This window comes from Triturus cristatus, chromosome 2_2 (genome assembly GCF_964204655.1).
Source record: "Triturus cristatus chromosome 2_2, aTriCri1.1, whole genome shotgun sequence".
Lineage (NCBI taxonomy): Eukaryota > Metazoa > Chordata > Amphibia > Caudata > Salamandridae > Triturus > Triturus cristatus.
The window spans coordinates 311,672,576-311,794,471 of record NC_140582.1 but is presented as its reverse complement, the minus strand read 5'-3'; the positions used below and the strand labels follow the sequence as shown (position 1 = coordinate 311,794,471).

At 44.4% G+C, this 121,896-nt stretch overlaps 1 protein-coding gene across 2 annotated transcripts; it reads left to right on the top strand.

Moving 5' to 3' along the window:
• The first annotated feature begins 1,203 nt into the window (after positions 1 to 1,203).
• On the top strand, positions 1,204 to 87,846 carry LOC146862170 (uncharacterized). Of its 2 annotated transcripts, none has more exons than XM_085641357.1 (7): positions 1,204 to 1,363; positions 20,235 to 20,442; positions 26,673 to 26,732; positions 49,837 to 49,974; positions 54,352 to 54,495; positions 86,469 to 86,529; positions 86,650 to 87,846. In XM_085641357.1, exons 2-7 carry the CDS (start codon positions 20,278 to 20,280, stop codon positions 86,751 to 86,753), a joined length of 672 nt encoding a protein of 223 aa, XP_085497483.1. In that variant the 5' UTR covers positions 1,204 to 1,363; positions 20,235 to 20,277; the 3' UTR covers positions 86,754 to 87,846. The 2 variants fall into 2 exon arrangements, with proteins under 2 accessions (XP_085497483.1, XP_085497484.1); XM_085641358.1 differs by lacking the exon at positions 1,204 to 1,363 and adding an exon at positions 1,502 to 1,523.
• The last annotated feature ends 34,050 nt before the right edge of the window (positions 87,847 to 121,896 follow it).

Genomic DNA, 121,896 nt, shown 5'->3' with positions numbered 1-121,896 from the left:
TAAAAACAAAAACATAAACAAAAATAATGTCATGAGCAATGCCAATAGCTCTAACTTTAACAATGCCGAGACCATTGAATTGCAAATGCTTGTTTCTAAAGTATTGGCAGGGAACAAAAGCAAGGGTATCAGCCTTTCTGTAGTAAAGTATAAATAAAGCACAACTTTGAATTTCTCTTTTAATTAGATATTGTCGTATTTAGAGTGTCTCTGGTCAGGCGGTAAGGTCATGATGGGTAAGCATAGTCTTCGGTCCTCAACGGTCAGCACCATATAACTCCAGGGGGTAGTGACAGCCGGTAGGTAGGCTGTCAGGGTGTGGGGGCCGGGAGTGTCATCCTTCCCAGTGGGCCTGTGGTCACCCCCGCATGCGCATTAAGGCGCCACTATGCAGAAGTCTGCAGCCCCCACGTAATGGAATGTAAGGCACAGGGCGTAGGCGGGGCCCGGGGGAAAGTATCCTTCCGATAAGCTGTAACCCCCTGCGCAACCTTATTAGTACATGGGGACCGGGGGAGCTGCCAGTCATTGACTTTGCCGTAGGCTCTAGAGGGGACACGCAGAAAGTAAATAACATGTATTGATAGATTTACGGCAGGAGTGTCTTGTGTAATAGACTGTGTTAAGGTTAGCTGTGGAATATCTGACTGTCAAAATGTATCTGTAAATGTATCTGTACTTTCTGCGTAAAGTTTCTGTATATAATGTTTTTAAATTTGTTTTGTTAAATTTTAATAAATACGGCCGGGGTTGGGGGGGGGGTTTACTCCCCCCTAATCCAAAAAAGTAAAACTATCTGTGTGGTCTCACAAGTGTTACACTGAGGGTGAGGGTAATGTTATCCATAATCACAGGGTCGGTCGTTTTAGAGTAGGGGACATGGGTGAGTACCAGACCATATGTATATACTATAGTGTGAGTACGAGAATGCATTTCCCAGGAGCCTTAAAGTTTAGCTCATGAGCCAGCTTTGGTCAACAATGGAATGAGGGGCAATTTGGCACCACTGAGAGTATATTAACAATACATGAAAAACAAACGAAACAACTACTTGCGTTATTCTGCCTCTTGTGCGCCTACAGGTGGTTGCAGCTTGGTTTACCCGCCAAAAGGCAGCTTCGACCACCTGTGGTTCAAACGGAGGAAACATCTGTGGTGCGCTGGAGGGAAAAGGGTTAACGCCCCCACCCGCCGAGGGCCGCACAGGACGTCTGTGGTGTGCGGCAGCTGAAGGGTTAACCCCCGAGGGCCGCACCTGTAGGTGGAACAGGCTGAGCTCGCTCTTGTTAAGGGAACCGCTGTGATAAGCAGCAGCGCGGCTGCCGGGTTGTACCAGAGTTGGCGGAGGGCGCCCTGGCTGCAGGTGAGACCTTCGCGCCTTGGAGTGGTTTTACCCTCGGCAGGCTGCACGTCCGCCGGTGGAAAAGAAAGAGGGGTACATCGGAGTAGCTGCTCTGCTACCGCGAGCATCACCAGCTCCGTACAGCGGCGTTTACACCGGCCAATGGTGCCAACAGTACCCGGTGTGCGAGTCTCGGGCATTTACTTCCTTGTTTGTGTCTTTGTCTTAGACTCTCCCGGGGTGGGGGAATTCCTTTCCAACAAGCTTTAATTAACAAAGGGCGGTCACAGAGACCACAAGGAGCGGGGAACTGACGCGCCTTTCTGTATCTGTTGCATGGTTGGCGCCTGTGAGCGATAAGCGTGAACAAGGCTGTTCACTATATAACATTCTGATTTGTTGCAACTGTGTCGTCGCTCTGGTAGTCTTTCTTTAGGAGTGAATGTGAATGATGAAGAGGGCGGTCACAGTGAGCAGAATTGGAGGATGGACCGTGCGAACCGCAAGAAAGCCCCTCTTAAGGAAACAGTTAAATTGAATAAGATTTCTAAAACTGACCGGATTGCATCTGATCACTTCGAAGTGGGCCGAGTCCACACACCCACCCAAGCAACCAAAATTAGAAACCAAAATTAACAGAATAATCGTACTTGGAGAAAAAACTTTAAATAGTAAAAGTCAGAAATGTCTTATAGTTTGAGTACTGGTGGGGGTTCAAAGTACGGTCGTTCGTGGTATTGGGTAATGTAGAACATGGGCACAGATTGGGTAGTACGAGAGGTGGATAACGGGGGGGAACTGAGGAGGTTGCTGGTAGTAGGTGGGTAAAGTTTCTTGAGAGAGTGAGGACTTGTGTGTGCAACTTTCCAATTACTGCCACCCAGTTGTGGTATAGTGGACTATTTGGAAACTTGCAACTAGGAGACAGTTTTTAAATCCTGTTCTCCTGCAGTGCAATTGGGGGGGGGGGGGGCAGGAGTCGGGCAGGAGCCGGGACTACAGGACACACCTGTAACCCTCCTGATAGTTGTCTACTTTAGTTGGTTGTTTGAGGTGTCAGAAGTTATGCTATAATACCTGGCATTTGTGTTGTGTACAACTGCTGCTACCAGTTTGGCTTTGTGACTCTAAGTGCCTAGAGTCATTACAGGTGGAATGGGAAGTTTGGTTGGAGAAGGGGTGGTATGGCCTATGTAAACATATTTTAGCAGTTCCATTGTGACCATTTCGTATGAGCTTCATTGAACATCCTGTGGCACATGTTTTTCAACTTTTTCACTTCACATTTCACCAATGTTAACATGCACATATAGTTGACTTGCCCCCTCTTCACCTTCGAAGATGGTGAAAATGTGCAGCCTTTTGAGAGTAAAAATACTTTAAAATGTATTTAGAATTCATCCATGATGTGGGCATGTTTGGCAAACGCATAATCCTATTTAACAGACATCGCTAACTGACATAAGCTTTATGATTCCTAATTATCCAATAGGATAGAGAAGCATTTGCTGCAACAGAAAGTTTTACATACAAAGGTGTGAATTTTTCTAGCAATGGCCAAAGGGAATGCAGCAAAACTGAATTTTATTAGATCCTTAGAAGCCCTCGAGGTGTGCATCTAAAATTGGGAACAAGCCCAATAGAGAGCTGCTGACCATATATAGAAGTAATTGTATTCCTGGTGTCAATTACGGAGCGTCTCCGTGAGGCCTGAATAACTGTAAATTCTTGCAGACCCAGGAAAACCTTTTCCTATGTAGATTATTAGCAGTACCCTGTTCAACCTCCTCTTTTATAAAGCTCACAGGGAATTAGAGATCCCCCTGTTTAGAAGACGTCTTGCAGATAAGTCCCATCACACGATGGCATAATATATGGAGTAAAGATGGCACTGAATTCACCAGAGATATAACAGAGTGTCTAACTTTGGAACAAAAAGCAAGAATACAATGGCTGGCCTATGTAAGCAGCCTGCTAAAGGAGGTGCATGGGAAATTCCACATTGAGGATCTGGTTGGAGTGTTAGTTTAGTATGAAAGATTTAAAAAACTATTCTGATTAGGAAAAGGATGGCTGATAGAGAAAATAGAAAGTGTTTTAAACCAACTGTGTCAATGTACCTCTCGTGTCCTACAACCAACTGCCCAGAGCTACCTTACCCTAGTAACAAACATCCAACATAGATTCTATCTAACTAGACTGCGAATAGGCACACTGCACTTTTTGGTTGTTTTCCCAAGATGGACTTTTGTTCCCAAAAGTTACCCAAATGCCCATGCAATGGCAAACCCAACCAGTACGCAATGCATTTTATTATGTTTTGTAACTTTTATAGGGATCTGAGGAAATAAATATTGCGGCTACTCTTTTAAGATAAAAAAAAAATAATTTATCATCATTTTATCTGTAACTTTGATAATGTGAATTTATGCCCTAGAGTTTCTTCTACATTTCTTATGCCGTACAAAGAAGGGAACTGCTCCTATACCTGGATGTTTTAAGATATGAAAATAAGTGGCCAGAGATATACCCATAACAGTGTTCATATATGTCAATTAATTATCCCCTATCCAATGCTTCTGCTAACGTTTCTATACTTGTTGGCTATTGAGTTAACTCCTAGCTCGATGTCTGGTGTCCTGTGTTTTGTATGTTTAGTCTGTCTATGTCCTGATACCATTTTGTATGAATTTTAGTAATCTATTTTTAAATATGAATGTTTTATTAAGATCTGTGTGGCTCTTTTATGGATATTTTATCCGAATAATTGATTGATTGAATTCTGGAAGCAGTGGTCTTCAAAGTCACTCTCAATGGGAGTTTGTTTGGCAAAAATAAATTGAATAATACATAATGAAATGGGTGCAAAGACCAGTTTAATTGTTATCTTTATGGAAAACATGAATTACTTTTTTTTTTCTTCATTTTAACAAAAATTGAGTAACTTGTTTTGGGTATCTCTTGCTGCAGCCTACATTGAAATAGTGTGGCAGTATAAAAAAATATTCTTAAGTCAAGTACCTGAAACTTATTTTTATAAATCTCAGAAAGCTGCGATGATCCCTTGGGATCTAAACATACAGCCTGAAGGATATAGATATACCCTTGATAGGGGTACAAAATTGTACAGGGTTTTGCACATTGTGACTCCATGATATCTGGGGATCTGGTGCGGAGAGTTCAGGGGCGAGGGTGAAAAGCATCAGGATTTCTAACCTCACCACAGTAGAAAGCAGGTGCCTCTTGAGATGGGCATTGACTTTTAGCTTTACCTCGAACCCAAAGACTTTTGGACATTGCAGAACCTTGTAGACCATTTATTTCCGTAAGAGACATGTTAGTGAACTATATGGATTTTTTTTATGGTATATTAGAACTGATGCCTGGATGTTTCCTAACCCCTATTCTTAATGCTTGCTGGAACTGTTCGGCTGTGGCCCACAGCAGGGAAAATGGTTTCTGCCATATGTAGATCCCTACGTCCTGAACCCTTCTGAGCACGACTAATGGCCGTGGCCAGCAGGCACCAAGACTAATGGCTTCAGGTAAATTCTAAGCGTTTGACTGAGTAGAACTGGTCTAGGCCTGGGTGAAATATCTGTCAGACTAGGGCACTCTTACTTCATATCGTATTACACTTCTTAAGCAAAATTCCACACACCGTCATTACACTGCCTTTATGGAAAAACTTTAGGATGCGAACAACGTCAATGACCCGAATGCTGGCAGCTTGAGTTGGTGGCACTTATTATTTGCACTATATTTTAGTATGTAGTGCATCGTTGCGTCCAAAATGGACATGAACGCATTTAATGCTAAAGGCCAATTTTTGCATCTATTATCATTTTTTTTATTATGTTTGTGGTGATTTTCACATAATCATGCAAATGATATGAATTTCAGACAGCCCTAAACTAGATCTAATGTAGTCACCAACTTCATGTAGTCACCAACTTCATATTCATAAAGAAGTTTTGTCTCTTTTTAAAATCCTTATTTATCCCACAGTATAAAAATTGTTCTTAACACAAAACAAAAGGACGTTAAGGTTGTGATCCTAAACCTAGATTTGTCAGTAGTACCATAATAGCTACCTAAGGGGCACTGAGAGTTACAACAGATTAATTTTGATTGAAACAGTCTATAAGAAACTGCATTAATATTTGGGGTGGGTGACTACCCACCTCAAGAAATAATGACCACGTTTGTCAATGTGAACCATCAGTCACAAAACTAACGTGAACTCAACCCCTTCTGCATATCTCCATAAATATTGGGACTGAAAGTTCTAATTGTTGAGATGATGGAAACCTCCCAGTTAGCGTATCTGCCTGACCATTATTTACACCCTTGACACGGACCACCTTGAAGGAAAGTAAATAAATCTCTGCCCACGTTCCCAGATGATGTGCTAGGACACCTAAAACGTTTTTAGTTGAGATCCCCCATTACTGTTTAAGTCAAACACAGTTACTGTAAGGTTTGATCTTACAACAACATGATTATGGACGATAAAACAATTGAAGGATTTTACTGCTTTTCTGATTGCAGCCAGCCCTCTCCAATTGGAGATGCCAGCTCTCCAAAATCTCCCAATGCCCTTGGATTGACATAGTCTCCAAAGTGACACCAGGTCACTGACGTCCATCATTATTTCTAAATGATCTGGGGATGTGAAGACATCCTCTTCTGAAGATTGCATGGAACCAGCCACTCGCTCAGACATACTCTTATGTTTTGGGAGACTGTAACCATCGCCTCAAAGTCTTGAAGGGATGGAGGCCCAAAATCTCTTCAGATGTCGTAAAAGGAGATGAAGATGTAGCAGATACCATGAGACTGTAATAGTACATGCTGTCATGTGACCGTGGATCTTTAACTACAATCATGGTGGGGCCAGTTGCCTTTCCAGAAGAGAGGTCAAGAACTGATGAAGATATACCATTCCCAGATCGGTCCTAAATATAGCACATTTAAACTTCAGGTCTGAGAGAGTCTGCACCATTTGACACTTGGAAATGTTCAGGCAAAACCCATGATCCAATAGGCACATGCAAGTGGCTTTCAGATTCTCTAACCTTCTGTCTTTTGTCAGCACATGAAGGAGACAATCGTTTAAGTATGAAAAAACTGACCACCCACCGAGCTGCAGATTGGCTGTTTGAGGAGCTACCACTTTTGTAAATACCATGGAGGTCAGTCCGCGACCAAATGGCAATACTCTGAACTGAAAATGCTCCTCTTGGACATATACTCCGAGACCTCTATGTGCTGGAGCTACGGGAACATGAGAGTTGGTATCCATCAGATCCAGTGAGACAGTGACCTCTCCCAATTGGATTATCTTCTACAGTGTGTCCATTTTGAAATGAATTAATTTGTTCACCTCTTTCAAGTCAATGACCATCCTTTAACCTCCAGATAACTGGGGGTGGGGGGCTAGGAACATGACTGAATAAACTCGTTTTCCTTTCCTTTCAGAAGAGCAGGAATCTCTGACGCCTTTTCTTAGAGATCCAGTGTTGCTTGAAGGAATGGTGTCTTCTCTTCTGACTCTAAGCCCATTGTGTTTCCTTCCCATTGGCGTTGGAAACTCGATCTGATAACCCCGAATGACTATTTGTAGGGCCCAAGAATCTGATGTCGTTGTTTCCCATGGCTTTTTGCAGTGCTGAATCCAACCTCCGAATGGTAAGCCCAAGACTACTGCTGTACTGCTTTTTTTGGGGGCAGGACGATTCTTTATTATAAGAACATTTCCAGTCGACACCCTTGCCCGTCGATTTTTACAAAGACGGACTATTGTCTTCAAGAAGGTTGCCTGAAATATTTCCCTAGTGTTGAAGTCGAATTAAATGATCGAAATGCAAATCGGCCAGATCTGAAAGACAGGGTGCTTTTTCTCTTTGAATACCTTCTGCATCTTCTCCTGAAGATCCTAAAAGACCTATTCAATAAAACCGCGTTTTCAAAATTGAAGCCTTGTAATGAGTCCCAATGTTCGGAAATGTTTCTTCTTGCTGCTATAGATGGCACATTCTGCTTGAGTTGAAGCTCTGAGATCATCAAATGATGTATCCGACTGATACTCTGTCAGCCTTTCAGTTCATAGCAGAACACTCGGACCCTTCACTAAGTGCTGCTAAAAGATTTTTGAAGTCAAATATTGGAGAATGTGCTGTATATGGCCCATAAATTGTCTCTTATCGTAAATAAATACGCATAAACCTTTGAGAATGAATATTGCCAGCGTCTTTCATTTTGGCCTCCTCTGTCATAGAAGTTCTCCCCACCACGCTAGCAACTATAGCGTCAATAGGCCCAGAGTGTGGATCTTTGAAAACACTTTCCCTAGTAAAGTGTATAAATATTGCGTAGATCGGGGTAAATAACTTTTTCTGGTCCCTTCCGTTTCTTCACCCCAACATCAGTCCCATGGGAATGCTTAGGAAGGTTCGTTTTGGGAGAATGCTCAAACTGGTGTAAAACTAAATCTTTGAGAGTCCTCATTATCCATTAGAAAGCCCATATTCAACTTGATGTGACTCAAAATAGAAGGTATCAAGTCTTTACCAATGTACTTCCTTATGGTCTTTTGCAGAATTCACTGTGTCCACTCTCTGGGCCAAAGGCTCCCTGGAAGATGAGCTTAATTCCTGCATGTCAGACACTTTAAAAATATGAGCATGTCAGTTTCTGCTGTAGAGACAAAAGCCTCTCCAAAACGTTTATTCTTGACTTCTCCTCTTCATTCACACCCAACAACCTTTTTTTTGTGTAGTGACTGAGACGTCTATCTGAGCGGCATTGAAAAGGAGGGGAAGAGGATGAGCTAGCATGTCACTTACAATCGTGACTGCCCATAATATTTCCAAATCGGCACAAGTGCACTACCAACTTGAGTAATCTCCACGCACTCACCTGTCTGATGTCCCACGTAAAAGCTGAGACATGCTGCATTAAAGCAGCATCCATAGCCTGGGTGACACCAGCACCTCCCTTATACATGCAAGAGTGCTTCATCTTACTGCTTCTAAGGTTCTTTCCTGTTAGTAGCCATGAACAGTAGTCGAATCTCCAGTCGCGGCCGGCATGACTTGTGGGTTGGGGGTGGGTGGGTTTTTGCGCGGAAGGGGTGGGGTGGGCTATTCAATTAAACAAAAAAAAATGTAACTTACCATCTCCTCCGGTCCCGCGTCGTGTCTCCTCTCCATACAGGAAGGAGGCAGCCTCCATCCCCTAAGCCAATCACAACGCTGCAATGGCAGCTTTGTGATTGGCTAGGATGCTGGCCCCACAGGCTGTGGGCTGACTAAACAGTCAGTGCCCACAACAGTGGGCTAGCAACTCCTCCCCTGCCTGGAGAGGGAACGCCCACCCTCCCGCCCCCAACCAAACCCTGCCTTCTGCTTTCTCACACTGCGAGAAAGCAGTAGGGCGACGCTCCTCTGCCCACGTGGAATGTGAATCTCCAGAATGTTTCATGCGTCCTCAACTTAAACCGTACTCTGAAAGAAGATGTTTTTGATTCTAAATCATGAACATCTCCTTGCCACAGAATGCTTGGCGCCAACTATTCGTAAGCACCATTTTTATCAGTGTCCTCTCTTAAAACCTGGCAGAGGAAACACTTAATGGCAAATAGTCTAATTCTGACTCAAACCCAGAAAGAGCAGTATTCCGAGACATCGAGGATCCAAGTCCATCAGAGACCCCTACTTTGAAGTCCTCATCTTAGAATGAGACCGGAAAACACCGGGAGGATGCTCGGAATGATAACTTTCTTATACCACCTACGTGGTGTGGCGCGAGGCTTAATTTCAGTTCCCTACAGTTTTCCTGTCTTGGTGAAGTGGAAACTACCTCGTTAGTGATGACTGGGATGAGGGAGGTGGAGGGTAATGACTATTGCAACGGACCAGTTACACCAGACTGAGGAAGTCCAGTTCAAGCCTAGTTTGATGTCTGTGAGAAACTCGCTGACCTTGCGTGTTAGTGTATCTTTTGTAGACCTAAGAAATGTCTGATGTATCCTGCCAAATACCATTTCCAAATTAACACAACTACGATTTAACATACAGCAGCCATATCTCTTGCGATGGTGGGGAATGCCAAGTCCCTTACCACAAAATTTGTTAATAAAGGTGACCTTGTATGTAGACCATACTGCTGTCCAAAAGATGAAGGGGTTAAACTTGCCCATATCTAGAGTCCTTGTTAAACCCAACTCAAGATGAACAACCTCCGCTTACGTTTGGGCCACTTTTCAAGTTTAAAAAACGGGTTTTCCAAATACAGTCAGCTAGTCTGTTGGCACTCCCCTCCCCAAAACATCCAAGCAATCCTATTCTGAGCCGCTAGAATTCAGATACAAGAAAATGGAAAACAATCCTCTTCCCTCCCAAAGCAAGGGTAAAGTGATCCCATTGTTTTTGACTTTTTTCGTTTGTCGCATCCAAGATGGACATCTCAAAAAGAGTATGCCATGGTGGTCATAGTAAGTTTCAAAAGATGGGGGTGGATCATCTATGTAGAACTTGGGAAGGGTTTTTGTATCTATGGCAAACTGTAAATTACTTAATTTCACTGCAGCGATTGTCAATTTATTACCTTAAATGAAATTGAATACTATTTGCTAGGGTGTTGCACAGCTATGTAGTGTGGGTTATGGAACCTGCCATGGATGTATGTGGGCAGCAATCTTTTTTTTTTTTTTTTTTTTTTTTTTACTGGACTACATTATTGAACTAGAGTGCTCTAGTGACGTGGTTGCGCTCAATGTGTAATCTGCATTGTGCAGATGATACCACAGACTGAGGACTGTGACTTATTCCTGCACCCCTCCTTTTCTGACATCTGCCATCCTCTGTCCTTCGCAGATCATGGAAATTGAAGGCAAACTGCTGGGGTGTGTACCACAGACTCCATGCGGGGCTTAGTCTGCAGTCGCAGCTGGCATGGCTCTTGGGTAGGGGGCGTGGGTGATGCTCAGGGGGGAGGGTGGAATCGGAATTAATCAAATAAAAAACTACCTCGAGGCCGGGCCGCGTGTCTTCTCTGCTCCTGCCTCCGACAGGAACAGGAAGAAGGCAGCCAGGTTCCCTCCCCCAAGCCAATCAAAACACTGCAATTGCAACGTTGTGATTGGTCTGAGCGCTGAGACAGCGCTCAGCAAGGGGCGGGAGCGGTGGGCATGTTCTCCATGCAGGGTGTAATGCAGCCTGCATGGAGAACAGGGAAGTGCGCATGACTGGTTTTGAACCCCGAGAGGGCCGACCAAACCGTCATTGCACACTTTGGAGTGGGCAAACCACTCCTCCCCTGCCCCGCTCGGAGAGCAGAGCAGCTCTGTCTGCGTGCCACAAAGCAGAAGAACAGGAAACATAAAATGACAATAACTCTAAGTTAATGTCATTTTGTTTCTCACTGCTTAAAAGCAGTGGGGCGACGCTCCTCTGCCATAGCCAAGGAGCCGCCCCTGGCAGTCTGTCCCCTCTATTTTCATCATTCGTCCATGTTCACCGTTTAGTGCAGTAGTGCTTCTTTGCTCTTATCAGTGTTAATGCCATGAAGTATGCCTCGGAGTATATGGTTCCGCAAGAAGTGCAGGAGTTGAATGTATCCGGATGAGATTGCCACTTTTCCCTTTCTCCTTGCATATTTTTTGGCCATCTTCAATGCCAAGCATAGGGTCAGGAAGCCTGTTTGGGCTGGTTTTGCATGACTAGGTATTGTCCACTCTGGCAAGCCTCCCCGTGCTACCATAATAGACCCAGCATAAGAGTATAATAGGGCATAGCCTGAACCATTATAGGTTCCTGTGGGGTGAAAGGGCTGCATCCCATTATGAAATACTTTGATGTCCTTGTAAAAGTACTGCTGACACTGTCCACTGAGTTCCAGCCTCTCCATGTGAGACTGATGGTATTTTTGGCGAGATGTCTGCCACTAAACCAGACGTCATCGCTAAATGGATTACGTTTTCCATTCAATGCTGAAAATCGCTGAAAGTCCACCCCCATGGAATTGTTTCTGCTTCAAGATCCAATATGGCTTAATTTGCATTCCCTGGAGCATTGCTTCTCGCAGCTATTTTGAGACCGGTTATATTCTGAATGACCTTGTGCTTTCAATGCTTCTTTTCGAAGTAATGCACAATGCTGCGAAAATATCCTTTAATCCTATTTTTGCTTCATGAATTGGCTGTCAAAAAAGACCTTTTTTCAGTGTCCTCATCCTTATCTTAGTGATGGATCAACCTTTAATTTTGAAATGGGAGACGAGCAGGATATAGGAGTGGCCTAATGTGCAGTTTATGGTGATTCGTAGTCTAGAACGCTCCACTGTTTCCTTCCCCCTGTATCAAAACCCTTACTTGGAGTCCCTTCCAAAGGTGTACATCTACAGTTAAGAGCTGGGGCAGCATTTTAGATGGTGCAACTGAGGCATATGTTCATAATAAAACGCAGCATGGTGGGAAGCCCTCCAGTCAAACATGTATTTAATGCAAAAATAGTGAACAACACAGCAACTCAAAACAATTTCATTTGAACTGACCAAAGCTCTTGCAAGAAAAGGGTAAACGGGAGCCTAATACTAAAATACTTGACATTTAGTACAGTGTATGTGCTTTCTCTCAATACATGCCTGTGGAACCTGATCACCTGATGCACAGCTTCAGATCAGAACACAGCACCGAGACTTCACTCATTAAAGCTATGGATGAGCTTAAAACCATCCTTGTTGGAGGAGGCAACGCAGCTTTGATCCTACTTGACTTATCGGCAGCCTTCGACACCGTAGATCATTCAATACTATGCTGTTGTCTGGAGACTATAAGCTTAAAAAGTATAGCCTTGGAGCTTCTTCAGTCATTTCTAAAAGGTAGGGCAAACACTGTGAAGATAGATACCTTCACGCTCCCATGTGGGGTACCACGGGGGTCCTCACTTAGCCCCACCCATTTTAACTTGTACGTATCGGAACAGTCCCTGCTGCTTGGATCCTTTGGTTTATTACTCCCCTCTTAGGCAGATGACATATACATTGAGTTATCTGCTCCTAATGAGGTAAGTACACTAGCTCTCAGCTTCATTTCTGCATGAGAGAAATTGGCACCTGGATGGACAAGCACTGGATAAGATCGAGGTTATCCTCTTCGGAAACAATCCCCACTTCTGGACTCCTGCTAGCTGGCCATCAGAAATGGGCATGCTCCCGCTGCCGACTTCCAAAGTCAAGAGTCTGGGAATGATTCTTGATGACAAACTAAACCACAGTAAGCAAGTCAACACCATCATATCTTCCTCCTATAATACTCCTACGAACCATTAAAAAGATTCTCCAATACATACCTAATATTCTAGGAAAACAGTCATATCCTCCCTCATTCTATCTGAAATTGATTATTGTAATTGCTTGTACATCGATCAGCAGAAACAATACATGAATAAACTGCAGGTCTTTCAAAACTCAGCTGCTAGATTACTCCTTAATCTTACAAAACCCCATTCAGTCTCCCAAGCCATCGAGGATCTGCACTGACTCACTGTCAGGAATCGGATCAAATTTAAAGCCCTCTGCCTCACTTTCAAGGCCTTACATGACATGGGTCCTGAATTTCTGAAACAAGCTAGCTATTTCCTAGTATGTTCATAGCAGGAACCTCCTGATATTTGGGAAACCATAAAGGTACGACCTCTAGGTTGAAGAAAATCAAATAGGGTGGTAGCAGTTTCCTCTCTGGTGCAACTAGACACTGGAATCTGCTACCTCTACACATTAGATCCACCTCATCGCTACAGGCTTTCAGAAAGCTTCTCAAAACGTGGCTTTTCAACCTGTAACTCCCCACAGTATTCATCTCCTGTCCTCTGCTAAGTTCAGCTCCAGGACACCCTCGGGTATACGCTGCGCTCTACAAGTATTAACATAACTTTCAGCAAAAACGCATCTCAGGAGGCAGGGCTTTTTACTGGAGGAAGCAAAAGACATTGTAGAGAAGAGATGATTCATGAATACAACACTGAGTTCTGTATATTCTCCTAAATCCCACTTCCAGTTGCCATTACTAAAAACTAGGATATGTTTTGCTGAAATTTGCAAATGTACTGCCTTGAATAAATTGGCTTCTGGGCCTACTATAGCCGTGAAACTTGCTGAGCAAAAGGGTGGCTAATGGACACTTCAGCTCAATAAGAAACATCCATATTTTATTCTAAAACCTATTCCTACACCGAGATATGCGGATTCATAAATGTATGAAAAAACAGTAAAGCTGTACATAATGTGATTTTGTTTTGGCACACGGTTCATACTTCAACCAATTTACGAAGCAGGTTTTTCCCCCGGAGTTTTATATAGCGTGAACTTGACACGAAGGTATCTGGTATCCGAGCGCTTTACATGAGCACCAGTTGCATTACACAAGGACACGAATGATGGTTCTAGTTGTCTCACCACCTCCTGGTCCATAGTAGCTGGGATTGGTGAAGGGCCCTCAAAAGAGAGCAACTGGCTCATATATGGATACATATAGCTGGGGACGCGCCAGCTCTTGACTTTCCTGCTGCATACTTACCTGTCCTTCGCTGTGAGGGGAACGGCCAGCAAGGGGGTCCACCAGCTTTCTCCCGCACTCCGCATCCCGCCGTGAGGGGAATGGCCAGCGAAGACTACACCTCCCAGCAGCCCCACGGTGCATGCCTTTGATGACAGCAGGCAGCGCCGGGGGTGCTTAAAGTCGCTCACTGTGCCCCGCAGCGTGGGCGGTGCCCGGGCCAAGCCCAGGCCAAGGGCGGGCCCGTCCTTGCCCGTCAGTGTCCGGTTGAGGCCGGGCTGGGCCCCCTCTCTTGACCTCTGGATTCGGTGTTCAGTTTGGTCATTGTATGGCTTTACTAATCTACTCAGTATTAATTGTGGGGTTTCGGTTTTTGTTTTAATTACAGGTCTGTCGGGTGTTAAGAAACCCATTAATATGAGTAAGAGGAAGGCTGAGGGTAGGATGGTGGGGACTCTCGATGACTACCTAACAAGGGCAGAAACAGTAATTAATGACAAGATATTAGCCGTGGAACGAAGACTATCCTTGGAACCAGCCCCAATGTTACCTTGTGGACAGCCCATGGCTGTACAGGATAACACCAAGAATACTCGGTCAGGTAATTGTTCCCCGGTGGGACCTGTATGCTTAACGTCTAGGTCCGGGCTTACAGATCCCTCTTTAATTGTAAGTAGCCCCTCTAGCCCAGTTATGGTAACCACATGGGCGAAACAAAAAGATACTGGAGCCAAAGCTAGAGAACCGCCCTGTAAGAAAAGGAAAGGACGGGGTCCTAGCAAGTTAAGTGCTCCTAAGGCTGTTCCCGGTATCATAGGGGCTCAATCTTATGGGAATCCTACCGCCTCTGTAAGCACTACACCATTGCAACCTATGGCCCAGCAGAATTTTGAGCTACTATGCTCTCTACTTAGGGAACAGTTAGTATCTCTTATACAACCCGTCTTGGAAAAGTTAGAATCTGTGGTGGTAAGGCTCAATTGTATCGAAGCAAACCTGAAAGGTAAACAATCTTTAGCCACATCACTACCCGAGCAGAATCCTAAGGAAGTGGTTAGTCATGCTGGTGAAGGGGCTATTAATAGTCCCTATGACTCAAGACCCCAAGTAGATAACCCTCATGATCCCACAGTGACCAGGGCTCACACAAATCGGTCTATGGCCCTTCCCAATATTGGTAGTAGACCGTCGACCGAACATCAGTCAATGGGGAATATGTTAAGGCCTGTTGCCCAAGACACAGAGGACCCTGATGCGTTAATAAGTTTACATCCCCCCCCCCCCGGAAGCTACACCCTATACAGTTATTTTAGCTAATGTTCCAACACTTCCAGTAGGGTCTAGGGAGCATTGCTCCAATCTTAAAAATAAAGCCCTGCACTGTCTTGGGAACAAATTTGGGGCCAGCAAAACATTGTTTGAGGAATTTAAAATGGTTAAGCGGGTAAATTGGGTTGGCCTTTCCCAAAAGACCATGGCAGGGGATTGTGTGGTACTGAGCTTTAGGTCTCCTCTATTGGTAGAACACATACTAGAGATGGCCTCCCACTATGCTTCCACCCCCAATGAGATTATGATTCTACCCCTAGGTTATTTTTACAGACCAGCAAGGGCCATGCTTAACAGACAGCACCGTGTTCTGCATAGTGCTCCACAGCAGGGTCTGCAGTCTAAGTCTATTATGTCACATAATCGTTTTTCCGCCCTATCTACCCTGGAGGATAATGACTGACTGAGGGACAGTATTGACCTACCCTGGTCTGGAGTAACAGGGGGTCTAGTACCATCATCTCGGGAGTTACTAGTTCAAATGAATCCAATGGCCCAAGGAAAGGAATCTGTTCAAATTTAAAGCCCCACATACGAGGGTTTATCCAGTGCCCGTCCTGCTTCCCACTCTAACCTGGCCAATCAGGTGGCAAATAAAACATCTGACTGCCATAATGTTACGATCTCCTCCTGGAATATAGCCGGATTACAATCCAGATTGGCTGTACCCGATTGGGTGGTTTTTGCCGACCAGGCGGACATATGGTGTTTTCAGGAGACTTGGGCGGTAGATCCTTTATTTCGCGTAGGGTTTGTGAACTACTTTAAACCAGCCGTTAAGGGCCCTAGAGGTAGACCGGTGGGAGGCCTGTCTATATGGGTACGTCAATGTGAGGGCTCTTCAGTCATGGAAGTTCCGATTGATACCCCTGACATCTTGGCCATCAGGGTTACTTTCACAAGGGGCCTCAATATCCTCATTATAAATATCTGTGAGGGGCCTTCCAGGAGGTAAATGTTCCCCGACAGTCTCTTTTTTTGGAACAAATACTTTGTACTGTGCCCATAGATGGTCATAAGGTGGTGGCAGGTGATTTTAACACTTGTTTCGAGCCCTTGGGGGATGATGACGGAAAACTGTCTGAGGTTGAGGACTCCGTGTGGGGAATCCCCCAGCTGGAACTAAACCCCATAAGGAAATGGACCCAAGCAGCCTTACGTGTGAAGGGTCTGTGCCTTGAAAAGGGTTTGAGGGCTGCTAATGGCAGAACGAAATCGGACAGGTCTGGGAAGATGACTTTTGACAATGGCAGAAGTGGGAGTAGAATAGATTATATCTTGGTTAATTGTGAGTTGTGGCCGGCCGTCATAGATATGGTGGTGACTGATAGGTTAGAAAGTGACCATAACCCTTTGACGCTGTCTTTATTTGATAGTAGTTTTACTGGCCCACCCACCGATGATGGTAGTATTGTGCAAGCGCAAGTTATGCTGACTAATGATCAGAGAAGGGTTCGTTGGTCAAAGATTGTTTCTAATGCGACTGCACGGGCTGCTATTAGGAATTTGATTAGTTTAGCTATGTATAAACTGACCAGATGTGAGTCTGAGGAAGGGATTAAGAGTAGCATGCCGGGTATCCATAGAGAACTATTTGAGGGGCTCAAAACCTTTTTTATTAAAGGGCATTCCTGCTAATGGTAAGACCAAACCTCTGAGGGAAAATTCCTGGTATGATGCAGGCTGTAGAGAGTCTCGTAATGCTTTATTAACAGCTATTAAATCTAGGTTACCGGAAACCATCAGGAGTTGCAGAGCTGCGTACAAATCTACCCAAATAAAAGCTAAGAAAAACTGGGATGAAACTCGTTGGACCGAGCTATACGAGGCGTGTGAGGGTAGAAATATGTGCCAATTCTGGCACCTCCTCAAATGGGGCAGGAACCCGCAGGATATGACCCCGGTTACTCATGTTGAACCCGAACAGTGGGTTAGCTTCTTTGAAAACCAGTTTAAGTCCAGGGACAGGTCAGAAGTTGATTCGTGGTCATGTAGCGGTGAAGAAGTCCTACAGTTTGCTCCCAGTGAGGTAAAGGCAACTTTGAAATCTCTTCCGAGTGGTAAAGCCCCTGGACCTGACTGTATTCCCGCAGACTTATTTGAGCAGGACCTATGGGTCCCTTATCTGACCATTCTAGCTAATGCCCTGGCTAGTGGAGCATCGGTTCCGGACTCTTGGTTCGGGGCAGAGATATTGCCGATCTATAAGAAAGGTGATCGCTCTGCCCCGGCCAACTATCGCCCGATTAGCCTTATTGACGCAGTTCAAAAAATTATAGCTCGCTTGCTATTGGGTCGTATTATGAGTTGGATTTCCGAAACTGACATATTCACGCCTCTACAGGCGGGTTTTCGGACGCATGTCAGAACCATTGACCAAGCTTTCAGGTTTACACTTTTATATTGGAAGGAAGTTTATTTTGGGGGTGGCATGCTTTTTGCAGCCTTTGTGGACCTTAGGTCTGCTTTCGATTCTGTGCCAAGGCCCAAAATGTGGGAAGTCCTTCGGGAGATGGCTATGCCGCCAGAACTACTGAGGCTGTTGATTAACCTGCATGAACACACATATGCCCAGGTTCGCTGGGGAAAGCCAGGGGAGGTGACAGCAAGATTTGAGGTGTCCAAAGGGGTAAGACAAGGATGTGTACTGGCCCCCACCCTGTTTTCCTTGTTTATTAATGGGGTCATAAACTATTTTTTAAACTTCCCGACAGATGCACCTTCCATAGCTGGAATGAAAGTCCCCTTGCTCATGTTCGCGGATGACACTCTTTTAATTTCCAAGACGCGACAGGGGCTACAGTTAGCACTGTCCCGTTTCGAGTTGTTTTGCCGCGAACATGAGCTCGAGGTAAATGTGAGGAAGACTAAGTGTATGGTCCTTCGTGGCGCTAGACCAGTAAAAGCTAGGGTCAAAATGGGTGGAGCCACTCTGGAACAGACATCTACCTTTACCTACCTGGGGGTCACTTTTAGTGACAATCTAAGCTGGAAGTCTCAGATTGACCTTTTCGCCCTTAAGCATACACAATTAGGTGGAGCCCTACTTAAAGAACATAGGTGTTCCATAACTAAACCTATGGCCCCCCTGATTAAAATTTACGGGTCTAAAATTCTCCCAGCGGTTATGTATGGTGCTGAACTATGGGGGTTTAGCAACTTGGATTCCCTGAGGGTGGCACAAAACAAATTTCTGAGGTCTGCAGTAGGGTTACCACAATCATCCCCACGCATTCCTCTCCTCTATGATCTAGGTTGTCAGCCTGTCGAGGACATGGTACGGTATAGGCTGCTGGCGTTTTGGCGACGCCTGTGGACTACCCCAGAACTGTCCCTATATGCCAAGGCACTGCTAGAAGTTAAAGCCCTTGGGGGCTCTCATAGGATCAGCTGGCTGTCTGAAATCAAAATTATTTTGATTGACATGGGAATGGGTGAGCTATGGACCAACCCTGAGACAGCTGTTTTCCCCCCGAAAAAGATCCTTAGGGACACCTATTGGCAATGGATCAAAGTTAAGCGTCATGCTTCCTTGACTGGCAGTTCCTTGACTTTAACTTATCTGGCTGTCAAGGATGAACCCTTTTTTGAAGTGTATTGGGACGTAATAACAAAGCTGCAAGATCGTAAACTTTATCATCAGTTTAGACTTGGCACCCTTCCGTTACGTTGTTTTACAAAAAGTTGGAATACTTCTGGTAATGATAAATGTCCCCTATGTGAGGATAAAATTGAAACAGTTGATCATTTTCTCTTTGTTTGCCCAGAGTATCTCCAACCAAGACGGCTGTGGCTGCGCCCTGTATGCCGTGAACTGGGCGTTAGATCAGCGCAGGCTGCCAGCAGAATTCAGAAGTCTGATACATCAATACTTGTGGTTATTGGTGTGGCTAAATTTATTAGTTGGGCATGGCTCCTACGGAACCGGAGGATTAGTCCCTAACTACTTGGCCCCAAATAATGCTGAGACTAACGTGGTATAGGTTTTAAACAGATTCAAGTCGCTGTAAAATTGTATATTTAATATCTTTTTATTATTACTGATTTTAATGTGTTATTTATTTAACTGGTTTATTATGCCTATTGTGCCAATTTATATTCCTATTACTTTTAATTAATTGTATATGATGAAATGTTAGTATGTCTTTTATGATGAAATATTCGCAATAAAGACTTCTTTGACTTGACTTGGATACATTTGTATAGTTTCATAGAGGAAACCGCAATGAGACTCTCACATGCCCATGAATGCCTTTATTTAATACTCCTGCCAGTTCACACTTCAGAAGTATACGTGTCACCACAGGATACCTACTTTGAAGGTTCTAGTCAGTAGTGATCTGCCAAAATACACGCAGAAGGGAAATACAGCATTACAAATGAGCCACTTTCCGATCATATGTCCTGAATAGGAATTTCAACATTTTATTTACTGTAATTTCATTACAATGAGAAGAAAAGCTTGTTTTCCGCTGCGGTGACATAAGCATGCTAAGTTTTGAGTGTGAGCCTTTCTTCTTTAGTCTTGTACCTTTCTGTGTTTGAAAAGCCTATACACAATAGTGAATGGGTTTGGAGCTCTTTCTCTAGGTCATCTCGCACAAATTCCCTTGGTGGAAAAAAAACTTTAGTCACACTTCCCATCTACGGTTTTCTTCATAAAACCGGGGGTATATCACTATTTATAGCCCAATTTAGGGGGGTCTACTTGAGGTCGAGCATGCAGAAGTTGATTATCTATTGCTTCTTGTTTTCAGCAATTTAGGGTTGTGTGTTTGACTGCATTTGTTATTTCTATTTGTCGTAAAACACAATTGGTTTCTATTCTGAAACAATGGTATTTGAATTTGATTTACTATTAATTCCTCACACTTTACTGGTAGCCGAACTAAGGACAACTTAGACACATTTCAGCACCACCTGGTGATGTGTTCACACAACTAAAAAAGTTGCATTCAATTTTATCCTGTGCCTCACAATTAACACACGCCCTTTTGCTCCCAGGATTATTTTAAGGCGGATACTTTGCGCAGGATCGTTTGCTGCCATGGATCGCTACCGGTATTTCATCTTTAACCAGAGGAGCATGATCATCTTGGGGATTTGTCAGATTGCCTGCGCAGGAGTTACGGTAGTCAGCGGCTTCATGGATGGTGCCTTCCGAAAGGAATCTACATTAAGCAACACCAGAGCACCAATCTGGGCTGGCGTGGTAAGGATGCCTCTTTCATCCACACTTGATGACCATTACCTGGTTTTGCCAAGATCTGTGTATTGATGACGACAAAAACCCTTGACTCTGCTGGTATTGGCAGAGTAGAAGTGTCCTTGATCGTGTTGCCTATCTTGGCCTACTAGGTTGTTTGGTGGAGTGGAGCAGCATGGAGCGCTTAGATGTTTGACTTCTGGTTATAAGCGTGAAGAGGGTAGCTCTTATTTTAGCAGCTGGCACACTTTATGCTTCTAATGTTTCATGACTTCTGGTTATAAGCGTGAAGAGGGTAGCTCTTATTTTAGCAGCTGGCAGACTTTATGCTTCTAATGTTTCATGACTTCTGGTTATAAGCGTGAAGAGGGTAGCTCTTATTTTAGCAGCTGGCACACTTTATGCTTCTAATGTTTCATGACTTCTGGTTATAAGCGTGAAGAGGGTAGCTCTTATTTTAGCAGCTGGCAGACTTTATGCTTCTAATGTTTCATCAAATGACGTTTGCTGGTGTAGGAAATACTGCAGGTTTGACTGATGCTTGCGCAATTTAGTTCTCCATCTAGGGGGAATTGTTGCTGTGGTTACTGTCTGCTGGTTACTGCTGAAGTCAGGCAGTCGCCAACCGAACAACTAATTTCTCCTTGAGGATAAATACTGTTCTGTGCTTTGCAGAGCAGAATAGCGAAAAGCAGGAGGTTTGTATGACTAAAGATTAGGCAATGACAGAGGGCTTTGGTGCCCAGTGAACTTGGTAGGTGATTTTTTTTTTTTTTAAATGGGCAAAATAGGGCATTTCACTGCACTATTTATACACAAATTGGGGGAAACTCAGGGATACCTTACCCTCCCAAATGGGTGAAGGAGCTCACCCTCCTCAGAACACATTGAAATAAAGGGTGGGGGAAACAATTGCTCTCTCACCACAGTTGCCCTATATGTTGACCGAGGAGCTCCACCAATATCAAAATCCGTTATAAAACGATCCTTTAATATTAAAATATGATTTGCCTTTATCACAGGATTTATTTAAAAAAGGTTTAAGAATAGCTGGCCATGCAACGTCATGTGGTGTATCATTTTAGGGCTGAAAGTGACCTTTGCAGATTGATATTTGGCACATACTGAATGCCTACCCTCTTTAAAAACCTGAACTGTGTTGGTAGCTGGTGTACGCAAGGGAGACTCCCCTGTGATAGTGACTCTAGTTAGAGCTTGACTCTGTTTATTTGTTTGTTGTTCCTCTGACTCCATATTTGGGTCACGGTCAGCTTATCCTGGCACAGAAGACAGCCATCTTGCCCTGGTGGTGCGGGGCAGACCTGAGTCGCGGGCGCATCTGTCTTGCCCAGCTTGCATTGAATAGCTAAACCTCAGCAGAAGCTTGACGAGGTAGGACACGGCTGAATTCCTTTTTTTTGTTTTCCTTAAAATAGTCGGATCAGTTGAGATGGTACAGTGTCACTTTTCGATAATCAGTCGGAAATGCCAGGTGAGTAGTAAAGCTCGTGTTTTTAATACGCCCAGAACAAGTCGCTGTTCCTGAGCTCTGCAGTGACTGGGTCCGCTGCACTCTAACATCTGGATCATTGTTCCCTCAGGTTTCAGTCCCAAGAGCACAAAGACCTTAACATTCTAGAAAACCAGGACACATTCCTGCAATGTTATGGACTCTCACCCAGACTACAACAAACCTAACCACAAAACCTTAAACCTCCACTCCCCCTTTCTTGGATTCTAAGCCATCATCTTCCCTGTGTTGGAAGGACAAAAACAAGGCCAGAAAAAACCTGAAAATGCCCATGCTGCTGTAAATTGCTTAATTTATTTGTGAAGTTATGGGGTGCGTTGCTCAGTGTAAATTCAAGTTCAGACGGGGATCTCCGATTAATCCTTAGTTCTGGCTGCGGCTGACATTAAAATTCAATACATTTCAGTAACTTGAAGCACATTTGACTCCACAAGGAAGACCCGGATTAATTAAAAAAAAAAAAAAAAAAACCCATAAAGGTTTATTAATGGAATAGCAAACTTACAACCTCAGTCAGTATTCGTTGTAATCAATGCATGAATGCAATAGCCAATGAATGTTTCATTGCAATTCACAGTACATAAAAGCAAAGACAAACTACTATTAAGTGTCTCAAAATTAAAATCAATCTAGGTCGGTTAGTCCATAAAGAGCGCACCCTACACGCCTAAGTCGTGGAAAAGGGAGTATAAGAATTTAAAGACCTGTAGAAAGGCATCTGCTCTAAAGGCGCATGCTGCTAAGTAAGGAAAAGGGAATCTGAATCAACATTGCATTTGTTTAAATCGCCCATTTCGCTCCACCTACACATGATTCTCATATGAGGAACCAATCCGGTTAAGGCACAAGCAGTTAAGACAACTTCATTAGGTTAAGGCACAAGCAGTTAAGACAACTTCATTATTTTCTCAATCTCCTATGCAATGAACTCCCTCTAAACTTTCTCCAGACTTGCAGCTATCTGCAACATAATGAGATCTATTTGGTTTGGGCAGTGTTCCTGCAGGTGCTTGTTAGTGCATTTCGCAAAGGTTCTCAAACAATTTCACATGTGTACAGAAAAAAAATTATACATTGTTTAAAGTTATTGGATTGGTTTTCTCCTGAAAGAGAAAAGAAGTCTGACGTGGAAGAAATGGCATCCAGACATCCATTTTAAAATGCGCCCTATATTAGCTATGGACAAACTATACGAGAAAGATGCACATTCAAAACATTTGCATTTTGTATGCTGATATTGAAGAAAAACACTTAATTATGAAAACCTTTGTTAAACTGTATAGTAATCTGATTTTCTGTATAACTAGCCACTGCCTTGTATAGGTCTGTGGCCCCTTCTAGGAAAAATGATTTCCGATGCTAGACTGGGGGGGGGAGAGGAGAGATAGGAGATTTAAGAAAACCTGTCAAGACTGCCTTCCTTCTTTTAAGAATTGGATTAAAGCTACGCCCCGAACAAAGCCGAATGGTTCGCTTCAATAAAATATACGGTTAGGCTGGACAGAGCTTCAAAGCTTAAGCGCAATGAGTTCTGGCTCCCCTTTGAGAACTGGGTAACCCTTTTGTAAATGTAAATATATAATTATAGTCCAATGATTAGGCCGTTATACCATTTTGCTTGATTAACCTGGTGGTGGCCTCAGAGGGTCTGGTCGATTGCAAGGCTTCCTATGGTCGGAGTACTAGAAGCAAGGTATAGAGTGACCCATCTTCGGTCTGACCACAAAAGGGCTCCGGACGGTTTTACTTTCTGGGAGACCCCCGGAGATCCGTCCTTATACCTTTTGTGGACCTAGGCTGATGAAGACAAAAAAAGAAAAGATTGCCTTCCTACAGTCCATAAAGGATTAGACAACTGCCTGACTCACCCGCATTCTCCGTTCAATTCAGATGTAAGAAAGCATCTTTCTTAAGCTCTTGAAAAGGGAGTAACATGTACAAGCAGGGCATGAGTCGGGGGTACACGCAGGTACATGGCATTCACCCACTATTTTCACAGGAAGAATGCCGTCCCCCCTGCCAAGAAGTTTGGCCCCACAGAAATATGCTGAACTTGTCTGTGTCATTTTCAGACACCGGGACACGTTCAGCAGCGCCTGCATGTTGTCTGCTTTCCATTCCCAGCAGCAATGTGCAGGCAGCGAGGGGGGCTTTTTATTTTCACTTCCGGCCTAAGATAAAGGCTGAAGTTAAGGGGCCATCAGGCCTCCTTTTGATCTAGTATCCTGCCTAGAGGCGGCGTGGAACCTCACACTTAAATGCAATGGTGGGGAAACAAATGCCCACAGCTTGTTATCTCTTCACAGATACTTGAGAGATGCATGCTTTTTACTTTGTTCTGTCCCTGTACAAAAGTGAATCGACTGTAAAAATGTCAGAGGTGTTGGTTGCCCCAGTATTTACGCAAATAACCATTTAAATAGCACTATTTATTTTCTTGCATAGCGCTGCTCATCTCAATGCAGTGTGTTGGAGACCTTTACAAAACATACGCATTATCCATTGGCATTAAATCATGCAAGTGTGCAAATAAATGTTCAAGATGTGTTACAGGAGACCTTGAGGGTTACAAGTTGTAGGAGTCGCATGCCCTTCATAGCTCACTGTGGTCTATTAGGCGTATTACAATTTTATGAGCTGCAAGTAACAAAAGGATCTCTGTGGTCAAAGCAGTAATCTAATTAAAATAAAAATCTGTGATCTGCATGTTACATGAGGCACTATACTACTGAGCCTACACAAAACCCAGATCCCTAGAACCACTGCGTTATCCTCCAGAGTTATCTCCCCATTATTATTATTATTCTCTGAGATTTACTGGGCACCTCTGCAGCAGATGCCTTAACACCATAAAATATTTTAAAATGCAGACTTTGCAGCCAGCTAAGCAGAACAAATCTACTACCATGTTTGTTGCCAGTTTCTTTGTGGCAGGGTGTAAAATAAAATGTATTCGTTGAGGCGAAGACTTCGTCAGGATTGTGCCACTTTTTTGGCACAACCCAAATGCCAAGTCTCATTTGTTAACTCTCATGTACTCGCGATACACCTGATAAACATGTGTGAGGTCTTAATATCTCATGTCCCTTCTTGAGCTGTCACTTCCTGTGATGCCACGTGCAATGTCACACGACGTGACACCATGCGCTGTGATGGCAAGCGTCATGATGGCATTTCCATACTGCCTAACTTGGTTTGTCCCCCACTTCTTTTTATAGGACTTGTGCCCTGTGTACAAGCAATCTTTTTGAAACATGGGCACAAGGTAAGATCAGCATTGATAGTAGCACAAACATTTTTGGTTAATAATGTCCACCTGTTTAATGTGACCATAAACGAGACCATGTGTTTTTTGCCCGAAGACTCATCAAACATTTTTGTCAGACCTGAAGTATACATTGACCTGAACTTTAAGTAGTCCCCTCAAGATACCAGAAGTTTAGTGCAGCCAGACCTAAAAAGGGAACCTCTGTTTTAAGCCCCTCCCTATTGGGCGTGTTGGAGTTCACAATGTATTGTATTTCTCAAATAACTTTCAATGTAAAGCCCCTTACATTTGTAAAACATCTTGCTATTACATTTGTCAGAGTTCACAAGGTGAAGCCACTTTTTATCGTGTTTGGAAGGTAGGAGCGGCTGGTGTCAGGGAAAAGTGGCTCGGCAGCGTGAGCCAGGGCGTGACGGACCACGACAGCATACACAAAAAAAGGACCTGCACCCTCTGCATCGCTGCTCTTCTGCAGCACAGGCTGAGGCTCCTGGACACCCCTACGGCCAATCCAGATGTTGCTCTCATGCTGCTGGCAGCATGAGAGAAGCACCAGGATTGACCTGAGCGCCCTGGAGTTGCACTCCCACTGGAACTAGGAGCCTGTGCTGGCTGTCTCCAACACGGCAACACAGCTTGGGTTGGAGACATCTCAGTGTGCATGCCGGTTTGGCCGTCCTAGGACGGCCGGCCAAACCCACATGCGCACTGAGCAGCAGTGCACACCACTCCTCCTGTGACGTTTTCTTCTGCCCCTCACTTCCAGGTTGTCCACTCTAAATAGATTGGGCAGTGTAATGGCTTTACTCCATCAGGCCACTAAAAATAGCTTTCCATCACTGAGCTACGTTTGTTTGATGAATAAGCTTCTTTCATATGATTAGAGATTCTAATTTGGAAATAAATAGCGCAGTTATCCCTCTGCTGCTTTAAACTGTCTAATTTTTAAAATCCCATCCCCCCCCCCCCCCCACCCTTTTCAGATATGTATAATGTATTCAAATGAATGTAATTGGGATACTTTTCTAACAGAAGCTCTTAAGAATCCAACAGGCCATCGTTCAGTGCATGCCAAATAATTGAGAAAACCTGTCCCTACTGTTAGTTGAAGACATCTGTGAGGTTTGGATTTTCACACAATGACAAATCATTTAATTACTGAAAATATTCTGTTGTAAAAGCCTACAGTATTCAACCAACCATGCATAGACTGGATGTATATATTTTAAGTGGCACAGTCTGATTCCTATCCCTTAACGTTCCAAGCTGGACCTTCAGAGGAAGAGCCCCTTCTAAGAACTGGTTCCTCGTTATTTCTTGCTCGTTACGTTTGCACCGATGTAGGGTGGGGTCTGGTCTGCTGGTGGAATGTGTTTATCTCTCGCTTGCGTGTCACTTGGCCAGTTTTCCATTTTACGTCTCGTTCTTGCGTTTCAGATGATGGCTGTTCCTGGAGTTCTGGCATTGTTCTCATCTCAGAGGAAGAACCCAATTCTGGTATGGCTCTCTAGTTTACTGAAGGGTGTCTCACAAAAGAACGTTTGATACCTTAACTGTTCTATAGCCAAAGAGCATAACTAAACTATTTTAAACATTTTAAGCATTTGCTAGCAAATCCTGTGTTTTTCCTCTGCCATCAAAACGTATTGTCGTTGAATAAAAGGGAATTTATGTACCAGAATGCTAGGAAAAAACCTAGACTTGATGATCTACTCCTTTGTGGACCTTTGAATCTTCAGCGTGTCGCTGCACGTTGCCTATTGGCACTGGTGAACATGAGGCCTTGCTGCCCAAGGTGCTCAAACATTCAAGCAAAGAGCAACATCTGTTTATTCATGGTGTCTTTTTCTATTTCAGGATATGGTGATGTACTGACAAACCAAAGTATGATTGTAAGGCATTTTGTAATTCCAGTTGCACATTTAGTAAAGCGTTCACAGGCTCAGGGATGCCAACTATGGGGTGATGCTAAGTTCCGTAACCAGTGTGTCGTGGGCCCTAGTGCAAGGAAGGAAATGGGCCTGTTGGCTGCTGTTTGAATGATAAAACACAAAGATCAGGCCTCAGTGGTCCCTTTTAGGCCCATGGGCCCCAGTACCAGCTGCACCTATGGAATCTACCCCCTGGATATTGGACTGTCCAGCAGAGTGCAGCCGTGTAAGTAGTTTATGCATCATATGGTAGATTGCCTAAATGAATCTCAGTCACTGGTAATTGCTCTGAGGCAAACTCAAGTCATTGTGTTTTTTGCCACCTGAGACAGGAAGCAGTCCTGTGCAAATCAGCCGAGATCCTGCTCCAAAAGTAAGGAAAAAATCAGAACTCCAGATAGGCACTTAGTATTGGAAGAGCTCTTCAGCATCTCCGGGAACAAAAGGTTCACAAAATTAGGACTTCTGTGGAGCATGGAAACACTAGTTAGCCCCGCTTGTGGATCAGTGCCTCAGCAGGAACATCAGACAGCAACATTAGAATGAAGGGTGTGTATGGGAAGAGGCAGGAATCTGCTACAGCAGATTATGCTCAGAAGTAGGCATGCTGAAAACCCAATTTGTTATACCAAACACATGTACACATTCTGTTAAATACAAATATTCAATCTCTGTCACACAGGCCATAGGTGAAAATATTGTACACAAATTGCACTGCACTATAGCTGTTGGACTTGTGCATTATTTTCTAAATATGCGAGTCACCAGAGAAAGGCTCTCCGCTATGAAAAACAATTGCAATCTACTGCCATTCTTCATCACAAAAATATAGAGGAAAAGGCGGTGTGTTGTAGACTATTGCACCAAGAGGCATAACAATCTACATCTACCAAGTAGGATGGCGAGTATACCTTTTGTTTGTGGTAAAGTTATAAATATCAGCTTTAAAAAAATAGCCTGCCTTTTGCTAATTTTAACCAGGTCCATTTCCAACTAATTTCAGAAGCTCTTGCTCAAACCTACATTGTTGTTGGCATTGCTGCTGTGGATGAGAGATGCTCAAAAAGAAGCTGGTCTTTCTCTAAATCCTCCATGCAGCCACAGGACCTCCTTATCCGCACTGACCTATGAATTGTGATCTCACATTACGGAGAATGTAGCTTTCCTATCAACCACCTCCAAAGTGGTTGGGCAATCCTTCCACTGTAGCGTAGCCACTTTCAGATGGTGCCCAGGTGACTGCCCAAGGTCATGAAATCAGTACACGCCCTAACCATCCGCGGGCCAAGATTTCATGACCATGGGCAGTCGCCTGGGCACCAGCTGAAAGTGACTACTCTACAGTGGAAGGATTCCCCACCACCTGTGGACAAGGAGGTCCTGTGGCTGTATGGCTGATGATGGCACACTTTGACACATCTTTAGGGAAGATATTCGTGGATGAGGAAATATTTAGTTCCAGTGGAATTTCCTATGAATAATGGGAAGTTATGCTGTGCTAAAATATTTCTTCATTTGCTCTAAGCTTTGTGAGTTTGGTCTAAAGTGGCTGCAGGCATGCTGGGTGGTGACGCTTGCCATATTCCTCTGGGAGAGGAGTTTGCCTAACGTTAGGGCGCTCGACCTCGGACCTGGGGGAACTGGGTTCGAGTCTAGGTGATGACGCTAAACATCCTGTGAGTCTGGGCAAATCACTTAAGCTCCCCGTGCCTAACAAAAAATGAATGTGTGTCTTCATGTAACATAACTGGTGCTATGTAAAGCGCTCTGATACCTGATTGGATTCGGGTCAAGATCGCGCTGGGGGAGGAGCCTAGCGCGCAACCAAGATGGCCGCGTAGGTGCAAGGCTCCCGAGGACCTCCGTGACCTCCTACATAAATCCTGACAATATCCTGTCCTAGATGAGGGGACTGTGTTGGTGAGCCCGAGCTGAGGTGTCACCCGTTTTCCGCTTCCAAATTGGACCTCGGACACCGGCGGGAGCACCGATTGAGGTTTGCGGCCTTCTCCACGCCGGCCCCCCGGATTGGAGTTGCGGGGCGATCCGGAGACGAAGTGATCAACAGCGGCGGGCAGGACTGGGCGACTCGCGTACCCCGCACTTTCACTTTCGCTTTTGCACCCTCCTTGCTGCGTAGGCGAGGTTGGGTTGCGGGGCGGTGTGCGGTGGTGGGGCCTCGTTGGGGTGCCCTGCTGGCCCGCCGGCTGTGATCCGTCCTGCGGACCTGTGGTTGCCCCCCCCCGGAGCCCGTGAACTGGTTTGTCGGCCTTTTCCGAGGTGATTGGCACGATTTGGGGACTGAAACCATGTCCACAAAGCAAGATGGCGACCGGGCAAAGGTGAAATCGACCCGCCGTGGCGCAGCCCATCAGTCCAACAGCATGGACCGCTACACCCTCCAGAAGGGATCTCCCGAGGTGCCGCGTAGGTCCCCTGAGGGCCCGACTGATGCTCCTGCTCTGCCCGCGGATCTGACCCTGCGGGATGTCATGGGCGCTATCGCCGAGATGAAGGCCTCGGTGGACCAGCGCTTTGACACACTTGCGCAGAAGATTGACTCGGTCCACGTGGATGTTGGCCTGGTGAGGGCCGACTTATCCAAGACCAATGACCGGGTCGATTCTTTGGCCCACACCACCTCGGGCCTCACAACGGACGTGGCGGCCCTCCAAAAGGAGGTGCGCCGGCTTGGCCAGGCGAGCGCCCTGATGGATCGTCGACTGGAGGATTCCGAGGGTCGGGCCCGGAGGAACAATGTCCGCATTGTCGGGGTGCCGGAGGGACGTGAGGAGGCGGCGGCGGACCTGTTTGTGGAGGACCTGATTCTCGCCCATCTCCAGCCCCGGGGGCTGAGTAAATTCTTTGCGGTGGAACGTGCCCACAGGGTTCCCGGAGGAAGACCTAAGGCCGGAGCCCCTCCGAGGCCTCTCATTGCCCGGATTTTCAACTTTCGGGACAGAGACGCTATCCTGCAGACTTCTAGGCTACAAGGACCGGTCAGACTTGACAATATGGACGTAAACTTCTATCCTGACTTCACCCCAGCGGTCCAGAAGCAGAGACTGAGCTTTCTCGGAGTTAAACGTCGTCTACGGGACCTGAACCTCAAGTATGCGATGCTTTTTCCAGCTAAGTTGCGAGTGGAAGTGGATGGCCGCACGCACTTTTTTGATCGTCCCGAAGCGGCCGGGGACTGGTTGGACTCTTTGTCCGGGGATCGGGGCCGTGGGGGTGCGCGGGTGGAGGGGAGGGCTCGCCGGATCAGGACTGAGGGACTAATAGTAGGCCTCGCTCTGGACAACATTGTCGTCACTTTTGACTGTTCGTGTAAGTTCCCCTCCTGTGGAGGTAGTACGGGGTCTCTTGGGGGCTCTCCCTCCTCCTCTGGGGGACTAGTTGGTTTCATCATTCATGGGGCGACAGGCACACTGCACTTTGGGGGGGCTGTTTGGGCTCATGCAGGGGTGCAGGGAGGGGGGAGTTCTGTTGGGATGGGTGGGGTGTTGTTCGTTTTTACCGCAAGGCAAACCCTTTATTGTATTGGTGTTTTTAAGGTGCTCTCGGGGGGACGAATGATGGCTTCTGTATGTGATGGGGGGTAGGGACCTGACTTTATTGTCCTGGAACGTTAATGGACTGGGGGATAGGATCAAGCGAGGTGTGGTCCTGCAGTATTTGAAACGACTTTCGCCAGATGTGGTCTTTCTGCAGGAGACTCACCTTATTGGTAATTCCTTTTGTGCCATGAATCGGCGTGGCTATCGCTTGGTGGCCCACTCAGGCTTCACGTCGGGCTCACGGGGGGTGGGCATCATGGTGAAGAACTCGCTCCCGTTGGAAATAGACGAGGTGCGCCATGATGAGAGGGGACGCTACACTGTCTTAGTGGGGAGAATGGAGGGCAAAGTAGTGGTCTTTGTATCAGTGTACGTCCCACCGGGGTTACAGTCTACCACTTTTGCAGATCTGGGGCGCCTCCTCCTTGACCTCCCGGGGGGGCTTCTGGTGGTTGGGGGGGGGACTTCAATGCGGTGGTTTCTGGGACCGTGGATCGTCACCCCCCCTAGGGACCTCCCCCGGGCGCAGGCGTGGCTGTCCGGCTTCTTAGATACACTGGGATTGGTGGACTGCTGGCGCTTAAAACATCCCACGCAGCTGCAGTACACTTTCCACTCGGGTGCCCACGGTAGCCTCTCACGGCTTGATTATGTCCTTGTCCCTGCGGCCTATGTTGGGAGGGTAGGAGAGGTGCGCCATTTGGCGCGGGGTATTTCAGATCACTCCCCGCTCCTGTTGCACGTTGTCTTCCCGAGGGGGGGAGGGCAGGGTAGCCCCAATCAATGCCTGGTACCTGCGCGACCCCACCATTCGCGCTGATTTGATTAAATCCTTGCAGCGGTATTTCGATGAGAATGTGGGGTCCGTCCCTTCGGCTATCTCCCTGTGGGAAGCCTTCAAGACAGTTCTTAGAGGGGAGGCCCTCTCCTTTATCTCCCATGCCCGGAGGCGCGAGCAGGAGGAGGTGACCCGGGTGGAGGCCGAAATTGCTGAATTGGAGGGTGATCTAGAGGGTGGGGTGACGGATGCTGCACTACATGTCCTACAACTTAAGCAGGCGGCCTACAGGGCCCTCGTCACGGAGGCGGCCAGGGGCCTCTGTAGAGAGCAACAGGGGCGACTGTATGATGTGGGTGACAAGGCTGGTAAACTGCTTGCGTGGTTGGATAAAAAGGAGAGAGCGAGTTGTGTGGTCCCGCTGATTGAGAGGATGGATGGTGTGCGTGTCACCGAGCCAGAAGACATTGTCTCTTGTTTCGCGGATTATTTCCGCGAGGTGTATTCCCCGGTTTCTCCCTGCTCGGAGGAGGATTCCCATGCCCTGCTTAGGGATATCGCGCTGCCTTCCCTTTCGGTGGAGGACAGGGTGTCGTTAGATGCCGCTCCTACCTCCGACGAAATTGCCCTCTCCATACGCTCGGTCGCATCCGGCAAGGCCATGGGCCCGAACGGCATCCCTATCGAGTTGTATAAGCTGCGACCGGATGTACTGGCACCCCCACCTCCGCGCGAAGTTTCTGGCGGCCCACTCGCTGGGCTCCCTCCCGCAGGACCAGCGTCTGGCTACAATCGTGGTGATCCACAAGGAAGGGAGACCCCGAGACCGGGTTACATCCTATCGGCCTATCTCGCTCTTGAATGCGGAGCCCAAAATCCTCGCCAAGGTGCTAGCCAACCGGCTGGTCGGCGTAGTGGGCGATCTGGTCCACCAAGACCAGTCCGGCTTTATTCCCCATCGCAACCCGGCCCTTAATCTGCGGCGCTTGCACGGGGTGCTCGCGCGTGTCCCGTTTGTGCGGGAGCCGGCCATATTGGCGTCCTTAGACGCCACCATGGCCTTTGACACGCTCGAGTGGCCATACATCTGGGCGATGCTGGCTAAGTTTGGATTTGGCCCGGGGTTCATCAGCTGGGTCAAATTGTTGTATTCGGGGCCCATTGGCGCAGGTGGTGGTGAAGGGAAGAGTATCGGTCCCATTCGAGCTGGGACGGGGCACGCGACAGGGCTGCCCCTTGTCGCCGCTCCTGTTCGCGCTGGCCTTGGAACCCCTGGCGGAGTGGCTGCGGTGGCACCCTTCCATCCGTGGTCTTCGTTGGACCCCCGAGTATGAGGACCGCGTGTCCCTATACGCTGACGATATCCTTTTGTACCTAGCCTCCCCGCGTAAATCACTGATTGTCCTGGTTGATGTTTTGCGCTCATTCGGCCGCAACTCAGGCCTTGTCATCAACTGGGCTAAATCATGTGTGTATGTGCTTTCCGGGGAGGCTCCCGTCCTCCCGCGGGACTGCCCGATCCAGATTGCCTCTCAGGGGTTTCGGTACCTGGGTGTTTATATTACTCTGGACCCGGAGGCCCGCTACGAGCGGAATTTGCTTCCCCCCCCTCCAGCGCTTGAAGGAGGACGTCCCGCTCTGGCGGCGCCTGCCGCTTTCGCCGCTCGGCCGGGCGGCATTGTTTAAGATGATGTCGTTGCCACGCTTTCTGTACGCTCTCCAGAACACTATATGGATTTAGTCCCGGCGCGCTACTTCCGTGAGGGGGAGAGTCTACAGCGCCGCCTGTTCTGGGACGGGAGGCCGCGTATTGCCCTGGCGAAGTTGACGCTCCCATGGTACGACGGGGGGGATTGCCCTCCCGGATATCAAACGGTATTACTGGGCCTCCCAGCTAGCTGCAATTAATCATGGCCTTTACGGGCCCGCCTTAAACCCGGCATTTGAAATGGACAAGATGCTCCTGCCTGGTGGCGACTATAATCGAGCGCTCTACTCGGGCGCGCCCGACCCCCGCCTGACGGGACCTACGCGTGTCATGGTGCGAGTATGGCACGCGGCTAATGCAGCTATGGGGTGGAAGGACCGTTTGACCCGGGCAACACCGTTGTACGCGTCTGAGAGATTGGGCTCCCTGTGGACCTCGAAGGGCTTCGAGAAGTGGGACACGATGGGCATCAGTAAAGTCGGGGATCTCTGGACGAGGGGGGGCTTTAAAACATTCGAGACGCTGCAGACGGAGTTTCAGCTGCAGGGCAGTGAATACTTTCGGTACTTGCAGGTCCGTCACGCACTGGGCTCCGTCTTCCCAGACGTCGCCTCCATCCCGGAGTCTTCCCCCCTGGAGGATAGAGTGCTGGATGGCCACGTTCCGGACAGCACGATCTCCCTTATTTACAAAAAATTGATTAATGACCGCTCGGGCTTGCTGACTGGCCTCCGCGAGGCTTGGGTCGCCGATGGGCTGGAGTTGGACGACGAGGACTGGATTTCCGCGGTGGCCTCTCCGAAGGAGGTGGCCATACCGGCTCGCCTTCGCTTCGTCCAGCTTAAGATACTCCACCGGGTTTACCTGACGGGGCCAAGGCTTCTGCGTATGGGCTATGCTGAGGATGGGTTGTGTAAGCGTGGATGTGGTGCTTTGGCGACTTTTTTGCATATTTTGTGGGAATGCCCGAAGGTGGAGCGATTCTGGCGTGGTGTGCATGAGGTCCTGCGAGTGGTTACGCATGTCGCGCTGCTGCCTGAAGTGAGGAGATGCCTGCTGAATGTGTGGGAACCAACTGACTACTCGGTTCCGCAGACGCGATGGGTGACTCTGGGATATATGATAGCTAAGCGTGACATTGCTCAACTGTGGGGATCCCAGAGGCCCCCGGCGGTGTCGGCCTGGAAAGAACACATGGATTGGTGCATGTTCCGAGAAAAGGTGGTGTATGTGGCGAGGGGTAAGCCTGGGGCATGGGTGAAAGTATGGGGCCCCTTGAACGCCTACCGCGGGTGTATCTGCGTGCCACCACTGCTGCCTGCTTCCTCACCAGCCCCGTCCCCTTAGTTGACTCCTTTCCTTAGCCCCGGGCACAGAGGTCCCCCAGTCCTCGATCTGTTCCCCTTCCCCTCTTTAGACTCCTGTGGATGGCTGGGGTCCCCCATTCGGGGAGCACGTGCTGTTACTTTCGATTGCGGGTTGTGTTAAATGGTAGCGGCAGTTTCAGTCGATAACCTTTCAAGTATTTGCCCGGCGGTAATCGCCTCTCATACCACTCGATAATTTACCAATAAAAGAGGCAGGCGCCGGAGACTGGAAGGCAGGAAACAAAGTTTTATTCCGTCGGAGCAGAACACATCAGATCAGACAGCAAGGTATCGTCACGAGGTGCTCTAACTGCATCTCTGAGACCTGGTCTCTTATACACTGGTTTATTGCTTTATTACACATAGTACATTCTTGAGATTCCCTTGATGTACGGGGGGAATATCCCCTGAAGCCCCGGTTCAGATCCGATCCCACACATAGATACAGTAGAAGTTCCCACCCCACCCACAGTAGGAGATGGCTATTGCGCAGCAGGGTATTCCGCCAATTCCTGTGGGGTGTGTGACCGGTCGGGTCTCAGGGAGTAGGGGCTTTGATCTACTGTAATCCCTTTGATGTGGGGTGTTTCCCTTACAGTAGGGGCAATAAACTGCATCCGCAGGGCTAGGTGATGGCCTGGGACCAGTTCAGACAATGGGGCGCAGAGGAAGGGGGTTATCAAAGGAGAGGCATGACCATGTATGGGTTGTCGGTCGGAAGTGGTTCCGTAGCAGGGTCGCGCAGAAAGAGAGGGTTTATGGCCTGTATGAGAGAGCGGGGGTGGCCAGCGCGCGGGGGATGCTCGCAGCGCCAAGGGGACCGCGCTGGCGATTGACAATGAGTGGGGAGAGAGTGGGGTGCCTAAAATGGCGGCCGTGCATTCGCTGTGCGTGGCGCTGAGGAGAGGCAAGATGGCGCAGATAATGTTCAGTTTGTAAGCTAAATTTCCACAGTCCTCCCTTTTAACATATCTCGCCAGCTTGTCTAGTTCGGATTTATCCCCATAATACTACGGACCTCCACCTCATAAAGGGCTTTCATCCGCTCTGTTTCAAAGTTCAAAGTCTTAGGGCAGATGCAGTTCATAAAAAGCGAACATAAAGGTGGCAGACACTGAATCCCCAAGCAACATCCACATAGTATCACAATCGGTATTAGGATAAATGAAAACAGCCTCCATCCCCAACTTTTGATAGCGTCCCAAAACCAACTCCCCAGCGACCATTCTTCTTGCTCTTGATGGACCTCTGTGGACAGTCTGTGGAGGTGTTCAATTGCTTTGTAGACTGAGGGTGAGTTGTCTGGTACGTAGGTACAACAGCTGGACCCAATGATGCGGCATGCTCCTCCACGATCAGCCAGAACCACATCTAGAACGAGGCGGTTCTGAAGGGCCACTAAGCGGACGGCCTGGAGCTCGGCGGTGTTGTTGGCGAGGGCGCCAGCCGTAATGTTCATTGCCGTTTCGACTGCCTGGGTTAAGTGGCGGATGGCACGGCTGTTTGCCATTGGGCCCCAGAGTGGAACAAGGCCTTTGACTGCGTCCATGAACTGTGCTCCGGTGGAGTCGGCCTGCACAATGTCTTTGGCCCGTTTCTGTCGGTGATGGTTTGCTGGGGCCACATACGTCGGAGGAAGGACAAAGGCGATGTAGCAAGTGCCTCCCCAACCTCTCGGGAGCCAGGTGTAGGCCTTAGTACCACAGACGAAGTACATATTCGGGGAGGCAACAAAGGAGGGTGGGTCAACTGAATCCAATGTTCGGGTGATGAGGCAGGAGCTGTGGCCCACCAGCTGTGCCCCCAGGCCTTCGAGGCATACAGATCCAGTGATGTTGATGACGGACAGGGCCACTGTTAGGGTGGCGGCCGTCCGTTTTCGGAGGTAAGAGAAGGTGGGTCTGGCTGGATTGTTGAACACTTGCATTTCAACTCGTTCTTTGGCAGGGATGAACATGTGAAAGGAAGTGTTCGATCTCAGAGGGCAGAAGAGGGCGGAAGTTCTACCAGTTTTGTTCATCCAGAACCCATGGTAGAAGTGTGACATGGTTCTGCCGGAAGTGGCATTGTCCTTGTAGCTCTCCTGCAGAAGGATCAGCCAGGCGAGGCAGGAACCATGGACAGAAAAAGGTGAAGGGATGAAAGGGATTGAGTGCCCAGTGGCATGTGGTAGCAATCCACAGATCCAGCAGTTAGTGGCGTTGGTGGCAAGATTGTGTTGGTGGAGCAACTGCACAAAAGAGTTATTCCAGAACTCCTTACGCCTTTCTCGGAGTTGGGGTGAAAGTGAGATCAGATGGTGCTCCTTCGTGGTGGTAGGTTGAACGGTGGTCAGCAATGTCTTATGAGCGGGTGTGTTCTCCTCCATGATCCAGAAGGTGACCATGAGGAGAAGGCAAAAGAGAAGGGTAATAAAAAGTGTTATAGTCTTAAAGCTGTGCATTCGGTCAGTCTTTGGGTTTTTGTAGGGGATCTTCGGACGTCCGGTTGCTTCCATCACCTTCATGTCGGGCGCTTCCATCACCTTCGAGAGACTCGGTAGCGGGCAGAACCACAGACTTTGCTTAGTTTCTCTCCTGGTGGCCTTTGAAGTGACTAGGCTACCGCTCTGAGATTTCCACTTAGCCTGTGGTCTGCTTAGCCGAAGTTCTCTCCTTTCGTCGCAAGTTATACCCTTCTTTGGATGGCACAGTGGGATCGGGATATTCAATCAATTCAAGTGTCTCTGTATCCGGGCAGCGGCTCAGGGATGGTCGGTCTTTGTTCAGAAGTTCCTCTTGGGCGGTGACGTTGTCCGTGGTTGTCAGGGTCGGTGATACCTTCTTGCAGTGGTGTGCATGCAGCCAATTGCGTTTCCCCTCCACTCGAAGAGCTGTTCGGGTGGTGATCAGGACTTGCAGGGGGCCCGTCCACCGGGGCTCCAGACTCTTGGTGCGCTGGAAGTTACGCACTAAGACGAAGTCACCTGGTTGGATGTCGTGCCCGGGGCCCCTGGAAACATCGGGAATGGCGTGCAGCACCTGCTGATGGATGATAGACAACGTTTTAGTTAGATTGTACAGATAATCAGACATGAGGACGTCCGGGACGTCGTGGATGGATGTCGGTTTTGGTGCAGTCCAAAGGTTCATGGGCCGCCCGAAGACGACCTCGTAGGGGGTTAAGTGGTGTTTGGTGGGGGTGGAACGCATTGATAGTAATGCTAGTGGGAGAGCGTCTGGCCATCTTAGCCCTGTGGTGGCGACTATTTTTGCTATCTTAAGCTTCAATGTGGCATTGTGTCGTTCAACCAGGCCCGCAGATTGGGGATGGAAAACCGCATGGAACTTCTGTTTTACACCCAACCCTTTTAAGATGAGTTGGATAACTTCGGCTACGAAGTGGGGGCCATTGTCGCTCCACAAAATTCGACAAAGGCCGTATCGGGGGAAGAATTCCTTCAGTAGTACCTTTGCGGTAGTCATAGCGGTGTTGTCATGGGTTGGGTAGGCTTCCACCCACTTGCTGAAGGCACACACAATGACGAGTACATACTTCAAACCTTGGCACCTTTCTAGCTGGACATAGTCCATTTGTAGGACTTCAAAGGGGTGATTGGGGACCCCAAACCCTCCCCGGGGTACAGCAGTTCCTTTCCCAGGGTTGTGTTGGAGGCATACTAGGCATTGTTGGACTAGACGTTTGGCTGAGTCTGGTATTTTGTCGTTGTGCCAGACTTTAGAGATGAGTTCGATCATGGGGGCAGACCCTATGTGTGCGGGGGAGTGTGCCATGGTCAGCATGGGGATCAAGTATGAATCTGGTAACAACCATTTGTTCAAGTCTTTGGTTCGCCAGCAACCGTCATCGTCCTTCAATCCCACCCGGGCCCATTCAGTTAACTCGTGTGGTGTGCTGGCTAGTTGGATATCCCTAATTGTTTCCCTAGCATCCTTCCATTTCTCAGTTTGTGACCTGGTCACGTACATACGGGTCGTGGACCTATTCTCGGCTGTGGTTCGGGCAGTAATGTCAGCTAGTGCATTTCCCTGTCCTATAATGTCTGTCACCTTCTTGTGTGCCTGTCATTTGATCACAGCTAACCGTGTGGGGAGGAGGACTGCTTCGGTCAGGGCAGAGACTAGATCTCCATGCAGGATGGGTGTGCCATGAGAAGTCAAGAATCCCCTCTCTTTCCATAAGAGCCCAAAGTGGTGAACTACCCCGAAGGCGTACTGACTGTCTGTGTAAATGTTTGCGGTTGTCCCTGCTGCCAGGATGCAAGCTCGTGTAAGAGCAATTAGTTCCGCCGCCTGTGCGGATCGCTGTGTGATGCGGGCTGTCTCAACAACTGTTCGGGCTGTGGTGACTGCATAGGCAGCTGAGGTGGTGCCATCGGGGAGCTTGATGCATGAGCCATCCACCCACAGTTCTCCGTCAGGGTCCGGGAAGGCAGTATCCCGGAGGTCAACCCTACTCTTGGTTTGTTCGTCGGTGAGGGTCACGCAATCATGTATAGGGGATGCATTGGGGTCAGCGTCAGGCAGTAGTGTAGCTGGATTCAGAGTGGTGCATCGTTTCAATGTGATGTGGGGTGCAAGCAGAGTCAGTTCATAACCGGTCAGTCGTGCGCTAGTCAGGTGTTGAGTCTTGGTTTGGTTCAGGAGGGTGTCAACAGCATGGGGTACCAATACCGTGAGGGGGTTCGAGAGCACGATCCCCTCACTTTGTCGGATAGAGACAGCAGCGGCGGCTACTGCTCGAAGACAGGCGGGCAAAGCTCTGGCTACGGGGTCGAGAGTGGCAGAGAAGTAGGCACAAGGGCGTTGCTTAGGACCTATGGACTGGGTTAGCACAGACAACGCACATCCCTCCCTTTCGTGGGTGTAGAGGGAGAAAGGTTTAGTGTAGTCTGGGGTTCCTAGGACTGGGGCCGAGCAGAGGGCGTCTCGTAATTCTTTGAAGGAGGATTGACATTCAGGTGTCCAGGGGAGGGGGAAGGGGACATCCTTAGCCAGCAGGGAAAGCAGAGGCTTTATGGGAAGACTGAAGTTTGGCAACCACTGTCGACAAAAGGAGGTGAGGCCCACTAGGGATCGTACTTGCTTCTGAGTTTTGGGAACAGGGGTTTCTAGGATGGTTTGAATTCGGTCAGGGGTAAGTTTCCTCCCGTCTTTGGATAGTAGGTGGCCTAGATACGTTACCTGGGGCTGGCAGAATTGCAATTTCTTTCTGGAGACCTTGTGACCGTTCTCCGCAAGGAAGCGGAGGAGGTGAATGGTGGCTGTGACAGCAAGAGGAGTGGTGTCGGCCGCCAAAAGAATGTCATCGACGTACTGTATCAACACCACTCCATCGGGTAGTTGGACTGCATCCAGTTGCCTCTTGAGGGCTTGGCTGTAAATACTGGGACTCTCAGTGTAGCCTTGGGGTGCCCTGCAGAATCTGTACGAACGGGCTTTTAAAGTGAAGCCGAACAGGTAGCGGCTGTCTGGGTGGATGGGGATGGAAAAGAATGCGTTCTTGAGGTCAATAACAGTAAAGATGGTGGCAGTGGATGGAATCAGGGTGAGGATGGTGGTGATGTCTGAGACTACGGGGTACTGGGGTATGACTACTTTGTTAACCTCTCGCAAGTCAACAATGAAACGGTAGGCTTTCTCATCCCCCTCGCCTTGCTTCTTTACAATGGGTAGGATAGGGCTGTTGCAAACATTACTGACTACTTCTTCTACCACTCCTGCCTCGACCAGGGACTCGATGATTTCCACCAATGCCTTCTCGCCTTCGGGTGATATCCGATACTGTGGAAGCTTTGGGAGCACTGCGTCCGGTCGGACGGTTATGTGTACCGGGTCGATCACCATGCGCCCTACATCTGAGTCGGTTTTAGCCCATAGATGTGAAGGTAATGTGTCGAGTAGGGACGTATCAGCATCGGTTATAGAGAGCATACGCCGTGTGTGACAGGGTCTGGACAGATCTGGGTTATCGTGTAGGATGACTCGAACTCCGTCTGGGGAGCATCTGATGGTGGCTCGAAAATGTTTTAGCAAATCGAGCCCCATAATAGCATCGGGGGTGTTGGAGGAGAGCAGAAAGGTCGTGTCAGTGGCGTTATCTTCTAAGTCAAAGGAGATTGGTGCTGATAAGGGGTTAGTGGAGGGCGTTCCGTCAAAGCCTATTGAGGTTACGTGTGAGCCAGACAAGGGTGCCCTAGGAATCGGTCGTTTAGATAACGCGCTACGTGTCGCCCCAGTATCTACCAGGAATGGAGATTTTGTGCCCAAGACCTTAGCGGTGACGTAAGGACCTTGCTGGTCAACACGGAGTTCGACTGGATCCCTCCCTTGTCCCTGGCGGTCCTATGCGAAGTCATGGGTGCTCTCGTAGTCGGACTGCTGATACTGGTTTTGTCGGGGGCGATCAAAGGTGTTCGGTCTGCCTGGCCTGTCGTTGATGGTGTTGTTCGTGTGCCCTCGTCCCTGTCCTCTATTTCTGGGGTCATATGCTGTGTCTCTGGGGTCCCTATTCTTGTTCATTTCCAGAAGGACCGGGCACTGGGATTTCCAGTGTCCGAACCCTCTACAGAACGCACATTGATTCCCATCTAAGTCTCTCCGTCCGTTGTAGGGTGTAGGTGTATGGTCTCTAGGGGGTAGCTTTCTAGGGGCGGTTGGTTGGTAATTCTCTTTTGGGGGTTCCCTTCCTATGGTCACCCCTTGCAACTGTGCTATCATCACCCTCTCCTTTAATTCCTTTTTCTTCTTCTCTGACGCCCTATCGTTCTCGTTCTTCTGGTTTTCGTAGTATTGGGCCATCTGGAGAATTGCTGCGGGTTTGGAGGCTGCCCAACTACTCTCGCTGGTCTGTAGTTTCTGGGAAACTTCTGGCGACAGACCCTTTACATAATTCTGGACAAAAAGGTGATGTCCGGTTGCGGTGGTCATGTCTTGGCCACTGTAATCGGAGAACACAGTCTCGAATCGGGAGAAGTATTCAGACACATCTTCCTGGGGTTTCTGGCGGCAAGCCGTCACTATCGACCAGTCTACCTTTCTTTCTGGGATTAGTCTTCAGCTTTTGTACAATCTTGTCTGGGAGCTCTAAGATGGCCTTCGGCGGTTTCTGTCCTGGTTCTCGCTGTTTATCTATGGTATCGAGTTGTACCCAGGTATATCCGAACGGCTCAGCGTGGTCAACTTTCCGGATTTGTTTCCACACATCAGCCGGCAGGCATAGCCCAAAGAACAAGTCGATGTCTGCTAACGTCATTATCGTTGAGCCTAAGGCTGTACCCAATTCAGTGTAGAAGGCAGTCGGGTTCTTTCTCAAGTCGGGTAGAGTCTTTCTAAAGGTCAAAATATCTTGCCGGTCCCACGGCTGGTAGACCCAGTTATATACAACCCTTCCCTTCGCATCTTGGTGGTTGATGTCGTCGTGTGTTCCCTGACCCCGTGGGGGGACCCAGTAGGGGGCAGCTTCTTTAATGGGCATCATGGCATCGGACCTTCCTCCCTGGGGCTTAGTTGCTATGGGGGTTTCTGTTTTGGTGGTCTGTCCATGTTCTTTAAGGTGTCGGTAGACCTCGAGTGTACGAGTGAAGAGGTTCGCTACATCGCCCTCTCTTTCTTCCCCAATGTCTACCTTCCTATATAGGGCCGCTAAGCCTTCGGGACCTTTATCGTGGTACCTATCCTCATATGCATTCAGGGCGTGATAACAGAGCCGTACGACGAAGTGTCGTCTGCGGCTGTCGGCGTACGAGTTATACACGTCTGTTATATACTCCTCACTTTCTTTTCGTTCCACCAGCGTCCCTACTATCTTGTCAATTCCTGCTCGTTCATCCTTGGTTAATCGATTCATTCTGGTGGACTCTTTCTTACCTATCTCATGGTCGTCTAGCGTTGTAGTCGACGTTGGGTTCGGCACAAGAGGCTCAGCCGGCGCGGAGGCCGTGAGGGCCGAGGCCCCTGTACTGCTTTCGCTCGTGTTCGGGGGTTGTGGGTGTTGCACTATTGATTGGGAGGGTGCATACGGAGGGGGCATGTAAATGATCGGGGGACCTAACAGTAACTCGTCATTCGTTCGCTGCTTGGAGGACAACTCAGGGTAGAGCAAAGAAGGGGTCCTAACAGCGTACTGGCCTGAGGTTTCGGGCTCCTGTCTTAGTTTAGTTTCCCTTCTCTCCTTTATGTCTTCTTCTAACTTTCTAGCGGCAAGGTGAGCTGCCTTTCGTAATTCCTTTTCTGCTTTTACTTCTTCCCTCTTTTTCCGTTGCGTCGCTTCTTTGCGCCACATGCCGATACTGTCAAGCATAGTAGGCGTCGTCTTGTTGCTACGCAGAGCTATTTCTAGCGCTTCTATCTTATGGTCGTCGAAGGATCCCATCAGTGGCCACTGACTTTCGGGGTCCTTCTTGGTATATTTATGCCACAGCTTGCTATAAGCTACGGCGACTAGTCCATATTTAGTGAACATGTCCTTATTAGGGGTGCCTTCCAGTGGAGCCGGGTGGTTCACCTCTAATAAGCGGTCTGGGCAGAACCAACTACCAATCAGTGGGGAGAAGATAGGCATGACGGGTTTCAACGGGGACAAAAGTCAGCACTACCTATCTTTTCACTGCTTGCAAAGACTAGACAGAATATCTCTATTCTTCGTTATTTGTAAGCAGAGAATACCTCCAAAGAACCAATATCGAACAACTAGTGTTCGGACAATCAATCAATCAATCAATGGGGAGATAAAGATAGGCACGACGGGTTTCAACGGGGACAAAAGTCTGCGTTACCTACCCTTCACTATTTGCAAAGACTAGACAGAATATTCCTATTCTACGTTATTTGCAAACAGAGAATATCTCAAAAAGCACTATTCTTCAAAACAATCAATGTTCGGACAATCAATCAATGGGGAGATAAAGATAGGCACGACGGGTTTCAACGGGGACAAAAGTCTGCGTTACCTACCCTTCACTATTTGCAAAGACTAGACAGAATATTCCTATTCTACGTTATTTGCAAACAGAGAATATCTCAAAAAGCACTATTCTTCAAAACAATCAATGTTCGGACAATCAATCAATGGGGAGATAAAGATAGGCACGACGGGTTTCAACGGGGACAAAAGTCAGCGTTACCTACCCTTCACTATCTGCAAAGGGAGAGAGAGAGAGAGTATTTCTACTCCTCCCCGTTTGTAGACAGCGAATATCTCAAAAAGAACAATCAATGAGCAATACTAGTATTTCCAAAGCATCAAACAATCAATCAATTATTTCTCAATTTGTCGTGTATCACGACCTTACCCGGACCGCGTGGACAGTTTCTCGTCTTCCGCCTCCAGCGCCCGATCGTCCTCTACTCTCCGTATTTGCCGCGGCACTCCTGATGGTTCCCAGTCAGGACCGTAGATCACTCGAGAGAGGTCTGCTCGGAACCAGTGAAGTTCGGATGATCGGCTGCCAGACGAGGGTCTATTGGGCAGGAGCTCTCCCGATCGTTGCAGTCGTTCACTCTGTCGTCGGGACCTCTCCCACTGGATCCACGTGTCGCTGATGGGCCCCACGTTTGGGACGCCAATTGTTAAATGGTAGCGGCAGTTTCAGTCGATAACCTTTCAAGGATTTGCCCGGCGGTAATCGCCTCTCATACCACTCGATGATTTACCAATAAAAGAGGCAGGCGCCGGAGACTGGAAGGCAGGAAACAAAGTTTTATTCCGTCGGAGCAGAACACATCAGATCAGACAGCAAGGTATCGTCACGAGGTGCTCTAACTGCATCTCTGAGACCTGGTCTCTTATACACTGGTTTATTGCTTTATTACACATAGTACATTCTTGAGATTCCCTTGATGTACGGGGGGAATATCCCCTGAAGCCCCGGTTCAGATCCGATCCCACACATAGATACAGTAGAAGTTCCCACCCCACCCACAGTAGGAGATGGCTATTGCGCAGCAGGGTATTCCGCCAATTCCTGGGGGGTGTGTGACCGGTCGGGTGTCAGGGAGTAGGGGCTTTGATCTACTGTAATCCCTTTGATGTGGGGTGTTTCCCTTACAGTAGGGGCAATAAACTGCATCCGCAGAGCTAGGTGATGGCCTGGGACCAGTTCAGACAATGGGGCGCAGAGGAAGGGGGTTATCAAAGGAGAGGCATGACCATGTATGGGTTGTCGGTCGGAAGTGGTTCCGTAGCAGGGTCGCGCAGAAAGAGAGGGTTTATGGCCTGTATGAGAGAGCGGGGGTGGCCAGCGCGCGGGGGATGCTCGCAGCGCCAAGGGGACCGCGCTGGCGATTGACAATGAGTGGGGAGAGAGTGGGGTGCCTAAAATGGCGGCCGTGCATTCGCTGTGCGTGGCGCTGAGGAGAGGCAAGATGGCGCAGATAATGTTCAGTTTGTAAGCTAAATTTCCACAGTTGCCTTGCGGGTGTGGTTTTTCGTGTTGTTTGTATAAAATGAAACCGTATTGTGGGGTCAGAGTGATGTGGCCCACGACGTTTATACCTCCTGATTTTGCTTCTCTGCAACGCCAAGTGTTTTTGAACGTATGTCATATGCTCCTGTCATTCTAGCGGCCGGCCAGAAGGTTGTAGGCCCATACTTGTATATTCTTGAGATTGCAATAAACGGTTTCAAAAAAAAAAAAAAAACGCGCTATATAAAAGTCTGACAAAAAAAATAAAAGATTAGTGTTCTTGTATCGCAAGCACCTGCCAATGCACTCCCAGGCTGGCAATTGCATGTCCATGGATCTCCCTTCACTTTGGGGCCATCTCTGCTCATCCAGACGTGACTCAGCACAACTTTCTCCACTTCTAAGCTGCCATTCAGAGCTTTGTCTCATTTCACTGAGTTAATCGTCCAGGACATGGCTGCATCTCATAAGCTCTAAGAGTGATAGACTAAAGGTATTGGAGGCTTAGCATGCTTTTACATCAATATTTCAACCAGACTATGCAAGTCTCCCATGAAACCTCTTTCCCCCTCCTCGCTCTCCGCTCCTTCTGCTGCGCTCCATAAAACCAATGACCTTGGAATTACTGCAGTCAAGAGCTTTAGAAGTAGAAAAATATCACATGCTAAAAGTCTCTTGGCCATACTTCACCGCCTCCTCATCGGTTTGTCTCTTCTTTAAGGCTCTGAACTAGCCAAAGACGCATGAAAGTTTAGCAAGGGTCACAAATACAGTACAAATGAAGAAACGCTGTGGCGTAGCTAGAGCTTCTGGCGCTCGGAGCTAGCCCTCAGATTGGCGCCCATGATGGGTTCGGGGGAGGGGGTGTGGGGGAAAAAGGACGGCGAGCAGCGGGGGTGGATTGGCGGGGTTTCAGCCACTCCAGGGTGCTATCTAGTCTTTTCTTTCTGTTCAGTCCAGGAATTCTAGCTAACTGGGAGATTCCTTACAGTTTTCCTGCAAACAATCTGATCTTGGAAGGGTCCTCCTATTTGATGGAGTTGCCCAATCCATGGGTTCAAGGGTGGTGTTCGGTTCAGACAAAGTGCCACAGGCCCTTTTTAAAGAGGTAGGTTTTTAAAGTGTTCACTGAACTGAAAGAAGATGAACTCATAAACTAAATCTAGCTAATTTCACAGGAGGACCATATCTATCAGAGCTTTAATCAATGCTTAAAATACCTGGAGTTATTTTAGTAGGAGCAGGCAGCATTTCTGGATAACAGATTTCTCATGGGTAGTATGTGACCATTTCTTATAAGTAGCAAGTGCCTCTACAATGAAAGGCTGCATGTATGGGACACAAAACCTGGAACTGGTTGTTTTACTGCTTCAGAATATAAAGGCGGGGCCTCAGTGCCCGGGTGACGTGGTTGTGTTTTTTTTATTTAGGAATAGTCTACATGCCAAGTTCTGGATCATTAGCAGTTCCACATTTGTGCTTCTTCTAGGTCCTTAGCTGCATTTAACCTATTTGATATTAAGAGTAAAAATGCCAGAATTGTTGGATTAAGAACCTATAAGCATTCTGCAAGCACTAGCCTTCTTCTCTTTTGTTTGCTGCACAATACACAAGGTGAACAGGAGGATTAGTGCAGTCTCAAAACTGGGGGAACCGAAAAGCAAGGTAACAGTTACTCCTTGGCAACACAACTAATTCTGAAAAGCACAGCAATTGTTTAAAGTGCCTAAACTATTCACCTGAAGATAGCACTGTGCGATTATTTCGTGAACATAAAGTTCATAAGTAGAAAAAACTTCTCTGAAGCACCAGTACCTACTGCATGACATGTTTTATACATTCAGAAAATTGCAATTTCTGGCAGCTGTCCTTCAAAGCACTGGAAACACATTTATTAACCCGCACGAGACAAGTCCTCTCCACTTGGAGCATCTGTCACTGGGCCGGTGACAATGGCGAGGTGACAAACTAGAGAGGCGAGCCATCTTGTACAAGTAACGTCAGGCCTGACTAGCAGGCATTAAATTACCAAACAAGCACACCAGAGGGCTTGTTGCTTTTCAGTAGCAGGCTTGTGGCCTCTTGCAAAGCAACAAATCAATTAGATGTCGGCCTGCCTGGAGATTAATAAATAGGTCTTTCACACTCCTATACTCGCACCACCTAAATCTGCGAGTCCAGAAAAGCTCTGCCTAGTATTGTGCATATTCTTACTCGCACACGAAACACATCATCCTATAATAAAACACCAATACGCACAAGCAGAGCAGGCCCTACCATAAATCAAGCTGCCTCCGTCAGCACCCCTAAGTGACAAGGGGCACCTGCAAACATGACCCGTTCTTTGTTGGGTTGGGAGAGGGAGGGGTTCCAGTAGGAGAAAACTGATGTAAATTAGGCAAAATAGCACTTACTTTTGATTGTGGCACCAACCGTATTCACGTGAATGCTTTTACATACCCCCGGTCCACGAGTAAGTCAGAAGACTCACGGCCCTGAAGCCGAAACGGGGCTGGAATTCTTCTACATGACCAAGACCACAGTGGTAACGGGCCGGTGACTTCCAATGGGCCCATGATGCGTGTAGCAGCTTTTGCTAGACCTGAGGTTGTAACTAACAATATTTCACAAGCCTGTACTTGCAGAACCACACACAGGAGACATACTGTTAGCTCCAGCACATTACCTTGTCTCACCTTTGCAATGTCATTTACCTCGACAATTTCCACGTCTTCGTTTGCGATTAGTCTGCAACATTACTTCATGTAAAGGTTAATTGAATGTAGTTTTATTTAATTGATATTATATTTTTTATATTTGGTTATGGTTAATATTAAGGTCTTCCCAAGGAATAGGGTTAGGGTAATGGCTGCTTATTTTTTTTTTTTTGTCATTGGATTAAATTAATATAATTAAATATTTTAATTGACTAGGATTAGACCCAACATTAGCCTTATGGTAAGTGTTCATTTCTTTAATTTAATTATGACAATTAGGTATGTAACATAGGTTAAGTTCAACATACTTAGCTCTAGATGTTACATTTTAGGATACTTACATGTACTTAATATGAATATGATAGAATGCTTAATATTGATCAGGGTTAGAGTGAAGGTAAATGACCCGTAGATGTAAATATTATAATGAGGTCATATATATGTTTTATATAGCTCAAACTTGACCCGAATCGGGTATCGGAGCGCTTTACATGGGTCCAGTTGCATTACATAAGGACACATTCATTTTTGTTAGGCACTGGGAGATTAAGTGATTTGCCCAGAATCACAGGATGTTCAGCGTCATTGCCGAGACTCAAACCCAGTTCCCCAGATTCAAGGTCGACCAGCCTAGGCGTTAGGCCAACTCCCCTCCCGACTTATGCACACCTTTGAGTAGAGTAAGCAAATACACTCCTGTGGAAGAAGGCTTCAGAACTTTCAACTTCTACCATGACTGAAATCACAAGTAATATTTACAAAAGTATTAAAAGACGATTTAGTTAGTTGTGTGCCTTGTGTAAGAAAGCTTAACTGTGCACTCACCCAGTATGCTTTCAAACGCTCATCAACATCAAGGTTGTCACTGTATGTGACCTTTTTTTACCAAAATACCAAGCCTCAAAGGTTAAAAAACACATTTATCCCACATCAACTACGTGCAAAGAAAATGTAACGTATGCTGTACGACTCCAACAACAGCAGCTAAGTGGCCCCATTTCAAGTGTGACGCCTTAAGCAAGTACAGGCTGTTAAATCAATAATAAGTAGCATTCTGGGATTTGTCTTAACTTCGGATGTTTGAACGCAAAACTCCTGAAAAGAGCTGCTTGTTAAACGACTAGGAGTGGAAGGAGTGAAACACTGCCTGTGATAAATAAGTAGGCAGGATTTTGTCTTTGTCTTGACATTGATGTGGGAAAATCTGGTGTTGTATGTAAGTTTGCACTGAAAGAGCTTTGGCTATGTTTTGTAGCGGATCAAGCGGCTGCACTGAAAGAGCTTTGGCTATGTTTTGTAGCGGATCAAGCGGTCACAAATCAAGGACCATGTGCTTAGCGTGTATATAAAACTGACCGGAGGAAAAAGAAAAGAACAAACGGAGAAGCGTTTACAATCCATTATATTAACTCCTACGTAAAGGTCATAGTGTTTCGGTAATAATATTGTTATTGTTCCATATTGATTGAGAAGTGGGCGGCTCGTGAGGCATGAATGATGAGGCAGAGGCTGACTAGGTGTTTAACTACAATCTTATCTAATAACATATTTCAGCGCCTCGTCAGGGATAGTAAGCGCTATATATCATAAATACTCACGGCCTGGTCGGGGATCTCGAAGCGGACTCAGACTGCTGCTGTTCTTAATTAGCTGGACTGTCTGCTGCAAATCGCCCTTCACTGCCGAGACTCCACTAAAGAGGTCGCATGGTGGTGGTGCTTGATACTAGTTTATTTTACCGTACAGCGCAGGGGCTGGTCGAAAAAAATGCCCAGGGCCGTCATTGGTTGCGCTTTCGCGCGCTACAAGATTGACGGCCCTGGGATCCACATCGAGTGCCGAGCGCTGCACCACCACTAAGCTAGGTGGTGCAGCATTTGCAAGCATGTGTGCTTGCACTTACCTACATGTGTGCAGTGCTGCTCAGTTACAGCTGCACGTGTGGGTGTGGGGGGGTGACCGGCGTGTACATCACTGTCAGTGTCCCGACTCGCTAAACAAAATCCTGGACTGGCCACGGGCTACCAGTGCCGCCCGCAAATTAGTGCTGCCTGGGGCGGACCGCCCCCCCACCCCCCCTAGCTACGCCAGTGGGTGTTGTGCATCTGTGTAATTGAATTTTATTTTTCTTCCAGGTGAACACACTGATCGCTGCATCTGTGTTTTCCTGCTTTACAACTCTGATTATAATAGTGTACTCCTCGCTGACACTGAGTTACGGAGAAGAGGATGACGACATATTCCTTCATCCAGATATTCACGTCTTTCATATGGTAAGCAAGGGAGTGATTACGATTGGCTCCGTTATTTTGCATAAGCCATAATGTTCACCATTAAGCTGTGGGTGACTTACTGTAGAAGTATACTGTTTCTTGAGTAAAAGCTGTCTGTACTGATGCCAACCCCTCAGCTATGTTCCCTCTAATTATTTTCCTCTGTGTGCAGCAGTGCAAGGCCACTGTGCGCTGGAACCAAGACTCAGTGGCGGTGCGTCCATTGGGGCGCAGGGGCGGAGCCCCACTTAACGCACGTGACGCGGTGTGCTTGCACTTTGCAGCAAATCCAGCAATTAAGCTCAGCTCTTACTGTGTAGCGGCCGGGAGTCGGGACATCAAGGGGGTGGGGCCGGGGGGCGAGCACTGACACTGACTCTCAGCGGCTCGCAATGTATTTGCGCATGCTCGAGTTTGGCTCATGACCAGCACGAGCATGCGCATTCGCCGCACTGTCTGCCATGTACTATGTACTGAGAGGAGGGGGCCGAGAGGCCAAGGGTTGCCTCATGCAGCAGCCCCTTCTCTCGGTATCCGGGCGAGCCCTATCCGTGCTCTTTAGTCAATCCAGGGCAGGCGCTGCTAATGCAGCGTCTCTGGATTGGCTGAGAGGCTGAGACAGTCTCAGACCTCACCCCGCGCGGCAGCCTACGACGAAACTGCATTGGGTGCCGCGCAACTATGGCCAATCACTGTGGCTTATGTCTGAACACAGTGACGGTGATTGGCCATGAGGTGCGCAACGCACTCTCTGCAGTCCGTCGCGTCATCACGCACGCGGTGCCACACTGTCTGCATACACACCTCGTGGCGGCGGTGTACAGTGTGTGTCAGCTCTCCCGGAGTCGGACCCGTCGTGTGACTTGTGTCGCCGAGGACTCGTGACTGACGTGACTGCCAGTGCCATCGTGACCGTGGTGTTTGTCGAGAAAGGTAAATGATTAGATTCGCTTCTGTTGAGGTTCTAGGTGGTGCGGACGGGACATGCATCTACATTGCTGCTAATACACTGAATAATATATGCATCCCGTGAACTTACTACTGTGGGAGATGTAAAAATAAAAAATCGGGAGAATGGGGCCTTGAATCGGGTTACTTTGACTGTCATGTGTGGGCTTTGTAAGTGTGCTGCTGCAGGATCGGACATTTGAAACGCAAATGCACGTTTTCGTACATGCCAACATTTCAGAAGAGCAAAGTGGGAGATTTTAAAAAGAAAAGCGGGAGAATGGGGCCTTGAATCGGGTTACTGTTACTGTCATGTGTGGGCTTTGTAAGTGTGCTGCTGCAGGATCGGACATTTAAAACTCAAATGCACGTTTTCGTACATGCCAACATTTCAGAAGAGCAAAGTGGGAGATTTTAAAAAGAAAAGCGGGAGAATGGGGCCTTGAATCGGGTTACTGTTACTGTCATGTGTGGGCTTTGTAAGTGTGCTGCTGCAGGATCGGACATTTGAAACGCAAATGCACGTTTTCGTACATGCCAACATTTCAGAAGAGCAAAGTGGGAGATTTTAAAAAGAAAAGCGGGAGAATGGGGCCTTGAATCGGGTTACTGTTACTGTCATGTGTGGGCTTTGTAAGTGTGCTGCTGCAGAATCGGACATTTGAAACGCAAATGCACGTTTTCGTACATGCCAACATTTCAGAAGAGCAAAGTGGGACTCTGTGATGCAAGTGAGTTATAGAAAATCTGACAAATAAATGGAACAAGGAATGACTGCATGAAGCCTGTTCTTGGATCCACAAAAGCATCCCTTCTCGCCGCACGTGTATCTCAGATGAAGACAGATGGCAAAGGAACACAGTATAAAAGCGGGCACGCGCCGAGCTTTCCGGTGTATTCTTTGATGCATGAATCACTGTTCGAAACAACATACTACAAAGATCCACAAACATCTAATATACACACAACCTCTTGATACAGTTGCTATATACACTATTAAGATGTTCAAGACATTACAACAATGGTAAAAGTCTATTTTTCAAATTAAGTGTTTGCTTTCATTGTCAAATCCACTATAATATGTTGTTGGTGATGAAGACAAAACCATAGAAACGCCATGTTCTCATCGGGATATTTTTAGCAAGTCCTCATTTCTACACTGTATATTCATCGAGCCTGCATTTCAAAATCATGAAATGATAGCATCAATGAAAAGGGCTTAGTAAAAGATCTAACAATTTCTGTTAGTAGCCTTTAGAAATGTGCTGGCAGAAATCTGAAGTTCTATTTTATGCCCAATAATTACTATTTGTAGCTTAAGCTAATGAGAATGAACAGTATAATTCGTACTGAATAAGCAGCTACCTATGTTATATGACCTCTCTTTATTAATGTTATAACTGCACTTTCACAATTGCTTTATTAACCTTCCTGCTTTCTCAAATTTGCTTGAAAATGCACCATTTCTCTTCCCTTTTTTCAAAATTTTCTCTGGGGGAGAACCCCCCGAACCCTCCTTATAGGGGTTCGGGCTCGCTCGCAACTGTGAAGTATACCAATCATTTTACGCCCAACCACTTTCAAATGTCACCAGCCGCCCCTGCCAAGACTATGTGCGCCGGAACCAAGACTTATGTGCGCCAACCGACTGGACATGCATGCAAGCGAGTGCTGTGCCCAGCGATACAAATCTATGGCGATTACCACTCCAAACTTCTGTTTAGAGCGAGAGCGTAAACGGGTGCATTACACATGTATAGCTCCATATAATAGGATCTTGAGACAGTTTTGCAACATGCATACCTTTGTGACATGAATTGTTTACTCCTGTAGTGCCCACACTCTAGGTTTAGAGAAGGACTGAACATAGAAGGTTGTACCATTTATATTTTTGTGAACAGCAGGGTTGATTCAAGCAGTTAGGAGGCAGCTATTATTGAGTTTGAACCCAGATCTATGCTAGTCATGCTAGTGAAATATGCTAAAATTTTTCCCAGTGTAAATTGCTAACACCAAGGCACATTGAGCAGCGCCCGCAGGTTGTCTGCTTTATCGTTACGAACAGGAATATGCAGACTGAATGGGCTCTCTTATCTACAATTTAAGTTGGCCCAAAACAATGGCCTCATTCACAGGGCAATCAGCCCTACTTTTATAAAAAAAATGAGCCTGGCTGGGGGTCACCGGGAGCCTAATGCACGTACACAAAGCAATAGTGGGGAAACAAAGGTACATCACTTATCACTAAGAGAAACAATTGAGGCAGGCTTTTGACTTTGTTTACCCCTTGTATATGAACTGTATTCAGGTACTGTAAGAAGGTAGGCATATGTTAAGAGTGCATAGCTGAGAGTAACAAAAAGTCTGGAGTTAAAATGTAACAGTGCTGGGGCTATGTCTGTATTTATAAGACTTTACTACTATGCAATGGAACCATTGTTAGCAGCTTTATAATACACATTGATAAAGAAAACCCTAAGGTTCCAAACCCATGCCTTTCAGTTTGAAAGCAGCTTGTTTATGCTGGTTCATTGCTCACAGTGCTATATTATATGGGTTGCAATTTATGAACTGCAAGTAATAAAGGATATGTGTCAAAAGCAAGGGGCAGGGACTTATTTTTCAGCACACTTTGACCCTGGGATAGTAAGATAGGAAAGGTGTGTCAAAGTGAGAAAGCGGGGATGAAAAAAACTCAAGACACAAGGTGTGCTACTTGAAGCAATCATTCAGGGTAGGACTCCAACCACTAATTTTTCACCCACCATGTCACTCTGGAATTGGAGACCCACCTTATGCAAATCAGTACTGACCCTGCACCTCCTTAGTACAGTCTATTCCGAACTGCACAGCAAGGGCCCCCCCCCAAGGGAACACCAGTAACTCCTTACCGATTTCATCCTTATCTATGAGGAATGGCTTGAACCTGCGGCACAGCATTCAAAGGTCCCATGCCTGGGAATGGCCTTAGTCACTTAGGACATTACATCAAAAACGCAAAGGATGATGGGAGGAATACTTGGCAGACATCTGTCTACAGTGGCGCACTGTGTGAATTGCAATTGTTTGGAATGCTACCTCACAGCATTTTGTAAGGTAGAGGAGGGAAGGTCCAGAGAAACATCTGGAGACTTCGAGAGATTGTGTCTGTAACACATGTCAAACTTCTTATGGCAGAAAAGTGTTGGACTTAATTTTACTGCAGTTGTCGGGTAAGGAAGCACGAATCATCTTTGTCCCCCCAAAGGGAAGATGCTGTTAAGCACCCTCCCCAGGAGAGGCATCCCGCTGTGTGCATGTGGTGTAGATCTGTACTGTAATATTAATATATGTAATGACACATTTTGAAAGTCACAGGTATGAGGTAAAATTGAAATAAAGTTTTGCATTGGAAATTTCAATCGGTTTTTAATTTTTTTTTTTCACCAGTATCTACTGAACCAGTTTGTTAAAGGAGCCAACGTGGCGATGCTGATGGCGTCTCTCTGCAGCCTTTTTATTGTACTGACCATTGCATATCTGTGCTGCCGGAGTCTTCCACACTGCATGTGCTATGACACCGTGACTGGCATGGTAAGTAACCTTTTCCATGCTCTGTTTATGTCTTCAATGCATGTTTATTTTTCTTTTAGTTTGTTCTTATGTTTACAATTTTGGGTGCATCATGGTTACAGTTCAAAATTGTTGTGGTTGCATAGAGCTTTCCTGTGGGTGAGGCAATCATCTTTGTGTGATAGGCATGCACAGCAGACATACATTTAGGGTTCACTTGTGTTTTTGGGTCACTGCTGGAAGGGGCACCGGCTCAATCAAGCAGTGAAGATAGGGTGATTTGTGTTCTAACGGAACCAGCAAGAGTCTGGTTTTTTTGAGTTTAAAGAAAAGTTTATTGGAAATAAACATAAGATAGAGCAATAATACAATACAGTATAAATCAATGGTACAAAGTAGAAAAAATATTGCGTACAATAAGGAAAGAAAAAGTAAGAAAAGGAGAGAAGAAAAAGGAGGTAGGAAAGAGAAAGAAAGAGAGAGAGGAGGAAAAGTAAACAGAAATATCATATGCTTATATCATTGAAAACATTGGTCTAATATACAACACAAATATCATGTTGATCTCACTACTACAAACTTAATTATATATCGAGAATAAGGCACAAAATACAAACATATTGAACTGATTATAATCTATGGAGGCTTGGAAACTTCTTCTATAACTGGGGTATGCGATGGCAACGATTGAGCAGACACATTTAGGAAGTTAGTCACAGGCAGCCACAGTAAGTCACGTTTAATGGCTAATGTAATCGGGTGAACATAGGCTCTATCCAATCGATGGTTATAACAAACTCCATACCACCAGGCCTGAAAAGAAACATTTGAGGCATTTTTCCATGATTTGGTAATTTGTTGAAAGGCAACAGCAATAAGTAGATCAATAATGAGGATATTAAGGGAGGTGGAAGAGGACCAAACTTCCGCAACACTACCGAGAAAAATATGGACAAAAGAAAATGGGATTTGCGTATGAAATATTTTATTAATTTGTTGCCACACCCTAGACCAAAATTGATGAATAACTGGGCAAGTAAATAGCATGTGCATAAGGTCTGCAACCGGAGCCGGGCATGACCAACAGGTAGAGGGAGATAGATGATTAATTTGATGTAGCTTAGCAGGAGTGAGTAAGAGTCTGTTATATAAAAAGAACAGTGTTTGTGTGATATTTGCTGCCCTAGAAGATTTCCGAAGTTTAATCCAAATTTTATCCCAAGTTGAAGTGGAAAAGGATGTAGATAAATCAGACTCCCAACTAGACTCAACTGCCGCTTTACTACGAGACTGACCAGTAGATCTTAATTTGTTATAAATTTGAGCAGCTGAAGTGTTCCCTGTTAAGAATGAGATTGGAACTGGAGAGGGGGAGGTCTGCACAGAAGAAGTCATAAGTTTATCGTAAGAACTTTGAGCGGCTAGGGACAGTAATATATATTTAGGGTGATACGAAGGAGGGAGGGAATAGCACGATTGTAATGTAGAGAAAGGTATACAGGTATCACCTAGAAAAAGCTGATGTGTCCACTTAAGGCCAAGATTGAACCAATCCTTCCAGAAAATAGTCCGGTTATTAATCTTAATACGGTTGTTATACCAAATCGGAGAACGTAAGAACCTATTTCGGACATCTAAACCATCTAACATAATAGGATGAAATATTTTACGTATATGCATAAGAATGGGAAGGGAAAACTTTTGGGGAGTGTTAGATAAGGACAGAAATTCATCAAAAGAGAAGGGGGTAATGAAATGAGATTCAATTTCAACCCACAGAGGCAAGGACAGCAAATCTGTTGCGTTCTGTGATAGTACTGCAGAGGAGTTCTTCAGGAAGAAGGAGGTATGATAAGATGCAAAGTCGGGGAAATTGACACCACCCAAGTGCTTAGGTTGCTTGAGCTTGGAAAAAGACATCCTAGACTTTTTCTTTTGCCACAAAAATTGCGAGAGAATAGTATATATTTTTTTTGTACCAGGATTTGGGAATGTTAACAGGAAGATTGGACAAGAAAAATAAAATTATAGGAACCAACATCATTTTTATAGAATCCAATCTACCCCACCAGGATAAAAACAAGGGGTGCCATCGCGCTGTAGAGTCGGATAAAGTTGACAGAAGATTTTTAAGATTGAGCGCTACAGTATCTTTAATAGATGGAGTGAACCATAGGCCTAAATATTTAATCTTCGCAGGACTCCAGTGAAAGGAGGAAGATACAAAGTCAGCATGGAAACAATACTTATTTAATGGAAGAATTTCGCATTTGTCTACATTCAGCTTGTACCCTGAGACCGAGGAGAAAGTAGAGACTTCTGAGAGGAAGGCCGGTAAAGAAGACTGGGGGTTAGAAATAAATAAAAGAATATCATCGGCATAAGCCGAGATTTTTAATTGCTGATCACCATAAGGAAAACCAGTGATGTTCTTGTTCATCCGGATTTTAGATAAGAAGGGTTCTAGGGTCAGGATAAATAAAAGCGGAGAAAGAGGACAACCCTGTCTGACTCCTCTGAGTAATGGGAAAGACGAAGAAACTAATCCATTAGCCAGAATAAATGATTTTGGGAAAGAATAAAGCAATGAAACATAAGATAGAAATTTAGGGCCGAAACCAAACCAGGTAAGGGTTGAAAAGATAAACTGCCAGTTAACTCTATCAAAAGCTTTCTCAGCGTCCAAAGCCACGGCTGCTAGTGAGGAAGGATGGGAATGAGACTTACTGAGAACATTGAAAAAGAGACGAGTATTATCCGAAAGGTGGCGACCTTTAATGAAACCACATTGTTCCTTGCCTATTAAGTGGGGTAGAATATTATCCAGACGAAGTGCAAGAATTTTCGCGAAAATTTTATAGTCCAAATTAATTAAAGAAATAGGTCTGTAATTTTTACATAGGGAATGGTCTTTACCTTCTTTAGGGAGAAGACAAATTAGAGCCTCTTGAAATGAACCGTCAGAACTCCGGGAAGCAATAAAGAATAAGAATAATTTAAGTAATTTGGGAATAAGTAAATTAGAGAAATGTGTGTAGAATTCTATTGTAAAGCCGTCCGGACCCGGAGCTTTCCCCTTTTTGAGTGACTGAATAGCCTTAAGAATATCTTTATCTTGGATATCAGACTCTAGGGAGGAAAAATCCACGCTCAAAGAAGAAGTAGGAGGAGAAATGGAGGCTAAATACTGATCGATATCAGATAGAAGGGGTGAAGACTCTGGGGTGTATAATGTTTTGTAGAAATTGGAAAATTCCAAGAGAATGTCTTCGTCCCTATGGAGCACAGTATTAGATGACGATGTGATAGATTCAATTTTGGTACGTTCTTTTTTAACCTTGAGGTACTTAGCCAGGAGATTACCGGATTTGTTCTGTGCAGTGTAATATTTAGCACTCGATTTAAGCAAATACAAATTTGCAGAGTCAGTAGACACTTTGTTAAAGGAAAGCTTAGCGTTAATGAGTTCTTTTAAAATGGATTGGCTATTTGACATGTAATAAAGATGTTCTAACTTTTTAATTTGTAAGTTGAGTGATTGAGATGAAAGAAAGGCTGCACGACGTTTTTGAGCAACAAAGGATATGATGAAGTCCCTAGAGGCAGCTTTGAAGGAATCCCATATAAGTTGAGGAGACAGTTGAGGAGATTCATTCTCTTCAAAAAATAAGGAGGCAAATTCGAGAAAGGCTGGTGTGAATTTAGGATCCAGTAAAAGGGAATTATTAAACCTCCAGCGTCTGGACCCTTTAGTGGGAGGGAGTAGATCCAAACTCAAGGAGACGGGAGCATGATCAGAAATCAATATAGATCCTATGTCCGCCCGGGAAGTGTGCTGAAGTAGAGCCTTGGAAATAAAAAGGTAGTCTATTCGGGATTGTGAGGAATGGGCAGGTGAGTAGTAAGTATATTCTTGGAGCGTGGGGTGGCAGAGTCTCCAAGAGTCTACCAGAGCTCTTTGAGAAATAGTGGAGGTGAATTGGGAATGTGCAGCGGAGGGGACAAATCTGGATTTAGAATGCCTGTCAATAAAGGGGTCTACAACCATATTGCAATCCCCACCAAAAACCAAATATTCATCAGTGCATTGCATTAAAAGAGAAAGAATATGGGGCCAGAACAATTTATCGTGCGTGGTCGGAGCATAAACGTTAAAAATAGTGAGAGGAACCTTATTAATCAGCAAAGAGGTCATAACCCATCTACCATCCGAATCATTATCTTGCTTTATGAGATGGACATCCAAGCGTTTATGGCAAAGAATGGCAACCCCGTTGCGTTTTCCTGAGCCCGGAGATGCAAAAACGTGGCCCACCCAATTTCGCCGTAACTTAGTTATCTCAGTATCTTGTATATGGATTTCCTGCAGAAGAGCAATGTCACCTTTTAAATTTGCAACATGTGACAAAACTCGTTGACGTTTGATAGGAGAACCCAAACCCTTAACATTCCAAGATATAATGTTTAACGACATTTAAATCTTTCTAAACTTAGCAAAAACAATTCATAAAGAGGTTGCCATGCATGCAAGCAAAAAAACATGTGAAGAATGCAGTAAAATACAGAAAAAAGGTATTATTGTAGCGAGATAGCAATAAGACATATAGACGATCATATGACAGCAAAGAAAGAAATGAATTACATAAGAAGCATAAAAAATAAGCCGAGAATATAAATGAAGTAGAGGAGAAAAGAGAGAAAGAGGGAGAGAGCGAAGATAGTGGGAAGGAAAGAGACAGAACAAGAATAAGAACAGTAACAATAGAGATGACATACAAAAAATAGAAAAAACATACCACAAACAATCATGTTGGGGTAGGTGGAGCCACACGAAGGAGGCCAGACGCCGGATGAGGGATCGCAGGACGAGGGGCACACGCAAGACATCATCCAGGATGAACGAAAAACGAAGAAGGTAAGGGAACACAGAAACCGCAACCTGTTAAAGGGGAATAAAAGAACAATAATTAACACTAATTCACATGGGAAGCAACATAACTCCAACGTATACACATAAAGAAAAATCAGACTTGAGGGCAAATAAGAAACAAACTATGAGCAATTGGAACTAAAGCAATCAAATCAGATCATGGCTTAGAGATGTCCATAGATACTCCACTACATGAGTTCAGAAATTTTTGAAGCACCTCAGGGTCCTCATAGTTGGTTGTTTTGTTATTGTAAGTTACTTTGAACAGACAGGGATGGAATAAGCCATAACGGGCATTCATGCTGCGAAGTACTGGCCTCATATCCAAAAATTTCTTGCGTCGATCAGCCGTAACCTTGGCATAATCTTGGGCAAAAAAGAGATTAGATCCGTTCCAAGTGATCTTTCCCTTCTGTTTGGCAGCGTGCAAAACCTTAAGAAGATCAGTATATTCTAAGAAGTACAAAATAACTCCTCTAGGTTTTGCTGAGGAAGATGAAGCATGAGGACTCTGACCCAAACGGTGTGCCCGTTGAATATTTAATGGAGGAGATGCTGAAAAACCAAGAAGTGTAGGGAGGAAAGTCTTAAAATAAGATATCGGATCAGAACCTTCAAGCCCCTCAGCCAGGCCATAAATGCGCAAATTGTTGCGCCTATTGCGATTTTCTAACTGCTCGACCTGTTGTTTGAGGTGATCGACTTCTTTGTGAATATGAGGAACTTGAGCAGCGAGGTCTTGAACAGTATCAACGCGCTTCTCCAGAACGTCGACCCTTTGCACAGTGTGGGACCAGTTATCCTCCAAACTCAATAGACGGGTGTTAGTTTCCTCCATGTATGGTTTGAGGGCACGAATCTCCTCAAGGATAAGCTCCAATGAGAGAGGTGAAGAAGAATTGGTGGGAGATGGCGGATTCGCTTTCCCTCTTTTCCTAGGCGTGAAGGAAGCCGATGACGGTATTTTTGAACCCTGTTTGGTACCTAACCGAGTCATAGAGGAAGAAGAGTTCTTCGAAGTAACAGGGTCACCAGAATTATCGTCTGTTCCCTCTTGCAGGATGTTAAAAGGGTTAAAGTCCTCCAGAGCAGTATCGCTGGTTTGCGGAGTATCCTTGCGGGTAGTCCGGGAAGTTGCCATGACTGAGTTGAGAAAAAGCCCCCCACAGCAAAAATTTTTGTGAGAGAAGTGTAGTGGTAGGAAGTCACTGAAAGCAGAACACCCTATGCCCGTATATGGTGTTAGGCATAAAAAACGTCAAAAGTAATGACAAGTTATTGTTCAGAAAGGAGTAATATTCAAAAGAAGCAGACGACAGCTGAGAGCGGAGGATTCATATGACTGACCAGTTCATACCATTTTCCTGAGGAGCTCCGACCCCTTCCAGCAACATGCCTGAGAGAACAAAAAGCTAGTCATGGCAGTGAAAAGGCAGAAAATGCATTCCCATAAGTGTTCCAATAAGATTTCCCAGAATCTTCATTATTGAGAGTTTTTGTTGGGAAGTCTGCATTGTTTGCGGAGCAGTGCGGCAAATGTGAGGAGATTACTTCATGAAAAACAAAATGGCGGCTGCGGGTACATCGCAACCGTCATGAAGTCGAAAAAGTGTCTTCCCGCTCACCATATGCCAGGAATTGGAGCTTAACGACCGGGGCAGTACTTCCAATGAAGTCGGAAGCAGTTTCGGCGTTCCGACAGCAGGAGAAAGTGTCCTGGAACAGCTGCGGCGTCTCACATCGCTGCGGAGCTCATCGTAGCGGCGGCCATCTTCTAAGGCGCCGAAACCACGCCCCCCAGCAAGAGTCTGTTTTGAAGTATGCCATCTTAGTCCTGCTTGGAGGAAGGCAGTGTTAGTGGTCTGAGGTGACTTGGGCGAAGGTTGGGTGTTGGGGGCTATGCATGAGGAGTTTTGAGTTTGTGAAGATGAGCATGATTGAGCATATGGGCTCCAGTTAGTAAAAAAAAGCTCCTGTGGGACTGTATAATATTGTAGTATAATGGAGCGGATACAGTGCACGTAATGTTTTCCAGGATTGAAGGTGTGGCTGTGACTTATAAGCATGTTTTAAAGATGCGGCAAATGCCATCACCTTTATGGGCTGATTGGGAAAATGTGGCAAATTCTTTTGGAGAGCTGCAGGTGTGATACGGTCTTATTTATCCAGATTTCCATAACAACTGCGAGGTGGGGGAGGGTTATGCGTGAGCCAGTGGTCACTGAAAAATCTCCCATGCCAGCCTGCAGTTCCCAACCCACAAGAATTGCAGTTTGCAGGTGGCATAAAAAACTGTCCTGAAGTCAAAGCACTCGTGCCTAGTTAACTGGACCATTGTGGTCTGTTAGTGCCACTGGGCAATGCCTATCTGGGCCATTAACTGCTGCAAGTGGGATCTAACGTCACCGATCCAAAGTGGTACTCACTGATTTTACTTGTCACCTATAGCCAGTTCCTGGGATGTACCAATCATTAGAAGCCCTATCTTGTAAACAGTTGAGTTCTCATGTAGGGGGACATTCACTGAACCTGGGATATCCACTAGACTATTTGTCTACACCGAAAACTAGAAGGCGCGCTGCGTTAGCGGTAGGGTCTGTGACACACTGAGTTATACAATGTAGATTCATTCTCTGCCTTCAGATAGGATTCATTCATCACAAACAGTATGTTCTTGAAATCTGCAACCACAACTTAAACAATTCTCAACCACAAATTTATACATAATGGCTTCATAGTCCTGTACATAGTGTAAATTGAGTGTGGCTCCAGCAAAGTAATATACAGTGCTCATCAAAAAACATAGCAGTAAACGCCTGTCACTCTTGGAACATCTATTGAGAAAGTTCATCAAAGCTAGACTCCACAATCCTTCCATTACAAGTGGCTGCCTGACTTTTAATACACAATCATTTGTTTACTTTAGAAATGTGCGCATTACAAAGCATGCATTGTTGTTGCCCAGGCTAATAATTCTAATAGCCAACACTTCCTCTCCAGAGTTTGTTTTGAAGTCTTTTTAGTCAGTAGCCAACTGTGTTCCTCTCCAGAATTGATTCTTGGGGCTTCAGCTCTTTGCTCTGGGGCTAAGAATCTTTCATTAACTTCCTGCAGATTTAATGTAACATTTCAAAGGAAGGCTCCAATAGGCAATCCTTATCTGTGATCCCCATGGAGACAGGGCTAGTGAATAAAACTTTTCAGGTACTCTTCCTTCAAATCCAGGGACATGAATGACATTTTGTTACAGGGCTTTGCAAATAGTTTGTTGTGGCATGTGACGCGCTATGGATTTCTGATGTCCTGGACACTGAAGAGGCTTCACAGAGCAAACCAGTTTGCCCGTTCCTTGGTGCTTAAGACCTCTATGGTTGAAATGTGTTTGGAAATCAATATCGATTCAGGCTAAACAGCAGATAGCCCTCTATGCTAACCTATAAAAGACATTTAAATAATCCATGACAACCTTCAGGTACCCTGTTCACATTTAATTTGCGCTGTGCCCATACAGTGTCTTGGCCGGAGGTTAGTCCCTAGGCATGTAACCATACTAAATATAGGCTTTCTGAATATTTCTGGTGTCTGTCCACAATTTCTACCTTGTTAATATTGCGGTCTGAAAAAGACTGTCTATGGGAACTCGAGGACAGACGGATATTCAGGTTTGGTTAAACGATCACGGGTTTTGTCAAAATCCCTCATCTCTGTTGCCTCATGATCAGACTGTGCGGAACTACTAAAGCACTAGATCAAAGTTCTTTAGCAGGGTTATGACTCGTGCTTGGGTGCATGTTTTGGTTTGGCTAACAAATTGAAAGTTAGAGCTTTTAAGTTAGTTGATATTTGAAAGAATTTATCCGGCCCAGGTGATGAACTGTAAGGTGTATGTTTGAGTCAAATCCTGTTTTAAGAGAACCAACGGTTTGCAGCATGTGTTGCTTGCACCACACTGATTTGCTCGCCCAAAATGTTTTCAAATAAAGAATTTGGTTTTAATGGTTGTGTATAGTTTAACTCAAGCAAGTTATTTTATAGGATTAGAAGAAATACCCTCGGTCATAAAATTGTGCCGTGGATTATGATGCAAATTTTCATGTTTCATGGCCTACCCTTAAAAACAATATTGGGAAAAAGTTTCAATTTCACATATTGGTTTTCAGAAGCCATTTGCACTAAAACAGAAAATGGATATCTCCTATATAGTTTCACCCGCAGTCCAAGGGCCAGCCATAAGTGCAAAACAGGAGTGAGAATGGGGTGTGCTCTTATGAGCAAGAAAATTGGCAAGATAATTTGTATCCATCTGTGATACACAAAACTTACTTTAAAACGTGGGTTCTGTTACGGTAACAACATCGACTTCTGAGTTATTTGCCTATCTCTTCATTGGATGAACAAGCCACTATTTTACAGCTGGAAGAGACCAACCATTGCAAGTTACTGTTAAGACAGTTACTCAATTTTCCAAACAAATTACTTATAAAAGCTCCTAACTGCCAGCAGGAAAACCTAGTTTTTGGATCTTCTAAACAACTAAGCGGCTCGCGGTCTTTGCTCCACAGCCCCTGGTCCGACTTCCACCGAGGGCAATACGACAAACGGAGCTCAGGCCAAGTGTGGAGTACACTTTAGGAGCTTGGAGGAACGGGCGGTTGTCTCCCAGCGAGAGCGACCAGTGTTCTAACCGATTGTGCATCCCGTAAGTCAGAGGGATGCTTAGATATACCGCTGCTGCCCTACCCGTATGCTTGCGTCTGTGCCTCCCCCCAAAAGCGCTGTTTGGTTGTGCTTGCGCCCTATCGAAATCTGTAATGGAATTTAATGTGATTTTATATAGCGTGAACATTACCCGAAGGTGTCAGAACACTTTACAAAAGAAGCAGTTGCATTACATATGGACTTTAAATTACATGAGTTACATGAGTGATATAAATGGGGAAAAACATTGTAAATGTACAAGTAGAGCGAAAGGAGGGAAAAATTGCAAATGCACAAGTTGTAAAGACACTCCAGGAAGAAATACGATCAGATTAACTCTTAAATCACATAGTAATGGTAGTAGGCCTAAAGGTCTTCTACATATACTAGCGGTTAGAATTATATATACAAGTGGAGTGAACTACAGCTCCCAGGGGGTCCTGCATAACCGGCATTGCATCACCGCACTGGGGGGGGGGGCGCGATAAGAGTGCAGCCGCCCTCCCGCATCGCGTCCATTATAGCCCGGAAGAGGCTGGGCTGGGCTGGGCTACCCCTCTAACATTTCGTCTTTTGGAAAACAACAGCCGGATGCTGCTGGAAGGTACTGTGTTCTGAGAAATCCTTTGATACTGCAGTTCTGCTCTCTGGTTGATCGAGCTGCATAGACAAATAACTAAGCACTTTAAGGAAATGGAGAAGCGTAAGGGTGCAGCGGGGACACTGGATGCCTTCTTGGTCAGGGCTGAGTCATAACTGATTCATGAGATCGAATTAACAGAGCGTCGATTATCTATGGACCCCTCAACACAAAGAGAAACTCATGTAGTGGGCACGGGGCTGAGTGTAAATTATGGTTTATTTGTTAATTCCCCCACTATTCACTCATCTTCGTTATGCTCCCCTTCTACTGTTTGTACCCGGGAATTGATGGCCGAAGCGACGGTGCGTAGAGTTACTAGGCCCAAGGCACAAAAAAAGGTGGCTGCTAAGGAAAAAGCTGCAGTTCCTGCAAAAAGCAAGCGGGGGGAGCTCCTGTAAGGAAACCTAAACCTGGGATGGCTCCAGAGCCAACGGATAGTTCTGATATGGAATATGTTCCAAATAGATGCCAATTTTCTGTCACCTCTGTTGGCACACAGACAGATCCTGTGATCTCTGACTCAGGCACAAATAATGTAAAGTAAGCTGGGACGGGTACCGATGTCACCAGTCATGTTGGGACGATAGAAGCAATGGCTAATGAGATGCAAGTTTTTCTCAATAAAGGCCTCACACAGCTATGGAACAAATTGAATAGCTTAGAAATAGTACTAAAAAAACTAGGCCACAATAGAGAGGCCAGATTGACTGAAGGTAAAACTGGGGGAAACGCTGAAAGGGTGGATAGAATCGTACAAAGAACTATACACCAATCGATGGAAGGAAACGGAGGCAATACCACCCTCGTTATGCAGACTAGTACAGGTGATAGGACCCAGGTGCCATTAATTGGCCCTGAACCATCAGAGACGCAGAGGAATTGTACAGCACTCCCTAAAGTGGACAGGACACATGATGCACGGAGTTCAGCGAGGGCTCATATTTTAAATAGAGTTGCCAATATGGACATTCTAAACTTGCCCCCTGCTTCATGCCCATATACGTTAATACTAGCTGGCGTTCCTGCCCTTAGAACAACTGAGAGAGAAAGCTGGGAAGACCTCAAAAATAAAACCATAGATTGGCTAGCCAAATACAAGGATTTTCAATTAAGCGACACAAAGGAAATCATAATGGTCCGCAGGGTTGGCTGGCTTGGCCACTCTATCAAAAACCTAGAGGGGGATTGTATAGTGGTAAACTTTCGTCGGCCACAGTTGGTACGCCACATTTTGAATAGAAAAGAGGAATTATGCTTGACGAATACTAACATTTGTGCACTTCACTGGGTTTTTTTTATAGACCACCTTCATGGAATCTAACCTCTAGGCAGCACATAGTGCCACTGACAAACAGATACCATGCATTGTCAGACTTGGATGTCCAAGACTGACCATTATTAATGCCATGTGTAGAATCCTCTGCAGTAACTTTGCAATCACAGGAGGAAGGGCCTGCCATGGTTACTTCTACTAATCTTAAATATGGTTCCTGTAGACAATGTTAATTGTTGCACAAGGCATACTAGACTTGATTGCATATTAAGTACAGTAACTGGGTGCATCGACGGTAATTGAGCAGCTAGATCACTTCGTAAGTACGATTGAGGTAAGGGCACTCAAAATTGTGGGAGGCAATTTCAACCGCAGATACGGACCTGTGGTGGGGCTAGAAAATATCTTTCAGGAAGAAGATTTGGCCAATAACATTCCACTCCTGGACAGCCAGTCAGTAGTGCCATGCACAGTAGCGGTTAACCAGTTACTGAGATTTGTTTCAGGACACTGCTTGAGAGCCTGCAATGGCCGTTTACCATCAGACAGCCCAGCAACACACACATTTAGTAGGAAGAACATAAAAAGCCACCTAGGTTATATAATGATCTCAGTCGAGCTTTGGCCAATGGCCATTGACCTAAAAGTCGAAACTAGAGTAGAGTAACCATTATTCATTATGTCTGACATTGACAGCTGACCTTTTCCATTCTGCCACCCTGAGAATAGGGGAATTTGATAATGGAATTATAGATCCACTTGTAAGCAACAACCGGAGAGCTTTAAAGTGGCCTTCGATAGGGAATAACCCAGTGGCTATCAAAAAGATCTATGACATTTTCGTAGATAGGGCTTCCCCGTACGTAGATTTCCCTGTATCAGACATTCCAATAATGGATATCCACTGCAAATTAGTTAAGGACTTGGTACCCATACTAAGTAAAATCCCGAAGAAAGCTAACCATGCAATTACGGTGGCGGCTGAGCTGAAAAACCCATGGTACAATAAAGCATGTCGTACTGTAAAAAGTGAGCTCATTGCGGCTTCTAAAACTCCAAACACAGTGGCCTTAAGGGAAAAAAGGGCAGAGTATAAGCAACTGTTAACCTCCGCAAAGAAAGAATGGGAGACTAACATTTGGGACGAATTATTAGTAGCAGCGAAAGCAAAAGACCAAGTTGGCTTCTGGAGGCTAATCTCAAAGGGCAACAAAAATGGTAGATGTGGTAGGGACCTTTTCTTAGACGCTAATACTTGGATAACACATTTTTCTAGTCTCTACTCTTCTTCCCCAAATGACATTGACTTTTGCCCAATGAGTTACGAAACTAAACTAAACACTGCACCTTTAGCTTAAAGGAAACCCTCACAGCCATAGATGCACTAAAGCCAGGAAAGGCGCCCGGTCCCGATTAAATACCTGGAGACCTATGGAAGCATGATACAGGTGTGTGGGGCCCCTATATTAATTTTGTTGTGTAATTCTCTTGCTTCAGGCGCTCCACTACCTGGAAAGGGGCAGAGATCACGACTATTTTTAAGAAGGGTGATCGGCATAACCCATCTCACTACCGACCAATTAGTCTTATCGATGTTTTGCAGAAGGTATACACCAGCCAAATTTTAAACCGACTGATTGAATGGATTGAGGAACATAACAGTTTATCACCATATCAGGCAGGTTTTAGAGTGAAGACTGGCACGATAGATCAGGTTTTTAGATTCCTTTGTATAGCCTGGAAATATATATTATTCAGGAAGGGACATCTGTATATCGCCTTTTGTGGACCTAAAAGCAGCGTTCGATCTTGTCCCTAGGAATCTCCTGTGGAAGTCCTTAAAGGACCAAGGGGTCCCGGGGGAAGTTCTTTTACAAATTATAAGGCTACATGAAGACAACTGGGCAAAGGTCAGATGGGGTCCACGAGGCGAACGAACTGAACCAATTGGGGTTTACAGGGGTGTAAGACAGGAGTACGTTCTAGCTCCGACTTTATTTTCTTTATAAGTTAATGACATCCCTGATTATCTCTTGGGATGTGATCATGATTCCCCCAGGCTAGGAGGGCTGCCTGTACCGGCACTCCTCTTTGCTGATGATACGATTTTAATTTCCCAAACACCAAAAGGGTCTACAAAGTTTAATAAACTCATTTGGGAAATACTGTAAAGCCAAGGGGTTAGAAATAAATCCCAGTAAAACAAAAATGTCAACTAACCCACAACTTTTAAGAAAAATTGAACTGCGGACAATCAAATAATCGAGTTTGTGCACGATTTTAATTATTTGGGTATTACCTTGGATTCAAAACTGACCTGGAGGCTCCAGTTAGAAAAAAGGAGAACTATACTCCTCCAGAACACATTCCCATTAATCAGGAAAATCGAAGGTAGTACATCCAAAGCAATTTCACCCGCTCTCGAAGTGTATAAATATAAAGCACAATCTGCTTCATTGTACGGGGCAGAGCTGTGGGGTCCTGCGGTAAATGGAACATTCAAGGTGGGTGAAGATAAGTTTCTTAGAAAAATATTAAGTTTGCCCACACGAACACCACTTACTCCTGTATTGATGGATTTAAATTTTAATCGTGTGGATGACCAGGCTAACCTTAGACCATTGTTGTTTTGGGTTCGCTTATGGAGTACATAGGAGCTTATTCACTACAGGAAGGGTCTTGTAGAAATTCTCGGTCTAAATGAAGGTGTAGGTTTGCCTTGGTTAAAGCACATTCACGATGGGTTTTTTAAATTGGGATTAAGGCATTACTGGGATGAGCCCTCCGACTTGACATCTGCCTCAAAAACTTTTAAAGGAAACCTACTGGTCTTTTATACATGATTCCGTGTCCCATTCTCCTAGGGTTGGGTCATTAACCACACGGTTCCTCCAAATGAAAATAGCTTGGAATTTTGAACCCTTAATGGATACAGCCACAATTAGCTAAGTCCTTATACCTTAAATATCACTATGGTATCCTACAAATAAAGGCAAACACAGTAAAATGGGCGCTGGGCAAGGACGAGGAGGACACATGCGTTTCGTGTAATTTAGGTGCAATGGAGAACGAGACACATCTGCTGTTCTTCTGTCCGGCCTATGCGCGCTGCAGGAATAAATGGATAAAACCTATTTGCCGGTTGCTTGGTACTAGATCATGCCTTGAAGCAGGAAAACTGCTACGTTCTGACACCAGGCAGACTGTGGTTTTTAGTGTTAGTCGATAATTGTTTGGTGTAAGCTTGATAAGGGAAGGTCTGAAACTCTAGGCAGAGAAAATGAATGGGAAATTACTATGAGTTTGGTACGTGCACTTTACTAGAACTAAACGAAATATATACTTGTATATTGCGTGATAAATCGGTCTTATGAAAATATCTTTTTTAAAGAAATGGTTTTATTGGTATCTATTTGTTCACATATGTATTTTATTTTGTGTTTTTAGAATGTCCTGAAAGTTGTTCCTAAAAACTGTATTTAAAAAAAATATTTTTTAATAATCTAAATACTTAAACTCGTGATACTGCTAGAACATCGCTAAATTGGTTGGTTAAATTTAGGTTGACTTTATAATGAAATATGCAGCATTGTATTGCATTTTACTTCCGATATGATGTACTGTGGAAATGTACTATTTTGTGAAATCATTTATGGTTATTTTTAACCGAAATGAAGTATCTCGAGCAAGCAAAGTTACAATGGAGACACATTAACCCATATCCGTTTCGGTATCTACTTTCAAAGTGCCATGTGTTGGGACCTTCCTGCCTTCTATGAAAATTTTACACAGTGCTACACTTAGCTTTATTAAAACCTCAAATGACTGACTCTTGATTCAGTGACTGATTACCTCTTGTTGAAGTTAAAGCAATATTAGATTCCAGGTTGACATGGATAGGTTGCTGAAAATCAAACAGATGGTGGAGTGGAAGAACAAATCTGGCAGCTGGCGGGTGATGTGCATGCTCCCGTTTTGTCTGTAGTTTTAGAGCCCATTTGAAATGAGGTCCTGGAACATGGCCAATGGAGGGGGTTAATGCCTGGGGAAAAAGGCTGCTAACAGTCACAAAAACATTTGTGTGAGCAGTTTCCAGTTTATTATTAGCTGTCTTATCCTTTACTGCTTCTGTTCTCTGATAGCTACCAGAGGATAGAATAAAGTTTTTCAATGCAATCCTCATGGTCTTGACTAAATTCATCATTAGCATTAGTACTGCTTGGAGATGTTTGCCTGACAATGACATTTTGTGAGATTTGGGAGCCCTATAGGCCATGTGCCTGATCGCTCCTGCCTTGGCATCTCAGCATCTGAACCCCGCAGAGCTGGAGGAGGTAGTAGTCCGCGCTCGTAGCAATTTAGGCTGAAACTGAGAGCCTGGGCTGGTGGATGGAAGAAGAGACTAAGCAAATCTTTTGTCCATAGTGACTCATTGGAGCTGCGGGTGGAGGCAGGGAGGCAAGAGGCTCCACTGCTGTATTACAACGAAGGTTCGGTAGGGCTGTAGGCCGGCCTCTGAGAGACTCGGTCGCAGGGTAGCTGTGGTTGCTGGTAGGCGAAGGATTAAAGCCCCATACGTGGGAGAAGTGCCCAAATGCTTTTGATCTGATCTCCTACAGCGACTTTAGGTGTGAATATTGCATGCTTCTTGAAGCCTGGTAAGATGCTTTTGGATATAGCTTAGCCTTGATGTTTTTTTTCCTGAGGGGACCCCGTGCATAAAGACTTCTTAATAAATCGAAGTATTTATTTAATTTGGAGGGGATGTAATGTAACAATCGGAGCTGCCAACTTTGGAGCTAGGGATCCAGGTTCGAGTCTCTGCTTTGGCTCACTATCCAGTGAACTCCCCATGCCTATGGATAGTGCCTGGATATCCTCACGGGTGATTAGCCACACTCTACAAATCAGTGTCTATATAAACCATCCCCTAGGTTTCTGCAACATTCTAAATACGACCGGCTGATACTGGCTCTCCCACATTTGCTATGCTGGTGTGCCTGTTAAAACCATTTTTTAAATGATTGATAGGTTGTGTATAGGATATGGAACTTTGTTTTTAATTGCTTACAACACGGCTCTGTTGGTCGAATACACTTTGGGATTAGAGCCCAGGGCTCCCCTCCTTAGGAACTCTTAACGATCATCAGTGAGAGGGGTGACAAAACGTGAACTCCTTCGCTGCTATAAGCATTGGGTTGTGGCAGCCATTTGTTGCCGGGGGAGGGGGGGGGCGATAGAGGTGGATGGGAGCCATATACATTAATTTGAAGGTATGTTTAAAAAGGAAGACCTTCATAAGGAAAACCATATCAAGATAGTGCCCATGCGAAGCTAAGCCAATCATGCAAACTAGATCCTCTCTCTTATTTCATAAACACCACAATGAGCCATCTTAAGTCCTCCACATAGCTGCAAGATATGCTAAGAGGAGAGAATGGAAGGGACCTCCTAGAGGTAAGAAGTGGGGAGGGGGATGCTGAAAAGAGACCCAAAAGCTACAGAAACTCCTCTACCCCTAAACCTGGCATTAAAACAAAAGGGCACAGTAGAATTGGGAAGTTACTCACATGGGCTTGTCCGGCAGAATGATTAATCGGCTCCGATAACGTCGATACGTACGGAACAGGTGGGCATGGCATATACGCAATGAGACATACACGATGCGTTTGTGACACATTATCGGGGCCTGTATAAATCTCGCATACAGACCACACCTGAGGAGCTGCGGCTCTACCTTGAGAGGATAGCGTTGCCGCATCCTACATGTGCTCAGAAAGAGGAACTGAACGACCCCCTCCTCCCGGAGAAAGTCCGAGACCACATATTCTCACTCTAATGGGAAGGCGTCAGGTCCGGACGGACTACCGACAGAATTTTACAAAGCGTATACACACATTGTAGTACCGCAACTACTGAAAGTATTCGAGACCACGATTGATGAATCCACCCTCACGGACACACACAATGAGGCCTTACTAGTATCTCTACTTAAACCCGATAAGAATCCTGAGTCTTTAGGCTCTTATCACCCTTTAGCACTCAAACACCGACTACAAGATTTTTGCATCCATACTTGCGAAGCGTCTCTCGCCCATTGTGAAAACTCCAGTGCATCCAGACCAGAATGGCTTTGTGCCCACTAGGAGCACATCGCTCAACACTTGCAGACTGTTCAGACTTCAACACTACGCGACACATATATGGCCCCAATCTGGCTGTTTGGTGCTGGACCTGGAGAAAGCTTTTGACTCTTTGGAGTGGCCCTATCTGGCAGCGGTTCTCCGAAAATATGATCTTGGAGATCAGTACCTGAGAATGGTTCAGCTACTATACCAGTGACCTATTGTTTGGGTCAGGACCGGTAAGCTCATCTGTTCGAGATATTTATAACATCCCAACATCTATAGCGGAGGCACTTGCAGCCTTTGAGGCAGTGTCAGGTCTCCGGGTCAACTGGGATAAATCGGGAGTCTATCCCTTTAGTGCCGACACAATTGAGACTGAGGTTCTTTTCGATGGCACTCTTCTCACGTGGTATACTACCACGTTTCGCTACCTTGGTATCTTTATTTACAAAACACCCGAAGATTTATTAGACGGTAATTTAACAAGGGCGATATCAGCAGTCAGGGCACCGGTACAATTCTGGAAGTCGCTACCATTGACTGTCATGAGCCGCATTTCCCTGATCAAGATGATAGCCCTCCCAAAATTACTATATTATTTCTCAAATCTTCCAGTATATGTCCCTACTAGAATATTTCGTGAGCTGGAATGTATGATGTGAGATCTAATCTGGAACAAGGGCAGGTCTTGTGTAACACTGTGGAAATTGTGCGCCCCGTCAGCCAGGGAGGGCTGGCAGTTCCTAATCTGGACCTGTACTATATAGCGGCACAGTTACAGTGGGTGACGAGATGGCTTGGTGGCAGGGTATTGGAATACACGGCAAGCTTGCAGCAGCCCTGGACTCAATCACAAATCTACCACCTCTTTCACCCCATCGTTGGACCCCGCGACCATCTCAGTTCCACCTGGCATTGGCATACAAATGCTATAGGCGGAGCTTATTTCTCAACCGGGCAACACTCCCAAACGCCCCAATACTTCCACTCCTAGGGACACCCAGAGGGAGGGCTGGCACTTCTGATGAAGCTCTTAGTCATTGGCATGCACAGGAGTAGATAGCCTGGGTAAAAATAACACTCCCCAGCACACGTCGAGTACAAGTGAAGTTTCTCAATTAAGCAGTGTACGTAGTTAGCACAATACATATAAAATAAACACTATTCTTTTCTCTCTTCTTGGTTGTTTAATGGCGTTGATCTTCAACCAGTTCCCAACAGCCAACACGTGTTTCGGTTACTGTACTTGGCACCACACGAGTGGCGGCATCCGGTACTTTGAGAATTTGAATCTAAGCCATTTTGATACGGGTCATACCGAGATCCATGGATATTGATAGGAGTACTGAAATTGTGACGCCGCCTAGACTGAAACCCTATGTGGGTTCGAAGTATCACCACAAATCGAAGGTTTTCTACTGAGGAGATATAGCCTTGAAAAAGTCACTGGATAAACCTCCCTGTATGCGACGAAACACGTGTTGGCTGTTGGGAGCTGGTTGAAGATCAACGCTATTAAACAACCAAGAGGAGCGACAAAAGAATCGTGTTTATGTTATATGTATTGTGCTAACTACGTACACTGCTTAATTGAAAAACTTCACTTGTACTCGACGTGTGCTGGGGAGGGTTATTTGTTCTTGCTGGCTCAGGCCTATCTTGGGGAGGTTGGTGGTTCTCCTCACCTTTCAGCACTGTCACATGAACTTGATATATCCAGATATTCTACTGTGTGATTCTTTCAGTGGCACTGTTTACCTAAACTTAATACCGCTGTCCTGGGTTTCGATGAATACCCTGGGTGACCTGTACTCAGATGGCACACTACTTACCTTTGCTGCTCTAGCAGGAACAGTGGGCTGCCGACAGGACAATTTCTATTGCACACCTCCTTCATCAGAACCCTGTTAGCCTCTTGGGGAGACATGACGACCGAGCCGTCTACGCACCTTCTAATTCAATACTTGCATGTCATGGGGGCGGGCTCCCACATAGTGCACTGGCTAGTGACCGCTCTTCTTACACATACATTGAAACCAATGCTGAGTCTCCGAATTCGCAGGGAAGAAGACCGGGGTACACCCTGGACGGAGAAGGAGTGGAATGCTATTTTGGCCAGTTCTACATATATTCCGAGAAGCTCCAAATTTAAACTGATTCAAACATACATTGTAAAACATGCATATCTCACACCAGATAACATAAATAGATACTTCACCATCACTACATCAGCAAGTCCTCGCTGCCAGCAACTAAATGCGGACCTCCTCCATATGTTGTGGGGTTGCGCCTCTATGCACAACTATTGGCAAACAGTAGCCACGTCACTTGCTTGCTGCACTGAAACCCCCCTACCACACATGTGGGAAGTCTATGCCGGGTCCAAAAAGAATAAAGTCGCGTCTCGGTTCTGGGGTTAATAGTAGCAAAACGCCTAATAACGAAAATATGGAAGCACAGGGCACATCCTGAAACGATCAGCTGGGAGAGATCGCTTGTGATCTGGGCACAGGTGGAGAGCACCGCATTACATAGAGAGGAAACAGCGGGACTCCGCAAATGCCCCATTGCACAATGATGAGATAACATCTTCATCACCTTCAAGAATGGGCTACATGTAAATGGCACACCTACCCCTCCCACCAATACCTAACCTAATCTTAGTTCCTCCCATACTTGGAGTCCTTCTTGTACTCACGGACACTGCCACAGTTTTCTGCAACGGATCACCAATCGCCCTCCTAACCACTCGACACACACTACCAAGGTTTTGCTGTTAGTGGTTTTTAATGCTTTCTGAAGTCGCACGTCATTTTGGTGAGCTGCTGCAGAGTCTGGGTCGAGATGAACATGTGTAGACCTAGAAATGTCATGTATACTTTTAGTTGTAATGTGATGGCAATCTCTTTTCTCTTTCTTTTTTTATTTATTGTTAACTTGAAGGTTTGATTATTATAAGTGTCTTATTGGTTCATCCTGTTATTTCATCTACATATCTTCCTGTAATACGATTGGTTACGATACAATCCCCTGTATTTCAAGTAGCTGATTGAACCTACACGCCTGTAGTGGACATCTGATGTAATCAGATGTACTCATCGTATAAAGGGTACAACTGTTTGTTAATCAGATATTACATAAGACCCCAGACGATAGCGGAAAGTAGCATACAGTGTTTTATGATCGCGAGCATACTGCATATACGACGCAATGGTTATCACATATTATTTTTTGATTTTCCAGAACTCGATATTACTGAAATAACTACTTTCATGCTGCAATTCTGTATAGGTGGATGTGCTATTTTTACAAATGTCAAGCTGTAATATTTTTCAAAAAAGGAAAAATACCTATAAAGATGTTTAAACAAAAATATGGAGAAGGGGTGCCTAACCCTACCCCTGACTAATGTAAAAGAGGGAAAAGACCCTTCCTTCGCCCAAGCTCGCAATCTGACTGCTCAGAGTCCAACCGGGGTTTCAAGTTAGGATGTAGATGGAACATTTGATGAAACAAGGGGTACTTATCGCTCCGAATCGAACTGTGTCAGACTAGGAAAGTTTGGAGGAGAAGATTCTCTCCATGTCCAGCTCCTATTCAAGACATCAAAGTAGCACACACTGCTATGGTTGGTAAACTGGAAGAAAAGTTGGAAGAAATAAAGACTAAAATTGCTGATTTTAATGCCAGATGGAGCAGAGGGTGTCCAATTGGAGGATGCACTCCCCAATCGGATGCAGATGGCTCTGGCAATGCAAAATGAGAGGAGCAACATGAGTGGGAAGCAAGAGGACTGGGAAAATCGAGGGGACTCCAACCAGGCGCACACAAGAGATGGGAAAGGAGATTTGAAAGTGACAAAGGCGGTTTCTAATTTTAATTCATCCCCTGTGTTGAAAGAACCTTTATCCAATTCATCCATAGCCCCGACTCATTGAGTGCACTTTGGAGCGGTGGCAGAAGATGCGAGAGAACCTCACATAACATTGGTACATTTTCAGGACGTTTGTATCCAGGAAAAAATCCGGAGAAAAGCGTTTCAATGTAAAACCATAAATGTGAAGAGTTTTTTTTTTTTTTTAAGCTTCCCTGATATATCCTTTGAAACTTATTGCAGATAGTGCGAATTTAAACAGACGATCCATGCTTTTAAGACCAAAGTGGCGCAAGCTCAAGGGATTCAACCAGCCAAGTTGTAAGTTTTATGGGCTGAGAGATTCCAGGTTTTTTTCTGTAGTGCAAGAGGCAAGAACGTTTCTCTCTCAGTTGGAGGGAAGTCCAAGCTAGTTTTTTTTTCTCGTTTTTTTTCAACTGGTTTTTAAAAAGGGGCTGAAAACCATAGTTGCCTATCCACTGCACCAACTATATGGTGGAAAAGGGAGGACTTCGCTTTCAGGGGCTAAGTAATTCAAGGGTTTGCGGTGGTCTGGGGAGGCTGGGAGACGAAACTGGGTGGGGGGATAGGTAAGGGGAGACAAAAGAAGGAAATTGTGCTGGGTGCATTAAAGAGAAAAATAACTGATTCTAATGAAGCTTGGGGTAGAGACCCCTGCCAAGACTGGCTGGTTGTCAGATTACGGTGATGTCTCATGGATTCTTTGGTTGATGGGCATGACCGTGATTAGCCTCCATATTAACAGGCTTAATAAAGTGACGAGGGAGGCAATTTTTTGCTTGATGTGTGCAAAAGCCTAGTGTAATAATTTTTCAGGAGAGTCATTGGATAAGGGGAAGTGAATTTAATAAAGGTTGAGTGACTGAGATGGTTTATGGTCTTCAGCTAATCCTACTCTAAGGGTAGTGGCAATCCAGTACTTAATTTGTAAAATATGAAGTGCAGGTGCTCATATGTTTGTCGGAGGCCACACCCACTTTGCCCAGCTCCACCACTTTCTCCATTGGCTCGTCCACTTCCTCTATTGGCTCTACCCACATCCTCAACTGGCACTGCTGAATGCCAGATGTGTAATACATGATCTGAATGTAAGCAAGAGAGCCTTTCTCAAGTAAGGTTTCGATGGGAGTTTCCCCCGCCCCTTCTAAAGTTTGAAAGATTAAATCATAAGTGCATTTAAAACACAATTTTGGAATAAATTCCCTAAAATGACTAGTGCACTGAAAATGGTCACGTAAAATATTCCAGTGCTCTATGTGCAGATTTGGGGAAAGGACAATACTGGGGTATGTGCAAAGGTGCTTTGTGTTGTCATATACACACACCTATCCCTAATACACCATAGGCGCCTCATAGTTAAATATTACTTCTGGTATGCAAAGACCAGAATTTGACTTGTGTGCCCCTATGCTATGGGTGCCGTCTCCTATGCCAAGAATTACTTCGATATGTCAAACCAGTATATTGCCAGGGGTTTCCCCACCTACCAAAAACTGTATGCCAGGATAAGTATCCATATGCCAAGGGTGCGCTTGCCCATTATCCAAGAATTATCTCCACTATGCCAGGGCCATGAATACAATCCCAAGCATAAAACTCACACCCTGCTATATTCACATCAACACACTCGCATATGCTCAAATTTTCATACTCTCACATGCTCTCTCACACTCAAGATTTTCTCAAACTCTGACTCTCATGCTCATTTCCACTGCCACTTCTCTTTTTTTCAATCTGCGTGTGTTTAAAAATACTTGCCCTGCTGCTACCCCTGGCATATCAGTTAGTGAAGCTTGTTAAAAACTTTCCTCTATACACTAATCAAAACAAATGGCTTTTTTGCTGGTTTTCATGCATGATGAGAGTTGAATATTACACTTCCATCAAATAGGTGAACCAGATTTTTATTTGGTTGTATATGGGGGATCAAGAAGTAAGAATGTAAATGGCCTAGAACACTTACTACATTACAAATACAGCTTTCAAGTAATTTTACGTCAAGTGTATGTCCTTCAGACAGTGTTGGATTTTTAGCCAGCAAAATATTTCATTTTGGGATTAGCAGTAGCTTTGTACAAGGTTTTAAAAAAATCTACAACTCCCACTGCGTATCTCTTAAAAGCCAACTCCCACTGCGTATCTCTTAAAAGCCATGACTGGACTGAATGTGTTAGATAATAAAATGAGATGCACTTAGTCGCTGATTATAAAGAAAAGATGTACGAACTCTACTATTAAAAGCTCTTATAGTTGACTTCTGATGTCACAATGCAGTCTGCCAGAGCCATGAGCTAAGGTGAAAGGCTGGTCTGGTCATGGAGCATAATTGAAGCAGCTGTTTAAAACAACGAAAACTGAACATTACTTCTTTCTTCAGCTCTATTTGAATAGCTTCCAATAACAAGTCAGAGAATGTCTGTTTATTTCTTAGTATTCCTTAGGTAGAGATAAGCTAGAATGTTCTGCATATTCCGAGCTACTGCAGCTTTTTTTTTTTTTTAAAGGAAAAAAAAAAACAGATGTGTGTTGAACTGTTTCTAATATCAGTTTGCAAAAAATATCTAACCGGATTTAGATGTTACATTTTGCACTAGAGGGTTTATTTTTATCCTTCGTTTTCAAACATGGTTGCTCTTTCATAACGCTACGCACCAAGGTTTTTAGTGATTTGTGGGAAAGGTGATGGCGTGACCATATATTATATCGGATAAAGTACTCCATGGCGTACATGAGAAGGCTATTGCAAGTCACCTCAAAGTTAACCTTGTAAAGGAACTTCGCCTTCTGCCTCATTCCTCTATATGGTTATGGAACTCCCCTGTGACTTTCAATATCATAATGTATGCAGGGAGTACTTTATCCCTTATATAATAATTTGAATGTCTAAACTGTGTGTGTGTGTGTATATGTATGTATATATATATATTTTTTTTAAGGATGAGATGTATGCCTCTGCCAACTTAAGTGATACTTGCAGTGTCTGCAAAATAAAAGTTAAACTTAATGTTTCTGTAAAGCGAAATGATCTAAGAGTTTGTAAATCCTTTCATGACCTTTTTCAGTTTTTTTTTTTGGTCTCGTAACTGGAGAGACTTCCCTGGACCTAACCTGAATATGTTTTTCTTCTATACAACTTGTTGAAACCTAGTTTGAAGTCCTTCCTCTGGAACAGAGGCTCCTCTTCAGCCCAATAGCCATGCATGTAAAAAATATCAGGCTGTAGTTAACAGAGGGCATGATTTAGAGCATTGACTTTTACATGCGGCCCCCTGGTCAACAGCAACACTGAGCTGCTGTTTACTCGACTCACCGCTAACATTAAAAAGATGTTAAACAGGCAAGAATTTATTTTAAGGTTAATTGAAGTTGAAGAAAGTGAGTAACTAGGGTGTCCTGCACCCTTCACTTTAGAAACCACTTCATATGGTTTATAGCGTGTTCTCTTGCAGCAAAAGATAAAAATTAGGATAGTCTGGCCTGGATTGCTATTATACTTCAACAACATAGTTTATTAAACCAAACACGGGAGAAGGTTTTGCACAGCACACATCCTGAAGTCATGTATTTTAAAGTTCTCTTGTATGTGATAATTGAGAAAAAGGAGGGAAAGTGAAATAACCAAATTATGTAATCCAGGGCAATTGTTTTAAGTGGAGAAGCCAGGATTAATCCCAGGTTTTCTGGTTTCATATTGTGCAATTCAGCAACTAGATGTATAGGTTTTTCCTCTCTTATACCCAATTTACCGCTAAGTCCACCCCGGCCGCTACCCTTCTGGCATCCATGTGGCCCGCAGTCTTATCACAGGCCAAACGTTTTGACTCCTGGAAAAATGTTTGCAAGTACCCAGGATTTAGAGTTTGTCAGATGGATTACGCCATCCGAACGTGATGGGTATACTGTTCGTGTAATGCCAAACGATATAATACACCTGTAGTAAGGCAATCTAGATATCGGTCATGTTTGTGAGAGAGTAACCCGCCCGCTAAACTCTAAATCTGGGTGCGATTACAAATATAATTTTTAAAATGCAAAATTCCTTTACAATCTGGAATTTCATATGCATCACAAAATCTGAGGGGGTGATTCACCTTTGACATACTGAATCACCTTCAGGAAAGCCAAATGCTGTCTCTCTCCCCCCCCCCCCCCCCCTCATTTGTTCAAGTTTGAAAAATGATGTTGACGTGCTTGGTTTTTCAAAAAGTGTAAATCGAACCCTCCATGTTTCTCCTTATGAGGCTGAATGTCTTTTAGTTTTTGCTATATTTTGAAAGTGACTAATAGTCCTTGGCTGCCATCCTGTGGCCAGTTTATGAACTGGAAGATTCTGCTTGTCGCACACGGGTGTTTCACAAATGATTCTACTGGAGTTCTTTAACAAACTGTAGCTAGTGAAGAGTGTGGAAGTATGGGCTTGTAACATCACATTTTCCGGAAAATGTTATCTTTATCGTAATAATTTCTAATGGAAGTGCTATTCTTTGCGTACTCTTTTGAGAAAGTGAACACTTGGAGGTAGGCAAGCCTGCAAAGAGCCTAGCCATGGTCCTGGTTTTACTTTGAGACAATCGAGCTATCTAGCTTCATTATGTACATTAGACAAATGACGTAATGAAGAACGTATTAAATAATTTAAATGGAAAAAATGCAACATTTATTTTTCTTTATTAATCAGATATTAGTATGTCGTTGAACTGAGGGACCTTTATTAAACCTATATTTTTACATGAAATATTCAAAAATACCTCCATGCCCTGTTGACTTTGCCCTGAGTTACCCAAGACGTGTCCGTTTGCCGTCTTCACTATATGTATGGTATATATTATTAAATACGGAGAAAGATTATTATATATGAACCGTATACAAGTGACTTTTTGCATAGGACAGACCATGAACCCCGTTGCTTCAAAGTGCTCTCAAATAGGTTGGTTAAGGAAAATGATATATAGTGAAGAAAACGCTTTGTCTTGGATCAAACAGTTTAGTCAGCGGGAGGCTGGGATTTGACCTCGGGTATCCTGGTTGCACACTGTGCAATTCAGCCTTATCTTTCTCTCCTCGTTCAACAGCCGATGTCCGTGCTCTGAATTCAGTTATTTAATAAATTACTATTAGTACATGCAGGTCTGTAAATAGTGTTCTTTGCACCTTAAAACAAACGCAGACACGGTCTCTTGATTCAAAAGCGCACTTTTCAGTTTTTAATGTTCCTACAGAAAATTATGATAAAACACAGAACATGTCTTGGAGAGCTGTACTCAAAATCGTCGGGTGCTCCAAAGCCCCTCCTTTTTAGAGTCTTTACACCTCAATGACTGCAATTAAATAATTAGCGAAATGGAATCTGCTTGCCACGTCACAAGCACTCTCCAACATTAATTAACATAAAGCACCTCCTGCCCTCTGCTAACGTTTAACTAAGTACCATTCTCATGCAGACTATCCCGCTTCATATACAAATGTGGGATAAAGTACTCCATAAAGTACCTTTTTAGGCTATTTCAAGTTCCTGACAAATTCCATGACCATATTGAGGAACCAGACCGTAGGCAGAGTTACTTTATAAGGCCATGGAAGTCCGAGGGGACTTGGAATATCCTTATAATGTATGGCAGCATGTACTTTATTCCTTACCATACTTGGTCACAACATCACCCTTCCCACAAACCACTTAAAACCTTTAGTGTGATAATTGTTCTAATGAAAAAGAGAGGATGCTTGTAGACATTAAGATTAATCGTTTATGTAGCGCAAAGTTAAACGTACCAAAAATCAGTTAATTTGTTGCAAAACGATATTGGAATCAGTTTAACGTATGTTAGATTAAAACGTGTAGTAGCTCAGAATGTGTAGAATCTCTCTGTAGCTTTATATCTTTCCTGTAATGGCCTATAGCAAGCAAAACCTAAACCTCATTTTCTGATGTTCATTGTTCATTTTAGAAAAACAGATAAGAATGAACCGATAGTAGTCCTCATTTTTGTTGTTTAAACTTCAGCTACAATTATAAGCTTTGTGTCTTTCACATTAGCTGCCAGCTCTGACAGCAGACATTGTGACATGGCAACTCCACTGTAATAGTTTATTGCAGTTGAGCAGCTAAGTCATTCCTTTATTACACGACATTGCAGGCTCCCATGCATCCATGTATTGTGTGTGTGTGTGTATAAGGATAGATTGATATGGAAGGTAAAGCAGTAGATGCTTTTTTGAATTATTAGTGATAGCTTGCCTGGCTTCTGACTTAACTTGACAAACCTTAATTGTAGGAAAGGCTAAACTTCTCAATGATTGCAATGAAATAATTCTCAAAACTAAGCGTTTTTAGGTTATAGCGTGTTTTCTCTTATAACATTTTGTATATTCGGGAGTGTCATACCCTGTTTGGGGGAGGGAGGGGCACAAGGCAAGTGGGGGCTATTGGCCTCCGCCATAGGTCCTGAGTGTCATTTAAATTTCTGATGTCCAAGTGCCCATCCAACTATGGCTCTGCAAACTGGGCCAATAGGATCAATTGCTAGTTTTGCACAAAGATTAGGAAGGTGGACCCCAGGAACGATTTTAAAGTTATACAATTCTATCTGTTGTTCTAAGGTTTTATATGGAAGTGAGGTTTGGGGTTTCATTGAGGCTAATAAACTTCAAATGGAAGAGAATAAATATCTTAGGCGCACGCTGAAAGTCCATCAAAGCACCCCTGCATATATTGTTCACGAAGAACTGGGGCTCAAATATATTTCTGATATGGTGGCAGTTAAGCCGCTATTATGTTGGGCAAAAGTTTGGTCAAACGAAGAGGCAGGTTTCAGTTGGATGGTTATTCAGGACTGTCTTGCTCTTGATCACGCGCTTAAAATTCCCTGGTTAAAATATGTGAAGGACTCCCTATCTAGACTAGGGCGTGTAGAACTGTTTATAAAACCTGACAATGTGGGAATCCCAGGATAAGGCACTCATCAAAGATCTGTACTTTAAGTATGTTACGGTGCAACGTGAGGCTATAGAAATTTCTAAGCCCACGTTGAGAGAACATGTATTGGTCAAATCAACGCAGGGGATAGAACCATACTTATCGTTCGTAACCAGTCACATGACATATTTTTAATTACGTGTTTTAGATTAAATTTATTTCATTATTTATTGGCTGTTCCTGCGAATTTATAGTAAATATAGAAGATAGGGGACCCTATGGCTGCGACAATAGGTCTCCACAGGATACCCTACATTTCGTCCTACTTTGTCCGTTTTATGAATATCTTAGAAAAATGTTCCTGAAGGGCCTTTTAAGAGGAGTTGGATTTAGACAAGCACGAGTAGCCTTGCTGTCTTTAAAATTGTCAACAGATGTTTTTACACTTTTGTATTTCTAATTTTTTAAGATCTGCTTTAAAGGTAAGACCCACGAGGGGTGTGTGAAATCGAGATGAATTGGGGACATTTTGCACCGACATTTGCTGATTTATAAGTACTAGTAGATTATTTTAGTGTATATCTGGTTCTTGTCTTGTACGTGGCAACCTCTCCAGAGACTATGTGATTTGATGTTGCATTTAAAAATATCTATCTTTTATGGTATTTTTATATGCCGAATAAAGATTATAATAATAACAGGGCCAAGTACAACCGCTTTATCACTTGACTCTCTGTGGTGTCGACGGTAAGCAATCACAGGCTTCTCAGGGAGGTAGCGTGGAGAGCTCCACCCTCAATCACCCTGCAGCACAATAACTGAGTAGCCAAAGCATTTTGATCTACACATTTAAAACGTATACTTCACAGCACTAAACATAAAATGACTACACATTCTTGGTCAGGCACTTGGGCTACAGCACCTTGTATTCTGCCCCAATTCTTCCCTCTCTCTGGTTTCCCCAGCTTGGCAAGCCTAGGTCTGTCTACCCCCAAGGGTTTAGGGTCTCAGTCAAGTATCAAGGTTTAGGTGCATAGATTACCCTTGCGTTCAGTTAATATCATTCAGCACCTGCAGCAAATCTTAGGTTTTACAGTCTCCCCACAGGCAGGCATCAGAGGTAGTGTATCACCATCGGTGCTCTCGAAGAAAGGTCCAACGTATACATTTTATTTAAGATGTGGGTGGTGACAACTTCACTCCTGCTTCCGAGAGACGTGTCTGCTGGAAGTTTGACCCATGATCAGGGAGGGACTTCAGCAGAACTTGTGCGGATATCTGATGACCTCGAAGGCAGGCAGGTGTCAACTCTGGCAAGCAGAGGGGGGTCCTAGGTCGCCGATGAGTTGCAGTTGGCAGGCCACCATGTTTGGAGGCCAGAGTGTGATGACGGCAACTGTGGAGGGGCAGGGGGGGGTCACAGGTGCAGTGGAACAGCACTCCCAGGGCCCAGTAGTGGTACAGTCTGCCTCAACACTGACTTCCGAATGGCAGCATACTACTCCTTGGGCACAGTGCGTCTTGACAACAGCAGGCTCTGCCTTGGACATTAACTTATTTGAGGCAGTGAAGACAGCTGCTAGTGATTCCTCCAGGATCCATCCACATGGAGAGTCTGCAACTAACATTCCTTGGGGGCACTCTGGTCTCTCTCTCCACAGTCTTCCATCAGCCGGTGGACACATAAGGCCTGGGGGACAAGCTCTTCGTCAGCTGCACCTCTGCAGGGTTGGAAGGTTCTTTCACTCTCTCAGCCGGAGGTTGACTTCAAGGTACATCAGCCCAGAGATTCAGCTTCTTGCGACAAGGACAGGGGATATCACCTGGATTCTGATCCAGATGATATCCCCCTCACCTTTGAAAAGCTGGCTGTCAGGCAGACATTAGCGCTGATTGCACAGCAGTCCTCTGAATACTCTGGAGCACTCCGTTCCTTGGTCGACGAGAACTTTAAGAACTGGAATAACAAGTGGGCCAGTGCCTCCCACTTTTATAGAGGTTAAGCAAACTGAAGATGTGGGGTCTCTATTTACACTTTCAAAACCTGTTTGGGTTGGTTTTTCTTTTCATCTGCATTCTGGTCAGTCTGGAGAACCAACTAGAGGGGCACAAAGGATGAGCTTTATGCACCTGGTGCTAAACAGCCAAACACAGTGATCATGAAAGGGACAAAAAACTGACCTCACCTAAAGGACCCTTTTCACTCTTAATAGAGCCTGCAGTCCATAAAATCGCACCCACCATCTGCCAAACTGCAGTGCTAAGGAAGACTAATTAGCAGCTCCTCTCAGCAAAAGGATCTAATCAAAATTCTTGAGTCCGGTCTCCTCTTTCCCCCACCTCAAGGTCTGGATCTTCTCCCTCATTGTTCAGGAATGTAAGCAATACATTTCCACAGTCTGAGATTGCAACCTCACCATCATCTGGTGCACAGGAAGAAGCCAAGGGCTTTCAAAATGGGACTTGCAGCCTTGCATTATTGTGGCTGACTCTTCCATACACCACAGCCTAAATGCAAATACATGATTAACTTTCTCTTGGGATGTTCACAAATGGATCTGGATAAGCACCTAGAAGCAGAGCTTTATCAAAATGGGCCAGTAGACCTCCATTCCAGTGACACCGGTAAAAGGTCAACTACTGATTCACAAAGGCATGCTGCCCCCCCTCACTCCCCCCCCCTCTGCATGCTAAACCTATGATGGGCATGGTAGCCCTGAGTCAGTTAAAAGGGGACGTTTTTGGTGTGCCCTTCCAGGGTGTAAGACCGGTCCTGGACCTAACCGGCCTAGGCCTTCATGCATACACTAAATTAGTGTGAGGTTGAGGCAAAAATGAAACCCAGGATACCAGTCAAGCACTCCAGGCAGGGAACCATAACTGTACGTGATGCAGGGAACATCAATGTCTCAATGGGTACTGAGAGCAGCAGTCATTCGCTTGTCTCAGTTTGGGCTCTCCTGGACCCGTGGGACTGGGATCAAACAAATAGGCTAGAGCTTTGTTTGACTTTCCCACCTCTGCTACGGATAATGTAAAATTAAGGCACCCCTTACTGCCACCTCTTCTAACAAGTGTTCCGCATTTAATGATTGCCACTTGTTCCTTTATATGTGCTTTACTCAGGCCCTCCAATCTTCGGTTATGGCGATCAGCTAATTCTATACCCTTTTGCTGTTTATTTTTGTTTCTTGTGCTAAAGAGCTTTGGATTCTTTCTGGCTTCACACTTATGTAAGGCATACATGCCTTATTTATATTTGTTTTTTCTAACCTACAAAAATAGTCTAGGAAAACACTGAAACTTTGACATGCTTAACTACAATGTTTTATCCAGCGCTCTGTTTATATAAAGTTAGTAGGAATTTTTCTGGAACAATACACAAATACGGATTCACCCAGACACAGCTGGGCAACAGTCGGACAAATAAAAGTAATAATTGTTTAGTAGAGTTTATGCAAAGCTTTGCGTTGCGTGGATTGAACCACAGTTACTAATGTACTTATTTTTGTAGGAGTGGCTACAGCCGACAGAAGACGCTCCGCAAACTGTGGAACTAGTTTGCACTTTTAGAGGTATTTGAAGTTGAGCATGTTTTGTATTCTATCTTCTTTTAATGGCTTTGGGTCTAATATCCTTGTCTGTGGTGTTTCTATTATAACTGTAATGTATGAACTTTCTCTATATTCTTGCAGGTGGAGATGAGACCGTGTTTAACTCTCCCATGCAGTTCAGGGACCGCCATTTTGTTGCGGAAGAAGACTTCTCAAAACCACCGCCATACGTCAGGCTTTCTTGAAATTAGGAAAACTTGGGCAATTTATCATAATGCTCAAAACCTACCTTCCCTTTGAACATTTTACACTCAGAACTTCAGGCTTCACACTTTAGCTTTTGTATTTTCAGAGATGTTTTTATTGGGAAAAAGTCTCATAAAATACTCAAAGAGAATCGAAGGTGCACAAAGCAAAACTGAAACCTGCAGCCGGAGACTACCAGCGCATTTCAATGCTATGATATTTTGAATACGATGTCGTCTTAAAATCTTGTGTCTACGTATTGCTGTTGCAGCAGTACTGTTGATGCCTTATTTGTCGGTACTGCTTATGCCATTGTCTTCTGACTTCAGTGCCCTTCACAGTAGCTCTCTGCTGCTGACCCCCCCCCCCCCACACCATTCTTCAATGCCTTTCTGAAAACTCTTCAGTTTTAACTAAAAGTATCCATGGCAACAGGTTATTTTAGCAGTGTTGTTCACCAGTTGACTACTACACAGAGAAACTAAAGTAAATCCGTTGCAGAAGGTATTTAAAAACAAAAAAAAAGGTTTTTTTTTTTTGTTTTTTTTTTTTAGTATGCTGCTACTGGGGTAGATTTTATCCTAAATGCTAGCCCCTTTTGGTTGAAGTTTGATGCAGTGTCCTAAAGGAAAGCTTTTGTCTTGACTATACCACTGATGATTTTGGATGCATTTCTCTTCACTTCGGGGTCTTTAAATATGATTCTTCATTTATTTAAACTTCTAGTGGAATACAGCTGATAAAATGTCACTTTCTCATAATTTTAATAGTATACAATACTTAAAGTGCATCCATAGTGGCTAGAAGCTTATTTTTTCAGGCTCACGTCTCGCGTAGTTTGAGGTAAAATTGAAAGAAAATGCTTTTTTATCTAATTCAAGGTCCGGATACGTTTGAAGGATTTATGTTTTTAATTAAAAGTGAATGTAATGTATATTGTGCTTTCCTACATTTTCTTGCCCCTGGCCTGATTTTATTTTCTGAGCCATGAAATTATTTTTAGTGGAGATTTGTTTCAAATGTTTACGTTTTATTTTTTAAATTGGAAGTTTTTTTAATAATGAAAATAAATACAATTATATTTACTACTCATATTTGTTTCAGTAGTTATTTAGGTATTTTCCTTTTTGGTAAATAATATTTTGTGTTTACAAGTACGTATCAAAATTTGCATATGCAGGTGTGTACGGTTATAAATGTACAAATGTTCACAGCAGTGTAGAGGAAGCAGCACACCAGCGCGTTGACTAATGTTGATGTTTGTGATATAACCTTTTCTGCAAACTAGTGTAGATTTTTTTTAGGTCTCACCTGACCCAGCGCATGCGCTAGTCTGACGAGACTTTTAGTAAGGGCTTCAGAAAATGCTACCATGGCTGGCCTACAGCTTGCGTTCATGTGCGCGGGCGCACGCTTACGCGCCATATGGCGTTCCTCGTCATGATCATTAAGCGCATTGCTGGCAGCGCTTGATTGCGGTCACTTTCCCAGGCCCTGCAGCCGCTTTGATGTTCCTCTCATCCTCAGTCGAGTGTTGTCTCTGGCTTATGTCATCAGACAGCAAAACACACAAGATGTTGGACGAAATGTTGCACATTGGCAAAACATTCACCCCCAGTCACAGATCTGGGTTTAATCCATCCTTATTTTGCCCACTACGCCACCCCAGTTTAGACATGGCCATATGCAAATCAGTCTTGACCCTGTGCCTCATGGGAACAGTCCAGCCCGAACTGCCAAGCCATGTCTTCCCTGGACCGGAATCGAGCATCCTAGGACCGTTTTCGGGGTTTCACCCCTCTTCAGCCAGGATAGCTTGACTCCAGTGGCATAGTGAGTACGGGACCCACGTCTGGGCATACCCTTCCCACATAGGGCGAACAGCAAAACACACAAGATGATGGACGGAATGTTGCACATTGGCAAAACATTCACCCCCAGTCACAGATCTTGGTTTAATCCATCGTTATTTTGCTTACCACGCCACCCCAGTTCAGACATGGTCATATGCAAATCAGTCTTGACCCTGTGCCTCATGGGAACAGTCCAGCCCGAACTGCCAGATCTCTGTACTGTGGTGAATGTATGACATTGTTCTGCATTCTGTCCATCAACTGTTGTTGCTTATGTCATCAGACGTCAGCATTCATATGTTGCTCTTTTACTTTGTACTGAGAGCGCATCATACACTTCTCTTGCAGAAAAAAAGCTGCCCGCGCACCGGCGTATGTTAACACAAGAATTGGCATAGCCAATAGGTCTCGCCTTTGGGACCTTATAAGTGTTTAGTTATCCAGCACAATATGCTTGGTGCAACAACATCAAGTGTTGCATGGCTAAACACTTATAAGGTCCCAAAGGCGAGACCTATTGACTATGCCAGTGCTTGTTTAACTAGGAGGAATACCACATAAATTAAGCCAAACCAGTGGGTCAAACCATTCCAATGCTTGTGACCAGAATTATTGTAGAAATGCAGCAGTCAACCGCATGCACAAAACCATTATATCTAAAACCTAAAAAACGCATTCTGTTTTTTTTTTTTTTTTTTTTGTTGTTTTTTTTTTCCTTTTGTTAATAGCAATTGGTACGGATTTTGTCCTCCCTATGTGCTGTAAGAGGTGGTGGGTGTTCTCACCAAATGTAATTGTGCTCTATTTACTGACCTCCGAAGGATGGCGGCCTGAGATATGAACCAGAGGCCTGCAAGTAATTGCAGATGGCGATGATTGTTTAACTCGCTGAGACATTGTGTTGCCTTATGAATTTAAGACTTTCAATATAATCCTAGACTACGGGGGCTTACATTCACCCCACCGGGGCAGAAATTAAAACCATTTATTCAAGATACTCGTTGGTAGGTTGAAAATATTTCTGCATTCTGAATCCGATAAGCATTAGCTGCATATTAAGCGCTTCAGCGCCTCGTTAGGAATAGTAAGTCTATATAAATGCAATTACATTTATTATTTGGCTTAATTTCGAAGTTGGCCATTGCAAAATATACTTTCAAGCAATGCAGGATGGCGCTGATGGACACACTGTCACCTGATGATCTCTGTGGGGAAGGGGGTCATGTTGTCACAGGGATTACGAACTCTGATTTATAGAGTACCAGGCAGCAGGGTGAAGTCTGACCTTAAGCAAGGTTATCCCATCCTCAAATGCAAATAAAGAACATTATATTTGATCCAAAAGGCACCTTGAACTGCCTAAATGGGCGCTTGTTAAATTCTGCTTGGCCAGTCACTCCAGGCCTTGCAGCCGGTGGCCCAAAGATCTGCTGCCCACGCCCATTGTCCTCTTGGCTAATTTTAGAAAGCGTGATATAATTTCTAATGTATAATGTACCAAAGTGTTTTTTTCTTCTATACAAAATAAAATAGCTCCTGTTTTGTACTGGAAGATGCATTTTAGTCTGAGTGAATCCTAATTCTAAAATCGTATGTCTGCAAAGTACATCTAGAACCTTATTAAACAAATGTAACAGATTCAAAGTCTGTTTAGGGAGATGTGTGAAGACCATAAACCTGAAGGATTTCGGATAAATATCCCCCATCTCCTCACATTCATACCGTATGTAGTACTTGAATCAGAAAGCAGCCAAGCTTGGTCTTCTGCAGTTGTCCATACTCCACATCTTGCATGCTAGTGAGCATCTTCTCTGCCTTATGTGACATCTTTCGTCTGTGTGAAGGGTCTAATAATACCTTTTCAATCCAAAATCAATGAAACGAGAAGAAACCCCAGACTTCATGGTCCACCTCTTTATACAGCCTCCAGTTTGCCCCTTTGGTCTTTCCTAGCCACCTTGCTCCCACGCGTGACAAGCACATAGTGAAACATTTGTGACGCCGTAGAGGTCTTCATAGTTAAAGCTGGTTTTCTTTGTCTGAATCTATTAATCCAAGCTGCTTCACTTAATTTGCAATCATCCATTGATCACTGATAAAAACGGACCACTAAGAATGTATGATTAATTACTTCCTATATGGACAGTGCATCGTTTGATTGCCTTCTCTCTCTACAGTTTCCTATTGTGTGTTTTCTATCGTATACTTAGCCACAACTTTCCAGGCAAAAAGGTACAATCCAGTTCTTGAGCTGGAGGGCTGCTGCTTCAGCCTATAAAAGCCACAGTTTTCACAAATGTTTTTTTTTTCTTTCTTTCACTGATAGATAACTTGCATCATCCTCCAGTTGATTACTGTCTTCATTCTGCTTTGTAAGTCACATGGTGGATGAGTACCCTAATGCAGTACTTTGGGAATTTGGATATTGAGTAGTTTGTGCAGCAGGAGACTGGGTTGGACTGGGACAGAAATTTGTCCTGGTTACCAAAATGAAAGTAGCTCCTGCAAATTAGGGCAGATTAGAACTTGTAAATGCACGTTGTATAAATGTTTGCAAAGTATACAAGACTGCGTGAATTTTAGCTTGCTGCAGGCAATGTTTGTTTTTTAGGGAAATCGACAGTAAAAACTGGCCCATCAGACCATAAAATTGGCCTACAAACAGCCCAAAAACTGGCCCACACACTGACCTGTCCGGCCAATCCATCGGGCACTACCAGGATGACCTATAGACCAGTCCAACCCTGATGGGAGATCTCTCCTCGTCCTTCCTTCTAGGAGTGTCTTGCGCGCAAGTGTCGAATGGTTCATACTTTCTTAGTAAAACTGTGTGTTTGGACAGTATAAATGTCAAAACTACAAGAATGATTCTACACACACCATGCAGATTTGTTGGCCTCAGTCCTGGCTAACCCATAGTGCACCATCTGTACCCCTAAACTAGCAAGGTAACAGGTGCTATGTCCAACCTCAACCCTGACTCCTCAAGGAAATCGTGGAAACCGATCCAGAACCCTTTCATTTGGTAACTCATGTATGCCCAAAGATAGACACAAGAAATACTTGAATTGGCATTTCAATGTTTATTGAAGCAATGAAATTCTTTTGTAAAATAAGTGTGCTGCAATAATCGATAGATGGCAACAAAACCGGGTAATCGGCATCACAAGAATGGTAAAGAATATGAACAATTCAATCATTGTGCCATTACATAGACTATATGCTTGCATAATTGTAATCCTACCTAGCTCCCCCTATCATAGTGTACCTAGGGTGGGTGAATCTACCAGAATCCCTGTAGGGTGATTTAACTCCAGTTACCTGTGTGGGTATGTTTCATCTGGGAGCCTGTCTTGGTGTAGAGCTGGGCACAATCCTTCTCGGGGGGGGGGTAAACTGGATTCAGCTAGGCTGGATATCTGGCACGGGGCAAACTCAATGGTGTCCGCAAAGTGCGCCTCTCAACAAAGGGAGTGATGTTTATATAATAAACTTCACCCTTGTTACCATGCCGAAGTCCCAGACAGGCTATCATTATTGATTCTATCCTGACAAAGCTGTCGCGGAGTGCCCAATAACAAACCACATTTTGCACAGAATGTACTTTGTGGATAATGTAGTCCTACCATTGTCAATTACAGCTTGGGACTTTTCTAAATTTGCCATGTCAATTCCACAAAGTCTCTAAGCAGCTTCCTGCTGTGAAACCATCCACACTTCATTGTATATTGAATATAGAAAGCACTTTTGAGGATCTAAAACAAAATCCTTTTGTGGTGTTAAGAAAACGTGCCCGACATCCGTCAGTACGTAACTGCCACACTAACCCTCCCTCTGGATTAGAACGTGAAGAATTGTATGTCCCATTTCTAAGCATGTTGTCAACAGTGTCCTCTGTGTAATTTGTCAATTGCTTCCAATGCTCAAAACGTGGGAATGTTTGGTGTTTATTGAGATCCTTTAACTTCGGCAGGCTGAGACAGGACATTTGCTGCATAGTTTTATTCAGGAAAATCAGTTGGTGTGGTAGAAGGCATGCCCTAAATAAAGCCTTGTTCCCCTGTACCTGCCAATTTCTAGTTCCCCATATAGGTTTTTAATTGATAGTGTCTCTCCAAAAGCCAATCCATTGTGTCGCCAACTGGGAAATAAAAGATGCTGAATAAACTAATTTGGTATCGGTAAGCATAGTTTTCTTTGTAATTGATCTATAATAATAGGACTCTGGGTCAGATGGATTGTGGCCTTAAAAATATGCAAACTGCTGTGCAAATATTATTGAGCTGCCCTGTAATGGTGTAGGGCAGTGTTCCCATTGGATGTAATTGAATACTGCATGCTCTATGTAAATAATGGTGACCATAATAGTGAAAACAGAACACTTCATAATTAGATGTGCCATCATACATTTCTTCACTATTAAAAACCGTTTAATGCTCTAAACCTGCAAGCATTTCATGCACTGTCTTAATGTCTCTATCTTCAGAGATGGTACCAGGCGTGATTACATCATTTAAAGATATACTAAATACATAGGTACTTGAAAAATTTCTGTCTTTCAAAATATATCATGTGATATCTTATCCCAAACAATTCCAACACGAACTGGAACAGCTGATGTTCTCCTGGGAAAGGTGTCTTCGCACTTGTGATGTAGAATGAGGTTTCAAAACCTAATTTACTAGTTCAACAGCATAGTGTTCTAGGAGATAGCAAGAAAAAGATGGTCACAAAACCATTCCAAAGAAAGAGCAAAAGTAATGAAATTGTAATCCAAATGTATATCCTCTCTGGTATAAGGTGTCTTGAGTGAAATAAAGTTCTTGTGGTCCTCTGACAGTGGAGGTGGTTCTGAGGAATCCAAAGAGGTCAAAGTAGCTGTAGTATGTTTGTACAAACATGGGAGGCTCATGAAGCGCTGAAGGATTGGCAGACTACACTAGTGGTGGTACATTGTAGATGCCACTACTGACTGCTTGTTGAGTCGAAATCTGTGAAGTCGTACAAGACACTTGCAAGGCCTTTGCAGCAGTAACAGGAAGAAGTGGTACTTCAGTGTTAGCTGTCTCCAGCCAGGGAGATGAAGCTTCATCATTGGTCAAAGCTTGTAAGTGTATTTCCTGTAGGGAGGCAGGAAACTACTCACGAGCCCTTGAGGCCTACTATGTAGAACCCGCCACACAATGTGGTTTTATGAGATTGATGGACACACATCTCTTGTGCTTGCTCCCGGCAAAAGGCAGTAAAAGTGCAGTTCTGCTACCTTCAACACCCAGGACAGGTAAAGACACTGTAAGATGGTCCAAATTCCTTCTTGTCAATTATTTTCTCCCATACTAGGTCGCTGATCTTTGGAATCAAACCTCGAGTTGCCGGTGCTCCCTTCACTTCACCAGTTGTGGAACGTTTCTGTTCGACGTTGCTCTGAACTTCTCTGAAGTTGTTCAGGTCCTGAAAAACATCCCAACATTTACTTATATCAAAAGGGGTCTCTGCTGCCACTGTACTGGCACCATCAAGGTCTGGAACCCACATCTTAACCCCGAAAAGGACTTCATAGGAAGTCAGACCATTCAAGGATCTTCTAGGCAGATTGTTTTAGACTCTCTAGACCCCATACAGATAGCGTACCCAACTGCAATCTGAACCGAAGACTAGCTGTTAAAATCCTTTTCTTTCATGGTTTTTCCTCTCCACTACTGCATTTTCCTCGAGATGATAGGGGGAGGAGTACTGCACAGTTGCACCCATTTTTCCCATTGCGTCTCAATGCCCTGGTGCCAAACGCCAGATCCTGGTCCGAATGGTATGTGGTTACTGCATATTTGCTGTTTAAAGTCCTTTATAACCGTTCAAGCGTCAGCTGATCACTGTGGCCAAACCTATAGGAATCGAGAGCAGGAATCCACTGCTAACATGATGTATTTATATGACCCATCAGAGTGTAATGGTCTGCAGTAGTCCAGATAAACACATGTCAGATGCTTGTCTGAGATCATTTGATGTGTCAGTCGTGGACGAGCTGTAGTGGATACTTTTATCTGCTGGCAAATCTCCTATTGACTTTGATGTAGTGTTCGGCCTGTGTGTAAAGACCAATACCACCAATAGTAATTCTGCAATATTGAAATTGTAGCTGCCACCCCTGCGTGAGTAGGTGCCAGACCCACATGTGCTGCTAGGATCGGTCCCAACCTGTGATCTGAACTAGGTATTACTCTATCTCCCCCCCCCCCCCCCCCCCACCCCGGGAATATGAGCGAATGGAATGTTTTGCATGCTTAACTGGTAGGAGTAATTTATTGGAAAAACTTTCAGTAAGTGGGTGCAATTGCGCTCCGCATTGACAGCCATCATTTCTCCATCTATGCTCATACTGGAACGAATAATTGCGGCGATTGCAGCATTTTGCACAGTTGCTTTTGCAGCTTAGTCAGCAATTGAATTTTCTGCAACGTGTATTCCTACATGTTGGTGGCTCAGTGTGTGGATAGCATGAGCTGGTGGCAAACTTGCTTTAAGTCTAGCCACTTGTCCCCAAAAGCATCTTCTCCTTAATTGTGTACCCTTTGGAATCTCTGAATCCATTCTGGCTCCAGTGGTGACATCTTTCCTTCACCACCATTATTTGTACCACCATTATTTGTACTGCCATCAGTATTTTTACTGTTGGTGCTATGCAGCTGCTGAAGTGTCTCTTTCCTGGAATGTGACGTGTATCCTGATGTCCCTCCAATTCTACGGATCACCCATGTTTGTGGTATTAACCTGTGCGTTTAAGTCTTTTGCAACTAATATGTCAGCCTGAGCTGAATGTAAAATATGTGTAGATGTCTAATGTATGCTTAGAGTCTGGACGAATCAAGTCATAAAACGGTTTTACCCATTGTGCATATTCCGGTATGTAAGGTCTGCTGAGCTAGGCAATGTTTGGTTTTTGTTTTACTTTTGTTCAAATTAAATTTGCAGCCCTTGTGAGCAAATCAGAAAATTATGTAATTTACTCTGATCAAGTGTGTTGCTAAGCCTTCATCGGTTAATTATGTAATCGACATAGAACAATGCTTGGTCATCAAAATATTGTAGAAGTTTTGTTACAAGGGCTGCAAACAGCCAGGTACTATTCTACCCTTTGGGCAATCGACTTTACTGTTTTTGAGAGCCCAAAGCACTAAATACTGTCCAGTACCTGCTTACAGGCGTTATGTTTTGGCAGAAAAATACATTTGAAATGTATAATGTGGTTTTGTATCTTTTGCACACTATATTAGTGGTGCGCTATGCGTGTTTTTTACAGCAAATGTGTGTGTAGCAGTGTTCAAGTGTCTGTAATCTAACACTAAAGGATATGAATGGTCTAGTTTAATTACTGGAAACAATGGATTTTTCATTGGTGAGGTGCAGCTTTCTATCACACCATAATATTCAAGTTATGCGAGGATCTGTCAACTTTTTTTTTCTTTTTGGCCTCCTGTTTAATGGGGGATTGTCTTTGTGGTTGTGGGGTGGAACTCACAGGTACGATACGGTAAGGAGATCTGTTGTCCCAACCCATGTGGCTGTGGTATAATGCTGGAGCCTGTGCTAATGTCCACTCCTTGGCGTATGCCTGTTGAACAGATTCTGAAACAAGATTTGAGAAAGCTGGTAAAATTTACTGTTTCTCCTTGTGGGCAGTCTCTCACAATCTCTGGTGGCCAAACTTTTTCAGCCAAGAGAATCTCGTAGCCTAATAAGTTCTCCTAAAAGATAACATTGATTGTACTGTGTACATTCCCCTCCATCTGGAGTTGCAATTCATATAATTGACCAGGGACACAGTCTCTGGTCTGGTGTTTCCACCTGGACGCAGTCACTAGTTGCTACTGCTGCCAGACGCTCCATAAGATTCTGGTGAACTATCATGACTTCTACCGCACTGTCCAACATGGTCAGAGCCCATTCAGACGCCGTGTCCTCCATATCTATGGCATGGTTTGCTTTAGATCCCAATCACCTTTTTAAATTGAGGCTTTTACTGCATAGGTCTTTCTTCCTATTTTATAATTAAGTCAGAAGAGCGTTGAGTCCTTCTTCGCTTTCACGTGCTCCCCTGATCTGTGCTCTGATCCTCCTCTTTCTGAGCATTTTTCGGGTGACTCCTGAAAGTAACAAGGATGTGTACAAGTATCCTGATACCGATCAGGCTGTTTAATAGAATCACATATACTCAAATTATAACACTTCTCTGTGGACTCCTGTTGAGAACTACCCCCATGTTTGTGTTTTTTTTTGTTTTTTTTTTTCTTATTATCCTTCTCCTTAGGAGGCTTGGTGCCTGCTTCTAGTTATCCTTCTCTGAATTACCCTTAAGCTGTGGATTATTAGATCTGGCTCCCAAATATCTGGATGCAGAAGTTTATTCAAATATTTAAGGTAGTTCGCACTCCTGGTCTATTGGAACAACCTGCATGAGTCGCTGGTGTATGGTCAATGCTGCTGATTCCCCTTTTAAATCATCCCCAAATCCAGGGAATTGGCTGCCCACACTCATTTTGAATCTGTTTAAGCACCTCAGACAAAACAGCTAATTATGGAGCACAATGCGTTTTGGTATATACTGCGGCAAAGACTGTGATCTATGTCGTGCAGTCTTCCACCAGGGGAGCCATCCCCATTGGCAGGCACAATGTGAGAATTCTATGTTTTTCTTGGGGTACCGCATGGGGAAACTCTGCTTCGAGCTGACTTGCTTTTTGTGCAATCCAGAACTGAATCTCATCCTGTCTGATGGGAACATTACCCATTATTGCATTGATGGTCACTAGACAAATTCCATTCCAGGCATAGCCAATTGTGGATGTGCAGCTTTAGCAGTCCTTGCTGTGATCATTGTCAATATTTGCATCACATATTGTGTGAAACATCTGTATATTCTGACCATACTTGTGTATAGTGTGCGTAACTTTAGTGCTGTAAGATTTCCTATATCAGGGTAAGGTGTGTAACCGGCTAAGACTGGCCATGTCGCTCCCTTATTACTGAGGGGAACCAGTCTGACATTGTTTCATGTTTGTGGTAGGGCTCCTTTGAACCAATTATGGTGTTCTTGATGTGTTAATGGCACTTTCAATGATTCATAAGCTGTGTAGTAAGGAACTGCAGCCACGGGAAAGTGGGAAAGTGTCCTGATTGTGCATTTACTGCTGGGAATGTGACCTATGAATAGAATACCTCTGTTCTGTAAGCTTCTTGAGCCTCTACCATGAAGGTAACATAAATGGGGGAGCCCATGTTATTGCAGCATCTGCGTGACTGCATGTCTGCAGTCTACTGATGCTGCATTAACCATTTAAATATGAAGAATTCAGAGAGGGTACATCAGTGGGGTGATTCCTTTTAAAGGTTTGAGCTTGAACAACCCACAGCCCGAAAATAGGGGTTCCCTACTTAGCTGAGGAGGATTGTTTCCTTAACACCGCATACTTCTCTGGTTTGTAGGAGAGTGGGGGAATTGATCACACAAATTTAAAAATACTCTGGAGACCCGTTAAATTAGTACCCAAGCTAGAATGTTGGTGTTGCCATGTCATACGTTTCATACTATTCCAGGGAAACTGTGCGTTTGTTGGACAACATAACCATCATAACTGTGCAAGACTGATTCTACACACACCATCAGGATCTGTTGGCCTGAGTCCTGTCCAGCTCACAGTGCACTGTCTGTACCCCTGACCTAGCAAGGTAACAGATGGTATGTGCAACCTCACAACCTCACAACATTACAACCCTGACTCCCCCAGGACATTGTGGAAACGGATCTAGAACCCTTTCGTCTGGTAATTCATGCATGCCCAAAGATAGACACAAGAAAAACTTGAACTGACATTTCAATATTTATTGAAGCAATATGATTCTTGTGTACAATAAGTTTACTGCAGTAATCAATAGAAGGAAACAAAACGGGGTAATCAACATCACAAGAATGGTGAAGAATATGAACAACTCAACCATTGTGCAGTTACATAGAATATACTTGCATGTGAGTGTAGTTATACTCCCACATTCTGCTCCCTATCCTAGTGTACCTAGGGTGGGTGAATATGCCAGAATCCTTGTAGGGTGATCAAACTCCCCAGTTACCTGTGAGCATGTTTTATTTGGAAGCCCGTCTTTGTGTAGAGCTGGGCACCATCCTTCTAAGGTAAACAGGATTCAGTTGGGCTGGAAGTCTGGCATGGGACGGCCTCAATGGTGTCAGCGAGGTGCTCTTCTAATAAACAAAGGGAGTGATGTTGTTTATATAATAAATTTCACCCATGTTACAATGCCGAAGTCCCAGTCAGGCTGTCATTGTTTCTATCCTAACAAAGCTGTTGCTGAGCGAACAATAACAAACAACATTTTGCACAGTGAAATTTAGCTTTCGTACAGAAAGGATGTGTAAATGTAAGCAAAGTTATTTCATAGAACGTTATCCATACAAGCACACAAGCAAATGTATGTCACATGCCAATGTACAAGAAAGGATGTGAACTTTAAACATGTAAAATGGTGGTATCCTGCCCGGGCCTATTGTGACTACATGACACAAGTAGATGATTACCCGTTTCTCATTGGGCGGGAAATGGAAAAATGCTACTTAGCTTGGGGCAGGGAAATGGCTTGAGATTTCCAATCCATTCAGGGAGAAAACTGAGACAACCCAGTACATTTGGAAGGAGCCAGGATGGCACCATTATCTGCACCATGCAAGGACATTAAATCCAACAAAGGATACAGCCCCTCCCTCCCTTCCTACTTACGTGAAAGAGGGTTATCTGTTTATACTTGGGCACGGGTTCAGAGTTTGTGGAAGTTTTTTGACCCGCACACAAACTGTGTGTGATTTGGGTTTGGGATTTCAGACATCTGATAATTACTAGTTGTATTGAATACCTTCATTAAATTTCAGCAGGTCAAAACCTACTGAAATTTAATTGAGAAAAAAAAATACCATATTGAAAAATGAATAATGGTACAAGTCTCTAGGATGCAGCAGTAAATACAAAACATCGCATAAGAAAGAACCATTAAAGCAAAGAAAGGATGGTAAAGATACATACAATTGAACAGCAATATCTCCCATCCCCTCCTAAAAAGAGATTTTAAAACATTTTGAAGCGTAATCAAAAGTGTAACAGTACAAGAAACACATTTCGTAGCATTTTGTAGTATACACTGTTACGTAATGATCTATAACGCAAAGGGTAAAAGACCCCGCAACACCAATGCCCAAAGGCATAACATAGAGAAGCGCTAAAGGTAGAATACCCTGCAACTACAATCCCAAGAATAAAGGAAACAAAAAGTAAATGGGTCGTCACCCATAAAAACACCCGTAAAGGGAAGTACTATTGTACTGCGCGCAACTGTAAAAGGGATACAAACCACATCCAACCCTGCGTAAGGGTTAACCTAGGTACATATGTATGGGAACTAACCCACGTACAAGCCCCTTGGAGGGGTTAACTACCTCGTGTAGGAGTAACAAACAATGAAACATAAGTGGCAAACTAGCCCACAACCATCCCTCGTGTATGGAAACAATGTGATGACCACCCACAAGAAATAAATGAAGAACCATCCTCAAAAATAAATGTAAACCTGTGGCATCACGACATCAACTATACTGTTGAAGAAAATTACAAAAACTAACCTCTAAGAGATAAGAACTCTATAGGATTAAACACAGCACACTAGGCCAAGTTGCGAAGATAATGACATAAATCAACACTGTGAACATTTAGATAGGTAAGCAGTACCATAAGTCATAGGTTATAAACCACACTGTAGTCAAAATTAATGGAGTACGTTCTTGTGTGTGGAAAACCCCTCCCCCCACAAATTTGTTGATACAGACTAACCCAGTCAGATCACATAACTTGCCAGAAATACGGCACAGAATTTTTATAGTCAGCCAGTCTATGACAGCACAAATTAAGCACACTTTTGAAAAAAAAAAGAGTTCAAATACAATAGTAGCTGAGACGTGAAGTTACCGCTGAAAATGTCACTAAGTAGATTAGAAATACAACCTGTTATTTAAAAGGAAGAATCCATTCAGCTTTGAAATTGTAAAAACAGAACCTTCCGAAGAAATGCTGCACAGATGAGATGATAATCAATTACCTTCTCAGAGCGCCACAAACTTGTGTCCAAATGCTGCTCAGCTGATCAGTGTAATTATTTCCTTTTCTGCGCGCCGCTCAGCTGTGAAGAGAAATGAAGAAAGCTTTCCGTGAAACAATCTTTTAATGCACTCACACGCAGCATTGTGAAGATAATCTGCATTCCAGAAAGAACTCAGAGGACTGATGATTGAATGAAACACGAACACCGTGGTTGGCAGATGGAAGCTGAGTGGACGGCAAATCTGCAGCATACAGGTACCACCAAATTGGAAAGCAATAGCGGCCGCCAGCCACAAGATGGCGGCACGTTTTCAGACGCAGAGCCGAATGGCTAACAGGACGTCTGAGCATACAGGGCATGGAAGCAAACAGCATAACACGGGTAACTTGTCCCCGGCGTCACAAAGATCCACGGAGGCATCATGGGTGAAGGTAAGACTGCGCGCGTGCTGGAGACAGCGTGTGCCTTCATTTTCAAATCACAAGAAGGCAGTTGAACTGCCAAACGTCGAGGGGCTGTGAGTCAAAATATTATAAAATTGACTTACTTGAGCATGAAAAAAAAAACATTTTGGCAGGGAACGTCACCTCACAATTGGCCTCCAAACAAACTCGTAAACAATAAGAGCTTCGTTCTCAAAAATGTACACAGCTGCCCCTGTGCTAGCGAAACACGTGCACTAAAATCTGAATGTCTCTGTAAATATGTGTTATTTACAGAGACATTCAGATTTTAGTGCATCAAGCACCAACATCTGCATGTTATTCCCCCAAAACTCATTATAAAAGTTATTTATCACGCCAGATAAATTCTGAGGTCTCAGGTTTTATTGGTTGCAATAAATAGCACCTTCAAGCCGACAAACTCTTGTTGCCAAGATGGTGGCATACACAAGTCTGCTAATGTTCATGGACATCACAGACACCACAGAGAGGGTCTTTCTGTGAACTCACAAGTACGGCTGAAGTTTTTAATGCTTATAGAGGGCTAGCCTAAACACAATAATTTGATGGAGAGGATCTGTTTATCTCCTGATTGTATGAGGTGCTGACAGATCCCCAGGCTGTATGAGGTGCTGCAGCGGTGAATACCTTGCACATTCATAGCGGCAATTGCTGAGTTTCACACAGTTGAAACATGCCGGACTACAGTCCTACTTGCAGTCAAATAATGTCGCCTTGGCTTTCAAGGCTACTGTCTGCTTTCACACAACGCATGTGGTCCGAGCCACCACTTCCTCTGCCTTGATATTTTACTCCAAGAGAAGGCACTTAAGGGTGAAAGCAAGCCCACTCAAAGTTTGCAACTCAGACCAAGACATCCCAATGACTTCCTGTGGCAGCATATTCCCCAGCCTCTTCACTGCCCTATATACCCCATAGGCTGCTCCAGTGGAGTCTACACCACAGAGTAATTAGCTTATGCCCTGTGCGCTTGGGATACTCGCACTGCAATCGGCCAGGATAAAGTTAGCCTGTGAGGACATGCAGCATTGGTTGAAAAGATGTCGAGTGAATTTGACTTGGATGAGGATTTTCATCCTGTTTTTTGGTCTTATCCAGCACTACTTCTCCACTGAGTTATTGCATAACATTGATTCCAGCATGCTCTAAGTATTTACCAGAACAGAGGAAGCAAACTGGGCTGTGAGTAGTTCTCATCCTGCAGGGTGGGACAAATTAATAGAATCCTGGAGGACTTTTTTTCAGCAACATTACCTCCTACCGACTTGGCCTGAAAGCCTACACCTTTTATGAGGCTAAGACGCGCATTGGCACTTACTGCTCTCCAGCAGCTAAACAAAATCAATACTTTAGAACTCAATGAAACCAGTTCTTCAAAATGACAGCTTACCAAATTCTCCTCCCGATGTTCGAATTATCTTCTTGTCGGGTAACCATGCTCCCAGTGTATCTTTCTGTGACTACAGTTACAGCAAGTGCTTTTTCATGCTTAAGCAACCTTTAAAATGTATTTAGATCCTGCCACTGCAACATCAGATTCCTTCACGTCATTTTTTTTTTTTATTCTAGTTTCACTTTTAAAGCCTCTTAACCCCTATGATGTGTACGTAGGTCTGCAGTCTTTGTTGCCTGACGGGTTGACGTTTTGTTGAAATGGCATTGCTCAGTCACAGATGTATGATCTTCGTCATTTTTGTTATTTTGTTACGGCTTTACAAATTAAACAATTAAATAAGAGGTCCTTGGCATTATTTGTTACTTTGAAGAATGTTCCAATAGTGGACACACGATGGCGGTCTTGTCGCGTGTTTGCCATGAAAGGAGCTGGACGTAAGAGTGATAGGAGATGAGCTGCCAAAGCTTTAAACCCGTTCAGTTTTAGGGCTTTCCATACAGTGACTAAGAACTGAGGATGACTAGAGAGATATTCTGTGTCATGAAGTTCCATCATTTTAGCTCCAAAAGGCAGCAAAGACATTGGACAAAAGTCCTTTGCAGGGTCTGCCCCTGGATTCTTTAACCAAAAACATGCACCAAGGTAGTCCAACACATCTCCGAGAGATGAAGGTATACAAATATAAGCTGCTTTGCATTTATTCTTTAATGGGACTTTAATTCTCCTTTATACCCGACAATCACATGGCATGCTTTTGAATTGGCCTATTAACCAACTGAACGCGAAAAACATACAGAACACCAGCCAATGCTCCAAATGGGAGAATGGCCTATTTACACACCTTAATGCCCCCCCCCGCCCCCCTCCCCCCCCCCCCCCCCGCGCGCACACACTCAAAATTGAACTGCATGCTCCCCCACTTTAGCAAGGGTTAGCAGGTTTCTGGAATCCTCAAAACCGGGGACTTCGGTAAACCGCCCTCCTTGTGATATGCTGTGCCAGCAAGAGAAGGCCATCGCGAGATGTTGAGTGGAAAACAAAACAAGCATTGGCATAGCCAATAGATCTCGCTTTTGGGATCTTATAAGTATTTAGTTATGCAGCAAAATATCCTTGTTGAAACAACAGCAACTGTCGCATGGCTGAACACTTATAAGGTCCCAAAGGCGAGACCTATTGGCTATGCCAATGCTTGTTATATAATGGGACCAAATTACTTCCCTTCTAGGACGGCGGAATAGTCCCATGAATATAGCAGTTTGAAAATACTGGACACAGCAACTGTGCCCGTGCTGAACTATCTTGTTTGACTATGGACATGGACACATTCATTTTTGGTAGGCACGGGGAGATTAAGTGATTTGCCCAAAATCGCAGGATGCTGAACCGACGCCGAGGCCCCAACGTGGTTCACCAGCTCCAAAGTCTGCAGCTCTGGCCGTAATGCCAAATCCTCTCCTCATCTGCTACTTCTTGTGTATGCTACTTCTAATCACGTGAACACGTCAGACCACTTTGTTCATTCGCTCACAAACAACTTCTAGCTAAAGTACAACATTCAAACAGTAGAGATCTTTCAGTGACAACTCCTATGTTCTTTTTTTGTAGCTGGTGGATCCCTTCCCCTCTGGCACTGACAAAAGGTCTGAGCTGGATAAGATTCACTTCTCCTCTCACAAGGTTCCATGTGTGAACCAAGGAGGAACTCCTGCTACAAAATGCACTGGCATTTCATTGAGGCCCCTCTCGATTGTGCTCAAAGGTCTCACCAATGACGAAGGCCTCCTTGGGCTGGGTGGCATGTTCGTTGTTGTACCATGGTGGCCTGCCTGCGGTGTAGATGGTCCGCTTTCTAGAGCGCAGCAGTGGAGGCTCCGATTTGCATTGGCTGGTGTTGGCGGATACACCAGCTCCTTCCTTTTCGGAAGGTGCTAAAGAAATAGCTGGCTATATTTTAGTACGCTGAATCCAGCGCGTAGTTGCCAGTTCTAATCTCAAGCGAATTAGAACACTTATTTAATTTTCTTGTCCCAAAGAGGGCTAGTTAAGAAGAATCACCCAAAGGATGTCCCTTTAACAGAAGCACTTCCACCACGAAGAGAATGCAACAGGCACTAGAGAAAAACGGAAACGTCGAGAAAGGGAAGGAATAAAGAAATACCCCAATTATATGAAAAACTCAAGTGAGCGATACCTTTTTGGTGGAGGGATCTGCAAGGACAATTACTTACCTTATTGGAATCCTGCCAGGACATTGCTCTCTTGAGTCTTTGCGTATTTTCCAGGCGAGAAAACCAGGTATGTGGACTGTATGTGCCGATAAAACGAGTATCGCACATTCGATGACTTCTAGAAGCACAGAATACAAAATAGTACTCCCTGTCAACACAACTAAACAAGTAGCTGCCCATTTGTCACATTACTAGCTCTAACGAGCGTGCGCAACAGTCGAGACGGGATCACGTAAATTATAATAGACTGGAAAGCCCACTGCGCATGCGTACGTGAAGTGTCTATCCGATGAGTTGTACAGAATACACTGACTGAGGCATACTGCGACGAGCGATCTTGTGTTTTTGGTCGTGGTCAGTAAACCCTAAACAAATAGGACCGAACCCTAGGCTAAAATTACGGTCTAGAAATTGCGTGTACCTTAGGACATTTGAACCATACATGCCAACATTTCAGAAGAGCAAAGTGGGAGATTTTAAAAAACAACACAAGCCCGGCGGAGCGTGGTGCGCGTGCTGGGCGGGGGAGCGCATTCCAGGCGGCTGAGCGGACCCTTTGAAGTGCTCCCAAAAGTGGATTGCATGGCGGCACGATGCACGTGATTGTGCGCGTGCTCACCATGCAGTCCACTTTTGTGAGCACTTTTGTGAGCCCCTTACAATAGTCTCGCATAGCGATCGCTTACGCGATAGCTAGGCGAGACCTAAAAAGACAGTGTACATGCGAGTTGCAGCGCTTGCCACCCAGGTGATGGGGGTGGATGTATTACATTTCACTACCAAAGGCATTTTCCTACAGTGCGATCAATTTGGATGTCAGCAGACACCCAACAGTAAACTAACACTTGGCACAGGTAGATGCCCATGGAAGAAACCAACCCAACAAAACAGTAAGGGAAAACCAGAAGGAGATAGTCGCGAACAAGCAAGATTGGTTGCCTGCGATTGTGTAAAGGCAACAGTAAGTGAAGAGTGGAGTAAACCATAAACAAGCCCACCACAGTACACCAGCTGCTTTGTTGTATCCCCAGACGTGCACTTCCTTTCCCAGAGTTACGTCACAATGGCAGTATCCATGAGATGGGCGGGGCATTTGAGATAGGATGTTCGGTTTGAGATCACTAAGTGTGGTTGAGTCGAAGGAAGTATAGGGAGGGTAAGAGTAGCGGCCCGTTAGGGAACTCAGCGACGAAGGCGTGACATTTTTAAGCACGAGGTGTTACAGATGATTGCCAAGCAAGCCCCGTGGAGCATTTCAAAATGGCTTGGGGTGCCGGACAGAGCAGCTGATGAGGGACCGAGAGGTGGAAGATGAGTACCCAAAGAGACCCTCTTCAGTAGAGGTCTGAAAAGTGACTAGGGTAAAAACCACCAGGATGCCAGAACAGGGGATGTTAGGGAGCCAGAATCATAAAGTGAACAGTCACTTGTGATGCAGTCCGTGCCTCAGGACTAGACAACATCTTGGAAGTCTCCGATGCAGAGACTGAATGTGACTGATGAACCTTGTACAGTTGGAAGGTCAGTCTGTAGGAGCTTCTGCATTCCATTACAGTACCCTGAGGACCTCACTGGCAACAGGGGGGAGAGCAGCACAATCCTATTCACCAAACCGATTGTAACTGTGACCCACTGATTACATGGCACAGGCTCTGGGCCCAGACTCCGCACAATTCACCTTGGAATTGGTGGTTTCTGGGCTCACGGGACTGAAGACACAGATGTCCACAGAAATGTGTCACATGAGGTCTGATCTCCCGAGGGCAAACCTTAACCCATCCGGGCTGATGCTTGTTGTGGGGCCCGACCAAGCCTTGAAGACACAACAGTACTGTTAATCAAGAAATGCGGTAATTGTAATATAATTTACCACCCAGTCATTATATTTCTGTTTAAACTTAAGCAGTTGGGATCCCATTTTTTCTGCAGGTTTGGCACAAGAGTCCCTCTGCTAGGTCTGATTTTCTGACTGTCCCGCGCCCAACTTCACAACACAGATCTACAAGTTTTTCCCCATGTGTAGACTATGCATTAGTAGATTGTACCATTAGCATTATTTCCCAAAGTTCTCTCATTGCTTCAAAAATCCAGAAGTCATCAGGCAAATGTCATCTTTGCCTATTAGGTTAGCACCTCTACTGTGCGCAATAAAAACAAGAAATCGCCTTGCTATAAGATTTCTTGACCCATAGTGAAATCTGTGGTTAGCAGTACATGCATTAATAGTCAAGTGAGCATCCGCTACACGAAACGAAAACTGCAAGGGGACAATTTGTTCATCACCTTCGCCAATAAGAAGCTTTATGACCCGGTCAGAATTTACCCACATGTGAGATTCGCACCCATGAAATATGACAACTCTGATAAAACTACGCCTGGCTTGTTCTTCATTAGAGCTAGTTTTTCCCACTACTTTGGGTAAAGATTTCTGCCGCAGTGAGTGCACAAGTCTCACCAAAAGAGAGAAAATAAAAAGAAATCTGAAAAATCAAAAACTCTTCAATCAATCAATATTTCTTTATTCGACCAAACAGGCCGTAAAAGAGACAGAGAAAATAAAACATTGTTCAACAGACTAAACCGCATCATTAAGAAAGAAAAGATGATAGTTCAGACATCGATTTAATCAAAAAATCGGTGGTGCAGAAAGATAGTTCGTCAATAAATATAGGCAAACTGAGTCCAATATATAGCATACTCATGTAAATGATTAATGCGTACAAGTTATCAATGTAAAAACTACTAAAAACAACAAAAACAATAAGCAAATAAAAAAGAATCCCACTAATCAGGAGTATTAAACATGATAAAATAATTCATCACAACTGGTTGTGGCTTTAATGTCTTTTACTTGAAAAATCTGTATTAGTGAGTAAGTAACATTTGAAACACTGACTGAACATGACACTCTGGTCAAATTAGGCCTAATTGTTTACACACATTATACTATCATCTGGTTGCTAAAAAAAAACAGCATGGTCTTATTGGACAGGATGTGAAAAGCCCGTGAATCATCACCCAAGTCCAACGTTCCCGATGGGAAGGTGCAACATTCCTCCTCCTGGTGCAAGCTCAGTTCCTAGTAGCAAAACAAGGGTGTCAAGTGCTCCAGTACCGTCAGCTCGAGGAGACTGCATTGATAGTGTCAAATGGGTTAGGGAATTGGTTAATTGCCAAAAAAGGCCTAGCTAACATGTGGTCTTCCAAGAACTGAATGACCATTTCAGAACTTGCATCCATGTGAACAGTCCTGCGCTGGAATCACTGAAATTCTCGAGCTAGGTGCATTCTGTTGATCAGCCCATAAACATACAGAAGTCACAAAAGGAAGCATTAGAAGGCAAAACAACAAACCAAGCGACTTGGGTACATCGAAAGAGGAAGAAAACACACTCAATATTTTGCTTGAGTTCTGGCTTCCAGGGTTGGGTCTTTGTTGGTTACACATTTTAGGTTCCAGAGTATGCAGCAACCAGTGTAAGACTTTGTGTAAGAAGCCCTTGACTGATGATCTCCATCTTGAAGTGCACTGTTTGATTTCTTATAAAGTGCACTCGAATGCCCTGAGGTGTCTTGGTGTTGAGTCATAAGGTAAGAAATAAGACCACGGCCATTGGTTCCTAAAGAGACAAAGCTTAAAGAACTTACGAAACCTCATAAGAGAGGGAGCGTTTTTAATTTCAAGAGTAAGCATATTCCAGTTCCCTTTGGTGCAGACCACAAAACCCCTACCTCCCCAGAGGAAAATGTATTAGATAGCACCACCAGGTTTCTGGCTGAACTAGAACAAAGTGTCCGTTCTGGGAGATACCTTCTGAGTTTCACTGGTTGTCAAGTGAACAGAAAAGGTGGGTAAATTGTCTGTCACTGGGCAATGCCTCTAATTCTGCTGGCAGGCGGGTTCAGTCCCAAAGGGGGAGCCAGTGCAGACAGGTACAGCACTGCAGTCGGAGGGGAATTACCACAGGTTAGTGGACTGCCAGGAGTGGATGCGTAGCTGCTGGCAAAAATACCTCCAAGAACTGTTCCCCTGCAAAGACTTTGTGTTTCTTGTTACTAGGCTTTCTAGTTAATGCATTGACCTTATTTCCCCCCCCCTAGTATTATCGGACTTTATCACCTTTTCATTGAAACTGTCTATGTTGTACTGAAATGGTGTCAATAATGAAAGGTCAATAGAACTTTTAAATAAAGTGCTAACGTTCACCTCCACCGAGCAATTGGCATTAGAACATTTAGAGCGATAACACTTTGTACGGCTTTATACTACAAAATGCTGTGCACTTGGGCTACCACCTCATAAAACTGACACCAAAGTTCAAGCCTACTTTTACATATAAACCAAGACATTATTTCTTCACAGCATATTTCACTCCCTGGTTCAGGCAATTATTCTCTTCTGTGCAGGGTATTTGAACACTCTCCACAAATCCCCACTTTCCTCTGATGTGAAGAACATCTTGTTATAAAAGCCACTTCCTCGGCTTCGCCCAGGCTCTGCACCCAAACTGCCATGAGAGGGTAACTTCCACTATGCCCCCGCCTTGGTGGCTACTCTGCTTCCTATTGGAGAACATTCTGTGGTATTACTGATTCCTGCTGTACTGGTGTATCCAGAAGAAGTACTCTCTACCTACTGCTAAGGTTTTGTTGACAAAGCTTGCAGGTGGCCCTCCTAGTGTCCATCTTCTCTGCCATTACCCGCAACTGGCCATGTGTAAAGGACTTCAGCATATCAAAGACTTTGGTGTGTTTTTTACCTCTTCACCTCCCCAAAATGTACTAATTCTTCTTCCTTCTCTAGAGCAGTCATGAAAGATCGATGAACCCCCCCCTCACCTCAGTCCGCCATAGTTTGTGTCAAAGCCGCTGTTCGCAACAGTGCCCCCTCTTCCCCTCTCCTGCTCCTCACAGAACGGTGAATCTGCCTATTGTTGCCAAGGTAAGAGCACTTCTCTTTTTCATGTGGTGGAAGGTCCCTTGGTGAAGAAGATCAAATCGTACGTCCAAGATACTAAGCATCTTTTTAATCTTCTTACACAGGTGGAATACAACCCTATGGAAAATTTTCTGGTATGTTTGGACGTGGAAGCTCTATATACAAACATACCTCAGACAGAAAGTATTAGAGCAGTCCAAGAGATTTTGGTACAAGAGGATTGGGAATGGGCAGCTCCGATCGAATGGGTGATCACCCTTATACATCTAGCCCCGACGGAAAACTTCTTTACTTTTGAGGCTCAAATGTATTTACAAGTACACGGTACTTCAATGGGCAGCACTTTCGCCCCTAGTCTGGCATGTCTGTATGTTAGCGGTTTCGAAGATCAACATATATGGACACACAATCCATTTAGTGAGAATATCCACAAATGGTACAGATACATAGACAATGTCTTGATGATCTGGAAGGGTGACCTAACGAGCCTCAACAAGTTCAAGACGTGGATTAACTCCCTGAACCCCCACCTCCAATTTACAATGAATATGCACAGGGAGAGAATTTCCTTTCTGGATGTTACGTTTACAGCAAAAGATGGGACTCTTGAAAGTTCCTTGTATACTAAACCAACTGATAGGAACAGTCTATTAAGTTTTGACAGCGCTCATCCATGTTCCTTAAGAGAAAACCTCCCAGTAGGTCAGTTTCTGAGAATCCGCAGAAATTGCTCCAACCTTCAAACTTACAAAAAAGAAGCAGCAATTTTGACAAGCAAACTTAAACAGAAGAAGTACCCAACTAAGATCGTGGACAGGGCTAACAAAAGAGCACGAAACACTCCACGAGAGGCTCTTTTGGAAACACATGCGAGAAATCAGCCGGACCAGTTGATTTGTGTAACCACGTACAACTCATCATCAAACGAGTTGAAAACAATAATAAACAAGAAATGGTCCATATTAACATTAAACAGATTAGCTTTTGAAAAACCTATGTTTTCAGAAAGAACTGCAGTTTAAAAGATGCCCTAGTACACACCAACACTTTTACATCTAGAAGTGTGAATCAGACGACACTCTGGGGTACATCCCTGTCATGGGACATTACCCTTGCGGCTCATGTGTGGCATGCCCATTCACAGAACACACTAAGACCCTAGACCTAGGCCTACAATCACCATGGGAGCAAAGGTCACACACCAATTGTAATTCCGAATCGGTCATTTACATGATAAAATGCCCATGCGGATTGATATATATTGGGATGACTAGTCGAAAAGTCAAAGTCCGCATTAGCGAACACAGGAGCACTATACGGAGAGCGATTACAGCTACTAAACTAACAGCACACTACAACGAAAATAATCATAAGGATACAGAATTAAAATGGACTGTACTTGAGAAAATTAAAAACACATGCAATCAACAAGGAAAGCTCTTAGAAAGGGAGCAGCGATGGGTCTATCGGTTGAAAACCCATGAAACTGGTCTCAACGATTCCATACCCTGGAATCAACTTAACAAGTAGAGATCTCATGTTCACATTAAGGATTATCTAATGTGACTAAAAATATGGGGTACACCTTAGATCTAAGACCTATCGAACTGATAAAAACCAGATGTAACAATGTAACCACATCAACCGGGGTATCCCTTGTATTATGGAACATGTAATTCCTAAATGTAGAAACTTGAATTTGTGAGACAAAAAAAAACCCAAGATGGGCCCTCAAAACCATACGACCAAATCCTATCATTTTGAAATACAAATATACCTGTATGGTGCACTTGACGATATTTGTGTACTATAAGACATTGGTTTTCTGCACCCCTCCCAAAAACTGTCTCTGAGTCGCTTTAGTCGTTCACAGAACCTCAGGGAACATGGTATAAATATAAACCGGAAATTCAGCCTTCGCAATTATTACGACCCGAAGGGATTAAACTACATCTCCCTTTGTTCATTAGCTTTAGAACTACAAATTTCGTTAAAACCTGATTGGACCGAGGTATCCGATCACGTGTCTCACATACACAAGAAATATATGCATACTGTTCCCCTTGGAAATGAGATTGGGGTCATATATTTTAAGTTGGAGATAATATTAGGACAAGTGTATGCCTTTTTCCGTATTTTAGCCAACCTAGTAACATAAATTATCAAAACCTTACTACCGCCTTAGACGGGATCATACGCTGACGTGAAACGTCACGTGACATAACTGACCAATCCCGTCCGCTTACACCAAATGCGGAAGTATAAACCTACCGTCCAAACGATACATGGCGCGAAACGCCGGGGATCGAGACCAAGTAGGTGGACAGACGGGACAGGACTCTTGATGAAGTAAGTGGGGAGATAGAGAGGGATATAATATTTTCGCTTGTAGAGATTATCATCCTCACAGGGAGAGATGTTTATCCACAGAGTATCTCTACATTTCTATAAAGACTGCTTCAATATATTTCCTCTCTCCCTCACACTCGGGGGTTCCTACGAAAGAGTGTGACTACAGAGCTACCCCCAAATAGCCCTACGATCCCCTGAGAAACGGATCCCATTCGAAAATCGGGTAAGAGAGAGTGCATGTGTGTAAAATGTCACAGCAATAGCACACAGTGTTCTATTAGTAATCACGCATGGTTAAGACAGTACCATGTTGAATCACAGATATGGTGAGAATGTTGAGTGTGAGTGGAACATAGGAGAGTGTTTTTATATTGATAGTGAACACTAACTGGCATGAAGATACAGTTAGGATGTGAGCGATTTCGCCACCGCACAATATATCTGGCACGCTGACTAAAGTGTACAGATACAGGTATGAGTGGCACATGGATGGAGATAGTTGTACACCACCTGGCCTTATGATCACCTGACACATGTAGGTGTTATACATCCTAAACACGAATATGGGAACGACTACTAAGAAAACCCACAAGTACAAGTTGTTTGTTGTTTGTTTTCTTTTGTTCTCTTTTTCAGATGGAATACAAAGCATGACAGATTAATTAATCAGTCACTTATTCAAGGAGCAGCTACTCTGCCCTTGCGTTAATAAACAGGTTAGGGAATCCCTTCCTCTGTTATCCAGGGTGGCCTTCTGTTTGCCCTGAAGAAAGTCCTGGACCTTTACGGCCGCACATGGACTGCAACATGTTGGCACTAGGGTCATAGGCCACAAACTAGGAGGTAGGGGGACGGCCAACTTTTTATTCAGCAAGTGCGAAGTTGATCAACGGGAGCACACACTCTGTGAAAACTGCCCTCACCCACAACAAGTTGTGGCATGCTTCATCATTGGGCTGCTACTAACGCCTCTGCGCAGACCAACGCTAGAGGCGGAGCAATAGGGAGGGGTAAACAATACAACAGTGATACAGACAAACTAGGGTCATAGGACCATAACTATCCTACAAAGACCCTTTTTGAAATATTTTAGTATCCCAGACAGACCCGTAAATAAAGGGATACTGGGGATCTGTCTGAGGTTTTTTAATTTTCTAGCCCCCCTGGTCTATAACATCTTCAAAGAGCTCCCAACATTGTGGTTGAGCCCACCCCGACTTTTAGGCGTCGGGGTGACCCGATGATGAAGCATGACACCACTAGGGTGTGTGAGGGTACCTAAACCAAAAGGAATTGACCTCTGTGCCAATGAAAGCTCAGAATATTCTTTAATTTGACAAATAATTAGTGGATCTGATAGTGTTGTGATAATCTAAAAATTGTAGGGGTACATTATATTCATGAAGAGTCCGTACCCGCTTATAATCTTATTTGTGTTAATATTAGTAAATTGTGCCGTAAAAAATCCATGGAAAGTGAAGTTTTAGAATGAAGTTTGCCATTCACGAACAGTAAAATGGCATTTAGATGGAAGCATGTAACTCTTGATGTTCATTGCAAATGCTTAATACAGTAGCTCATGTGTAATGTAATGCATTAGATGTAAACATGCACCATAAAGCCTGTAGGTATAGATGATTAATTGTGCCTTAAATGTGATGAAATGTAGTGCTTGCAGATGCAACGTTTATAAATGTGTGTTTAAATTGATGTCAAAGGCCTAGATAGTGTATTTGCTCTTTCGTGTTTTAAAAGGCTATTTGTTTACTTATGTTAGCCGGTTTGCATAGGCCTGAAATGTATTTTCCTGGTAAAACTCTCATTTAGAGGCAGTCGGGGAAATTCATGTGCATGCAAGGTTGTTTTGTTCTTATGCTTCTGTTGCAGGTGCAAGGACGCCGTTCTCGTTAGTTAGACTGACGCCTTTTGTTTTAGGAGTTTAGTGTGGAAGAGACCTGCTACAAAGTATTCAGGAATGCCGATAATTGGGAGCCGATATTATTTCTCTCTGAAGAAGCCTGTGACCCAAGGACACATCAACCATTGCTGGACCGAGTACAAGTTTTGGTGGAAAATTACCTACGAGAGGTGCCTGGCCAGAGGAGGTGTTTCAGGGGCGTGTTCGGCCAGTTGTGCATTTTGTATTAGGGACCGTGCCCTGAGGGTAGAGAGAGCAGAGAGTTGATAGAGGGGTAGAAGGAAGGGATCGATTCTTAGAAGGAAGACTTAAAACAAACTCTATAGCTTTGGCTACTGACCCTTACAACTGACACCTTTTCTTGATCTTGCCTGGGAAATGCTAAGAGGGATGCCACTTTATGGATAGTGTAGGGACAGACTAATGGATTTCTTTTATAGCTGCTAATGAAGACTAATATAGATATTGGAGCAGTCATTGCCTGTTTAGTGTTTTTGGAGTTGCTCATTCTTTTTATATTGCATCAATTGTTTTTGGCTTTGTAATAAAACCCCTAAATTGGAATTCGGAGTCAGTGATCCTTTCCGAGTCTTAATTGATTGTTCCATGTTAGCTAGTTGTGAATGTGTTGGTTTTCTCCCCTTTACACTTTTCAGCAGGTAATAAAGATCCAGTCGACTGAGAATTCTTAGAGAAATTTTATAGTAGAATCTGGCGTTATCAGTTGGTAGCAGAGTAGGATGGTTACCTCTGTAGTAAGGGGAGACGTAGAGAAGGGTAGTCATTGAGTCCCCATAGAGCCCAAGTGATGGTCTGATAAGCAGTCTGTGGACTCAAGAGAAAGTCCTTCCCTCATTGCTATGCAAATTAAGTCTGCAGTTGTAAGTTTTAAAATTGAGTTTAGTATGAATGCCCCTCTCTAAACTGAATCTGATGCCGGCATACACCTAAATGGGCCTTTTTACGAGGTCAAAGTGTAGTTTTTCAGTCTTAAGTGATACCCAAATGTGCCAATAGTTCTCAATCTTGGAATTGTAACAATCATTTCTAATGCTCCTGAGGCTCTATAAGAGGAGACACGTAACTAATGCAAGCAGTACAAGTACAGAATGGCAGGGTTTGGGAGCATCTCATGATCGTTAGATTTCATGGACTATAACTTGCCAGTCAAAATGTGCTACTTTTTATCTTTTCGGCTATTTGAATGGTGTTCGCAAAAATAAAGGATTACATACAGTTAAATAATACAATTAAAAAAATAAAAAGGAGTGTCAGGGGTACTTAGAATGCAAGGGGACAATGTTTTGGAATCCATGCATTTGCTTGGAGTTAGATTGGAGATACCCCATCCTTGGGGTTTTGTGAGACACACAGGGGTCTCACAATAGTCACTAAAATCGACCTGCTGACTAGCAGCCAGCTGTTGGATGACCGCATTTGCCAGGTTAAAGGGAGCAACAATAAATGGATAAAATATGTGGTGCACAGAGGATTTTGCTCACTCGGCTGATCGCCACCATCTCACCTGCACTTGTAGGAATCAATGAATTAGGGTTTTGTAGAGTGCGCCTACTCACCCGTAAGGGTCTCAAGGTGCTGCGTGGGTGGGGGATTGGTCTGCTGTTCAGTCAAAGAGCCAGGTCTTGAGCTCCTTCCAGTATTGCGGCAGAGATGGTGATTGCCTGAGATGCAGAGGAAGGGAGTTCCAGGTCCTTGCAGCGAGGTAGAGGAAGGATCTTGCTCCAGCGGTGGTCCTGCAGATCCGTGGCATCACTTGGCAGCCTCCTTCCATCGCATGGTGAGGGTCTCAAGGGGCTTTAAGTTCATGAGCACTCCGAGTCATTGAGGCTAAATCATATTCATTCCTCCAAGGCTCAGTCCTTCAAATTTTACAGTCCTTTAGCTTCCAACCTCCCTTGTTAAAAGAGCTTAATTGTCTGTCAAATATCTATTCATTAGCTCAACAATCCTAAGCATATGATGGTGACTAGCATTGTTGAACAGTTTCAAAATAGGCACCACTAAACCCCAGAGAAAATGACAATTTCTGTTTGAAACATGACATGTTGGTATGGTGCATTGTGTTAATGCAGTTAAAATGTCTGTAGAGATGTATGAAATATCTATTGATGATCTGAAAGATCGCAGCCTTAGTGGGACCTTGTTTTTATTTGTGTGGTGGACACCTTCTTCAAGGGATTCAGCCAGCAATGGGTTAATGTCCTGCTCATGATTGGGAAGCATAGTGCATGGGCTGTAGAGATGTTTACTTTTCACTTTAATGTAACTGCTTATTTAGCTGCTCTTGCCTCCTTAACCATTTTTCACACATTGTTTTAGTTGTCTCTGGAGGTTTATATCATTTCCCAAGTTAGATGCTAGGACTTCTGACCTTGTCAAGTTGTAAAGCTCTCAATTGTCCATGTAGCTTGAAAATAAATCAACACAGAATAATTCAAAATCATATATAAACGTAACACCGCAAACATCCACTTACAATTATCCAAACAAACAAATAATGGTTAGGTAATGATCTTAGATAGTTGATGAAATATCGTCAACAAAAATATTGAACACTTATCAACTTTATATAATTTGTATAATAATAAATATCAACACCAAAATATAGAAGACCACAATATTGTAAAAAAAAATCTTCTAGTATAAAAACATATTTATCAAACAAGTTAAAAACGCTGCTATAGACAACTATATTTACCATACTATTCAATGGCAAAAAAACTATATTCTACCCATCCATATTCTGTCTCGCAATATTTTTGACACAATACTTGTGGACCACAATATTTTTTAAACAATATTTGTTGGAATACTTCTTAAATAATAGTAAATATGTATGGTTTCATAGAAAAGGAAATAAATATTTCCAGTGTGTGCCTTTGATTATGCATCAGATCGGTGAAGTCAATGGTTAATTTATTTTAAAAATAAGTGACGGGCTCTAGTCAGGAGGCAGCTTGCAGCAGCCCATTTCTTCTGTTAGCGCTGCCTAAAACGGAACCATTAAAGTGGTGGTGGGGGGGCGGGGGGATGTGGCATAACGGCCAGAGCTGCCGACTTCGGAGCTGGGGAACCAGGTTCGAGTCTCAGCGTCAGCTCAACATCCTGTCATTCTGGGCAAATCACCATGCCTAATGAATGTGTCCTTAACTGGTGCTCATGTAAATGTAAATTGATACTTGTATAGCGCACTACTCACCCGCAAGGGTCTCAAGGCGCTTGTACGAATACTGCTGTGGAACCCATCCTGGCTTTCCCTGTGAGGCGTCCGCTCCTGGGCACTCCCAAGGTGGAGGCCAGGCATCCTTTAGCGTTGTGGGGGCCGTTGTGGAGATTAAGCAAGCTATTGCCCAGAGTTGCAGAGTGGGACTCCATGATTGGAATGGCACCGAGGCGAGAATTATCAGGTCCGTGGAATTTTTGAGCCCAAGACCCGCCGAGGCGGGGAATTGAACCCTGGTCCCGGGCTAGACCTCTGCATCAGGGTCTGCCGCTCTAATCATTGAGCCACACTTCTCCACTTCTTGGTTTAAAGTGCAACTGCTGTGGGCTAGTGTGGTACCAGAATATCAATGTCAGAATATTGTTTAACATAAATATTGCGTGTTAAATGTTGTCTACAAAAATATTGCCCCACTGAAGTTAATAATAGAAAATATAACACAACGGCACAATATTTTGTGTTAAGGACATGATGTTTATGTCCAGCTGCATTTCTGTATGCAATACTATGTCACACAGCCTGTTAGTGGCAGGACTGATATCTTAACATGTGGCGTTTCCTCGTGATACAGCTTAACCAGTCTATTCTGCACACTTTTCGCACAGTTCTTAGCGGCTCTGGGACTTCCAATGCGTCTCATTCTGTACAGCGAGAATGTAGACAGTCTTTACCCGCAGCTCTAACCGTTGCATTCCTCTCAGTAGCCACTACTTATCACAGATAAGTTGATTCATAACTCTGGAGATAGCGCGCAACAAAGGCAATAAGAGAAAGCCCACGTATGTCGGGCATGTGGACCAACAAACGGCTAAGGATTGCTATTTCCTGGTTTCAAGAATGACTGCCTTCTAAAATGGAGGGGGGGGGATATAGGCCTAAAAATGAAATTTCCTCTGTGTCAATATCTACCGCTAGGTTAGAACTCTAATTTGCACCCCTGGACAGTTGTGCAGCTTTTTGTTCTATCACTATACGGTATGCACGGTGAAATTGATTTACTAAATCCATAAATACTCATTGGACATTGGTAAATTCAATTAACATTATTGCTTTCTCTGATCTCACCAAACGAAAGTTTCAACATGAATAAACCACGGCATAGGTGCTGGAAGTGAGGGTGCGGCGTGCTGCAGCACCTCCAAAAATAACCATATATTGGAATTTAGAAGGTGAAAGAGTAATAAAGATTCCTTTAAATTTTGTGATATTTTCCATATTTGCTGTGCCTTCAAAGACAAAGGTCGAATGTCAGCTAGGCCTTCTAATAGATTGTTAGTTATTTGAAACTTGTGTTTACTTGTATTTCTCTAACTGAAACTTGTGTTTACTTGTATTTCTCTAACTGCAAAGTGAAAGGATTTTGTAAAATTGACCTAGGTGACAATTTTGCTGGGGTACAGGAAGCAAAAGGAAAGGCTGTAGGATGTCTGGATATTTTTCTAATACTTAACATGTAAATACCTGCAAATGAACTATATACAATTTTCAAACTACATCATCAACTAGGAAAACACAAATGAAGCACTTTTTATTGTTAATTCTGAAGTGTGATGGAAACAAAGATTTTAATAGTATCAAAAGAATTCAAGACACTTTACTTGGTGAGGCAGAAATGATACATATTGGCGGAAATCTGATCTCCCCGCATTATCGTTTGTGCGCTATAGATTTCCATCAGTAAAACTCTATGCAAATGTATTCTCCATTTCAACAGAAAATTTGCTGTCTGTAAATGACAGTGTGCTACCGCACCAGTGCTCCAAAATGCACCACAGACTCCATACTGCACCCTTACCACTCTCCTGCTAAATGGGTCTGGCACAGGCGCTCACCCTATGTGCAGTTCATAAAGGGCCAACAAAGCCCTACCAAATGCCTTTTACGCGATTTGGGCAAAATACACCAATACCCATTTTACAGCAGAGGGCGGGGTCCCGAAACCTTCACTGTTCCATCAGACGTATCCAGAACGTCGCAGTGAATGCTAAGAAAGTTACAACCAATGCAGAAGACTGTAAGCCACATCAGCAAGGGAGTGAATTCATGGCGACCCTTGATGGAAAGACCCACATGCCTGCCCCATTGCTAGGGGTGGCACATTGCCCGAGATACCACATGCGAGAACGCTTGGCTCCAAGCTGTCGCCTTCATGGGCGCGGATAATGTTGTTTACTCAGCCAAGAATGCCGCCATAGGCCCTGGCAGTGCGAAATATCCGGCTAGGAGAAGCAGGCCTCAGATGCGTAATCCTGACAATTTGACTCTTCAAGTCCCATCTGCTCTCTGCCGACACAATTTGACCCCACGCATGGTGCCACCCGGATGGAATATAAAAGTGGAATTTGTCAGCAGTTCTTAAATAAAAGCCCAAAGGGCTTAATAAATCGGGTTGGGGGTAAAGTGGGAGCTGCCCGGAAGTGCATCTGCTACTTTGGCACAATTGGTTGGATTGTAACCCTCAAGAGGGAATGTCGAAAATGTAATTCAACTGATGCCAGGGGTTGACGTGGCCGCATAGCTGTCGCGGTTTTGAAGTCGACACCCTTATCGAGGGAGGGAGGAAATCCTGAGTAAAGAGAGCGTATCACTGACACTTGGAACAGAGATTACTTGCAGAAACAATAGACTTATCTATGAATGGCTGAAAAGCATGGTAAAGAAAAGCAAGTGGCGTTTTACTGCGACGTCTTTGCCTTTGTGTACTGCAGATACACGAAGTATTTTCGCTCTTTCTCGTTTTAATTTGGCATAGCTTTCACGATACATATCTGTGCTGCAAGGCATGGGTGTTTGCTTTATTTCGCTCTGTTGAACAATTTGCATATTTGAATTGTAAAATATAAAATATTATGTGTATATTGGCATAGTATTAATTAATGGAATGGCTAGAGGTTGCATTTTTGCATGAATGCAGCTGAAAATCGCGCGCATTGTCGAAATTGAATTTCTTCCATGCTGGCTTTACTCTCCAGCATTCATTCCTAAGCCCCCTTAATGTCTGAGCCACACTTGCGAAATTTGGAGGGCTAATGTGTAATTTTAAACTAGTTTTTGCACCGACTGACCAGAGAAAAAAAAGAATCTTGCACTGATTGACCGAAGCAAAAACCAAATTTGCCGAGGCGTTACTGATCACTGCAGAAATTCCACTGTTTGCACCTGTCGGTTAGTGCTAGTGCCATTTCTGCACTAGTCGATCTGTGCAAGGTTTAATTTCAAAATATTGAGATTAATAATGTCAACCTGCACTTACATAGACTTCATAATATCGCCTTGGTGGCAATATATTATGAGGTTAAGCATACATAGGAAATTACATAATTACCAGTCTTAATTCCAGTTATACTTACCGTGACAAATTTGAAATCAATGTAGTGTAGAGATGTAAGTGCAGGTCAATATAAAAAAAAACTCGACATTTTGATAGAACACCCTTGTTATGTTGGTTTATTGCATGAAGCCAGCTTTGGTAATAGGGGTCTAAATGCTCTTGATTGTGAATGTATAAAAAATTAGCTAGCATTCGCGCCAAGAATTTTCAATTCTATTAAGGACACGGAGGTGAGGATTATGCTTTCTCTTTCTATTTATTGCCACTCACAGCAGTCAATGAAAAATGTTTTAATATGTAAATAAACTACATTTCCCATGATGCATATGTTGCACATCACATACTGAAAGACCCTATAAGAGCCACCATAACCGGAAATCCTCCTCTTTCTTTGTTCGAACAGCAAAAGTCCAAAAACAATAACTTTAGTCCAAATAACATCCTCCAACGTGGAAGTACCGAACCAACTGGAAAGTGACGTCTTCTTAACCAGAAGTACTCTTATTCCATCTTCTTCTCAGAACTTGAAAGTAATGAAACCCAGGAAAAACCTGTAACTTCTGCTTAGACAGAATATAAATACATACGGGTGGATAAACATGACATTTTCTGTAATATAACTGGGTGGGATAATCCTCGCCTCCGTGTCTTTAATAGAATTGAAAATTCTTGGCGCGAATGCTAGCTAATTTTTATTCTATTACAGGACCGGAGGCTTCGGATTATGCTAGTTCAACGCTTATCAAATACAACTGAAGCTATATCACCCACTGGTTTATAGTAAAACTGTTTAAAAGTTGATTCAGAAGACCAATCAGCAGAACGCATGATATCTTGAACAATAGAACCCAACATAAAAGTTTTGGAGGCCATAGCTCCATGCACAGAATGCGCTCCATACACTTGGGTATCAATACCTGCTTCTTGCATGACAGATTTCAACCATCTGGCTAGAGTAGCCGCAGACACTGGTTTATAAGGTTTCTGCAATGTAATTAACAATTGGACCACACCAACAGGTCGTGTAGGTCTAGTACACTCTTCATAAGCCTTCAGACATTGAACTACACAGAGCTTTGCATTACCAGGAAAAGCATGATACTCAACACTTCTTGCCTAAGTTTTAGTTCTGGCTGTAATGTTAAAGGAAACTCCTTCCGGAGTAAATACTCTACCTGTAAGATCCAGAGCTTTCATGTCTGAGGACCGCCGACAGGCAGATAGGCACAAAAGCAAGTTGCACAATAGTTGTTTCCATGTC

Bases quoted from the DNA above. Each gene is read 5' to 3' on its own strand.
- LOC146862170 (XM_085641357.1), top strand. From the start codon at position 20,278: ATGGATCGCTACCGGTATTTCATCTTTAACCAGAGGAGCATGATCATC. The intron at 26,733-49,836 runs GTATGGCTCTCT...TTTTTCTTCCAG, and splicing joins AGAGGAAGAACCCAATTCTG to GTGAACACACTGATCGCTGC. The intron at 49,975-54,351 runs GTAAGCAAGGGA...TTTTTTCACCAG, and splicing joins ATATTCACGTCTTTCATATG to TATCTACTGAACCAGTTTGT.